The 121,896-nt window shown below is 42.3% G+C and overlaps 3 protein-coding genes across 11 annotated transcripts in view; 2 read left to right on the top strand and 1 right to left on the bottom strand.

The window, feature by feature from the left end:
• Window positions 1-34,248, top strand: part of agrn (agrin) — a 258,540-nt gene extending 224,292 nt beyond the window's left edge. For 3 of the 7 annotated variants that reach the window (XM_014146119.2, XM_014146122.2, XM_014146123.2), the window contains 17 exons: window positions 671-785; window positions 2,314-2,433; window positions 2,605-2,940; window positions 4,085-4,277; window positions 6,161-6,376; window positions 7,294-7,523; window positions 8,819-8,953; window positions 12,796-12,886; window positions 16,778-16,942; window positions 17,191-17,302; window positions 18,906-18,917; window positions 21,101-21,217; window positions 22,097-22,280; window positions 22,626-22,713; window positions 28,504-28,728; window positions 29,761-29,864; window positions 31,511-34,248. In XM_014146119.2, coding sequence (XP_014001594.1) covers window positions 671-785; window positions 2,314-2,433; window positions 2,605-2,940; window positions 4,085-4,277; window positions 6,161-6,376; window positions 7,294-7,523; window positions 8,819-8,953; window positions 12,796-12,886; window positions 16,778-16,942; window positions 17,191-17,302; window positions 18,906-18,917; window positions 21,101-21,217; window positions 22,097-22,280; window positions 22,626-22,713; window positions 28,504-28,728; window positions 29,761-29,864; window positions 31,511-31,692 — 2,625 coding nt within the window. In that variant the 3' untranslated portion in view covers window positions 31,693-34,248. Of the gene's footprint in view, window positions 1-670; window positions 786-2,313; window positions 2,434-2,604; window positions 2,941-4,084; window positions 4,278-6,160; window positions 6,377-7,293; window positions 7,524-8,818; window positions 8,954-12,795; window positions 12,887-16,777; window positions 16,943-17,190; window positions 17,303-18,905; window positions 18,918-21,100; window positions 21,218-22,096; window positions 22,281-22,625; window positions 22,714-23,739; window positions 23,764-25,788; window positions 25,925-28,503; window positions 28,729-29,760; window positions 29,865-31,510 lie in introns of those variants that run through there. The other 4 variants (XM_014146121.2, XM_014146125.2, XM_014146126.2 and 1 more) reach the window with 2 other exon arrangements.
• A 9,774-nt stretch (window positions 34,249-44,022) lies between these two features.
• Window positions 44,023-102,427, top strand: LOC106572187 (tyrosine-protein phosphatase non-receptor type 11). Of its 3 annotated transcripts, none has more exons than XM_014146127.2 (16): window positions 44,023-44,159; window positions 68,584-68,706; window positions 80,484-80,678; window positions 81,161-81,353; window positions 86,373-86,492; window positions 86,751-86,864; window positions 87,584-87,680; window positions 87,770-87,849; window positions 88,918-89,073; window positions 91,177-91,308; window positions 91,749-91,903; window positions 93,880-93,947; window positions 95,291-95,442; window positions 95,797-95,900; window positions 96,121-96,249; window positions 100,763-102,427. In XM_014146127.2, the coding sequence occupies exons 1-15, from the start codon at window positions 44,146-44,148 to the stop codon at window positions 96,209-96,211; spliced, it is 1,794 nt and encodes a 597-aa protein (XP_014001602.1). In that variant the 5' UTR covers window positions 44,023-44,145; the 3' UTR covers window positions 96,212-96,249; window positions 100,763-102,427. The 3 variants fall into 3 exon arrangements, with proteins under 3 accessions (XP_014001602.1, XP_014001603.1, XP_014001604.1); XM_014146128.2 differs by having other exon boundaries at window positions 86,376-86,492; XM_014146129.2 differs by lacking the exon at window positions 44,023-44,159 and adding an exon at window positions 57,860-57,953.
• A 6,296-nt stretch (window positions 102,428-108,723) lies between these two features.
• LOC106572190 (RING finger protein 223) lies at window positions 108,724-116,205 on the bottom strand. Its single transcript, XM_014146131.2, has 2 exons — window positions 115,839-116,205; window positions 108,724-110,265 (listed from the first exon to the last, which is right to left on the bottom strand). Exon 2 carries the CDS (start codon window positions 110,181-110,183, stop codon window positions 109,473-109,475), a length of 711 nt encoding a protein of 236 aa, XP_014001606.1. The 5' UTR covers window positions 110,184-110,265; window positions 115,839-116,205; the 3' UTR covers window positions 108,724-109,472.
• Window positions 116,206-121,896: the final 5,691 nt, after the last annotated feature.

Here is a 121,896-nt window from a genome sequence, read left to right on the forward strand (position 1 = left end):
AGTGAGATAAATTATGAATGTTATTCTCTGTTTAGTAGGGAAGCGTGAATCCATGTGGATTGTGTACCGTTGAGCTAATTCCTTCCTGACAATGATTTAGACCTCGTTTGGGCACCGAAAGCACGGACACACACATACAGTGTGAATCGGAAGCTAAACCAATCAGCAGCCAGCGTGCATCATGCTTACCTGACATTTACAACTGTCTCTGAAAAAGAACATGTTCATGTAATTATTCCCCAGCTCCAGTTAAATGTCAATTTGTGCACCCAGACTAGGCCCAATGGGGTTCTACACAGTTGTAGACCTATCCACTGACATAGGTGCATCCCAAATGGCACCCTACTCTCTATATAGTGCATTACTTTTGACCAGGGCCCATAGGCCTCTGGCCAAAAGTAGTGCTCTGTGTAGGGAATAGAGCCCCATTTGGGATGGAGATATAGTCTTCCCCATCCTTCTGGAGAATGAGTTCACTGCACTCAAATTGAACGAGCCACTGCACAGAGCTCATTGATCATTGCTGGTTATTTATTAGGCACAAAAAGGAACAAACGCCCTGAACAGACTACCTGACTACCAATAAGAAATGCTTGATATAGTTCTCCTTTGTAAAATGTATTGCTTTGGTGTGTACTAATCAATGTGTGTTTCTATCTCCCTGGATCAGCTGAACGAGTTGTTCCGGAAGTCAGAGGTGCAGAAGGACTTCATGAGTGTCCGCGTCCGCAGCCTGGCTCCCAGCAACTCCATCTTGGCCTTCGTCGAGGCCCACTTTGACTCAGGTAACACAGAACAGGACAGTTTTGGGAGAATTTATGGTAAAAAGAAGAGTTGGGTTCAGTGGTCGAAGGTGCATAAAGGAATTCAGATATGACGTCATCGTTTCAGCACTATTCATTCATCTTTTCTACCACTATTGGTTCTTAAACTAAGGCACATGGCATGGTTCAATGTGCCAATAAATCTGCACAATCAACTTTTAATTTGTTCTATTTTTATTGCTGCCGTCTTGGAGCTAAAATTGGGATGATGTATACTGTGCTAATGCGCATACAAAAATAATAACGGAGATCACTGTACAATACAGCAAGCTTTGCAAATGAGGCGTTTGTGGTAAGTACATGGGGCCGCCATCATAATACACCTGGAAACTTCAAATCAAACATTTTCTGTAAGAAAGTATTGAGGAAAATTCCTTTTGGAATTTCAGTTTACTTCCTGAATTGACTGAATTCAAATGGAATTGACCCCAACCGTGATAAAAACACACTTGTTTACTGTATGGCAAATGTACTGTTATGGCTAATGGTACACGTTCTTTAAAAAGGCCTGTTTCGAAATCCCTTTTTCAATAATCACATAGTATGCCATCATATATAATGTTAGTGACACTTTTGTTACTGGGTAGGCTGCGGTCTTTATGGAAAGTGTCAAAATGATCATTTCCCCTCAATAGTTATTTTTCCTTTGATACCAAATGAATCTCTCCCTCACTAACATAATTGCTACGCGTTACAACAACACTGAAAGTCATTACATTTTACAAAGCACCTTGGCATTGTAATTTTAAACCTTGGCTTTGTAATTTTAAACCTTGGCTTTGTAATTTTCCTTTTTCTTTTATTCGGAGGGGGATATATTTGTTATTGTCAGAGCCAAAAGGGACAAAACTAACAAAACGACATCAACAACAACCAAATCCTCAGAGTGAGCTTGTGGCATTGTATATTTGGAGCTGGCTTCATTTCAGCCCCCCCCCCAGAGTACTGTTAGTGAGTACTGTTTTTACCAGATTTTATCAGATACAAATCTCGCCCTCCTCTTCTCTTTTTACGGGCTTCGCTCAGCGTCTTTTACATTCGCACAGGAGACGCTGCCATAAAGGCGCTCTGCTCTGGCCAGTTAAAACAGCCATCTGTGGAAAACATTATGAGAACGATTAATCTGAACCTCAGTGGAACCTTGTTGGACGGTTGGAGGACAACTGATCCCCTGGGTGTGTTGTTGTATCATAGCGACCTCGATCGCTCTCTTATAAATTCACTGTTATGAGCTAAGGAGAGGGGAGTTCATTTTCTATGTTTTAGGATATTGCTCTGCCTGCTTGTTCAGTCTTTCTCAAACCTTTCCTCTGGGACGAGACGTTTCACAGTTCTGTTTTAGCCTCACTTGATTCAATAATTAAGGGCTTGATGATTAGTTGACAAATTGAATCAGGTGTGCGATAGATTAAATACATGGGAGCACATAGAATAGCTGTCCTGGTTGAGTCTTGTTGTGAACGGCTTTGTCGCCCATGTTGTGCCACAGAGACCAGGTACACAGTGGAGGACATCGAGGGAGCCCTTCTCAAGCAGCTGAAGGCAGCCAAGGAGACGGCCATCATGGTGAAGAAGCCAGAGGAGGAGAACATTCGCTTCACCAACTACGGTAGGACAAGCACCTGCAGGATTGGCTTGCATTTTTTTACTGTAATTGCAAATATGAAGTGGTATAAGGAGATGAAATGTATAAAAAATATTCAATAAAATGAAGGCATGATTCGACGTTTTTTGGTCGTTGAATTTGCTGTCTCTCTGAATGTCTCTCTCTCTCCATCAGGCCTCTCCTCCCTCCCCTACTTCACCACAACCACCACTACCACAGCCACCACCCCCACTGCCAGCCCCTCCCCCTTCATCACAAGCCGTCCCCCGGGCACCACCCGCCGCCCTTACACCAGCCGCCGGACCACCACCGCCCCCTCGCCAGTGACCACCCCGGCCCCCACTACTACCATCACCCCCCTCCACAGGACCAGGCCCGTGCCCCACCACACCAAGGCCCAGCGGCCCTGCGACTCCCACCCCTGCCGCCACGGGGGCACCTGCGAGGACGACGGTGCCGACTTCACCTGCATCTGCCCCGCCGGGAGAGGTGGCGCCGTCTGCGAGAAACGTGAGTGTGGAACCCCCCTCCTTCCTTCCTTTGACCCACGCACAGACACACCCGCAGACACAGACACACACACACACACACACATACAGACACACACCCTAGGTAGTTTCTCTTCAGAGTTTGGGTCAGTGCCATTAATGATCTTTGAAAAAGAATTGGAATGAAATGCATAAAGTTCAACACAATCCCATAAGAGAACATTAGGTTCCTATTGATGTCCTGAACTGACAGTGCTGAGCTAGAACTGACCCCCTACCATGCATTAAAGACAAAACCCAAATCCATACAGCTTATATTAGATTCCAATCTATTTGACTCAATAGACATCCAGCATCTACCAAAGTCCCTACACCCGCTATCTAAATAACCAATGAGGTTAGCGACCACTGAGCACTTTACCAATCAACGCTAAAGTAAACTCATATCAAATCAGCGTCTGCTGCGCCGAGCCACAAAATCAAGCTTGGAGTGCCGTCGGAGCACTCTGAGCTTTTTCCCTTCGTTTCTCCCCTTTGGTGGTCTCTGATAAGGAACCACCTCACACAGCTGCATCTTAACATAATTGACCCTAATTTCTTTGATAGGGATTAGTTGGTAGAAATCAGTGTGTGTTTGAGTCGGAGTGTGTGTGATTGGCTAAGTGACGGCTGCGGCACAACACCGTAGCCTCCCTTGGATCAATCAAATCATTAGATGAGAGGATTTCATCAACCACCATTCTCCCGAGACGGAGAGAGGTGGCTCAGGAGTCTGTTGAGTTTGGCAAAAAGGATGATAATGATGATATAATAGCGCGTGTGTGTGTGTGTGTGTGTGTGTTACAAAAGTCTGATTATAAAGTCGTAAATACGTCATCATGCTGTCTTTTCCTACCTGACGATACAAACCAGCACACATTCTGTTAGTCACGGGTTCTCTCCTTCCGTCTGTTTGTTGGGCCAGAATAGCTGAACCAGGCTCTTGTCTCCAACTGTTTAACGTGTACCGACCATAGAGTTGGAAAGTGGGCCCACCCCTTATCTTTGCCATTGTCGCTTCTGCCACAGGCTTTGTGGTTAGCGTGTTTACCTCTATCCAACTCTATGGTACGAACATTACACCTTATTCAGTATGTGACACCCTCCCATCGCCCCTGTTTTTTTAGTGATCAAGTACTTCATTCCGTCGTTCGGGGGTAAGTCCTACCTGGCCTTTGACACCATGAAGGCTTACCACACGGTCCGCATCGCCATGGAATTCAGGGCCGCCGAGATGACGGGCATCCTCCTCTTCAACGGCCAGGACGGCAAGAAGGACTTCCTGTCTCTCACCCTGGTCAACGGCAAGGTGGAGCTCAAGTGAGTGGACGGGAGGAGGGGATGAAACTGAAAGTAATAAACCAGGAAGAGGTTCAGTTAACAGGGATGTGAAAACAGTGAGCTGTAGATGGACCCAGAACGACATAAGCTTGGTTTTGTCACACACATGCACACACTCTCTCTATTCACACGTGTATTAATACATGAATCTCTCTCTCTCTATTCACACGTGTATTAATACATGAATCTCTCTCTCTCTATTCACACGTGTATTAATACATGAATCTCTCTCTCTCTATTCACACGTGTATTAATACATGAATCTCTCTCTCTCTATTCACACGTGTATTAATACATGAATCTCTCTCTCTCTATTCACACGTGTATTAATACATGAATCTCTCTCTCTCTATTCACACATGTATTAATACATGAATCTCTCTCTCTATTCACACGTGTATTAATACATGAATCTCTCTCTCTCTATTCACACATGTATTAATACATGATTCTCTCTCTCTCTATTCACACGTGTATTAATACATGAATCTCTCTCTCTCTATTCACACACGTGTATTAATACATTAATCTCTCTCTCTCTATTCACACACGTGTATTAATACATGAATCTCTCTCTCTCTATTTACACATGTGTATTAATACATGAATCTCTCTCTCTCTATTCACACACGTGTATTAATACATGAATCTCTCTCTCTCTCTATTTACACATGTGTATTAATACATGAATCTCTCTCTCTCTATTTACACATGTGTATTAATACATGAATCTCTCTCTCTATTCACACATGTGTATTAATACATGAATCTCTCTCTCTATTCACACGTGTTTTAATACATGAATCTCTCTCTCTCTATTCACACATGTGTATTAATACATGAATCTCTCTCTCTCTATTCACACATGTGTATTAATACATGAATCTCTCTCTCTATTTACACATGTGTATTAATACATGAATCTCTCTCTATTCACACGTGTGTATTAATACATGAATCTCTCTCTCTCTCTATTTACACATGTGTATTAATACATGAATCTCTCTCTCTCTATGCACACATGTGTATTAATACATGAATCTCTCTCTCTCTCTATGCACACATGTGTATTAATACATGAATCTCTCTCTCTCTCTTCACACGTCTCTTGGCAACTGTAAATCAAATCCTTCTTGAAATAAAAGAGACTAGAACATGATGTTAATGTCAATGAGTATCGAGCTCTAAGGATCACAGTGACTTGCTTATTAAAAAAATTAAGTAAAGAAATATAACACCATACATTCTCAACCAAGTTAGCTTTAGGTACAAATATGACAGTTAATCAGGTGTGTCTGTGCACCCATGAATCTCTAAACTGTTGCCTTTCTCCAGGTCTACCTTTGTATGCATTATGGGTTTCCCATATCCAGTTTCCCATATCAACATTAAGCCTATTCCTGGACTAAAAAGCACTTTTTTCATTGCAGATTATCCATTGAGCATATACACTGAGTGTACAAAACTCTTTCCATGACACAGACTAACCAGGTGAATCCAGGTGAAGGCTATGATCCCTTATTGATGTCATCTGTTAAATCCACTTCAATCAGTGTAGATGAAGGGGTGGAGACGAGTTAAAAAAATATTTTTAAGCCTTGAGACAATTGAGACATAGATTGTGGAATGTGTGCCGTTCAGAGGGTGAATGGGCAAGACAAAATATTTAAGTGCCTTTGAACGGAGTATGGTAGTAGGTGCCAGGCGCACCGGTTTGTGTCAAGAACAGCATGGGCCAGCATCTCTGTCCAACACTTTCGACACCTTGTAGAGGAGGGGGGGCGTGCAACTCAATATTAGGAAGGTGTTCTTAATGTAAAGTACACTGTGTATAAAGCTAATGGTTTGCTTCCCACCCTCAGGTTCAACACAGGTTCGGGCACAGGCACCTTGGTCAGCAAGGTCCAGGTTAAGCAGGGTCGCTGGCACCAGCTGGTAGTGACAAGGAACCGGCGCAACGCCATGCTGAGCGTGGACAATGAGACCCACATCGACGGCGCCAGCCCCCCCGGCACCGACGGCCTCAACCTGGACACACACCTGTTCATCGGAGGGGTGCCCGAAGACATGATGACAGAGTAAGGCCTGACTTGAAGCATATACATGAGTAAATGTTATGTATGTATGGTTATATATTATTATACCATGGCATTGTTGAATACTTGTTTGTTATTGGCTTAAAGGGTATTCTAGGGCATGCATTATTTCCCTATAAAGCACGGTATATCGGCACAGGAGAATTCAATGCCGATAATGAATTCTTACATGTTTTGTTTGAGCTGCTTTTTAAAGCAAAAGTCGAATTGAAACATTATTAGTGTTGCTGAATTTGAACGTCATAATAGCATGCTAAGACTGTCTGGTTAGCTAAACTAGCAAGTCTGATTGATTACCACGGCAACTACTGTAGCTATATAGTAAACTTCCTAGCTACTTCAGTGGATGTTGAACACATTTCCTCCAGCAAATGGAACACATTTCTAGTGGCAAATGTGTTCAATTATAGCCATGGTATGATAATCAACTCAGGGCTCTATGCGTTCTCTGGAAAATAATGCAACTCTGTGGAAGGTTAGTTCCACTCCGCTAGCTCATCGTGGAACACATCTTCCACGTCGTTAATTATTTTCCATAGAATATATAGCCCCTCACTGATTATCCCTTTATGTATTTGGAGAAAAGATGATTAATGGAGAAATAAGATTTTAGTTGTTGAGTTATATGAAAACCGTTACGTCAGGAACTCTCCTGTACTCACATAGTGGTTTATTGAGAAGCCCATACAATGAGCAGTATATGTTTGTTTGTTTTTTCTGTCGAGCACCTGTCTGTATTTTTCCTGTTTTTCACTGAGTTAAATAACTGTCGGATGGTTGCCATTCACACACACTCTCTCCCCCTGCCTCCCCCTCCCTGCCTCCCCCTGCCTCTCCCTGCCTCCCCCTCCCCCTGCCTCCCCCTGCCTCCCCCTCCCTCTCCCTGCCTCCATCCACAGTGTGAAGGAGAGAACCTCCATCGGTACGGGTCTGGTGGGCTGTGTGCGCATGCTGGATGTCAACAACCTGGTGTACAACCTGCAGGAGAAGAGTGGCAACGTGCTGTACGGCACCGGCGTGGGCGAGTGCGGCAACAACCCGTGCCAGCCTAACCCTTGCAAGAATGGCGCTCCATGCCAGGTCAAGGAGGCCGAGATGTTCCACTGCAAGTGCATCAACGGCTACTCCGGTGAGCCAAAAAAAAATTGTTTCTAACAACGGACCTCCAGTTCACCTATATATCTGGGGTCAAATATAATTTGTTTTCTTTTAAATACTTTAGCTGCTCTAGATTGAGCTTGCCGGCTGGCAAAATGGAACCAATAACAACGGAATAGTCCCCAAAGTACAATCCTCGCCCATCTTGCTTGCACTCCGGTCAGGCTCAAACAAGCGCTCAAAAGTATACGAAAGAAAGCCAATACTATTTCAACCCATGTCTAGGGAATTCCCCGCAGCCAGGTTCTAGCTATTATGTCTTGTATAAGACTTTTAGGTGTGATGCAGTACAGAAACATTAAAGACTATAACCAAATCCCCTCGCCTGGTCTTAGCCCCCTCTCGCCTCTTTTAGAGTGGTCACAGTCCGCTAGGTCTAAGCTAAGTGTTGTTAAATGGTACTAGCCACCCTCCAGGCCTAGTGAAGCATGGCCCCTATAGCTTTTAAATTATGCTGCTGCTCTCTGCCTCCAGCAGCACACTCCACACACACACAGACTAGGAACCAGTTTGAGAGGAGAAATAAGGGAGCTTTGTGGCTTAATGATTAGCCTATTTATGAACTTGGTAATGCTAAGACTGGGTATGTATGCAAAGAGGGAAAGACGAGAGGTAGAGAGAGTGTGTGTGAGAGGTAGAGTAACAGAGATGGGGGAGATAGAAATGGATATAGATAGTGTAATAGATGGCTATGGGAGAGAGCCTTTCTTCAGAACTGTGGGAGGGGTTCATTACAGCATTCTCCTCGCCTCAGGCGGCTCTGGCGGCTCTGGCTTCGGAAATAATGATGGCTGAATTGGGATGTGTCCTGGCTTGTGTAGGGCAAAGCCATTTCAGCGATCCGGGAGCCATTCAAGCCACCTCTCCCACATCCAGGAACTAAGGCTACATAAGCATAGCAGAAAGGCAGCAAAGGATGCTTGGGTCTTTCCTTAATCTGCACTTTTAATATTTCTAAATCCTATTAGAAAATGACCTCTTTTACTGAGGAAATCCATCATCATCCTCTTCTCACACGGAATGGAGGCAAAATGGTCTGAAAAGATTGGGTTGTATTTATTAGGGCATACCATAGTAAAGCGTTTCATAATGGGAAATGAAAAAGAGCGTTTCTTATTGGATAAGTTCAGGTAGTTTCAGTCCATTTCTTCACTTTGGTGCCTAATGAATACAACCCTGGTTTTTATAAAAGAAGGTGGTTTGAAGATTCTCTGGTTTGAGTTCTAATTTGAGGTTGGGTTTTTTTCTGGTGATGGCGAACTCCAGGTCCGACGTGCGCCGACACCCACAACCCGTGCGAGCCCAACAGATGCCACCCCTCGTCCCAGTGCCAGGTGCAGCCGGAGGGAGGGTACAAGTGCGAGTGTCCTATGGGTCGCGAGGGACGCCACTGCGAGAAAGGTACTGCCACCATCTTTAAAATAAGTATAACCTAGCGTGTGCATGAGTATATCTGATTTTACATTTTAATGTCATATCAGCCCTACCTGAACAACAAACATTTTATTTCATAAAGGAAACACCAGAAGCGGAAAACAACAACATTTGCTTATGATAACACAACCTTTGGTACAGCACATCAATTCGATTATCTGTTCTCTATTCATCAGTTCTCCAGCGCTGCATGCTAGCATGGCCCCCCTCGCATATCATCCTGCTTCAGTGTTCCGGTCAGGATTCACGGTGGAAAATCGACCCAAATTTCCCTCTTTCCCCCCCAGTCTCTTTTTCTCTCCGTGTCGTGACGCTCCGTCTCTCCATCCTGCTTCCTGAGGGATATCAAATGCAGAGAGACGGGCCACCGCCTCCAGGGTCTCCGGTGCACAGCGGAGCGCCGCAATTGGCCAGTCGGGCTGTTAGCGCAATCGTTTCGGTTTCGGTTGTTTGCGAGCTTTACCATAGCCGTTCTCCGTCCTCTCTCCCGCCCACAGGTGTTGTGTTGAAATGCGTTCGCCTCTACTTCGCTCCACGGGGAAGCAGGTTGAAGCACTGGGCCGCAGCTTGGGAGGAGATCCTAACACACCGGAGCTGCGTTTGAAGTTTAGCAATAGCGCTTTCAGCGATTATGTTTGCAACAGTTTTTTTGGCTCTCTTTTTCCCCCCACCACATCCACCAAATTCTCAGATGTTTTCAGAATATAAAAGATTGAAAAGACTGAATGAAGAATGAAGTTTGGTGTTCAAAAGTGAAGTCTATTTATTCGTACTTAGACACACAGGCATAGACAAATATGCTCGCTCATACATTCACACACACGCACACAAAGACACATACTCCAAGCCCCACTGGGTCACAACTCCCAGTTAGCAGGTGATTAAAATAAATTGGGGGGAACTGAAAATCACTGTGAGGGGAAGAGCGTCTCACGCGCTGAGGGCTTCGATGAAATCAATGAGATGACTAATGGCATCAATTCTCTGCCTGTGGTGATTAATGAAGAAGTCACTCAGCCTGAGTGTCTGGCCAACACAGGTTTTGGATCAGATAAGAAGGCCTCTTTCAGCGGCTTATGTTAAGGGCTGTGCTGAGAACAGTTAAAGGGATACTTCGAGATTTTGGCACTGAAGCCCTTTATCTACTTCCCCTAAGTCCAACGAACTCGTGGATACCATTTTTATGTCTCTGTGTCCAGAATGAAGGAAGTTAGAGGTAGCATGCTAGTAGATACCCATAGACTTCCAGGCATTGCTCTAATGCTATTTAGCATTGGCTCGCGAAACTACCTCTAGCTTTCTTCGTACTGGACACAGACATAAAAATGTATCCTTTAAAGAAAGGATCCCTCAGATCAGATATGAAAAAAAATATTAGGCAGCGAATGCTTTAAAGGCTGTACTGGGAACATTTAAAGACAGGTGGTGTGGCCAACGGCCTACTCAAGGGAAGCCCTGGGTAGACATCGTTGTATTGATAAGTATAAGAGTGCTCCTCCCTAGTATTTGTCTGCAGACCACCATTCAACCACACAGAGCTGTTTTACTGGAACTCCATGTGAGATTCTCTGTTCAAACTGTCTATTGGTCTACTTTCCTTACGTCCCTTTACCTTGTCACTCACCAATCTTCCTTTTTTTTAACGAAAGAATGTGATTGTTTCATATGATTGTGGCTTGCTTTTTGTGTATTGTGTAGTTGATGAGTGTATAGTGTGCTTGTTGTTTGTTGATGTCTTAAAACTTCTTATGGCTTGAATCCCGTTAGCGGGATTGATATGACGACAGCCAGTGAAAGTGCACGAAGGCAAATTCAAAACAACAACAATCTCATAATTACAATTTCTCAAACATACAAGTATTATACACCATTTTAAAGATAAGATTCTCCTTAATCTAACCACAGTGTCCGATTTCGAAAAGGCTTTACGGTGAAAGCAAAACATTAGATTATGTTAGGACAGCACCTAAACAAGAAAAACCACACAGCCATTTTCCAAGCAAGGAGAGGCATCACAAAAACCAGAAAGTCAGCTAAAATGAATTACTAACCTTTGATGATCTTCATTAGATGACACTCCCAGAACTCAATGTTACAAAATACATGTATGTTTTGTTCGATAAAGTTCAGATTTATATCCATAAACCCCATTTTACATTGGTGCGTGATGGTCAGAAAATGTATTCCCACCAAAACTTCCGGTGAATGAGCACATCAATTTACACAAATACTCATCATAAACGTTGATAAAATTTACAACAGTTATTGAAAGAATTATAGATATACTACTCCTTAATGCAACCGCTGTGTCAGATTTTAAAATAGCTTTTCGGCGAAAGCACATTTTTCAATATTCTGAGTACAGAGCTCAACCATCAAAGCAAGCTATACAGATACCAGCAAAGTTCTGGAGTCAACTAAACTCAGAATTAGTATTATAAATCTTCCCTCACCTTTGCTGATCTTGGTCGGAATGCACTACCAGGACTCCTACTTCCACAAGAAATGTTATTTTTGTTTGAAATACTCCATATTTATGTCCAAATACATCTGTTTTATTTGTGCGTACAGATCACTATCCAAAGGCATAACGCGTGAGCGTAAAACAAGAGACAAAAAGTCAAATAGTTCCATTACCGTTCGTAGAAACATGTCAAACGATGTTTACAATCAATCCTTAGGGTCTTTTTAACATAAAACGGCGATAATATTCCAACCGGACAATAGCGTATTCATTACAGAAGCAAAAGAAGGAGCTGCGCGCCAAACGTGCCCGCGCAGTAAACAACTCACTGGTCCCAGGCAGTCCACTGATAGACTGAGCTCCTATTCTCTACCCAGTAACAGGAGACGCATGAAACAAGTTTCTAAAGGCTGTTGACAGCCAATGGAAGCCTTAGGAAGTGCAAAATGACCCCACAGACACTGTAGTTTGAATAGGGATTAGATAGAAGAACTACAACTCACTTCCTGGTTGGATTTTTTTCTCAGGTTTTTGCTTGCCATATGAGTTCTGTTATACTCACAGACATCATTCAAACAGTTTTAGAAACTTCAGAGTGTTTTCTATCCACATCTACTAATAATATGCATATCTTAGTTTCTGGGAGTGAGTAGGAGGCAGTTTCCTCTGGGCATGTCAGTCATCCAAGCGACTCAATACTGCCACCATCCATAAGAAGTTTAATACAGGGCTCATCTGCGAAAGAGACCGTGGTCTCACCATTAATAAAGGTTCAATAAAATACAACAAGGATCGGATGTCACGCACTTATCTGAGTACCTGGAAATTTTCTTGCGACGAAGCCTATGTAGTGTGTGTGTGTGTGTGTGTGTGTAGCTCAAGGAACTGAAATCCTTTCCCCCTCCACTCTGTAAACTGGCTAAGTTCCAAGGTAGCTCTTTCCTTATTATGACAGCCGGTTTGACAGTTTTTCTGCAGCGGTGCTCCTATTCTCCTCTCCTCTGTGAGCGTTGTTAGTCGTCTCCTGCGCAATGGCTAATTAGCTTTCTCATCTCCGTCTGCCTCCCTTCCCCACCCTGACTCAGCGAGCTAATCCTGCCTAATTACCAATGAAAAGAGCCTTGCAGCCCCAAACTGTGTGTCGCACACAGTCTGGGTGGATGAAGACTAGGCAATCCTTGTTATCTAAAACGGACCCCCTGGGTGGGTAACACTGAGTTCACCCAATGTCCCCCTGACTTGCTGCATAAGCCATATTATTGCCGTACACATGCATAGTGCTGTCGTAAGGATGACATAATGCCTGTTGTAATGCATTCCGTTTTCCCCCAAAAAAATGTTTCAGTGTCGGAGAAGAAAGGGGCCTACATGCCATTCTTTAGCGGAGACTCTTACCTGGAGCTGAAGGGATTGCACACCTACGGTCACGATCTCCAGTAAGTCAAACGCTTATTTTCACTACACAGACTCTACGAATTACATACACGACAGCATGTTCCACATGATCTACCGGAGTTGGTACTGAAGAGCTGTGAATTGATGTAGTTGCAGATAGATACTTTAAGCTGTGCCTTGGGCAGAACAGTCCTATGGTGGATAGAGTAGAATAGAATTAAATGGAACAGAACAGATAATCGTCCTCCATAGAAACAGAATTCTATAGAAATATAAAGTACTTCATTACATTTTGTATGTTGTCGTCTATGGTGGGAATCCTTGTCAGTCTTGTGTTGGTCACACAAGGGAACACACGAGTACAGTTACACTCACATAGAGGATGTACAGTGTCTTGAGAAGGTATTCACACCCCTTGACCTTTTACACATTTAATAAAATAACAGTAGCGAGGCTATATACTCTGTTCCGGTACAGAGTCAATGTGCGGGGGCAGTGGTTAGTCGAGGTAATTGAGGTAATATGTACAGTTGAAGTCAGAAATTTACATACACCTTAGCCAAATACATTTAAACTCAGTTTTTCACATTTCCTGACATTTAATCCCAGTAAAAATTCCCTGTCTTATGTCAGTTAGGATCACCACTTTATTTTAAGAATGTGAAATGTTAGAATAATAGTAGAGAGAATGATTTATTTCAGCTTTTTTCTTCTTTCATCACATTCCCAGTGGGTCAGAAGATTTACATACACTCAATTAGTATTTGGTAGCATTGCCTTTAAATTGTTTCACTTGGGTCAAATGTTTCGGGTAGCCTTCCACAAGCTTCCCACAATAAGTTCGGTGAATTTTGGCCCATTCCTCCTGACAGAGTTGGTGTAACTGAGTCAGGTTTGTAGGCCTCCTTGCTCGCACACGCTTTTTCAGTTCTGCCCACACATTTACTATGGGATTGAGGTCAGGGCTTTGTGATGGCCACTCCAATACCTTGACTTTGTTGTCCTTAAGCCATTTTGCCACAACTTTGGAAGTATGCTTGGGGTCATTGTCCATTTGGAAGACCCATTTGCGACCAAGCTTTAACTTCCTGACTGATGTCTTGAGATGTCTTGCTTCAATCTATCCACATAATTTTCCTGCCTCATAATGCTATCTATTTTATGAAGTGCACCAGTCCCTCCTGCAGCAAAGCACCCCAGAACATGATGCTGCCACCCCTGTGCTTCACGGTCGGGATGGTGTTCTTCGGCTAGAAAGCCCCTCCCTTCCCCCATAACGATGGTCATTATGGCCAAACAGTTCTATTTTTGTTTCATCAGACCAGAGGACATTTCTCCAATAAGTACGATCTTTGTCCCCATGTGCAGTTACAAACCGTATTTTGGCTTTCTTTATGGCGGTTTTGGAGCAGTGGCTTCTTCCTTGCTGAGTGGCCTTTCAGGTTATGTCGATATAGGACTCGTTTTACTGTGGATATAGATACTTTTGTACCTGTTTCCTCCAGAATCTTCACAAGGTCCTTTGATGTTGTTCCAGGATTGATTTGCACTTTTCGCACCAAAGTACGTTCATCTCTAGGAGACAGAATACGTCTCCTTCCTGAGTGGTATGACAGCTGCGTGGTCCCATGGTGTTTATACTTGCGTACTATTGTTTGTACAGATGAACGTGGTACTTTCAGGTGTTTGAAAATTGCTCCCAAGGATGAACCAGACTTGTGGAGGTCTACAATTATTTTTCTGAGGTCTTGGCTGATTTCTTTTGATTTTCCAATGATGTCAAGCAAAGAGGCACTGAGTTTGAAGGTAGGCCTTGAAATACATCCACAGGTACACCTCCAATTGACTCAAATGATGTCAATTAGCCTATCAGAACCTTCTAAAGCCATGACATTATTTTCTGGAATTTTCCAAGCTGTTTAAAGGCACAGTCAACTTAGCGTATGTACATTTCTGACCCACTGGAATTTTGATACAGTGAATTATAAGTGAAATAATCTGTCAACAATTGTTGGAAAAATGACTTGTCATGCACAAAGTAGATGTCCTAACTGACTTGCCAAAACTATAGTTTGTTGACAAGAAATTTGTGGAGTGGTTGTAAAACGAGTTTTAATGACTCCAACCTAAGTGTATGTATACTTCTGACTTCAACTGGACATGTAGGTAGAAGTAAAGTGACTATGCATGGATAATAAACAGAGAGTAGCAGCAGCGTCAAAATGGGGGGTGGGGACAATGCAAATAGTCCGGGTAGCTATTTGATTAACTGTTCAAGAGTCTTATGGCTTGGGGGTAGAAGCTGTTAAGAAGCCTTTTTGTCCTAGACTTGGCCCTCCGATACCGCTTGCCGTGCGGTAGCAGAGAGAACAGTCTATGACTAGGGTGGCTGGAGTCCATGGCAATAAGTTCAGGAGTAAAACATTGCTTAACAAGTCACACAATAAGATGAATGGACTCACTCTTTGTGCAATAACAGTGTTTAATATGATTTTTGAATGATTACCTCGTCTCTACACCACACACATACAATTATCTGAGGTCCGTCAGTCGAGCAGTGAATTTCAAACACAGATTCAACCACAAAGACCAGGGAGGTTTCCCAATGCCTCGCAAGAAGGTCACCTGGTAGATGGGTAAAAAAAAGCAGGCACTGAATATCCCTTTGAGCATGGTGAAGTTATTAATTACACTTTAGATGATGTATCAATGCACCCAGTCAATACAAAGATTCAGGCGTCCCTCTTAACTCAGTTGACAGAAAGGAAGGAAATGGTGACTTTAAAACAGTTACAGAGTTTAAAATGGCTGTGATAGGAGAAAACTGAGGATGGATCAACGACATTGTAGTTACTCCATAATACTTACCTGATTGACAGAGACTGTACAGAATACAAATATTCATGCAAAACATGCATCCTCTTTGCAACAAAGTACTAAAGTAATACTGCAAAAAAAAAGTTTTGTCCTGAATACAAAGTGTTATGTTTGGGGCAAATCCAATACAACACATTACTGAGTACCACTCTCCATATTTTCAATAATAGTGGTGGCTGCATCATGTTATGGGTATGCTTGTAATCGTTAAGGACTGGGGAGTTTTTCTGGATATAAAATAAACGGAATGGAGCTAAGCACAGGCAAAATCCTAGAGCAAAACCTGGTTCTGTCTGCTTTCCACCAGACACTGGGAGATTAATTCACCTTTCAGCAGGATAATAACCTGAAGCACAAGACCAAATCTACACTGGAGTTGCTTACCAAGAGGACAGTGAATGTTCCTGAGTGGCCGAGTTACAGTTTCGACTTAAATCTACTTGAAAATCTGTCAAGAATTGAAAATGGTTGTCTAGCAATGATCAACAACCAATTTGACAGAGCACAAATAATTTTAAATAATAATAGACAAATATTGTACAATCTGGGTGTGTAAAGCTCTTAGAGACTTACCCCGAAAGACTCACAGGTGTATAGATGCCAAAGGTGATTCTAACATGTATTGACTCAGGGGTGTGAATACTTATGTAAATTCGATTTTTCTGTATTTCATTTTCAATACATTTGCAGAAATTTCTAAAAACTAGTTTTCACTTTGTCATTATGGGGTATTCTGTGTTGATGGGTAAGATTATTATACTTTTTTTAATCCGTTTTGAATTCAGGCTGTAACACTACAAAATGTGGAAGAAGAAGAAGGGGTGTGAATACTTTCTGAAGGCACTGTAGTGTCACTTTGTGAAAATGTCAGATAGACAGAACATTTCACAGACAGACAAGCACCGTAGACCAGTGGTTAATACCAAGTCTGGCCTCCGTTCAGTGCGGTGTTTGTTTACTGTTGTTTGTCTTTTGTCTGGCGTTTGTTTAGTCGTGATGTTTGTGTTTTGTCTTTGCCTTGTTGTTTACCATTGTTGTTTGTGTTTTGTCTGCAGCCAAAAGGTCAGCATGACGGTGGTTCTCATGGCCAATGACTCCAACGGCATGATCTTCTACAGCGGCCAGAAGACGGACGGCAAAGGTGACTTCATCTCCCTCTCCCTCAACGACGGCATCCTGGAGTTCCGCTATGACCTGGGCAAGGGCCCCGCTGTCATCAGGTGGGCACTGCACTACAACCCCATAGTGACTCTAGTCTAGAACCCCACAGTAATTTTACTCTAGAACCCCATAGTGACTCTAGTCTAGAACCCCACAGTAATTTTACTCTAGAACCCCATAGTGACTCTAGTCTAGAATCCCATAGTACTCAAGTTTAAAATTGCTCAAGTTTAAAATTGTACTTGTGTGTGTTGTTTTGAGACGTCCCTAACCTCTTGACTCGTTTGTGTGTATTCCTCTCATGCAGGAGTAAAGATAAGATCAAGATGGGCGTGTGGAACACAGTGAACCTGGAGCGGGCCAATCGAAAGGGAGAGATTAACATCAACGGAAAGGACCCAGTCAGAGGAGAGTCGCCGGTGAGACAGACAGAGAGAGTTAGCATGCTAGGCTTATCAGACGTCTTTATGATTAGCCTAGCTATTAGCATGCAAGGCAAACTGGCTATGAGTATGCTATCATACAAGGCAATATGCAGCCTGCGCTACTGGGGAGGATGGGCTTGTGGTAATGGCTGGAGCGGAATTAGTAGAATGGTATCAAATACATCAAACGCATGGAAACCATTCCACTGTTTGATGCCATTCCATTTGCTCCATTGCAGCCATTGTTATGAGCCGTCCTCCCCTCAGCAGCCTCCTGTGATATGCCCTTATCAAAGGATGCGTTCATCTTAATGCACTGTATACTCCCAGAGTTCACTGTTGATGATACACCAGAGCTGACTCGGAAAAAACATTTCCCTAGTTGAGGACCTCGATAAGGGCATACACACTACCAGGATTGTGTTTGAAAACACATTCCACTGTCTTCTGACAGCTCGTCAAGGTGAGAAATGAGTTTGTTCGAGACGTAGAGGGCACGTTTGACAGTTCGTCTCTTATCTGGAAATGACTCCTCCCTTTTCTTTTTTTAAATCCTTTTTATCTGCCATATTTGACTCTGCTGAAATGCCAAAAACAGTAGTACAATCTTGTTCCTATTTGTTGCATTCACGAAAGATAACCTCTATGGCCCGAGTGGTATACACCCGTTAGTATGACTTAACTGATACCTTTGAGCTCCGAGTGAAGCGAAGACCTTCAATAGCGTTCTTTGGAGATACTGTATATAGATGGAAAGATGGAGAAAATAAATAATGATACCCAAGCAATAAACCAGATACATGAGCCTAAGTGAGAGAAATCTAATAGCTGGATGTGTCCGCAAGTCATCCAATTATATTAAACAGTGTAATTTGTGATTAGGAACATGTACACCCGCACGCATGTCAACTCCAAAGCCGCCTCATGCAAGATGCTCCGCTGTCTCCTTTTTGCTCTCTTTTTTCTTCCTGTTCTTCGTATGGTAATCATGTTTCACTCCAGCAACATGGGCAGAAAATCATATTAAAAGAGTAGAACAGGGAGAAGGGAAAAGAGAGGAAGGCTAGTGATGGAGGCGCTCAAGGCGAAGAGGCTCCATGCAGGATTTAGCTGGCAGCTAATTCTCTCCTACTCCTGCGTTTACAATGACGAGGGGAGCCAGGGTGTCCCGCTGCACTCCGAGAGCGTCTTTGATATAGATATCTTATATAAAGTCATTATACCTGGGATGGTAGTTTCAGTATTGCAGGATATCTTTAAACAGAACATTTTTGCCACAAATCCATGCATGCTTTCTCACACAAACAGAAAAAAAACACTGTTTGCAGCGGCTATATGGTGGATCTGAATTCTGTCTGAGCCACAGTGGTTCTAGATCAAGCTGCAACCTCCTTAATGTCAATTTCTCTTTCATTTATTTTGCGTGGCAGCCTTCTGACCTTCGGGCTTCACAGTTTGTGTTGTGCGGTTTTATGTTGTTTGGATGTGTGTGTGTGTGTTGCATGACTCTCCGCACACCGACATCCGTTGTTCGCTCTCTCTTCTGATAACCTTTTTTCCCTCCTTTTCTCTTACTGTGTGCTGTCTGGAAACTAAGAAATCACGGAAGGTAATAAGTCCCATCCACCTTAGACATATTTCATTTCTCCACTTTCAGCTTCAATTTCATTCGCCACTTCTCATTCCCATGCGCCACCATACGACAGTTATTAGACTATAGAACTGACAGGGGAAAAGGGTCTGTATTTAGTGCTACCATTTCATACACAGTACCGAAGTAGAGACATTTGTTAAAGAACTCGGTTTGGCTTTCACCTCAGTCCATCTGCTGCGTAGGCGGAGGGAGGGAGGAGGGGAGTCGGTTATCTTTCTGACCGCCATTGTTCCTCGCAACAATGAAACGTGTTCATTAGTCTCTGGTGGGCGGGGATTTCTCTCCTGTGCCGTGTAGCAGTCGAGAGCGAGAATAAAGTAAAGAGAGAGTGGGGTGCCAAGCCAAGCCAGGCTGTTCTTTTGTCATGTACTTTCTTTTACGAAAGAGAAACAAAACTCTCCATATCATGAAGTCACTCGATCATTCACTCACTCGATCACTCACTCGATCACTCACTCACTCGATCACTCACTCACTCACTCACTCACTCACTCACTCACTCACTCACTCACTCACTCACTCACTCACTCACTCACTCACTCACTCACTCACTCACTCACTCACTCACTCACTCACTCGTTCACTCATAACCGCACACAACAGCACTGACAACGTCCATTCTATTAGACTGGCCTGTTAGCAGCATCCAATTCACTCCTATTCAGAATCCAATAAGACCTTTTGAATTTGATAGAAACCATGTTATTTATATTTTTTTATAGAACTCAATATTAATGGATTGGATTTATATATCCATTTTTAAAATGCTTCAAGTTGTTTACGTTATAACGGGGAGAATCGCATGTCAACTTTAATCCTGAATCAAAATAGAGTTGATCCCAACTGTTACTCTTCACTTGCGCGTCCCCTTTAGCTAAAGTGTTAGGGATTATAGGAAACTGGGCCCATTTCGGCACTTTGTTATCCCCAGGCAGCCACAGGTGACCCATTCGACTGGGCTGGAGGCCTTGGCCCGGGTCTTCCTTTCTGTCAGAGCTCACTCCAGGCGCACCACACAGCAAAGCCCCACTGGCCTATACCCTCCACCCTCCAGCTCCCATCTCAAATAAAAGCAGGACCCCATGCCAGCTCTCTTCACACATAACCCATGTTTACTTGGCCCCTTTCATTATTTTTCCACCAATTACCTTGGCTTTTCCCTCTGGCAATTACTGCCCTACATAAACATAAAGATCCGTAATTCCTCCCTAAAAGTGGGCCTGTACTTCCTGCGCAGAAGGAATGCTGTCGTAATTGGAGGCAGCTCTCCTGCACCTTTCTGGATGGAGCAAGGGCCTGATTTCATGATCGTCTGTTGCGCAAATGAACGGCCAATTAAAGGCCGCGGCTCGCTCGGCGCCGGAAAGGTCGCCGGTATAATCAGCCATTCATTAGAGAGACTTTCATAAAGAAAACACCATCCATATCGTCTCTCCAGCTGCACCAGGCGACTCTCTTTGTAGCCCTTTTCTTGTGTTTTGTACTAGATAACGAATAATTGACTGTTCGGAGAGTGGCACATAAATCAATTATGTTTTGTAATATATCAAGTTTATTGATGTGGAAAAGGAAGTAGTCTAGTTATAGCGAATTGTCCTGCACTATATCAAGGCTGTTTAATTCCGGTCCTGGAGGGCCAAAGCACTTCTGGTTTTAGTTTCTACATGGTAGTTAATTGCACTGACCTGGTGTCCCAGGTCTGAGTCAGTCCCTGATTAGGAGAGGATGAAAACAAGAAGTGTACTTTATAGCCCTGCACTATGCAGATTTATCTTTCAAAGGAGAAATCTTTTTCACTGTTATTAGTCTCGTGCTATGGCTAAAAAAAACTGAACAAAAAACAGAAAGCATTTGTGTTGGTCAGGTGTCTTTCTAGTCCCTGTTCACAGGAGGTTGGTGGCACCTTAATTGGGGAGGACGGACACGTGGTAATGGCTGGAGCAGAATAGGTGGAAAGGTATCCATTTGCTCCATTCCAGCCATTATTGTGAGCCGTCCTCCCCTCAGCAGCCTCCATTGTACCTGCTATAGGGATCTAGTGCCTATTATTAGAGTTTTGGTCTCTGGTAGGGTTCTAGTCCTTGTGGTAGGGTTCTAGACCCTGTTATATAGGGTTCTAACCCATTGTCTCTCTCCAGAACCAACACACCGCTCTCAACCTGAAGGAGTCTCTGTTTGTGGGTGGTGCTCCTGATTTCAGCCGGCTTGCGAGGGCCGCCTCGCTCAAAGATGGCTTCAAGGGGACCATTCAGAAGGTGAGTGTCCTGTCCGCACACACAATCCTCAGCAGATATGTTTAGCCACACACCCTGTTCAGAAGGTTTGGCAAAAGTTTCTATCAATTCTGTAAATTATCAACAACTATCGATTACATTTAAAAAAATGTAAAATAGGTGTTTGACATTTAACTGTGACACAATTTAGAATCTACCTTTTTCATGGATAGTTATATTTGAACACGATTTAGTGATGGACAAGAACATAAGCTGCCTACACTTGATGGCAGACCTTTACAGTGACTTTAACCTTTGTAAGGTCAAAGGTTAGCTAGTTTATCAGTGCTGACAGTGGCTCCTTTTCTTTTGGCTTACTGTACTAATAATAGAATAGAACACATTTGATGTCCCTCCATGTTTCTCAGCTCAGATCTTTTCCCTGACAACTTTCCAGCTTGTTTGTTCTCCTCCGCAGCAAAAGGCTCGTCTTTGAGTGCCAAAAATGGCCTTCCAACAAAGGCAGGATGTTACTTAATGCTAGCTAGCATCAACGTGTCATTAGCTCTTTCTCTTAGAAAACTTTCCTTTGAAAGCGCCAAGTTAATCAAAGCTCAGTCTAAAAGTATGTTTTTGCAGTTATTTGCTGAATTAATTAGTAAGTGACTTGTAAATCGTTATTCATGTGTCTCGAGTTTGAGACGAGGGGAGTTGAAATGTGTAATGTTTTGTATGCGGTATGTATGCTGCATCGACTTGTCATGGCTATTTAATTACAGTCCTCGAGGGCCATAGCCCTGCTGCTTTTCACTGTTTCCTTCTAATCAAGGACTGATTCAGACCTGGGACCTGAGGTAAATCAAGGCCACGCAGTGCATTATGACAGGTCTAAGTCCCCTCCCTCTCTATTCTCCCTGTCAGATCACCCTGATGGGCACGCCCATCCTCCGGCAGGAGAACGCGCTGCACTCCAGTGACGTGGCCATGTTCGAGGGCCACCCCTGCAGCCGTGAGCCCTGCCACAACGGGGGTCGCTGCAACCCCCTGCTGGAGAGCTATGAGTGTGTGTGCCTCCTCGGCTTCACAGGCACACACTGTCAGAACAGTAAGCGAACAACGATCCTGAACTCAGTGCAACGTTTTGTCAGTAATATTGATGTCATGCTAGTCTTAGTGTCCCCCTTTTGAAGGTTACAGTTACCCCTCTGTTTCATCATTTTCACACAAGCGCACACAGACAGACATACATGCTACACACACACGTGCATACTACACACACATACACTTTACCAACCCCATTAACCTTGGCCGTATGCCCTACCGGCGCATGAACGCTCATCCCAGATCATCACCATCCACTGCCTGACTCCAATTAAAGGAGCCATGTTTTCCTGTTGATTCATGTGATCACATTCAATGTTCGTCTTCCTCCTTGTCCTCTCCCTCGCAGCCATCTTCGAGAAGTCCGCCGGGGAAACGGAGTCCATCGCCTTTGACGGCCGGACATTCATTGAGTACCACAACGCCGTCACCAAGAGGTAAAGTAGAGGCCATCTTGTCCATCAATTCTAATGCTAATGGCCTCTGATGCTAATGCTAATTGGGTTGAGCGAAATTGCCTCCGATGTTAACTCTAACCGGAAGTTGCGAAATGGCTAATGGCCTCCCCATTCATATTCCACTGCAGTAAGTGGTGGTGACAGGGTTGATTATTCCAGGCCCATTAGGGGCTTCGTAGTGAACCGGGCATTAGCTAATAGTTCAACCACTTCCCCTGCACTGTCTCTGGTTTTGACTGAATTTCGGTAATTAGCGGCACGGCGAACAATTACGGCATCGCCCCGAGCACCCCCCTCGCTCGCTGTGCGCCGAGGCGGACTGAGCCGACACACACTTATACGCGCACACACACACCATGCCATACTATACCAGCATGGCATCATCATAGGCTTTTGTTAAAATGGGGTTTAATTTAATCTTCTTTTAGACTTCAAATTAGCAGTCCCAAAGTGTCTGTGGCCATTTTTAAACACACACCAGCTATAACAGGAATAGCCGGATGCTGTAGGTGTAAATGGTTTCTATACCGGGTGTGGAAGAGAGAAAAACGTTTCCTGCCTTCCAGGCGGCCACTTATACATTTGGTCCTCTACCATCCTTCTACGTCTTCCATGCTGGCACACCCGCCTGCAGGTTGGCACGCATGAAATGTTTGTGACGATGAACCTGAAAGACATGGAACATAAGGCTGCCCATCCAGATCCTTCACAAGTCTTCGCACAACATTCCAAGGCGTGAAAATGGGAGAAACCGACAGTTAATTTGTGGTCTTATGTGCACACACACAGAGCACATGTGCATGCACTCACGCACACAGACGCTCACACACACACACAGGGCGAGTTGTGAGAGAGAATTTAAAGATCTGTTTTTATCCTCTGTCTGTTGTCCTCGTTAAGGCTGTCAGATGTCTGTGCTGCCGTCCATCTGTGCGTCTGTCTTCTTCTGTCTCTTTGTTTGTCCGTCTCATATGAGTGTTCCTTGTCTGTCCTGCTGCACTCAAGCCAACTGACCAATGAGATTCCGGAGTAAGTACGCTCCAAGGAGTCCTCAACATTCACAGGTTTAGTCAAAGCCAGACTAACCTAACTAATCCAAAGTCAGACTAACCTAACTAATACAAAGCCAGACTAATACATTACGATAGTTAACACAAAGTGACAGATGATATCTTTATGTTCCTTCTATGTCATCTTCATCATCTTACTCTATGCAGATAGCTATCATGTGTATTATATTTAAATAGGCCTATAGGATTTTACCTTCAAAACTCCATGCCCATAATTGGATTAGATTTTTTTCTCATTCCAAATTCCTCATCACACTCCAGTCTAAATGAACGCATGACTGCATGAACCCACAGAAAGCAGGTGCTATACTGTATGCATGGTTGTAACTACATTCGCCACAACCAGAAATATATCCACACATCTTATATTGGATGGTATTAACTGTCATGTTGAAATGAATGAGACACCTTCTTAACTGCAAGATTATGGACCAAAATGTTCCACTTCCTCACTTTTGCTGCGAGTCCCGCATCGATTATTTAACTGACTCCTCTTGGGAGACTGACTCCTCTTGGGTAACAATTTGATCTTAGTTTGTTATTAGTTTCCTCTTCGCTGTTCTTAGCTTGGTAAGTAACCTCCTGAAAGAACAACAGAAAGCAGGGAAGTTGGATTTAGGTTGATTTATGCCAAGCAGATTCACCAGATAATTCGATATACAGATTCAAGCCCCTGTCATTTCCGCTTAATCCAATTTCCAACTGCAATTATGAATAATTATCGAGTCGTCGGCGGCGGAGAAAAAGGACGACTGACGTGTTAATCAAAGAGTTATTTCCTCTTTGAAAAATGATTTAAAAGAAAGACCTCAAATTGAGGCTGAGAGGGCATCGATATCCGTTAGGGCGATGATCATGGTCCTTCCAGCTGGACTGGCCAGAGCTTTATTAGTTGTCACTTCCTGTAAGGGTGAGGGGCGCGATTAGCGGCCAATCTAGGCCAAACCAGAGCTTGCCGGCACTCTCTCCGAGCGAGTGGCATCGATTGAACATTATCTGGTGTTGGAACAGGGATTAATGAGTGAATTAACAAATGAATGAATGAATTCCTCAGAGGAACGTTATTACAACGTGATTACAACACACAGACCACCCTGGGCTAATGTTGCTGTTACTATTTACAGCAGCCAAGATCAGTCTTCATTGGCTGATTTCTCCTCTTTTGAAACCTTGGGTCGATTCTCTCACGCATCATTATTGGAGCGACCAATGATATAGGGCTCCATCTCTGGTAATACGATATTTGACCCCGTTTTTGTTGATTACCCAATTTTTCTAATTTCGTGCTTCCTTCACTCAAGAAGGCTACATTCTCACACACACACACACACACACACACACACACACACACACACACACACACACACACACACACACACACACACACACACACACACACACACACACACACACACACACACACACACACACGACACTGTCATCAGACTCAGTAGTAGTAGTAGTAGTGGAAAACTTTATTATCCCTAAGGGAAAATTGGTTTTGCATCAAGTTATTAAAGAAAATCATTACATTGTTGCCCAACTCTCCCCTTAAGACACATCTTGGGCATTGACTTGGAGTCTGAGTGGTGGTGTGGTTGTCGTCCTCCTCTGAGGACCTCATTATGTTGCTGTTGCTTCTGAACCGTGATCGCAATGGATCTGCAGTACTGTATCTCTGATCACAGTAAAGCTCCTAGTACTTCGTAGTATATCCATACTACCATATTACTTGGAATGTAGTAATGCATTGGGCATGCATTTTAAGCAGTATGCTAGTATGGTCATGAGAACCTAGTCACCCTGCTTTCCCAGCTCTCGAGCAAATAACTTGCTCAGTTCGCCACGTCTCCTTGTCTACGAAGCTCCTCTCTATGCTGGGGTGACGATGCGTCACCCTGTAAGGGTCCTCGTGGGTCCTCTTCCCGCCCCCCTTCTTGCGCTTATCGCATGCCCTTACATTCTCTCCCCTGCTCCCTTAAAGTCCAGAGTCACTGGAGAACCCGTCAGAGCAAAGGTGAGTGTCCCCTGCAGCCTGGAGCCTGTAGCCAGCGCTGTCCAACCAACCGCTAGCATGCTGCCTCCCCATCCATCCCCACCCACCTGACATAACCACCCGCAGGTTGCAGCCTAACCTCTCACAGCCCAAGTAAACAGTGTTGGAGAATGACCCATAGAAACAGTATTGGAGAGCCACACTATTCAATACTCTGGGCCCCCATAGAGAGAAGTGTTAAAGGGCCACACTAATCTGTACACTGGGCCCCATAGAGAAAGCATTGGAGGGCCACGCTACTCTATAAACTGGGCCACTTATAGAGACAGTATTCTATGGCCCCACTTATTTATTTGTTATTCTGGATCCCCATTAGCTGTTGCAATGGCACCCAGGGTCTATTAAGACAGAGTAGCTCAGTGGTACCAATAATCTACAGCACTAGCAGCCAAAATAGCATCCAGCCTCGCTATGCAATGTTCTCAGTACAAGCCTAGCAATGCTCTAATTACTACTGCCATCTAGAGGCGATGGGGTGCATAGCATTCTAAGCCTTTTTTTATTTACTTCAATCAATGAGGAATAAAATACGCATGATCTATTATTAATCCAGTAAGGAAGCCACCTTGATAGCATTTAAAATACCTGCCTTGTTTCACACTTAAGTCATTTCAAACTTTGTCCCTGCAGGGTCCAACGCATAATAAGTCTAGTATAGTATATCCTTATTTTGATGACCGGGGCCTTATTATTCCTGACAATCCATCCTGGTGAGGTTTTATTGAACCTTGTCCGTAGGCTATTGCCATAGAAGTTTGATGTGTAACACTATGGCTTTGCCAGAAATTATTTCCTATATTTTATTTAACTAGGCAAGTCACTTAAGAACAAATTCTTATTTACAATGACAGCCTAGGAACAGTGGGTTAACTGCCTTGTTCAGGGGCAGAATTACAGATTTTTTACCTTGTCAGCTCAGGGATTAGCATCCTTTCGGTTACTGGTCCAACGCTCTAACCACTAGGCTACCTGCCGCCCCTTATAGTGCTCTACTTTTGACCACGGTCCATATAGGGCTCTGTTCAAAAGTAGTGCACTATATAGGGAATAGGGTGCCATTTCGGACACAGTTTATGATTTATTTGGGGCCCCTGGGTACTGTGAGGGTTAGACCTAGGGAAAGGAGTCCAAATATTGTATGCGTTTTTCTACTGACCGTTTGTGTCCAGGGGGTTTCTATGGCACTTCATTCATTAGTCACTCTGTTTTGTTTGTGCTCCAGTCTTTTTTAGAAAGGAACGGTTTCCCTTGGAAGTCTGAAACCCACATGTGGTTGCGGTGTATTAAGAGACGCATCCAATTCCACTTTGCACTCCTTCCTCTCTGCTGGGTCGAATACTGTACATGTGTCACACCCCTGTTGGCCATACCTGAGCAGAAACCAAATTAGAAACCTTAATTAAACAATCAGTCCAATCTCCTCACTCCTGTTAGCTCATTGCCAGTAGCCTCGTTTTTGGCCAGCCTGATGACAGAATCAAATCCAACTTTATTTAAAGTGGATCGATTTAGGCGTAGTCTGCTGTCATTTTCTCTTTACCTCCTCCTCTCCTCATGTCCTGTGTATAACCCCCTGTGCTCCCATGAGCCTCTCTGTCTGTTTGCTGTGCTGACTCGTTTCGTGTACGTGTCATGTCTGTCTCGTGTGATCTGTGTCATTCTGTTCTGTGTTGTGTTGTGTGCTTTGCCTGTGTTTGTCTCCGTTTTTTGTTTAAGATCCTTTTGAAAACTGTGAAAGTAGTTGAGCCTAGTCGGCATCACAATACATTACAGCGATACCGATTGGTCACACACACACACACACACACACACACACACACACACACACACACACACACACACACACACGGGGAACAGTGGAGAACAAAGGAGCTATTTTTAAAAATAGCATCCCTTCAGGAGTGTTTGAGGTCTGTACCAAATGGAGGTGTGTGTGTGTGTGTGTGTGTGTGTGTGTGTGTGTGTGTCAAACCACCCCAGCTCCAGTCAGGCTTTGAGCAGGAGCCCCACTCTCCCAGAGCAGACACAGCTGTGACAGTGACACAGAGCACTCCTCCATAGGACAAGCCAGGATGTCCCCGGGTCTCCACCCCTGTCCCCAGATCCCTGACTCCCCCGTAGCACTGGCAGTCAAGAGACTATGATCAAACACCACTTCAGACAGCTAGCTCCAAAGCCCCTGCATCCTGCCCCCCCCCCACCCCCCTACCCCCCACAACAACCACCATCTCACAGGAAGAACAGAGGAGAGCTACTGGAGAGAGAGAGAGAGAGAGATACCCAGGATGAGGTGAAAACATCATAGCTGATCCAATATAGTCTTTACCTAATCTTCCTTTCACTGTCATCTTCTCCTCTGCCCCATAGGCAGCGGCAGGTTAAAGGACCTTAGAGGTTTCCCACCATGACCCTGTCAAGTGCTTTCAAATCAGTAGTCATGAAGGAATCTAGACAAGGAACTAGGAAGCCAGTAGTGTATCAGGACAGAGCCATCTATGGCCGCTACCATTTTGGATGCACCCTGTCACGATCAACCCTGAGTCACCTCAGCCAGTATGCAAACGTGCAAATTTCAAGATCACCTATCTTCCTCTTCACTTCACTAACATAAGCCATTGTAACTCTCCTCCCCCTCCCCCGCAGTGAGAAGGCCCTGCTGGTGAACAAGTTTGAACTGAGCATTAAGACCGAGGCCACCCAGGGCCTGGTGCTGTGGAGTGGTAAGGGCGTGGAGCGATCTGACTACATCGCCCTGGCAGTGGTGGACGGCCGTGTGCAGATGACCTACGACCTGGGCTCCAAGCCTGTGGTGCTGCGCTCGACGGTCCGCGTCAACACCAACCACTGGATCCGCATCAAGGCCAGCAGGTAAGACGGTGTCGAACGTGACCGTGTGGTTTACTCATGGTACACCGGTGGTTCCATGAACGTTGTTGTTGTTGAAGTGTAGGATAGTCTGTATTGGTAAAATGTTGTATTCGGGTCAAATCCACACTTGACTTGAGAAGTTAACATTTGACTTAAGTGTAAATTCTAGGATTCACCCCTAAATTAATATTCATGTTAGTAATAATTTTGTGTTAGAAAATGACCAAAGAGTGGAACAAAGTTTATGAAATGTTACAGAGTGTTACAAACCATACACAGCATATGGTTTCCATATTCGCCTTCAATTTCAGTCTGCTTGTAAGCAAACTGACAAGCTAGCTTTTGGTTAGCTTTTATGCCACAGCATTTAAAAGAAAAATCCTCTCAAAATATTTTGGGGTATTTGTTTTTCATTAGTCCACTGTTAATACTGTCCCAAAAATTCATTTTTCCTTGAAGTCTGAGGTCATGTGTTATGAATGTTATTACTTTGTCTGACATCTCTTCTGCTCAAAACACACTGAGTGCTACCTATCTGCATCGTCCTATGACATAAGTGCTTACTTACCACATAGTGGAGATTTGATTCCTTTGAATCCATGGAAGTTGGTCTCTGTAATTGGCAGACTGCTGTCTGAAATGGCACCCTATTCACTATAAAGTACACTACTTTTCTGGTCAAAACTTTTATAGGGAATAGGGTGCCATTTGGGATGCAAGTTCTCTCTCCCATTCCCTCAATCAACTGCTAAGCACACAATCATCAGAGCAGTGAAGACTTGATTACTCTCATTGAAGGCTTGATGTCTGCTACATGCCAGTTGAAGTGGAATGTAAAATGATGTAGCAGACAGGCTGTAAACAAATGTTCTCCTTCTGTTTCTCTCTCCCCCTGCCTATATCTATCCCCTATCTCGCTCTACCTCCCCCCTTCTCTCTCACTCCCCTCCCTCTACCTCTCTTTCTCCATCTCCCCTATCTCTTTCCTGTCTATCTCCCACCTCTCTCTTCCTCCTCCTCCCCCTCTCTCAGAGCACTTAGGGACGGCTCTCTCCAGGTGGGCAACGAGGCGGCGGTCACGGGGTCGTCGCCCCTGGCAGCCACTCAGCTGGACACAGACGGAGCCCTCTGGTTGGGTAGGTGGACTAATGAGCATGCGTCTTGGGGTTTACACATGCAGACAGGCAGACAGACAGAAACACAGACACACTTCTCTGGTTTGGTTGGTTCTGAATATATCAATATATCAAATAGGTCAGACAATAAAATGCTGTTTTTAGTGAGGAAATGCTTACCAGAGCACGTCTAGCATTCCTCTGACAGTGTATATAGAACATGGGGTAGTGGCCGAGGTGCCGCCGAGCACCACATAACCTGAAATCCAGCTCACACATCTCCAGCTGTAACGATGGTGAAGTGTGGCAGAAATGAGGAATGCACTCTGCGTTGCAATGGATGGTGGAGAGCTCACTGGGCATGAAAAGGATTGGTCTGAAATGTGACATAGATGATTGTCCCTCTCTATTCAGGTGTTGATTTGTGATATTAAACGGTCTGACTAAACTCAAAAGTTCTCCGCTCTCGGGAATTTGAAACGACCAAAGTCGTCCCGTTATCTTTTTGAGTTCCATTTGGCCTGAACTTCGCTCAGAGAAATGGCTTCTGAAAGAGCACCCGCTGTGTCTAGATGGAACGTTCTGAGGAAATAGAAAAAAATTACTTTCAAATGCATGTGGTCGTGCAGTGTGGTGGGAAGGTGTATGTTTGAGCGAGGAGAGCCATGACACATACACACACACACACACACACACACACACTATCTCTCACTCACACACACACACACACACACACACACACACACACACACACACACACACACACACACACACACACTATCTCTCTCTCTCTCTCTCTCTCTCTCTCTCTCTTTCTCTCACTCACACACACACACACACACACAGGCACACACACACAGGCACACACTAATGACACACCACACAAGTGCACTGCTGTGGCTCCAAACAGGTGCTGAGCACACCCCGCGGCTAGAATACATTATCCTTTCAGCAGGCCGTACATCAAGCGGCTGCTCTCTTAAATCCCCCTCTTTCACCACTCATCATTAATTCATCTGTAACTCGCATGAAATTAGCCCTGTCGATCCCCGATTCAGAGGCACGCAATCCGATTAGAGGGGACAGAGAGAAGAGAGGGAAGGTGGGGAAAGAGCTCGACGGAGAGGCAAACTCGCGGCGCGGCGGATTAAACGAGAAGCAGGAGAGCAGGTAGAAAGAGGGAATGAGAGAGAGAGAGAGAGAGAGAGAGAGAGGTCACCTGTATTACTCTATCATAAGGCCGACTCCCCTTGAAAATGAAAGCGAGGTAGGTTCCAGTGATTGTCCTAGAGCACTCCTCCAGAGAGAACCACCTGTTTGATGTCCCTGTTCACCAGAGCTACTTGTGTCTTTCTCTCTTCATCTACTGCCAGTGTCAACATCACAAATCCTCACATCACACAGCACTCAGTTACCCTTTGTGGCATGAAACAAGTTCGCTTGTAGGGAGATGCAAGGGGTGTGACCTGTGTGTGTGACCTGTGTGTGTGTGTGTGTGTGTGTGTGTGTGTGTGTGTGTGTGTGTGTGTGTGTGTGTGTGTGTGTGTGTGTGTGTGTGTGTGTGTGTGTGTGTGTGTGTGTGTTGTCTGTCTCTCCGTGCACCTCAGACACTGTGGGTCTCCTCTTTTCATAACTTCTAAATCTGCCCCCCCCCCTTATTCTCACAGGTGGCTTGGAGGAGTTGGCTGTGGCCCGCAGACTGCCTAAGGCCTACAGCACAGGCTTCGTGGGCTGTGTAAAGGATGTCGCGGTGGACGGCGTGGAGCTCCACCTGGTGGAGGATGCCCTGAACAGCCCCAAAATATTACACTGCTCCGCCTCTGGCACAGCCGCCACGGCCAAAAAATAGCCTGGCTAAAATCACTCCCTCCATAAACGCCATGTCTACTGCTGTAATTATTTTATATTTTTGTATACTTTTCATTGCTTTTTATATTGAAAATAAAAAGAATACGTTGTTTTAATATTTTTTTTTTATATATATTTTTTTTTTGTTTTCTGCGCCTCCTGTTCATTCCTTATCCCCGCCCTGAAACGCAGGTGTACATACCGTACATATACGCGTACTTTTGTGTGACGTCGCGAGACAAGTGTAAGCTGTATTCATTGTGTTGTTTTGTTGTTTTAAAACAAACAGGAACAAATCCTCTCCTTCGCTCATTACTTGAACACTGGTGAATCACATTGGTGCTCTCTATTATTTCCTTGTCTTGATGCCATATCATTCACTACCACACAACACAGCCTATAGAAATACATACATACAAACATTCCCCTGTGAGATACATGCAGTAGAGACATACTGCTGTTTCCTTGGTCATGGTCATTAGAGCACACTGTTACAAAACGTTTTTTCAAAACATTTTGCAACGGAAAATGAAAACGGGCATGTCTTATTGGGCGTGTCTGTTTTCTTCCGTTTGGTGTCTAATGAACAGGACAAGGGTGTCCTACAACCCTCTGCTTGCTACCAGTAGGACTGATCAGAATGAACTCCTCAAACAGTGCAAATGCTCTACATTGCCTCTCAATCAACAACTGCATTTTGAAATACTTCGCTATTCACAAACCCCCAGAGCTGAACAAAGACAAAGTGCCCTGCATTCAACAGCAACACACATATCATCATTCCACAACATGCATCAATCAAGAAATGTAATAATAATTGACTTAAATAAATAAATGTAATAAATATAGACTATATAAATACCTGAGACTGTGAATATGTAAGATTGGTTCTCTTCTCAAGAATTGTGAATCTCATGTATCGTGCATTCTATTTTACAATCAGGATGAGCACTAGTTGCATGCAGTTTCTGCAGTGTTGATTTTGTTTTGTTTTGGTTTCACTGTGTTGCCGGCCAAGTGGGTTACCTGTCGCAAACATGCGTTGTGTTTTACAAAATGGTTCAACTATCTGATTTCACTGAGCTAGGATAACTATTTCATTTTGGTGGTCGTCCTTTTTTTGAGCACTTGTTTTTCTATTGGAGTTTGTTTTGCTGGACTTGGAATGGCTCGAAAGGACAAGTTGTTGTTGTTACCGCAACTGGCCTGGTGGGAGTGCTGTAAGCTCAGGATGAAGAGAGGACCGACCAAGAGGAAGAGGCGAGATAATGTATCATACCATAGGAGGCAATAGGACCCTCAAATGCTCAGTCATGGAATGTTCAGTCGTCAACACAATTCTTCAGTCTTTCAAACTTCAAAGTCCATTTTTTTAATCAAATTGGAATGAAGACTGGGTTATACTTTCTCTTGCATTAAGAGTGATCCATCTCTTGCTGTTGGAAAAGTGATAATGTGATGAGTTGGGACATTTGTCAGCAAAATGAGGAAAAAAATAGCAAACATAATCGCAATTACTAATAAACGTACTTATGCATGGGTTTGTATTGTCAAGATGAATTCTGTAACATCCAAAAACTCATAATGCAATGCAAAAACTAAACTGCAATGACTGACATAAACCCACTCTGTTTTGATATATAAGATTGCCAAGTATATTATAAGAGAAAACAAATGCGTGTTCAAGGTTGAGTATCAGTGGTATTGTACTAGTTTGTTTAAGTTCTTCATTATTTTCCCCTCGCGATACAAAAACGGCCATTTTGTACAGCCCTGAAATTTGTAAGTGAAAATTTTGCAATGTGTAAAACTGTAGAGGTTATGTTTTTAGTGCTATACACTGGAAATAGGTCTGACTTGTCTGTTCACTACACACAATAATGATGTTTCTATGTCAATGAGGAGGGGAAGAGCATCGAAGCATATGGCTTTTGAGTGTAATCAAGGACTAGTGTCCAATCCAAGACCAGGAACCCTGGGTGTGGGTGTGTACACCACTGTATTTACATGTTGTATTACTGTTGAATTTGACCTATTCCGGTAGTAGTTCATGAACAATGGGTTCCTGTGTTAGTGGCACTCAGAAGACAAGTGGCGCAGGCTCAAGAGTGAGACGACACGATCTAATGTCAGGATGGTCAAAACTGTCTATGAATTGCCTTAAAACAGGTCAGCGGCCTACAGGTTGACAAAGACATTGTCCATACAGTTCTGTGCTCTTACTTTGGCCAGCATACTAGCCTCATCATCTTCATGTAAATTAATACATAATAATTATATTAATAATTCTCATACAAATCCTCAGAGGGACGCACAAATGGTCGACCTCTGGCTTTACATAAAATATACTATTTACTGTTTGAATCTATTTTCTGTTCCTTATTTATGTCTTCATTTGGATTCCGTCTGGCCTGTAAACTGTTTGATTGAGACACTCCTGAAGGGCAGTGCACCGAGTAAGAGTGGCATGACCTGATCATTACTAACTTTATTACCTTTGTCTTGTGTTCCTACCACCATGAAATAAAGTGTCAAACAAACAGACCTGACTCTGTCACCTGTCTCCGTGGAATTAATCCCCTTCCAGTTGAATGAAACGATATAATGACTACTTAACACCTTCGTAAGCAATGCATAACGGCATTACCTAAGCACTGATAGATTCCTACTGTTCACAGTAAGTCAATAAGGACAAAATGTGTTTACTCGTGCGTATTAAAGTGTTAAGCGTTCTCCACAAACTTTAGGTCGTTTCTCTTGGATGGTTTAATTATATAAAGTATACAAGTTTCTGTGCAGAATGAATTTATACACATACACAATTCAACTATAGTGAAATAAGTATTTACACAGGACACACATTCCAACATACTACACGTAGACAATTTACTCATTGATTATAGGTTCTTGCAAGTATACCCTCACAGATAATCATGGGTTCAAGACAACTAATATAAAGATGGAATGTTAATGTGATGCCATTCTCATTCAACTCAAAGCCTCCAGCCAGCCAGTGCTAAGAACATTTCAAGATTAGTTATTTTTAAACATGCTGGGGAATACAGTTTTAAAGTAACTGCCCAGGGCAGTTTATTTTAAAAAACATTTTCTGTGATGGAACGGTGTGGGCGTACCCCAACAACAGAATGGTGTGTTGGCGTATACGGTCATTAAAAATATTCACGCAAGTAGACCGCTGATTGGCCAGCTCATTCTCCTTTAGACCGCTGATTGGCCAGCTCACCCTTCTCAGGGAGATGACATCATGTTCTATGAGGAAAGAGCAAGCATTTTTTAAATGGTCTGTTTGAGATACAAGTTTGAGGTGGGTTATTTTAATTGTTTTTTTCTACAGTTTATGCTCTGACCACTTGAGTCGTTCCATGTCATTTCAGCAAGCCATGACACCCACCATCTCAGATTGTTCTAAAAATAAAAATCTGTAGTTAGAAACAGATAGGATTGGCATTCCTGAAACATTATTTTATTGACATTTTATTTTATCTCTGAAAAATGTAACTAATTGATATTAATTTATACAATTCAGTAAATATATTACCCAACATTCAATTTGGACCAAACTTCTTTCTACCAATGAGCAAGACATAAGGAATCACGAACAATTTCAAAAGCCACCTACAGATGCCTCACACTACATGCCAATCCCACCCCAACAGCCAGTATATAGTATCACTTCACTATGTTTGACAAGTAGTTTGAAGCTGTGGCTTGGAGTATTGCTTCACCAGAAGAATCTTGGTCCAAATCAGATGTTGGGTACTATATTTATTGAATATGATGTGAATCCTATAAATTAAAATGGCCGATTTGGGTGCATCAATTAGCATAATTTCTCAGAGATCAAATGATATTTCAACCAAATAATGTTTCAGAAATGCTAATCGTATGTGTTACTAACTACAGAAACAATTTCAGAACAATCTGGGATGGTGGGAGTCGAAATCCTCTTTCTTGTGCTTTTTTAGATAGAACGGCCCACATACGAGTATAGGACGAGTCAACATTATTTGGATACAAGTTAACAAAATATGAACCTTTAACAGTGAGATTTTCACTGGGCAGTTACTTTCAATTATATTTTTTACAAAGGTCAAAGTGGATTTATGAATTATGCAACAATGCCAGGCCTTTTCCAACTGAAAGGTCATCAGCAGATCTTCAGAGCAACAGAGGCGAGGCGGCTAGCCTGGAGAAAAAAAACGGCATCCATGAGCTTTTCTCATGACTTATATCTGCAAAAATCAAACGCACTGGGTTTGATTTCTGCGGCCCAATGTGAAATAATGATGAAGTGATCGGAGCTTGGATGAGAGGGCTCTTTTCTTTTGGGAAGGGGGGTTACTAGCTAGGCCCTCGTTGGCTGCAATAAAGGCTCTATTTTTCTGTCCATAACAAGGCCCTCGCTGTCCTGCTCCATAGGATTCGATGTGAGTCCCCTTTGTTTCTCTTCCTGGGATTTTATTTTGGACCAGAGGACTCTTAAGTCTTCGGGCGAAAATGTCAAAAGGTCAGCCTGGAACCAATCACCTCGGGACAGAGAGGGAACAGAGAGTGAGAGGACACTAAACAGGGTCTTCTTTTTCGGTTTTGGCCTGGTTCTAGGGAACCGTTTTATGCTAAGCTTGAACTTGAGTCGGCAAACACAGTCACCCCATCCCATCCCAGGTTGTGTCCAAACCCCTTTTCATGCAATAGTTTGCTCTCCTTTTAAACTAGTTTGTTGTCCTTTTTATAGGTTGTGTCGCAATCGTTGTTCACACTCTCCTACAGTGCATTTAGAAAGTGTCCAGACCCCTTGACTTCATTCACATTTTGTTACGTTACAGCCTTAATCTAAAATGGATTAAATTGTTTTTTTCCCCCTCATCAATCTCCTCACAATACCCCATAATGACAAAGCAAAAACAAGTTTTTGGAAAGTTTAGCAAATGTATTAAAAATTAATTAAGAACTGAGACCCTTTGCTGCTCCATAGCGCTCAGGACCTCAGACTGGGGCGAAGGTTCACCTTCCAACAAGACAACGACCCTTAGCACACAGCCAAGACAACGCAGGAGTGGCTTCAGGACAAATCTCTGAATGTCCTTGAGTGGCCCAGCCAGAGCCCGGACTTTAACCCGATCGAACATCTCTGGAGAGACCTGAAAACAGCTGTGCAGTGACGCTCCCCATCCAACCTGACAGAGCTTGAGAAGATCTGCAGAGAAGATCGGGATAAGCTCCCGAATTACAGGTGTGCCAAACTTGTAGCGTCATACCCAAGAAGACTTGAGTCTGTAATCACTGCTAAAGGTTCTTCAACAAAGTACTGAGTAAAGAAACAATTTAATTGATTTTAGATTAAGGCTGTAACATAACAAAATGTGAATAAAGTCAAGGGGTCTGAATCCTTTCCCAAATGCACTGTATGTCCTTTTTGTTTCCATGTCCCTCATGAAAGGGAGGAAAATAGGAGCGTATCTGTCCAGCCTTGCCATTTGTCTATTGTTCCCTGCCAAAAATGCTCTGTGATGGAGACATTTTCAGGACTTCCCATTGAGGATCCACTATTTTTTTCACACTATCGTGCCGACCCAAACCAAACAGGGCATGATTTGCATGGTTCCATCAACTAGGGTTGATGCGTATCCAGGCCAGCTCAATGCAGCTTGGTTTGGCTCGGCTCCATTCAGCTCAGTAGTGTGAAAAGCCTTCATGTTTCCCAATTGAATTACAGTATTTCTTCACACTCCAACGAATGGTCTGGAATCTGGCACTTCTCATTCCCCGCCACCACACATTTCAGTCAATGGCATGTCCCATAGGAATTAGTCTACTTATTCCGTTACAGTCCATTTTAGTGGATCTATCAGTTAAACTATGAGGGAGGGAGTGGAAATGGTAAAAGGAAACCATTTCAGAGTATGTGGTCACAGCCATGGTCTGCATGACAGTGTCCTCTATACATACTCAACACTCTGTAAGTAAATTCGACCTCAAACATTTAAACAGCATATTCTGTGCAGTGAAAATGTCACACCCTGATCTGTTTCACCTGTCCTTGTGATTGTCTCCACCCCCTCCAGGTGTCGCTTGTTTTCCCTGGTGTATTTATCCCTGTGTTTCAGGGTCTCTCTGTGCCAGTTCTTCTTGTATGTTTCCAAGTCAACCAGTGGTTTTCCTGTTCTCCTGCTTTTTGCATTCTCCTTTTTCTAGTCCTCCCGGTTTTGACCCTTGCTTGTTTCTGGACTTTGTACCTGCCTGCCTTGACCACAAGCCTGTCTGCCATTCTGTACCTCCTGGACTCTGATCTGGTTTTGACCTTTTTGCCTGTCCATGACCATGCTCTTGGCTACCCCATTTGGATTAATAAATATTGTAAGACTCCAACCATCTGCCTCCTGTGTCTGCATCTGGGTCTCGCCTTGTGCCTAGATAAAAACATTTCTCCATGGCAAGGTTATTATAGTAAACGACAACTGAAATAAAAATAAAAATTAATTGGAAAAACAATTTAGTAAACTGAAGAAAAAATAGTAACATTTTTTCACATTTACTATCTTTGACTGCAAAACAAACAAAAAACAAATTGTTACGTTTTAGTTTTTTCTTTCTAGACTTTTTTTTTCTAAATACTGCCAGTAGATGCCGATGTTTCAAATAGGCCTACATTGTGCATCACTAGCTATCCCTAGCTAGCAGGGAATAAATCAGAGGGCGAGTCCAGAGCGTGACTGGGCCAAGCTAGAACAGCTTGAGAAGTTGCTGGAGCCGTTTGCAATGCACACCAACCAACTTCAAAAGGACAGCAAGTCACTGTCTGATGTGGTGCTGTGCCTTCTCAACCTTGACGCACACATTCAGTCAACTACTGTTGCAAAACAGATTGCACAGGTCCTCCTGAAGTCACTGCATGAGTACTTCACATGCATACTGAATCCTCTGGCAGCCAACTTCGATCCAACCCCTGCAGCTGATTGCCTGATGGACCAAAGTGTGTCTCTGGCACTTCGCTCAACAGAGCTCGAGCCATTGATGAGGGAAGCAGAGTATGTTGTACTTCAGCAAATCAGAGAGTACAGCCATGGAGCAGCAGGACCCCAGGAAGATGCCAGGACGATGAATTCACCAAGCATCTCGACCACAGTGCTTCATAAATATAGCATTCTCGCATCAAAGATTATGTCTGAGGTCACTGTCCAGCCGGAAGGTCAACATGGCAAGGCAATAAGTGCCCTGTGTGAGCTGTGACAATACCTGGAAGAGGTAAAGGGGGGCATGTTTACCAAGTCACCTCTTCAGTTCTGGCAGGCAAGGATGGCTTTTTGTCCAAAGCTGTGCCATGTGGCACTGGATCTGGTTTCTGCCCCTGCATCCCAAGCGTTAGTGGAGAGAATATTCTCTGTCTGTAGACAACTGTCATCAGTCTTGAGAAACCAAACGACCACCTCTCTGGAACGCAGTCTTCTTGAAGATAAACCAAATCATCTTGTTTGGTTGAACAGAAACACACACACATGCAAGTTGGCTGTGAACTGATAGATTTGTGAAGTTGGGTTGTATTGCTTATGTTTTTGCTGGTGTTGCAGCCCTGTTTGTGATACACGTTTAATATTACATAAACATAACATGTCGAATGTGCCATCACTTTGTTGTTTTTTTCCTCTCTCTTTCTGTCAGATAAAGGTTGATAAAGGTAGTTGTGTCACAGGCGTCAAAATGAGTAGACCAAGGTGCAGATTGGAATATGTTCATCTTGATGTTTAATGAAAGAATGAACACTTACAAATTAAACAAAAGTGACAGCAGACAGTTCCGTCAGGTACTCACAACTAAACGGAAAACAACCACCCACAAAACCCAAAGGAAAACAGGCTGCCTAAGTATGGCTTCCAATCAGAGACAACGAAAGACACCTGCCTCTGATTGGAAACCATACTCGGCCAAACCTGGAAAACGAAACATAGAAAATGAAAACTAGAACACATTCCCCTAGAAACCAACAAACCCCAAAACACACAAAACAACCCCCCTGCCACGCCCTGATCATACTACTATGGCAAATGACCCTTTTACCTGGTCAGGACGTGACAAGTTGATTCTTCTTACATCTTTATGTTTTTTATCATTACATAAATGCTTAAAATTTCACAAAAAGTGACATCAGCTGATGAAGATTATCTCATAGAACAAAACGTATAAGAACCTAAGCCTGTATTTACCACAGACCTTATTTTCAACGTTTATCAAAAAACCCTATAAAAACTCAATTTTCCCATAGGCTTTGCTCTACGAGCCATGGCGGAGTTAGTGCCTTCAAAAACATGTCATTAATAGTCACGTTAATATTAATATATACCATTAAACAGACACTTTTATCCAAAGCAATGTATAGTCATGTGTATACATCTTACATATGGGTGGCCCCAGCAGGAATCAAACCCACATCCTTTGGCATTGCAAGCACCATGCTCATTCCAACTTAGCCATACAGGACCACATTACAGTTGCACTACAGTGGCCCGGCAGGTCAAACTTTATCAGTCCAAAGCAAATCCATAGAGAAAAAGCCCTGTGGCCTCAGATATTGCATAACCCCATACCCCGGCAGATTAACTTCTGCTGATAACCACACAGCCCGATGACGTCAATACTGCAGCCATGGAAGCACCTCTGTTCTGACCCATCGCCTTGATAGTGATTTGCGCAAAATTGAATGCAGCATCTGTGGGACATACAGTATAGACAGGTGTGTGCCTTTCCAAATCATGTCCAATCAATTGAATTGACCACAGGTGGACTCCAATCAAGTTATAGAAACATCTCAAGGATGATCAATGGAAACAGCATGCACCTGAGCTCAATTTCCAATCACATAGCAAAGGGTCTAAATAAGTTTTTTTCTTTTTAATACATTTGCAAAAATGTCTAAAAACCGGTTTTCGCTTTGTCATTTTGGGGTATTGTGTGTAGATTGCTGAGGATATATATATAATACATTTTAGAATATGGCTGTAACGTAACAACATGTGAAAAAAAGTCAAGGGGTCTCAATACTTTCTGAAGGCACTGTCCATAAGCACACAAACGACTACATTTAATCTGCCCAGACCCACATGCTCAAACCCATCCCTAGTGGCTGCATTATTGTTTGACACGTGGCCTTAATTTGCAGGCAACCAATTAGTTTTTCTCGGTCGCCCATGCTATTTCAATGTTTCAATAATAAATCATTAGATTCTCACATTGTGTTAATGATGGCAGATTGCTTGATTTGCAGGTTTTTACTATACGTTTTTCAAGGCTACTCTTTCTCCCTCTCTCTCTGCAACCCACAATTTGCGTTCATGGGAAGATGACGTGAACGGAGGCAAGAAGATTTAAATAGATTTTCCATTATCCTCCTTTGCGAGACAATAGCGGAGCAAAACATTTCATAATGACGTCCATTAATTGCATTGCTGCTATAAATAACAGGGAGATCGCGGATGACTATTTTCTAATCAAGACATGTGTAATCATGTAGACCTATTTTAATACGAAAATTGGCAGTAGCCTATGTAGCATACCGAACGTTCGTTCAGTTACCCTCTCATGAACTGCACTTATATGATGTGTGATGGAGTTGTGATCTAGAACTGGATTCAACTTGCATTGCCCTCCCTTTTGGTTTTAGAGGCTGTGTACTAAAATGGAATTCAATTATATAGAATACTAGCAAATGTTTGATAGGCCTATAAGCATGCTCCTTTCCAGTCTATTCTTCATGGTTGTCTGCGACTCCACCTGTAAGCAATCTGACATGAACCAAGTTGCTATGGACACCGTACTAAAGAATAAGCCATGGGTGCAACTTTCACTGGGGGGGAAATCCCCCCCCAGTGGGTGTCTGTGTATCACAGTGCAATCATAAAATGGGGGGAAATCCCCCCCCCCATTTTATGATTGCACTGTGATAGAAAATGCAGCTCCAGTGTGCTTTTGGACAATGCGGAGGACCACACAGACACCACAGAGCATTCAGACAAGCTGTGTGAAGGCAAAGCTTCTGAAAGGCTGGTGTACAGGACCAGCACAGGAGAGATGAACAGAGGCAGCTGCTGTCTGTGTTGCGCTTTTTCTCTGATTTGTAAAAGCAAGCAGAGCAGAAACTGGCTACTCTTTAGTTGACTGATCTAGCTGGCAAGGTAACTGCTGTTTGATAGAAGAAGAAAAAAATTACTCCCAGCACTGAGCTAGTAGTGTAACTAGCTAATGATTCATCCCCTCTCAACTGAAGGATCTACTAGCAACTACAGTAGTTAACTAGCTGCCAGCTCAGATAGCCTCTAGCTGTTTTCATTTTTCTAGGCAAGTCAGTTAGGCTACCTTTTCAGTGCGATGTGAGTTTTTATTAGTCAGTATAGCAATGTATTGATCTGTCAGTTTCCGTAACTAATGCCCTACTTTTCACACTGACACAGTATAAACAGCTCTACAGGCTTCACTGTCATGGTGCACAGTCAGTACACAACACTATGCTCATCATGTCTTAGCAGGATCAGATGGTGACAGGTGTCCCTGCAGGATCAGACAGCCAGGGAAGGCCAGTCTACAGAGCTCAGGTGAAATTTCCAGTGTAGTATAACAATCAGTGAATGGATACAAAGTTCCGTATTGAGTTGATGGGTAGGCCACAGTCTGGGATCTGGGAATAATGGTCATTTCAATTGATCCATTGATTCAAAAGTCAAGGGGTCTGAATACTTTCCAAAGGCACTGTACATACGCACACGAACAACAACATTTAATCTGCCCAGACCCACATGCTCAAACCCATCCCTAGTGGCTGCATTATTGTTTGACGCATGGCCTTCTTGTAGCCTACCAATTCGTTTTTCTCGGTCGCCCATGCTATTTCAACATTTCAATAATAAATCATTTGATTTTCACGTTGTGTTAATGATGGCGGATTGCTTGATTTCCAGGTTGACATCTCTCTCTCTCTTCCCCTCTCTCTCTCCCTCTCTCTCTCTCTGCAACCCACAACAGTCTGGGATCTGGGAATAATGGTAATTTCAATGGTTAATCTATTGATTCTATTCTTGGATAATATAATGTATAAATGTACACCAATGTAATTCTTTGTCATGCCTCATCTGAGCAGGATCAGATGGTGACAGGGGTCTCATCAGGGTCTGGGACCCAGGGAAGACCAGTCTGTGACGGAGCTGAGGTGAATTTTTGCAGACACAACACTATATTTTCTCTGTGCTGCAAACACTGGACAAGCAACAAGCTTCAAAGATTGAACCTATTTTAAGGCAGTCTGACAAACCTCTAAAGTTGATTTCCAGACTTTTATTGAAAATGTTGATACTGGAGACTGTTATCAGAAGAAAGCATTTCTACTGGCTAAGAAATGCATTGCCATTCATTGGAAGGTTGGTTTTCCTCCCACAATGGATGGAAGAAATGCCAAATTATATATCAATAGATTAAGGGTATACTGTGGAACTTTCATAAGGTCTGTCTGCCTTATATGGAATACAGTACGACAAAAGGAGTCTGTATTGAAAACATGCACACGTCAGGGGAGATACATATTTAGGCAGTCCCTAGCTGCTGGGTGGCTCAGTCGTTGCCCTGGGGCTCTGTCATACTGTTGGTTGACACTCTGGGCTTGGCCTAACACACCTGAAACCAATAATAAATGTTTCACTAAGATCCTAAAGCTGAGTGGGGTGTGTTGGGTTGGGATGCTGCAGGGCCGTGGACCCCTAGGGGCAGGACCTGGTGACCCAGCTAGATTGTGTGCAAGTAAAAAGAGGTGCAACACAATATAATATTGATTATTGAATTATCAATGATCTAGTTCAGTCGTATCAATCACTTAAACATATTTAATAATGATCTCTTAACTAGCATGATGACTGGGCATTTTTGCTGACTTTATGTTGTTCTAAATAGAGAAGGCTAGAAGGGCCATGGATGCCCCCAAAAATGGGAGGAACCCCAGACCCCCCATCAAGTTATGCCCCCCCACTTCTAAAACTAAAGTTGCGCCCCTGGAATAAGCTACACACTTTCAGTCTATGTTTTAGCTGCAGGGACCGCGTGGTACAATGAATATGACTGTGGGCTTTGGTGGCAACGATGATGATTATGAACATGGTCTTTTGCCTGCTAATGCCTGCAATGCAGTGAAGAAAACGATATGACAACAATAACGTCTAATGTAACTGGCCCCTCTAACAGTACAACTGCCCCCCCCCCCCCCCGTTGAAATGGTCTAGAACCGCCACTGCTTTGGAGGCGGGGTGTGCTGCGATAATTTGTCTTTGGAGTTGAACATTGTTCAATAAACGCCCTCCTGAGTGCACGCTGTCCAACAGCGACACGGCGAAGACGTAAAGGGAACGCTCACTTTATTTGACTTTCCCTTCTCATTCGAAGACAGCTTTCTAAGACTGCTATGACGTCTCGCAGGTAAGACGGGCTTTATCGAAAACCATGGAACGAACCGGGAATAGGCCTTTTACCCATTATAAACAGCGTTTCATGACTTATTACAGGACATGTGTGGGACCTTCCGCTTACGAGCAAAAGTACTATGCATTTTCTCCGACCCTTTAAAACGCACAAAGCCCACAATGGTTGCTTCAATTAGGGGTATTTTTCGCTTTTGTCGGCATCTTGTAGCCTATTTGTGTGACAAAAGTTATTTAATGTGAGTTCAGAGTTGCAATAGAACTGTCATTGGCAATTAGGTGGAATACGCTATTACTTTCCTCTGATCATTTTACGTTTGTAAGCTATGGGACATCGCAAAACTAATGTGCCGTTGAATAATAGGTTGATATAAAAGCGAATGTTCATTGGTGGATGGGTCTTCTTTAAACGAGGGTCTTATTTGCTATAGCCCCAGTGCGCTCTCTCTCTCTCTGCTGTGTAGGAAATGGGCAGAAGTTGGCCTTTGATATCAAGGTGCATGGTTTGGCTTTTGCAGAGTGCTCTGTATTTGTAGTTGGAATGCAACAAAGTTGTTCAATTATTAACTGAAATGTGTCCCCTCATATCTTATTAATGTCAGTAAATAAGACATGTTTAAATGTACCCAGTGGACACGCACTGGTTGATCAACGTTGGAATAGATGTTGACTTGATTTCTGTGTCCAGTGGGTAGTGTCAGTCGTCTCATTAGAAAATGCTAGCCACCACAGATCTGATTCTCAGACTTGCTTTCAATATGAGTGACAGATCTATAACTCACATTTCTACGTGAATTTGGTCGGGTCGCCAGAGATCTGTATAATGATGAGATGCTCATGCCTTAACAATGGGTGTCATTGTCCCCAAGGCAGGAAGGCAGGCGACAAGCTTAGGTCCAAAATAAACTCATAGAAACGCATTGGGCAATTCTTTTTGGACAGATTCTGGCAAGAGTGAAACCTCTCGCTTCTCCTCTTCCTCTCAGGGGTCGCCCTAAAAAGCTGCCTGCTGGGCCTTTAACTGTAGCACAACCACTTAAGTGCCACAACTGCAGGATGTGTTTGAGTTCAGCAAAGGCTGTTCGTTGCAATATCAATCAAGACATTTTTGTTACATTTTCTGTACAAGGTCAAACCATCATACCATATGTATATTATGCTTTTTGAGGGAAGTGTGTAACTTTACTCATAAATCTACTTCTGTGTGGTTATGTTATGCCAGAGAGAACCGAGAGCCCTATCTCTGCCCAAAATCTGTCCACACAGAAGTAGATTCATGAGCATTAAGCATATCCTTAATTATTAAGCAGGTGAGGATTTTTTTTGTATGTGGAGCAATGAGTGTCCAATTTAGTCAAGATAAACATGAATTGCTATTTTGATATTTGAGGCATATTCTAATAGAAGTGAAATTCGAGGCTGTATATGCATATTCATGAGGCTAGCATATCATCTCACTCTGCATTGAGTACAGGCGATTGCCGTCAAAACCCCTCATCAAATATTCCCAAACTTATTCAATTAACGAGGTGTATCCACCAATCCAAAGAGAGGAATAGGCAGGAGCTTGAAAGCCCGCCGTTCTGCTCTGTGGACAATGAATCCCATTGTTAGGGTGGAGACATTATATCGTCATTATATGCACATCTCTGGTAATGCCTTTGTTGACATCTAGTCTAAAGGTGGGTAGTTGCAAGCCGAATTGGCCCACAGTACACAAAATAACATTCATAAACATCAAATATTTGACAAAATACGAAACAAACCATGAGGTTTGTGTTTGTAACCAGTTGTACAGTAATATAATAACAGTAAATTAATAGAGGAGGGTATAGGGCTATTCTGGATTGATACAGATGAAGGCGTCCAGAAGTTGGTTTGAGATTTGCCCACAAATGTTGTCTTGGGGAGCATTTTCCAATGTCCTGCAGAGTCTGTGGACAAAGAGATGTTTATTATGAAGAGTATGGACTCAAAATGCACCATGTCAGCAATCCTACGGGTTGACAGTGTACATAGACACCCCTATAAGAGTACGCTCTGAGTGAGAGAGATGCATCACATCAAGGTTTCCAAAAGCGGTGATTGCCACGGTATGGTAGAAGTAAAGCCGTGAAAACAAATGAATGGATGTTAGATAACAACAATGTCATTTAGCAATGCAGTCCTTGTGAGAACATACAAAGGCTTATGTTTCTGTTCTTTGAGAACAAAGTGGTGTAATTTATGGCACAGTGGCACAGTTAGGCAAAAATAACAGCTTTGCATCATTAATACTGCCTGGATGTGGCGTTCGCTTCTGTGCATTTATTCTGGCAGTTGATATAGGCAGAGAGACTTCCTCATCTAAGTAATGGTAGGGGAAACAGTAGTAGTATTGAATTGGAGTTAGTTGGTTATAGGTTGTCACGATACAGTATCATTATTATTTTGATACTGGTATTTCCGATGGCAAAAAAAAAAGGAAAACATTAGTCAGACCAACCTTTATAGTCCTTTATAGCTTGGAAAATAAGCAATGGGACTGAGTAACATTAGGACAGTTTTTCTCAAGAAATGAAGTCTGTTTCGTTTTCCTTTCCATTATGTTTCTGGAAATCATAATGCTGGTATTGTGATAACCTAGTTGGTTAGTGGGTGTTTTTCCATCCTTTGTCATCAGTTCTGTTTAGTGTGAGGCTCAGTACTTCCTGCTCCTGTGAGCCACAGGATAGCAGTTTCTGACACATTCATCTGAACAATACCCTGGGTGCCATCTTGGAAAGACCGAACTTACCATTTAGCAGTCAAAACTTTTGAGTCTCAGTTTTCACTTCAGATCAACCAATACTTATCGTGTTCCTCCTCTATTACCTTTTGTTATGAAATGCAAAGTAATTCATAACTATTAGTGACATTGAGTTGAATGAATGGTATCATTTTCAGTAAAGCACATCCCAAATGTTCTAAAGCCGGTGGTGTATATTTTATTTAACCTTTATTTTATCAGGGAGTCATACTGAGACCAATGTCTCTTTTTTTACAGATGAGCCCTGATCTATAGAAAATACACATGAAAATATACACTGAGCGTACAGAACATTAGGAACACCTTCCTAATATTGCGTTGCACCAGCTTTTGCCCTAAAAACAGCCTCAATTCGTCGGGTCATGGACTCTATAAAGGTGTCAAAAGTGTTCCACAGGGATGCTGGCCCATATTGACTCCAATGCTTCCCACAGTTGTGTCAAGTTGGCTGGATGTCCTTTGGGTGGTGGACCATTCTTGATACACCCAGGAAACTGTTGAACGTGAAAAACCCAGCAGCGTTGCAGTGCCTGGTACCTACCATACCCTGTTCAAATGCACTTAAATATTTTGTCTTGCCCATTCACCCTCTGAATGGCAGACATGAAAAATCCTTGTCTTAATTGTCTCAAGGCTTAAAAATCCTTCTTTAACTCGTCTCCTTCCCTTCATCTACACTAATTGAAGTGGATTTAACAGATGACATCAATAAGGGATCATAGCTTTCACCTGGATTCACCTGGTCAGTCTATGTCATGGAAAGAGCAGGTGTTCATAATGTTTTTCTCACAGTATAAATACAAAATGCAAGCAGAAAGAAAAACAAACACATTCATCAGTAATGAGGTGCTCAATCAGCTTTCTGAATTGCCCTTGAAGCACTAGAACATCAAATTTAAGAACATTTTGAAGATTGTTTCACAAACAAGGTGCAAGAAAGGTAAATCAGCTTTTAGTTAACACAGTAGAGACCGAAGGAATTTCCAGAGTTAGCCACCCCTGAGACTGAGTGTGGTAACTCATAGTTAAGTAATGATAGGTACTGTGGGAGTTTTTGTAAAAAAAACTTTTGTTATAAATGAAAACATAGCAATGTATCAACCTACGTGACTTCAAAGAGGGCCAACCATCTTTCTGGTAGATAATGCAGTGATGAGTACTAAAATTGTCGCCTGTAATAAAGCACAGTCCGCTATGATGAACCACATCTAATGGCTTTATTGAAGTGGTAGCTGTTTTGAACTGCATGGATCCCCATTGCGGTTGAATGCAGACTTGCTTTATGGTGCACTCCAATTGTATTGTACTTGAGAAGTCAGCTTAGGCTGCTGCTCAAATGTTGCTGCACTAGGCCTACATGTTTCTCCTCTGCATGGTGTTTTGTTGCAGGTTTAGTTTTTTGCTTATTCATTGTCAATCTTTAAAAACTGAAGCCAGACTGCAACATTTTAGTAGCCCAGCTAGGACTGTGGCATGTGTGTGTACACTTTCCCTCTGCTGCATGCTGTAAACAGGAGACAGGAAAGCAGCGCAATTGAAGTTGAATTCACCGATACGGGCGCATCAGGCTGTAATTTCAGAAAGTAGATGACTCAACTATTGACTCATTTATACTTGCTTGTGTGTCCTGTTAAGCCTGCGGGCGTTGTGTTTGATATGTGTGCTAGCCTATTAGCCACGTTATGACTGGCTTTTGATTTGGTTTATTAGGATCTCCATTAGCTGACGCCAGTGGCGACAGCTAGTATTACTGGGGTCTGACATATAACGAGAAATTAATTACAGACAAAAGACTTTACCATTTACATACATTTAAAAACATTAACATGTAGCGTGTGTGTGCATCTATCAATTATACATACATGTCAGTACACACATTTACATGTACTAATAGTTGATTGTATTGACATTTACAGCCTTAGTTAAAATTGTCAGGTTTTTTGTTCAAAATTATTGAAACTCAAACAGTGCGTCCTGAATGGGTGGAGGCAGCAAACAATGTACCAGGCCAGCTGTAATTTACAACCTGATAGCAATATTTTTTTTAACTACCAAGAAATGTATTGGTGAATTATATTAATCATGCATTGAACTGCATCCATCCACCTGCATACATCTATTATCCCAACAGTGCCTTACTGTACATCATGGAATTTTGAGTCAAATAGAACCTATTTTTAAAACCTATAAAGTTGGGAATTTTATATATATTTTTTTACTGATATTACGATTGTCTGTTTGTTTCATATCTGCAAAGTAGTTAAAACGCTGTCAGTTCCACTTTTAAGGAAGGCATCTTGCACATCACAGGAAGTAAATAGTTGAAATATAAAGAGTCACTAGAACGTGACGGGTTAACCGTCGAGTCAGCTAGAGGCTGGCGGAGGGAAGAGCAGCCGATTGACTGACCAGGGTCAATTAAATCACGTTTTCTCTCCCAAAAAAAGCCTGCCGAGAATAAATGCAGATTGGCATAAGTGATGCGTTTATTCGTCTCAGTTAGGATGCCAGAGTCAGTCAGAACTTTCTTAGCCAGGGTAGAAGAGGAGTTTGTACGCTTCAGTGCATTTACTTTTTTTTATGGATCACCAGCAGAGTCAGAGATGGAGCTTAAAAAGAGTTTTTGAGTTTTGCTTTCTTTATCGAGATCGTATGGCTGCACGATTTGGACAAAATATCTAATTGCGATTATTTTGCCAGATATTGCAATCGTGATTATGAATTGAGATTTTCAAGCACTTGGGGGAAAACTGGGTAATTCCATCAGACAAGTGTCAGGTTAGATAATGTCGCTTCTAAAATGAGATCATATGAATGAATACAAAACCAATTGAAACACCATTGTTATGCATATGCTAATAGATAGGATTATTACACCTGCATATTAACAAAACAAACATACATTTTTAACATGATCATCAAAATATCGTGTGCTATAAGAGCAGCACAAAATGTATTAATAACATGAATAAGTTAATTATTTAGTCGGGCACCATAGGCTGCAGATGGAATAGGAAGCGTATGATTGTGTAATTATGTATAAGTAATTTTAATCATTATTATAATTCAAATTTAAGTCAAAGTGCCTTAACATGTAACACGTAGCCTACCAATTGCAAAGGTGCAGCCTGTGTCCAAAACATTGGAGTCTGGTCCAGTCTGGTCCACGTTTGCGGCGTTATCGTTATTCACACTTGCTGCTCCGCATTCAGGCCCCAGGCAGCTAAAGCGTCTCTCAACCCCAGACCGTTGTTTTCTCCCATGTGATCTCCAGTGAAGTAGCCTATGGTGTTTGCAAGCACCAACAATTCAGTGTAAACTTCTCATCAATAAAGTGTACTTTCAAACTAATGTAGGGCTTGGTTGTTTTACTAGACCAAAGGTAATAATCAACGTGTGAGTTTCAACTTCTCGCTTAATTTTGTTATACAGTGTTGGGATGACAATTTGGGAAAAATACAGTGCCTTTAGAAAATATTCTCACTCCTTGACTTTTTCCACATTTTGTTGTGTTACAGACTGCATTTTAGATTGATTAAAATTGAGGTTGTGTGTCACTGACCTACACACAATACTCGATGTCAAAGTGGAATTATGCTTTACGTTTGTTTTTTGTTTTTTTGACTAATTAATAAAAAATGAAAAGCGGAAATGTCTTGAGTCAATAAGTATTCAACCCCTCTGTTATGGCAAGTCTAAATAAGTTCAGGTGCATGGATTAAGTGCATGGACTCACTCTGTGTGCAATAAAAGTGTTTAACATGATTTTGTAACCCACAAATAAAATGATCTGTAAGCCCCTCAGTTGAGCAGTGAATTTCAAACACAGAGTTAACCTCAAAGACCAAGGAGGTTTTCCAATGCCTCGCATAGAAGGGCACTTACTGGTAGATGGGTATAAAAAAGCAGACATTGAATATCCCTTTGAGCATGGTGAAGTTATTAATTACACTTTGGATGTTACACCCAGTCACAACACAGATACAGGCATCCTTCCTAACTCAGTTGCCGGAGAGGAAGGAAACCGCTCAGGGATTTCACCATGAGGCTAATGGTGACTTTAAAACAATTACATAGTTTAATGGCTGTGATAGGAGAAAACTGAGGATGGATCAACAACATTGTAGTTACTCCACAATACTAACCTAATTGATGACAATACTAACCTAACTGACGGAGTGAAAGAAGGAAGCCTGTACAGAATAAAAATATTCCAAAACATGCACCCTGCAGTCAAACTGCAAAAAATATGGCAAAGAAATTAACTTTATGTCCTGAATACAAAGCGTTATGTTTTGGTCAAATCCAAAACAACACATCACTGAGTACCACTCTTCATATTTTTAAGCATGGAGGTTGCTGCATCGTGTATGCTTGTCATCGGCAAGGACTATGGAGTTTTTGGGGTAAAAATAAACAGAATAGAGCTAAGCACAGGTAAAATCCTAGAGGAAAACCTTGTTCAGTCTGCTTTCCAACAGATACTAGGAGACAAATTCACAAATCCTTTCAGCAGGACAATAACCTAAAACTCAAGGCCAAATATACACTGGAGTTGCTTACCAAGATGACATTGTATGTTCCTGAGTGGCCGAGTTACAGGTTTGACTTAAATCAGCTCGAAAATCAATGGCAAGACTTGAAAATGGCTGCATAGCAATGATCTACAACCAACTTGACAGAGCTTGAAGAATTTAAAGAATAATGTGCAAATATTGTACAATACAGGTGCAAAGCTCTTAGACACTTACCCAGAAAGACTTAAAGCTGTAATCGCTACCAAAGGTGCTTTTAACATTGACTCAAGAGGTTGAATGCTCTTTCCATGACATAGCAGTGTTTCCCAAACTCAGTCCTGGGGACCCACAGGGGTTCACGTTTTGGTTTTTGCACTAGTGCTACACAGCTGATTATCAGCTGTGTAGTGCTAGTGCAAATAACTAAACGTGCACCCATTGGGGTCCCCAGGACCGAGTTTGGGAAACACTGAATAGATTGTCCAGGTGAATCCAGTTGAAAGCTATGATCCCTTATTGATGTCACCTGTTAAATCCTCTTCAATCAGTGTAGATGAAGGGGGGAGACAGGTTAAAGAAGGATTTTTAAGCCTTGAGACAATTGAGACATGGATTTTGTGTGTGTGCCATTCAGAGGGTGAATGGGCAAGACAGGGTATGGTAGTAGGTGTCAGGAGCGCCAGTTTGTCAAGAATCAAATGAAATCAAGTTTTTTATTAGTCACATGCGCCGAATACAACAGGTGTAGACCTTACAGTGAAATGCTTACTTACGAGCCCCTACAGTGCAGTTAAAGAAAATACTGTGCTGCTGGGTTTCAAATCAAATTTCACAGTTTCCCGTGTGTATCAAGAATGGTCCACCATCCAAAAGACATCCAGCCAACTTGATACAACTGTGGGAAGCATTGGAGTCAACACGGGCTAGCATCCTTGTGGAACGCTTTCGACACCTTGTAGAGTCCATGCCGACGACGAATTGAGGGTGTTCTGAGGGCATTTTAATCCCACCTTTTAACGCAACAAAATGTGGAAAAAGTCAAGGGGTGCGAATACTTTCTGAAAGCACTGTATGTGTGAGATGGAATCTTTAATCTCCTGTCCAGCTTGTTTGTCATCTTGTTGAAGCCGTCTTTGCTGACAGCCAAAGACATGATTCTTATTGACACTATGTGATTGATCGGCGATAGCCTCTGTGATTTCAATGTTTTTTTGTAGAGTGTTACACTTGAAAACGCATTGGCAATCAATGTCTGTTTAACGCAAGTGGCTGGCTATGGCTGAGGGTGTTTGCTGCTGTCTTTTTTTGACCATGCAATTGGTGTAAAGTAAGGGCTGGTTCTTCTTCAAATAGTTCAATAAATGTGTTGGGTTGCCTCTTGTTGATGCTACAACTCTGAGGCACTTTTTGCATAACACTTGCATTTGGTTGACATCAGTTTACCTGTAGCCGAAATACTGCCATACCGTCGAATATGCGCCCTTCTTTTGCACCAAATTGACGTTCTCGTTAGCACTAGCAGTACTCATGTTTCCGACACTCTGTGAAGCCCTTTCTCTCGTCGCCAGTAATTCACGATAAGAGCTGCTATAATTACCAATGCAATCAAATCCTTTAATCTTCCCTCCTGCTGTGTTTGATTTAGGTTATCACATTTTGATATCATTTCCAGCACCTGTTTGATGCATGAACACAGCACTCTCAAATGTATGTGCCAGTTTGTCATTTCGTTGGTTGGTTTGGTTGGAAATGTGTTTCTTCTGTTATTTGTAGCTGTATGATTCAAAGTCTATGCAGTTTTTCTATGCAGCTTTGGACTTTCTACATGAGTGGGTGTGGTGAAAAAAGGCAACAGGTTTAGGTCGGAGAAAAAAGGAAGTCACTGTTACTGGCTAATGACCACCTAATACCATTTAAAGGGGCAGCTCACAACTGCCCGAAAAAAAGTTTGAAATATGAAAAACTATCCCTTTAAATGTGTACATTTCTGACTTCATAATATTGCTCCAATTGGAACTACAATAACATACATTTTAACAACCAGGGGCTAAAGTTGCATTTAGGCCGCAGTCTAGGCCTTCTATGGTTATTTTTAACTGTCAGTTTTTTATATCTGCTTTCTTCTAAATTATGACTGATCAACCTGTTTGCTTCAACAAATATGCACTGGTGGTTATCAAGGCATGGGCCATGACAATGTACACTCTCAGACAATGCATAACGGTCAGGTTATATTAAACACCAATGCTATACTCCTTGTCTGGCCATAGTTGAACCTGTAGCTCCATGTAACCAGAGTAGCATGATTTGCGCTCTCTTAAAACTGTGTGTGCATAGCCTGTGCTAGCTTGCTCATGCAAGTTAAATGGATTGTCCTTTAATTAAGTGTACAAGCCCTCTTTTCCCCTGATTTCCAATATCAGCGCACACAATCAGGCAGATTAGTTAGCCATCCCCTGAAAACAGATGGGGTTAGTCCATAATATCCCTCAAATACTTATATGGCTATCATGCGCAACATGAAAGCGCTACGTTAACTACTAGCTTCTAGACGCTAGCTGGCTACATAGTGATGTGAGGCATCTATCCGCTGAGGGTGGGTTTGCACTGCATGTACTGTAAATACCCCAAGATCATCAGCTGTTCTAAAAATACCAGCAGCATGACCAAAATCCACACCCCAGGTCTTGTCTGTGACCGATATAGCCCTAACGGGGCTTTCATGCAGCATTCGGGGCACTAAGTATATCACCTTTTTGTCACCAGGCCTAGCCAGGACTTTAAATAGCCACGGCTGTATTGAACTTGAGACATTATGTAAGAGGATAGAGAGCCTGGCGTGCTGGATGCACGTGGGGCCTCTGTTTCCCCTGTCTGTCTGAGCAAGCTAGCGCTCTGCTCTGTGCTATGTTTGCCCGCTGAGCCATGGCTCTGACTGTGTTGCTCTCCCTTCCTCTCTTTCCCTTCTTCTACCCTTCTCTCTCACTCTACCTCATGCTCTCTCGTTCTGTATGTCGTATTTTATTCAAGTCTCTCAATGACAGTTTTATTTCTCTCTCCTCTCTCTCTCTCTCTCTCTCTCTCTCTCTCGCTCTCTTTCTCTCTCCCTCCCTCCCAGTGCTCAATGCATAATACAAGGAAGTGAAGCGCCTGGTAGTTGTCAAGGAAAACCTATTCTTGGAAAGCCCTGAGTCACTCCTGCAGTCATGTTCTGTGGAGATAACTATGATACTTGTAGCATGAGGACACCACAGAAAGGGCATACTTCATGTCTTTTTATATTTCTAATTGTATTTTTAACTTGTGTAATTTATAGTACAGTAAGTCAAGTTGTCTAAATGGGTAAACAAAATGAGAAACAAGATTTTCCACTTTGGTGGTGCACATCTTTACAATTTTATCTATTTCTGAAAGCGATTTCTCAGTGAGAGATGGGGCAAGCATGGATACTACCAGTTAATCATTCAACTCTGCATACAGAAAAAGTGAAAGGGCAAACACATTTGCCCCAGACTTACACAACAACCAACCAAATCATAGTTTGACAAAAAAATCCCATTCTGGTTTTCAGCGAAAAGGTACACGGAAGGACTGTCCACTAACACCACATCACATTGGTTTATTGTATGAATACCATTGTAACATTTTAGCTAAAGCGTTCAGGTATAATGCTTTATAACTTGTTATAAATATGTATTAGCCTTTATAATTTCTTAGAACAATGCTTATAATGTCTCTTTATGCACCAATGCCAATGAGGGTGAACTTGTTAACCATTAGCGTATTCATGGCAGACTGAATAGGACCCCTGGGGCTGGATCAAGCTTAAGCACAGGGTTTAAAATGGGAAACTCTTAATAAACTGGCCTGGCCTCAAGGTGTCATGTCTGGGCACAGGCTGCTAGTGACGTGAGCTTTCTGGGGAAAGTCTACTGGTTTCTTGACTTCAGCGTGACCTATAATGTATATTCTTTATTTATTTATTCTTTATTTATTGGCGAAGTAGATGGCATGGCTTAGCATTGAACGCTGCTTAAATTTAAAATGTTTGGTTTTGTCCTTGTCAGCATCATGTCTATCTTTATTCATCCACCATGTCTTGCTTGACATGCAGTAGCAATTCTCCATAGTGATTATTCCTCTCAAATGTAAGTAATCATATACAGTGTCTTCGGAAAGTATTCAGACCCCTAGACTTTTCCCACATTTTATTACGTTACAGCCTTAACCTAAAAATGGATTAAAAATAAATAAAAATCACCAGTTTACGCACAATGCCCCATAATGACATAGCAAAAGCAGGTTATTCGAATTTTTGCAAATGTATTAAAATAAAAAGCAGAAATACCTTATTTACATAAGTATTCAGACAATTTGCTATGAGACTCAAAATTGAGCTGATCATCCTTGAGACTTTTCTATAACATGATCGGAGTCCACCTGTGGTAAATTCAATTGATTGGACATGATTTGGAAAGGCACACACCTGTCTATATAAGGTCCCACAGTTGACAGTGCATGTCAGAGCAAAAACCAAGCCATGAGGTCAAAGGAATTGTCCGTAGAGCTCCGAGACAGGATTGTGTCGAGGCACAGATCTGGGGAAGGATACCAAAAAATGTCTGCAGCATTGAAGGTCCCCAAGAACACAGTGGCCTCCATCATTGTTAATTGGAAGAAATTTGGAACCACCAAGACTCTTCCTAGAGCTGGCCGCCCGGGCCAAATTTAGCAATCGGGAGAAGGGCCTTCATCAGGGAGGTGACCAAGAACCGATGGTCACTCTGACAGAGCTCCGGAGTTCCTCTGTGGAGATGGGAGAACCTTCCAGAAGGACAACCATCTCTGCAGCACTCCGTCAATCAGGCCCTTATGGTAGAGTGGCCAGACGGAAGCCACTCCTCAGTAAAAGGCACATGACAGCCCGCTTGGAGTTTGCCAAAAGGCACCTAAAGACTCTCAGGCCACGAGAAACAAGATTCTCTGGTCTGATGAAACCAAGATTGAACTCCTTGAACTGAATGCCAAGTGTCACGTCTGGAGGAAACCTGGCACCATCCATAGGGTGAAGCATGGTGGTGGTGGCAGCATCATGCTGTGGGGATGTTTTTCAGCGGCAGGGACTGGGAGACTAGTCAGGATTGAGGCAAAGATGAACGGAACATAGTACAGAGAGATCCTTGATGAAAACCTGCTCCAGTGTGCTCAGGACCTTAGAATGGGGCAAAGGTTCACCTTCCAACAGGACAATGACCCTAAGCACACAGCCAAAACAACACAGGAGTGGCTTTGGGACAAGCCAGCCAGAGCCCGGACTTGAAGCCGATCGAATATCTCTGAAGAGACCTGAAAATAGCTGTGCAGCAATGCTCCCATCCAACATGGTTGAGCTTGAGAGGATCTGCAGAAAAGAATGGGATAAACTCCCCAAATACAGGTGTGCCAAGCTTGTAGCGCCATACCCAAGAAGACTCGAGGCTGTAATCCCTACCAAAGGTGCTTCAACAAAGTACTGAGTAAAGGTTATGAATACTGAATATTTTTTATTTACATTTTTTATTCTTAACCTGTTTTTGCTTTGACATTATCGGGTATTGTGTGTAGATTTGAGGATTTATTTTTTTTAAATAAATTTTAGACTAAGGCTGTAACCTAACAAAATGTGGAAAAAGTCAAGGGGTCTGAATACTTTCCGAAAGCACTGTATCTTGCCATTCTCAAAAGAGTGCAATCATTGGCATGTCTAATTTCAGTGCTTTCATCTTCTATCCGATTGGATCAATTTCTGGATCATTTCAAGATATTCTGCATTTGTTTCACTGTTCCATTTTTTTCCTGAATGTTTAATTGGTGGTGAAAATGCATTTAATATGGTGTTGCAATGTAATTTAAGCATTTCATCAGGCATCAGCATCATTCGGAAATGCCAGAACTAACTCATGTAGGCCAGCTACTGTATCCACCAGTACTACTGTATCCACCAGTACTGTATGTCCACCATTATCTCCCACATAACAGCAACATAGACTCCAATATGCCAGTAGAGAGCATAGAGACTTTACATAGTTTTATATGTTATACATCCTTACTAGGCAAGGAGGTCAGTAATGTCCTACTGCGCATGTAGACTAGACCTTACAATATGCCTTGCTTTCGGAACTGGCAACCACAAGGAAGGAAGGCTGAATTAGGAGCAGGGGTCTTCAGTTGGCGTGGAGACGGTGCCGTGTCATGTAGGTCCCCAGAGGGACGGCCTGATAGCCGCTCCGATGATCCTATCAGGGCCCTTTGCACTCATCCAAATCCCAGATTAAACGCCCCCGCCTCTCTTGCTTCAACCCGCAGAGGCAGCACTCCTACAAGTCCCTGCCCTCCCCCCTCGTTCCTCCCTCCCTTCCCCTCCTTGTGTAACTGTGCCGGGCTGGATTACTAAGCTCTGAGGCAACTGAACCGGGGGGCTCTGACAAGCTCCGACCAGAATGGTTAGGTAGGGGGAGAAAACTCTCATTCACTTCCTGACATTCATTAACAGCCTCTTTTTTTTCTACCCACGTGCATTTGGTCTTACCAGTAGATTGCTGCTGTTATGTTGCTAGTGCAACGCACTTGGTCAAGTTGGTCTGATGCTTCAATGGTTGACAGTTCATAACCTTATGTGCATTTTGGAGGGTCTGGCTGGAGTGGACTGAGTGGGTGTGCTTATTTGTGGACGTGTGGTCCGTGTTAGAGCTTTCTGAGGGAAGTGAGCCTGCTAACTGTTAAGTGTTTGGGGATAGACCTGGGCAGTGTGGTCCCTCTCAGAGTAGGTCAGGCCAGGGAGAGAGCGAGAAAGGGGAGGATTAGTGCAGTAATTGGTGAGAAGTGCTCTTTGTTCTATTGAGGGGTCAGGGGTCAAACAAGGGGTGAACTCCTGCCTGATCCTCATTAGCAGGCATGCGAGTGTATGTGTGCGTGTGTGTTTAAGTGCATTGGGGTGGGGGTTGCAGACTAGATGGACTAAAGCCCAAAACAGAAAAGGATACTGACCGCTCTCTCTTGCCCGTTGACCTGCAATGGACACAAAGCGTCGGCCACTTTGTCGGGCATTTGTTTCAATATCAAAACAAACAAAACAAAGCTCTCTGAACATTGTTGCATGTGTTTTGGAATGGGTGGCCAGTGATAAACTGGTCCTGAACAACTCTAAAACTAAGAGCATTGAATTTGGTACAAATTATTCCCTCAGTTCTAGGGAAATCTATGGTGTGGCTGTTGAACTAGTTGAGGAGACTAAATTACTTGACGTTACCTTAGATTGCAAACTGTCATGGTCAAAACATATAGATTCAATGGTTGTAAATATGAGGAGAGGTCTATCTGTAATAAAGAGATGCTCTGCGTTTTTGACAGCACACTCCAAAAAGCAAGTTCTGCAGGCTCTAGTTTTGTCTTAACTTGATTATTGTCCAGTCGTGTGGTCGAGTGCTGCAAGGAAAGACCTAGTTGAGCTGCAGGCGGCCCAGAACAGAGCAGCACATCTTGTGCTTTATTTTATTCAAAGGGCTGATATAAATTCTATGCGTGTCTCTCTTGGCTAAGAGTTGAGGAGAGACTGACTGCATCACTTCTTTTTATAAGAAACAATGTGTTGAAAATCCCAAATTGTTTGCATGGTCAACTTTCACACAACTCTGACAGACACGCTTATCCCACCTGACATGCCACCAGGGGTCTTTTCACAGTCTCCAAATCCAGAACAAATTCAAGAAAGCATACGGTATTATATAGAGCCATTTTTGCATGGAATTCCGTTCCATCTCATATTGCTCAAGTAAACAGCAAACCTGGTTTAAAAAAAACTGATAAAGCAACACCTCAAGGCACAGCACCTCTCCCCTATTTGACCTAGATAGTTTGTGTGTATGAATTTATATGTAGGCTACGTGTGTCTTTAAAACTTTTTTTTAATGTAGTTCTGTACTTCAGCTGTTCTTGTCTGTTAATGTTCTGTATTATGTCATGTTTCATGTTTTGTGTGGACCCCAGGAAGAGTAGCTGCTGCTTTTGCCACAGCTAATGGGGGATCCTAATAAAATACAAATAAAATACAAAAAATGTGATTCACTCCAAAAAGATACCGGTAATGTTGCAATGTTAGTTGTTAGTTGTTATTACAGAGCAATGGTGATTTTCACAGGGTGAACTAGTGTGAATGTTTTATGCTTGAACGGGTTCAGAGACTACATGGTCTGAGTGGGCTGCCATTGTTTCATCAGTTGAAATGACTGACAGCAATGCTGGGCTGACTTAAAAAGCTGCTTGTCTGGGATTACTATAGTAACACATGGCATTCTTTCCTGATTGGTAGAATTTTTTTTTCTCCATGACCCAGTAAAAAAATTCAGATGAATAACAAAATGAAGTCTAGTCTGGACCCCAGTCAACACAATACAACCCAAGTGGTGTACTCTACTCTACGGGACTGTGTATTCAAGATGGTAGCACCCCAGAATACCATATACTGTATGTCCCAGTGGTGGTCGGTGCCGTTTAAGATGTGGGAGGACACATTTTTTTAATGAGCATGGCCTTATTTCTATTACAGCATATTGGATGGCTCTCATTCATATTCCATTCACCCAGTTCAATGTAACATTGATAGGTTTGGGCTACTACATGAAACTCAGATGTTCCCTATACCCATCATGAGGTTGCTACAACCTAGCCTATGAATGAAAGTTTACAACGTAGGTGCACACAGGTCGAGAGAGAAATTTGAGGTGACGGCCTTGCACACTCTTGCCTGCATCTAGCAGATCTAGGGTGAAATCATTAGGCCAACAGTTGCAAACGAGAGTTTCCATTGGACAAATTCAGGTATGTGTATTGTCACGGTTTTCGTCGGTAATGGAGGACCATTTACGCAGCAGGTATGTGTGCGCTCATCTTGACGTTTATTAACTTCCCAAAATGAACACCAAAATAACAAAACAAGTGAACGAACAATATACAGACAGTCTGGCAAGGCACAAGGCTAAACACAGAACAATCTCCCACAAACACACAGACAAACACACCCAACTAATATAGGACTTCCAATCAAAGGCAACACCACACAGCTGCCTTCAATTGGAAGTCCACCCCAATTAACTCTACATAGAAACACACTTACTAGACTACACATAGAAATACATAAACATAGACCATAAACCAGAAAACTAAATCAAACACCCTTTTACCAAAACACCACCCCGAACCACATAAAACAAATACCCTCTGCCACGTCCTGACCAAACTACAATAACAATTAACCCTTATACTGGCCAGGACGTGACATTTATCCCCGTTTCGTTCCGTTTGCTTCCATTTAAGAAGTGTTTTTCAACAGAATCGGTGGAATGAATACACCCCTGATCACGAGTAAACACAGTTCACTTTCATAGCAACCACATTGCATTCCTTCTCGCATCAACTTATTTATAAAACCCTTTTAGGCCTCACTCCTCCCTATCTGAGATATCTACTGCAGCCATCATCCTCCACATACAACACCTGTTCTGCCAGTCACATTCTGTTAAAGGTCCCGAAAGCACATACATCCCTGGGTTGCTCATCTTTTCAGTTCGCTGCAGCTAACGACTGGAAAGAGCTGCAACAAACGCTCAAACTGGACAGTTTTATCTCAATCTCTTCATTCAAAGACTCAGTCATGGACACTCTTACTGACAGTTGTGGCTGCTTTGCGTGATGTATTGTTGTCTCTACCTTCTTGCCCTTTGTGCTGTTATCTGTGCCCAATAATGTTTGTTTCATGTTTTGTGCTGCTACCATGTTGTTACTACCATGTTGTTGTCATGTTGTGTTGCTACCATGCTGTGTTGTCATGTTGCTGCCTTGCTATCTTGTTGTCTTAGGTCTCTCTTTTATGTAGTGTTGTCTCTCTTTTCATGTGTGTTTTTGTCCTATATTTATTTTTATTTGCTTATTTTTAATCCCAGGCCCCATCCCCGCAGGAGGCCTTTTGCCTTTTGGTAGGCCGTCATTGTAAATAAGAATTTGTTCTTAACTGACTTGCCTAGTTAAATAAATAAAATGTATGCACTCTCCTCCTCTCACCTTTTCCCTTCGCTTGTGGACTTCAATGCACAACACATCAGCTGTATGTAACGAAAAAATATATATACAATTCCAAGCCAAACCATATTATAACCACTACACACGGCCTACATCGTTGTCACAATATTAGCTAAAGTAACGTCATAGTCAACATAGCTAATAGAACTAATGCGTTAGTAAACCCGCTACAATCATGCAGTGATGTTAGTGTACCGTCAGTAAGCAGTTTAGCAGTTACACCGGTGTGCGCCGGTGGAAATACATTTGTAAAACCAAAAGCTTACCTTGACTTTGAAGAGTTCCAGTGTTGTGTTGGATAGTCATAGCCAGCTAGCTAACATAGTATCCCTCTGTTTGAGCAGGGCGTTTGAGTAGGCTAAAGTAGGTAGCTCCATTTGCTAGCTAAGTAAGTGAAACTGAAAGTGAAAAAGAAATATTGAAATCTCTGTCTTTGTCTTTCTCTTGCTTCTCCTTCATTTTGGAAGAAATTAATTTGTTCTAAACTGTTCAGCTATTGTCTTTCCCTCTCTTTGAGTCAACTACTCACCACATGTTATGCACTGCAGTGCTAGCTAGGTGTAGCTTATGCTTTCAGTACTAGATTAATTCTCTGATCCTTTGATTAGGTGGACAACATATCAGTTCATCCTTCAAGAGCTCTGATAGGTTGGAGGATGTCCTCCGGAAGTTGTCATAATTACTGTGTAAGTCTATGGAAGGGGGTGAGAACTATGAGCCTCCTAGGTTTTGTATTGAAGTCAATGTACCCAGAAGAGGACAGAAGCTAGCTGTCCTCCAGATACACCATGTTGCTACCCTACAGAGTGCTGTTGAGGCTAATGTAGACCTTCATTGCAAAACCGTGTGTTTTAATCCATTATTTGGTGAACATATTAATAATTTATTCTGTAGTTTTATCTAAAAAGGATAACTTTTTCAATGTTTTGCCAAGAGTGGGCAATGCTGTCAGCAAGGCAAAGGGTGTCCACTTTAAAAAATCTCAAATATAAAATATGTTTTGTTTAACAATTTTTTGGGTTACTACATGATTCCATATGTGTTATTTTGTCGTTTTGAGGTCTTCACTATTATTCTACAATGTAGAAAATAGTAAAAATGAAGAAAAACCCATGAATGAGTAGGTGTGTTCTAACTTTTGACTGGTACTGTACATAGAATGTTGCACATACTCATAGTGCAAGTAACAACTGGTGGGCAGCAGTGTGATCAGGAGGATGTGGTGCTTGTTGTTTATTTACATTTACCTCTTTTTTTTATTACCACATTATGTAATAGTATAACTATAATACTATATATAATTATGAAATGACTGGTTGTACAGCAGAAATCTAATCGACATAAAAATGTGCGCTACAGTATTTCTCCTTTACATTTTGTTTTTATTTTCCTCTTCCTCCCCCTGTACTTGACAATAGTTCCCTCTTCTGCACAGCTAAGCCATATAGCCTTCTGTAGAATAGTACAAAACGGATTTCTTCAATGTTAAAGGTACTGTCATACAAAGTAGAGTATTATAGAAGACACAACAGTTTTATGTAGCTATGTCCAACCTCTGCCGTATGGTATTCTCTGAATGCATAGTTAGGTTTTGAAAAGCCTGACGCCATACTCTCATTGTATCGTAGGATAATCTAGAAGACTGGCACATAAGGCTCTACTGCTTAGTAGAGATGAGCTTGATTCTTGCCCGCTATGATTGAAACAAGGACCTGTAACGCCTTTTTATGTTACGTTTTCACACATATTGGGTCGTATTCATTTGTGCACACTGTAGCAAAACATTTTAACAAAGGAAAACAAAAACAAGTGTATCTTATTCAACAAATCCATGTAGTCCCTCCCTGTTTCAGTATGTTTTCTTCCATTTGGTGCCTAGTAAATACGACCCGGCTATTTGGTTTGGTTTGTCTTGAGGTCATGGCAGTCATGGAACATTGAGGCCTGTGGTAATGCACAGGATGGAAAGTGTTTGGTGTGCCTCTCCAACCTTGACAGAAACATTGATTTTTGGCTCTGAGAATGGGATTTATAGTTATTATAGCTTGGTAGACAGAGCATGGTGCTGCAGAAATTTCAAACAGAGAAAAAGTTGACTCTTAGAAATGTCAAACGTGCTCAACAACTCACATAAAAAGACTGAATAGAAAAAACAAATAAAATACTACATTGCTATCATCTTGCTACTACAGCAATACAATGTATTGTACTGGTAACAGTCATGTACTTGTAATTCCTCTTATCTCCTACTGACTGCCTGTTTTTGAACGAGGTGGATCATAGTGATCCCTATTCTACAGTATATCAGGTGTGTTTCTGAGTCTCCACACATAAAAAAAATCTACTTTGGCAAATGATCCCTTCATTGCTATATATCCCAGTCCATTGTTAATGCCACAGCATGGGCCTTTGATGATATCAGAGAGAGCCTTGTTCATTCCCCCCTGCCATGTATTTGTGTCTAATCCCTTGGTGAATGCCAGTGGTAATCGGTTATGATTTGCTGCTGCTGTTTGAAAAGTTCCTCAGTAATCTCCTGGGCTTGGAATGAGAAAAAGCATGGTGCCTGGGTGGATGAGGGGGTCAGGTGCAATCTGGGCCAGTGTCAGTCCCCAGATGTCTGCAGCTTCCTGTGGCTTTGGCCCCGTCTGTTCCCTCTTCCCTCAGCTCCACTACTGTCTACTATTGGCATCTCTCTCTCTCTCTCTGTCCCTCTCTCTTTCCCTCTTCCTCTCTCTCTCTGTTTCTCCCTCTGTGTCTCTTTTTCTCTCATGTGAATCTGCTTTGTGAATGACAAGCTGTCAATAAAGCGTGATTCATCCTGATCTGAGTGTAATTCCACCGGAGGTTCGGAGCGAAGGCACAGGACAACGACCCGCCATTCCAAGGACTGGGTTTACTCGTTTGACGTTGTAGGGACTTTATTGATTTAGATGTTTGCCCAGCGGTTGAGCTCAAGCTCCCCACGAGTCCGGTTAAATTGGATCCATAGTTTTGCCATCAAACAGAAATATGAAAGGATGTGTGTTTCACGGCTACTTGAAGGCTGTACGAAAGTCTCACAAGGCTTGTAAGTAGATCTAGTGTTAACATGTCTGTTGATGTCCTTATCTTATGAATACAGTCCCTTAAGAGAAAAAAAAAACATTTATTTTTTCTGACACTGGTCATGGGTTTTTTTTGTCCTAAATATGAACATGAAAATACCCAAATACTCACTACTGTGCCAGGGCATAGAAACTTGATCTGGTAAAGATTGTATGTGGAGTTTAATAAAAGGATATCTTGTTGTTGTGCTCGCTGCATGTATCACTGACCATACTTCTTTGGGAAGCGTGGGGGAAGGAAAGCAATATTTTGCTGTGGAAATGAATGGGCTATGTGACTCACTGTTTCTCTAAATGTTAGTGTCAAAATGTATTCTTTTCCCACTCGTGTTGAATCACTGGCATTTACCAAAATCGCCCTCTTATTGCTGATATTTTGCATTAAGTCATCTTCAAAAGTCCCCTGCAGTGTTTTTCTTAACACATTGTAAACGGTGTTCTGAAAGTATTGCTGTATTTACACCACCACTACATTCACTGTAGCTACGACCTGATTCTTCACACTTCTCCTAAAGTGTGCACTTGCACACTCACAGTCATGGATTTAACAATGTCGGAAACTACCCCCACCCGAAGCTTACACAGTACCTATACAATGCTTGTAAATCCATGACGGGGAATGTGCAAATGCACACTTTAAGGAAAATGTGGAGAATCAGGACGCATCTTTAGATATTGTGCTGTTGCTCACTAAATGGTTTTGATTCTGAAGCAACTGATTGAGATGTGCAGCAGCAAGCAGTTGAAGGAAAGGGTGATATTGGTAAAGCAGTGAACTTGAGGTTTGGCTTTGGCTGTTTTAAGGCGTAACAGACTATTGACAGTGTCACAACACCAGTAGGTGTGTTTTTAATATTCATAGGCTATTGTTGTTTTGACAGCTCATCTTAGTTTGTTTTCTGTCATTTATTGACCTGTCAGGACTAAGGACGAGGGCCTTTGTGAGGATTCTGTGTGCACTGATTGGATTAAATTGAACAAAGATTTTTTTGGGAGAGTGTATGAGTTTGTTTAAGCATCAACAATGGGTGCAACCTGTCTCGTGGCCACAGCAGACAAAGAAGCTACAGATTGCACCTTTAAGTCTGATACCAGAACATTGCACTATATTCATCTAAGAGTGTATCCAACCATATTCAACACAGTGTTTTGTGGAAATTCTCAACCCACACTCGTCCATCTACAAAACGGACCGTGCACTCTCTTTTCCATTCACAACATCATTGCAATGGGCTCAATCAACGTTAGCTGTCGTTTTAATGTCATGTAGGCCTTATTCATTATGCTTAATGCAAATGGCTTCACAGTTCTGCACTTTCACAAGACTTGAAAAGCCACAATAGTGAATTCATTGGCCATAGCAACCACTTGTGGAAAGGGGCCTTGCGACGCTAATAAGTAATAGATTAGCCTCACAGTAGTTAAAGCAGGGGTCTCCAACAGTTTGATTGTGAACTACCAGTAGCTCTCAGCCCACCTACTGTATGAGTAGCTTGCCAAATAATTCAGAAAGTGCATGTATTTTTCACACGCTCCACCGCAATCTGTCATAAACAAATCTCACAAGTATCAGACACCGCAAGCTCCCAGATACTATATCATTAAATTGACATTGTCCCACCCCTGGTTAGACACAACTGGCTTAAAAATCCAAACGTAACACGATATCTGCCAATTAATTTCTAGGAATATTGCCTCTGTGTGGTGTGCGATTCTGTTTATTGTTCACTTCGTGTAGCCAGTTAGCGATAACTATAACTGTCTTTTGAGTAGACAGACTTTCCCAAAACCTTCACGATTAAATGTTAACTGCAAAGTAGGCATACCACGCAGAATTACACTGAGTGTACAAAACATCAAGAACACCTGCTATTTCCATGACGTAGACTGACTAGGTGAGTCCAGGTGAAAGCTATGATCCCTTATTGATGTCACTTGTTAAATCCACTTCAATCAGTGTAGATAAAGGGGAGGAGACAGGTTAAATAAGGATTTTTAAGCCTTGTGACAATTGCAACATGGATTGTGAATGTGTGCCATTCAGAGGGTGAATGGGCAAGACAAAATATTTAAGTGCCTTTGAACGGGGTATGGTAGTAGGTGCCAGGCGTTTGTCAAGAACTTGACACAACTGTGGGAACCATTGGAGACAATATGGGTCAGCATCCCAGTGGAACGCTTTCGACACCTTATAGAGTCTTGCCCTGACGAATTGAGTCTGTTCTGAGGGAAAAGGTGTTCTTAATGTTTTGTACACTCAGTGTATATCAGGATTCTTTGTACAGTATCAATCGGGTGGGCTTTTGTTTAGCAAACTCTGTCATGACATATGCAGAAGCAAAAACATTGCTAGACCAGCAGATTCTTCGCTCCTAAAATTCTCAATTAAAGGGGTATTACACTCAAATCTTTTACCCTCAAGAATGGTCTTCTCATGTGATTTAAGCATTGGCATGGACTTAGAACATGAATTGTAATTGTTTCTCTACCAATAATTGTAATTTGTAAAAAAAAATGAAAAAAGAAGAAAGCTACATTCGGGAAAATACAAGTGCTTATTTGAAAGCCAGGAAAAAATTAATGAGTTGCTCGTGACATGTTTCATAAATAAAAGTAGCTCTCATTAGTGATGTGCGAGTTGAATTATAACCCGCAGTCCGCATGGTTATATCCGCGGGGCGGGTGGGTGGCGGTCAGGTTGAATATATATATATTTTTCATTATGTTAATCTGCCGTTAGTGCGTAGCCTACGCCTAAACTTTCGGGCTAACTGTAGCGCACCAATACACATCAATTGCAAAATGCTTTTGGAAACTTGGGCAGAAAAAGTTAACGTTGATCCATTGAGGCAAAATGAACAATGGAGATGAATTCAAGAAGAGAAAAGCTGCAAAATAGAGAGTTGAAAATATATAGAAGGGAGGAACAGAACAGTAGTCTAATGTTTGGGAAAGATGTGGTGAAAGAGGACGATGGCAGTGTCGGCTATGTTATGTTTTTGAGGTGCTATACAAATTAGACAGTTACACGATGGGGACTTCTAGGTGGGATGTTTTAGTCTTTTAAAATGAATTATGAAAGAATTATGTGTAAATATTCATATAATAACCATAATATCGAAGTAAACTTAGTCACGCGATGACATGTTGTGTGGTCCTCCCACTACAACTCGTCAGTGAAAGCATGCAGTTTATTAGGCTACAGATTAAATAAATGATGAACTTTAGGGATATATGTAGGGGGAGATAGTGATAGAAGGGCACAGACCAGAGCCATACTTTTCAATTACGCTAGAGTGTATTTCTCTATATTATTTTAGGTTGGTGGACAATGTAACATCCAAATTTGTAATGGTTGATAGTGGACGATAGGGTTTATCAAAATGTGAGCTGGATGGAGTAAATGTTATCTTTTACTCTCTACTTGGTTATATAACACAGGAAGTAAACATTTGCCAGTTATATTAAGTTCTGTAAATATTGATGTTCTGCTTTTCAAAAGTTTATATCTCACTTTTTATGTGTATCTAACTACTGTCACCAAACTGACCCAGCAAGCACATTTGGTTCTATGGAAGTTGTGGGTTTCCCCAATGGTTCTGGGACCAAAGCCATAAGTTTCCTGACCGGTAAAATGTTACGTTTTAAAAAAAGTTTTGCCTGTTCTGGGAATGTAAATGTTTAGGTTGCAGGGAGGTTCTAACAGTTTTCCTGGGAGGTTTTATTAACGTTCTGAGAATGGAAATGGTAGGTTATTTGAAGGTAATTAACTAACGTTCTGTATACGCCTGAAAGTCCCTTAGGGATGTATAGAGAAACACTGGTGACTCTGGATTTGGCTTTTGTGTTCAAAACTATTCTCTCTCTTTCTCTCTCTCACTCTCTCTGTTCTTCAAGGTGGTTCCACCCCAACATCACCGGCATTGAGGCAGAGCAGCTCCTGTTGACACGGGGGGTCCACGGCAGTTTCCTAGCCCGGCCGAGCAAGAGCAATCCGGGGGATTTTACTCTCTCTGTCAGGTAGCAGCATCCATGTTACCAGCATGTCACATTTTGTTTCCCAGAATGTTGTGGGAAAGTTATTTGTCCAATAACCAAAGGAGAACAGCATTGTTCTCTCCTAGCGCTTTAGCCTAGCGCTTTAGCCTAACGCTATGCACCACAACATTGTCGCTGATGTCAACTTCAGCATTCAGAGAAAACCAAACTCGGGTGTATTGTCTCCTGGGGCCGGCTGAGCGATTTTAATGAAGGCAGGAGTCAAGCCGCATGTCATCTGTGCACAGTTGGCCAAGCTGAAATGGGAAATAATCGGTCCTCAATTAGCAAGCTAGCGAGCGAATGAGAGCCTTGCCTTTGGGTGAACAGTCGCAGCTTGTGGGAATCCGAGCTTGAAATATGCCTTCTTTGTTGCTCTCCCGAGTTTCTAGGAAACGGAGAACGTTTGTTTCCCCCCTCGGTTGAAAAAAAAGTTGAAAACTGGTGTAAGATAACCTTTCACAAGAATTCACATATGATTTAAATCCCTTTTCGACTGTACCCCTTTCTAATTGGAACGAAACCTTACCATACATAAGGTAACCATACGTGTTTGCCCAAGGTAGAAGTGGTCAGAAAGTGACTTTTGGACCTGAAATCATAACCCTGGCAGACCTGTTGTAAGCTTTCAAATGATATCAAACTCAACCGTTTATCGTTTTCAGTGATTAAGACATGGATGTATTTTGGTAGGGTGGGGTATGCAAAATGGGTCAACTTTGAGCACCTCTATCTCCTGATTCCAGTCCAAAAAGTAACTTTCTGACCACTTCATCCATGGGCAAAACATGTATGGAAAGTTTTGTTTAAATTAAAAGGGATGCCGGCAAAAACTGATTGAATTCAAATGGATTTACCCTTACATCACCGTCAGACTTAGGCCTGTATCATAGTGGAACCTTCCAGATCTCTGACAGCTCACCCTGTCCCACTGATCCCTTTCACTGCGGACACTCATCCAGACCTCCAGATGGCCTCTCCAATCTGTCCCGAGATGTTATCTCCAGTGCCACATGTCACCTCTCAACGTGACACCACACCACCACGTCCCCACTACTATGTACTTCTTCCACTCAGACAAACGCACATTATACAGTTGGTTTTGGAAGTCTGTAATTGTTGTTTAGAAGGGTGCGTAGGGGTATAGGGAGTGTGTGCGTGATCGAGAGAGTGTGTGAGAGTGTGTTTCTAAGCGTGTGCAGGATGGGAGTGTCCATAATTATGTGGCAGCAACGGCAAATTGACTTCAGAGCCAAGCGCTCATAAAAGGATATTTATCCCATTCATACACAGACCAAAATCCCACTAATTTAACATGCTTGCATTTTATACCAGCTATTTTGTATATCTGAAAGGGGTAGGGGGTAAAAGGCATAGAAAATAAAAGCCACCTAAAGACTTAGTCTTGATTCCTGCATTTCCACAGACCCTGTAACCAAAATACAGGTATGGGGTCTGTGTGAATGGTTCTCTTCTTTTCTGCAGGTAAATTCATTAATACTTCCATTGTTTAACACCTCTCTAATTTGAACTGCAAACAGCTGCCATGGTTTAACAACACTCCCCACCCCTCCCAATTTGCCAGTTACCCACTGGTATGTATAAAAGGGGTGTACCTGTAAATAAGGGGCTGTTTGAAAGGAGGTCATATAAACTTACCATAGCTTCTGTCTGAAATTGGTATTTCTGAACACTTCTACCATGAGCAAGCATGTATGGAAGGTTTCATTCAACTCAAAAGGAGTGCAGTCAGAAAGTGATTGAATTCATATAGAACGACCTTTACGCCACAACAGCCCTTTGAGGAATATGACCTCTTTTGACCTCCATGTATGAAATCATCAAGTCTAACCCTGTCCCATGACATCACATTTCACTGAATTATGAACAGTTATAGTAGAACAGTTGTAGAACAGTTCTGTATTTGGAGAGCTGAATACAAAAGAGAAGTGTGGAGTTCTGGTAAACAGCAGGCCTCTGTGACTTCCTGCAGCGCGAGGAGAGAGAGAGTGGCTCTGCTTTGGCAACGGAAGCTTTTAAGAGGCTCATGCGTTGGAAAAAGCTCCTGGAAAAGGTCCAGCGTCGTCCTTTAGCGCACCGCTCTTTAGGAGAGGCAGAGAGAGAGGCAGAGAGAGAGGCAGAGAGAGAGGCAGAGAGAGAGGCAGAGAGAGAGGCAGAGAGAGAGGCAGAGAGAGAGGCAGAGAGAGAAGCAGGCAGTAGCTCTTAATAACATTAAGGCTGGGGGTCCATGTCGAGGTCTGACCTGGCTGATGCCTGTGGTGTAATTGAGAATTGTCAGCCTTATTTTGTGTCTGCACTGTTTTGCTATTGTAAGTAGGCTCTGCACCAACATCAATGGATAAGATTACATTTTCGAACACATTTATTTACTTGAGAGATTATAGCAAATTATCCTGTTTGATAGTGAAAAAAGCCATACTTATTAAGTTATCATGAACGGATAAAAGTCCTTTTAAATGAACTGATGAGAGCCATGTCCTTTTAAGCACAGTTCTTTGCACTTTGTTTTCTTTGTGACTATTCAGGGATGCCTTACCCTGTGACCAAGCTAACTGTCTCTTACTTGTGTAATCATATCTCACACACTCTCATATCACACACACACTCTCACAAACTCTCACATCACACACACTCTCATACTCTCATATTTCACACACTCTCATATCTCACACACACCCTCATATCTCAGTCTCATATCACACTCTCATATCTCACACACTCTCATATCTCACACACTCTCATATCACACACATACTCTCACACTCTCATCTCTCACACTCTCATCTCTCACACTCTCATATCTCTCACACTCTCATATCTCACACACTCTCATATCTCACACACACTCTCACACACTTGCATATAACACACTCTCTCAATTGTATATACTCACACACAATCACATATCACAGACACGCTCACTCTCTCACACACTCTCACAGACACACTCAATGAGAGAGTAATTAACAAGTTATTAGTAGTAGTTATTAGTATAGTGAATATGCATATCCTTGCTTCAGGTCCTGAGCTACAGGCAGTTAGATTTGGGTATGTCATTTTAGGCGAAAATGTAAAAAAAGGTTACGATCCTTACAAGGTTTTAAGCAATAAGACCCGAGGGGGTGTGGTATATGGCCAATATACCACGGCTAAGGGCTGTTCTTATGCATGACGCAACGCACAGCCCTTAGCCGTTGTATATTGGCCATAACATAAACTGGTTACCAACATAATTGGAGCAGTAAAAATAAATGTTTTGTCATACTCGTGGTATACGATCTGATATACCACGGCTGTCAGCCAATCAGCATTCAGGGCTCAACCCACCCAGTTTATAATAGATGTTAGATGAGGGAAATCCAGCTCGTCTCTCTCTCGTTGTAATGGACGTCCTGGGACTCCACTGGGCTGTGTTGTCTCATTCTCCCTGCTTTTTCTTTTGCTTATCTCTCCCTTCTTTCCTGGCCCGGTCAGGGGGCTGGATGGAAGGGGAAGGCCAGGGGTGGTAGTGGGGGATGGGGAAGGTTAAACATTGTGATGTTAACTGTTCCAGTAGGGTCCGGAGTCAGAGACCCTTCTAAAGTAATGTGTATTTAAGTAGGCTGGTTTCCATTGACCCAGGTTTATTTGACAAAAGTAATGTCACCAAAAAAATCTTTGCGATGTGTAATGTAAAAACGGCTGATATAGGAGACATTTTCTAAAGATCGACAAAAACGTTATCTGTTCGACGGGTGTATTTTTATTTTGTCTAACTTTCTTTTATTGTGACAAATTAGGATGGAAACTGTGTTTTTCAAATAAATTATGAGTGCACCAGTCAAAAGTTTGGCCACACCTCATTTCAGGGTTTTTCTTTATTTTTACTATTTTCTACATTGTAGAATAATAGTGAAGACATCAAAACTATGAAATAACACATGGAAACATGTAGTAATCAAAAAAGTGTTCAACAAATCAAAATATATTTTATATTTAAGATGCTTCAAAGTAGCCACCCTTTCCCTTGATGACAGCTTTGCACACTCTTGGCAATCTCTCAACCAGCTTCATGAGGTAGTCACCTGGAATGCATTTCAATTAACAGGTGTGCCTTGTAAAAAGTTGATTTGTGGAATTTCTTTCCTCCTTAATGCGTTTGAGCCAATCAGTTGTGTTGTGACAAGGTAGGGGTGGTATACAGAAGATAGCCCTATTTGGTAAAAGACCAAGTCCATATTATGGCAAGAACTGCTCAAATAAGCAAAGAGAATCAACAGTCCATCATTACTTTAAGTCAATCCGGAAAATTTAAATAACTTTGAAAGTTTCTTCAAGTGTAGTTGGGGACAAACATCAAGCGCTATGATGAAACTGTCTCTCATGAGGACCACCACAGGAAAGGAAGACCCAGAGTTACCTCTGCTGCAGAGGATAAGTTCATTAGAGTTAACTGCACCTCAGATTGCAGCCCAAATAAATGCTTCACAGAGTTCAAGTAGCAGACACATCTCAACATGAACTTTTCAGAGGAGACTGCGTGAATCAGGCCTTCATGGTTGAATTGCTGCAAAGAAACCACTACTAAGGGACACCAATAATACAAAGAGACTTGCTTGGTCCAAGAAACACGAGCAATGGACATTAAACCGGTGGAAATCTGTCCTTTGGTCTGATGAGTCCAAATTTGAGATTTTTGGTTCCAACCGCAGTGTCTTTTTGAGATGCAGAGTAGGTGAACGGATGATGTCCGCATGCGTGATTCCCCACCGTGAAGCATGGAGGAGGAGGTGTGATGGTGTGGGGGTGCTTTGCTGGTGACACTGTCAGTGATTTATTTAGAATTCAAGGCACACTTAACCAGCATGGCTACCACAGCATTCTGCAGCGATAAGCCATCTCATCTGGTTTGTGCTTAGTCCCACTATCATTTGTTTTTCAACAGGACAATGACCAAACACACCTCCAGGCTGTGTAAGGGCTATTTGACCAAGAAGGGTGATGGAGTGCTCCATCAGATGACCTGGCCTCCACAATCCCCCGACCTCAACCCAATTGAGATGGTTTGGGATGAGTTGGACCGCAAAGTGAAGGAAAAGCAGCCAACAAGTGCTCAGTATATGTGGGAACTCCTTCAAGACTGTTGGAAAAGCATTGCAAGGTGAAGCTGGTTGAGAGAATGCCAAGAGTGTGCAAAGCTGTCATCAAGGTAAAAGGTGGCAACTTTTTTGGTTAGTACATGATTTCATATGTGTTATTTCATAGTTTGGATGTCTTCACTGTTATTGTACAATGTAGAAAATAGTAAAAATAAAGAAAAGCCTTTGAATGAGTAAACTCCAAACTTTTGACTGGTACTGCATGTCATAAGGTAACTAAAGCACCACTTCACATTTAATTCTAAATGCCTACTGCTTGCGAAGTGTATTTTTGAACAAAAAAATAATGTTTCTTTGCAGGACAAGGATTGTCTTGAATTTCAAGAATACCTGAATTGATAGCCTTGCTTTTCTGGTTGTCTGGATGCAATTTTCACCATCCAATTATTTCAGATCTACAGGAGTGCAAGCACAGGAAGAGGTGAAGCGAGAGGATTTACTCCGCCCAAAATCTATCCGCATGATATAAGCTCTTTTTTTATGGAAGTCTGAGAGAATGTCGAATTATGTGAGGCTTATTTGATCGAATAGAAGTTTAGTAATGTTTTGGCTGTTACAAATGTACTGATATAAGTTGATGCAATCAGCATTCTGCCAACTTTGCGTATCTGCCCTATCGTTAGCTAGAATGGTCACACCTGAGCTTGCCATCTTTGAGGACATGTACAGTGCCTTCAGAAAGTATTCATACTCCTTGATTTATTCATTTTGTTGTGTTACAGCCTGAATTCAAAATGGATTAAATAGATTTTTTTCTCTCACCCGTCTACACACAATACCCCATAATGACAAAGTGAAGTTTTTGCAAATGTATTGAAAATGAAATACGGAGAGGAAGTATTCACACCCCTGAGTCAATACTTTGTAGAAGAACCTTTGGCAGCGATTACAGCTGTGAGTCTTTCTGGATAAGTCTAAGAGCTTTCCACACCTGGGTTGTACAACATTTGCCCATTATACTTCAAGGTCTTTCAAATTGGTTGATGATCATTGCTAGACAACCATTTTCAGGTCTCTAATTTAAATGAGTATTCACACCCCTGAGTCAATACATGTTAGAATCACCTTTGGCATCTATACACCAGTGAGTCTTTCGGTGTAAGTCTCTAAGAGCTTTGCACACCCAGATTGAACAATATTTGCCTATTATTATTTAAAATTATTTGTGCTCTGTCAAATTGGTTGTTGATCATTGCTAGACAACCATTTTCAATTCTTGACAGATTTTCAAGTAGATTTAAGTCGAAACTGTAACTCGGCCACTCAGGAACATTCACTGTCCTCTTGGTAAGCAACTCCAGTGTAGATTTGGTCTTGTGCTTCAGGTTATTGTCCTGCTGAAATGTGAAATCATCTCCCAGTGTCTGGTGGAAAGCAGACAGAACCAGGTTTTGCTCTAAGATTTTGCCTGGGCTTAGCTCCATTCCATTTCTTTTTTATCCTGAAAAAACTCCCCAGTCCTTAACGATTACAAGCATACCCATGACATGATACAGCCACCACTATGCTTGAAAATATGGAGAGTGGTACTCAGTTGTGTGTTGTATTGGATTTGCCCCAAACATAGCACTTTGTATTCAGGATATAAAGTTAATTGCTTTGCCACATTTTTTTGCAGTATTACTTTAGTGCCTTGTTGCAAACAGGATGCATGTCAATTAGTTTATTATGGTGGAGTAACTACAATGTTGTTGAGCCATTCTCAGTTTTCTCCTGTCACAGCCATTCAACTCTGTAACTGTTTTAAAGTCACCATTGGCCTCGTGGTGAAATTCCTGAGCGGTTTCCTGCTTCTCCGGCAACGGAATTAGGAAGGACGGCTGTATCTTTGTAGTGACTGGGTGTATTGATACACTATCCGAAGTGTAATTAATAACTTCTCCATGCTCAAAGGAATATTCATTGTCTGCTTTTTTTTATTCTTACCCATCTACCAATAGGTGCCCTTTGCGAGGCATTGCAAAACTTCCCTGGTCTTTGTTGTTGAATCTTTGTTTGAAATTCACTGCTCGACTGAGGGCCTTTACAGATAATTGTATGTGTGGGGTACAGAGATGAGGTAGTCATTCAAAAATCATGTTAAACACTGTTATTGCACACAGAGTGAGTCCATGCAACTTATTATGTGACTTGTTAAGCAAATGTTTACTCCTGAACTTATTTAGGCTTGTCACAACAAAGGGGTTGAATACTTATTGACTAGACATTCCAGATTGTCATTTTTTTTATTAATTTGTACACATTTAGAAAACATAATTCCAATTTGACATTATGGGGTATTGTGTGTAGGTCAGTGACAAAACATCTAAATTGAATCCACCATGACAAAAAAAATATTGGCATTAGAATTATTAGACGACTTACTTCCATTCTCTCCATACTGGCTTCTGCGGGCTACCTGAGACATGAAACAGATAGGTGAGGGCATATGGATTGTTGCCAATTTATTAATGCACAGTTTACCTAAATGGATAATGGAAACGCTTCAGCTCCCATTATTATTCGACACCAGCTATTTATTTTCTATTATAATTTTTGGGTGATTTCATTACTTCCAGGCAGCGGTTTCTATCGACACCAAGACAATTTAAATACACTGTAGCAGTCAATTGTCACATCTATTTTCTATGCAAACTTTCTAATTGTCGACAAAAATATCACTGGACAACTTAATGGAACATAGCTAGTGAGACCAGTTGTTATGGGTTAGACCTTTACAGCTCAGATATTACAACAGTTTGAGTTTTGTTGGGTTACAGCCTGAATTATTCTATATTTGTTTTACCTTTATTTAACTAGGCAAGTCAGTTAAGAACACATTCTTATTTTCAATGACGGCCTAGGAACGGTGGGTTAACTGCTTTGTTCAGGGTCAGAACGACATATTTTTTTACCTTGTCAGCTCGGGGATTCGATCTTGCAACCTTTCGGTTACAAGTTCAACGCTCTAACCACTAGGCTACCTGTCGCCCCGAATTCAAGATGGATAAAAAAAAATACAAAATCTCTCACCCAGCTACAAGAATTACCCCATAATTACAAAGTGAATTATGGGGTTGAAATCAATATACAGAAATATCTTATTTGCATAAGTTTTCACAGCTCTTAGTAACAGCCCTTATTTTGTACAAGTACCTTTACTTGATATGTAGGTTTCTCACTTATGGGTGGCACAAATTAGGATATGGGGGAAGGGAATGGGTATGGTATAAGCAAATTAAATACTGTAGTATTACTATAGTTAAACTGTATTATTTTTGCGGACTGTAGAGTGCACAATGAATGGAGCCAAATACAGTGTTTCTATAGCAAAATATCTTATTCGTCCATTTTTGTTTTCATTTTTAAGCATTAAATGACCTGGTATAATGGTCCATTGATCACTTATACATTTAAAAGCCGTTATTTTTGCGCTTTTGCCCAAATTCAGCCTTTAATCATTTACACAGTAACAATTTTATAAATAATACTTTGTATCTGGAAAGTTCTTCCTGTAAATGTTGTTGTTAAAAGTAGTCCTTGTGCATAGAATTGTATGGTTTGTTAAACTTTGAAATCAATGGTTTTTGTTTGGTATACAGTCGTGGCCAAAAGTTTTGAGAATGACACAAATATACAGTTTCAAAGTCTGCTGCCTTAGTTTGTATGATGGCAATTTGCATATACTCCAGAGTGTTATGAAGAGTGATCAGATGAATTGCAATTAATTGCAAAGTCCCTCTTTGCCATGCAAATGAACTGAATCACAAAAAAAACATTTCCACTGCATTTCAGCCCTGCCACAAAAGGACCAGCTGACATCATGTCAGTGATTCTCTCGTTAACACAGGTGTGAGTGTTGACGAGGACAAGGCTGGAGATCACTCTGTCATGCTGATTGAGTTCAAATAACAGACTGGAAGCTTCAAAAGGAGGGTGGTGCTTGAAATCATTGTTCTTCCTCTGTCAACCATGGTTACCTGCAAAGAAACACGTGCCGTCATCATTGCTTTGCACAAAAGGGCTTCACAGGCAAGGATATTGCTGGTAGTAAGATTGCACCTAAATCAACCATTTATCGGAGCTTGACCGGAGAAGACAAGGTGAGCGCTACCATCAGTCCTGAGACCATTCATGTGTGGGGTTGCTTCTCAGCCAAGGGAGTGGGCTCACTCACAATTTTGCCTAAGAACACAGCCATGAATAAAGAATGGTACCAACACATCCTCCGAGAGCAACTTCTCCCAACCATCCGGGAACAGTTTGGTGACAAACAATGCCTTTTCCAGCATGATGGAGCACCGTGCCATAAGGAAAAAGTGATAACTAAGTGGCTCGGTGAACAAAACATCAATATTTTGGTTCCATGGCCAGGAAACTCCCCAGATCTTAATCCCATTGAGAACTTGTGGTCAATCCTCAAGAGGCGGGTGGACAAACAAAAACACACAAATTCTGACAAACGTCAAGCATTGATTATGCAAGAATGGGCTGCCATCAGTCAGGATGTGGCCCAGAAATTAATTGACAGCATGCCAGGGCGGATTGCAGAGGTCTTGAAAAAGAAGGGTCAACACTGCAAATATTGACTCTTTGCATCAACTTCATGTAATTGACAATAAAAGCCTTTGACACTTACGAAATGCTTGTAATTATACTTCAGTATTCCATAGTAACATCTGACAAAAATATCTAAAGACACTGAAGCAGCAAACTATGTGGAAATTTATATTTGTGTCATTCTCAAAACCTTTGGCCACGACTGTACATTTCAACGTAAAATATCGGAGTTGGTCTCTGACTTATGCCCCCCCCAAAAAACCACAACCCTGTCCAACAGTACTACTTGATATTGCAGTTGTCATAATCAGGTACAGGAGCTAGTATCTAGCAGATTCAAGGATGAAGTATGGCACATTGATAATGTGTGCTATGTCTCCAAGTCTGCAACAGACCAAGCCCATCTGCAGAGTAAAATCTAGTTGGATGTTTTTGGCTCATTGCGATGTCATTAATCGTGTTAAATTCCCACAAACAGCCTACCACACACGCACGCGCGTGCATTGCAGCCGTCACTGGCCATTAGTAGCCACAGACAGGGAGGCATACTACTCCACTCAAACATTCATAACACAATTACAGGGAAGGAGGGAGTGCAGATTTATAGGCAAGATAGAGATGGATGGAGAGAGAAGTGGAGAGAGAGAGTGATGGGAAGCAGTGAGAAAGGGAGTGACAGAGAGGGAGGGAGGGAGATATGATTAGCTACACTTTTTATGACTGTTACTTGATCATCAATTTGCAGAGCGAAGGCTTGCTAATTACATTCAAACTAGATATCAGATAGCATAATGTGCAGTGTTGTCACTTTTCTAATTGCCTGTGTTAGATCGCTAGCTCTGATCTTTTTTGTAAAAGTGTGTGGAGTGGGAGTTGTGGTTGGCTGCATGCTCAAAAACGGTCTTCTGAATGTGTAGGTGTACTTAGACAACAAAGCGTATGTTTGAAGGTTGGTTTGGCTTGTTGCTGCAGAAAAATGGTGCTCTGATATTTTTACTGCAATGGAAAAATGGAAAAAGAAGTAGTCTGACTTGTTTCCATACTGATAAGAATGTTTCGGGTTTAGAATGCCGTGTGTTTGAATGCATGCATGCATTTGCATGCTTGCGTGTGTGTGTGTGTGTGACACTGTCTCTTTGTGGCTGTGTATCTTGTAAAGTGGCAGTGACTGTTTTATGACCTTGTCTGAGCTGTGCTCTCTAGTCACCGGCATTTAATGAAAACCAGTTTTCTTCAAATACTCACTTCAAATAAAATCTCTTAAGGCTTTTCATATAAAATAAAAATGGTATTACAGAGGGATAATATTGTCTGAGGTTTCTTCTAGAAGGAAAACAGTCTTATTTCTGTATAGATTTGTTGAATAAACGGTTTCCTATTGTTCAGAAATTATTTGGGTATTCACTGTACCACTGATCAAATCAACCTGTTATTTTCATGCAGTTTTTTGTGGTATTTTGTCTTGCTCTGTTCACACACACACACACACACACACACACACACACACACACACACACACACAGAGAACAGTGGTATCTCTAACCTCTATTAACCAACCCTACAGGATTCTGCGATGGCCACATTTTTACCAAAATCAACAATTCCCCAAATATTATGCGAAGGCTTGCAAATTTGACCACTCACTGCATAATTACCTCATAGTCAACGCGTCGCAATATTATCGCATAAAACTGACCCATCACCGTAGTGCAGAAAGAGGGTTCGCAATTTCAACCAAACATTTACCACATAATATGGTTCAATCAAGCCAGAAGTCAACAGACTTTTGTCCTCATCAGCACATTTTCGCGTCAAATGTTAGAAATTCATAGCATATTGCCCCGCAAAAACACCAAATAATCCCTGCGAGATCCTGGAGGGACTAATTAACCCAACCTCTGCTACATACTGCAGGGTAAACCAGTTACCTAATATATAGTTACCTATTTGAACCATGTGCACTCTGACTAACCCTGACTCTCTTCCGTGTGTGTGTGTGTGTGTGTGTGTGTGTGTGTGTGTGTGTGTGTGTGTGTGTGTGTGTGTGTGTGTGTGTGTCAGGCGGAGTGATGAGGTCACCCATATTAAGATCCAGAATTCAGGGGACTACTATGACCTCTATGGAGGGGAGAAGTTTGCCACGCTGGCAGAGCTGGTGCAGTACTACACAGAGCAGCACGACCTCCTCAGAGAGAGGAATGGAGACGTCATCGAGCTCAAGTACCCACTCAACTGCAAAGACCCCACCTCCGAGAGGTACGCACACACACAGAAATGAACAACCACAGACAGCATTTACAATCCAATACATGCACACATGTTCACACACACACACACACACACACACACACACTGGCATATCTGTCTCTCTGCACATTGTGACGTACAATGTATCAGTTTGTATCTATTTCTAAGAACAATGTGTGATCTCTGTCAAGCATGGTTTCTGTGGCTTCTCCATGAAACACCTGCAGAGACCTCTTGTTGGAACCTCCTACACATTCACATATGCAAGCTCTCATACAGACACAGACATGCAGAGGCACACACTATTCAGGTTTCTTTGTAAAACCATCACGTGTTCACAACTCGATTTCTTAAGTTAACAATTCAATATATACGGCGGGGTTGGGGTGACTTTCATTTCAGTCCTCATTCCTTTTCAATGGTATAAGTATATTCAAACATAATTGTCATGCCATAAATTGTCTGACTCTACATCTACCAATCTACCCTAGGTGGTACCACGGGCACCTCTCTGGGCGCGACGCTGAGAAGCTGCTTACGGACAAGGGCAAGCCAGGCAGTTTCCTGGTACGCGAGAGCCAGAGTAAACCAGGTGACTTCGTGCTCTCTGTCCTCACCAACGAGGAGAAACATGAAAACGTGGACCGCAAGACCAAGGTTACCCACGTCATGATCCGATACCAGGTAACACGTCATGATCCGATACCAAGTAACACGGCATGATCCGATACCAGGTAGCACGGCATGATCCGATACCAGGTAGCACGTCATGATCCGATATCAGGTAAGACCAGCTAGGGCCTACACTGAGCCAGAGCTATGCATATAGTTTGGCAAGCAATGTTTGAGATGTAGACTTTTAATGGGTGCCATGTTGGCACCAAACGTTTTAGGCGGGTCATAACACGGTTATTAACATTGTTTGATGCCAACATTGCAGACTGTTCGCTGAACTAGTTGTGGTACATCAAAATACGATGAGTGTCATCACTGCCGGCTTACCTGACAGGTACTCGCTACCCTGCACCTACTGTGAGCCGGATGGCACTGCAATCGCTACTCATTCTTCCTCCTTCAAGGCGCTCCACACGTAACTGGAGTGGGACTTCTCAAGTGTGGTACCCCCCTTAACTGGTGTTTCGTCAATAAGCACATGACACTTCGGGGGGCCTCGGCGGCAGAACCAGCATTCTGGAATTACCCCCTCGATCCCACCACTCAACTCAGCCTCCTTAATGCCTGCTTGACTCTGCCACCGTTCATTCCTCTTCAGCCAGATCCAACGAGATGCCTCTTCTGCCTGCTTGCTGATATCAGCCATCAGCTTCTTCATTGCCACTCCTTCAATGCTGAGCAGCCCCAGGGTTCTCCAGAGTGATTTGCCAGCGAAGGCCCTTCAGCCGACCTCAAGTGGTAGATTCCAGGCTCCATCCATTTTGCTGACTCAAGGATGAGGGACCGGTATTTATTGAGCTTCCATTCTCTCCTCCCAGGGCACTGTAAGCTCGATGAGGACCACCTGGTTGGTGCTTCTAGATCAGAGGACTATATCTGGTCTTAGACTTGTGCTGGCTATCTTCTCTGGGAGAGCAGCTGCTTCTTGAGGTCTGCCTGCATCTCCCAGTTGCCTGCTGTGGCAAGTATCCCTTTGTTCCTTGTTCTCTTTGCTGCACTCTCTCCTGACCTGTGGAAGTACCTGGCAAACCATTTCATCCTTGCTGTCCCGAAGCATCATGGCTTGACATGCTTTTGTTGCCTTGAACTCCTCTACCACAGATGTTATTGGCAGCTGCAGCTTGCCGCCTGTGCTGTACAGACCGATGGAGCAGAAGCTTCTTGGGACCGCTAGCCATCTCCCGAGGAAGTTGTTAAGTTTCCTCTCTAGTGCCTCCACATAGACAAGCAGTGGCCAAAGGAGTCTGGGAAGTACCCCGTGTTGGTAGCCCCATGCCTGGTAGGCCGCTCTTATCCACAGATTTCATCTACGTGTTGGCCTGCACACGTAGATGTCATTGAGCGCACTCTCTCTGTCATTGAGCTATGCCCTGTACCACTTCCCCAGGCTCTTCACAGGCTTATCTCTGATGGTGGAGATGGTTTCCTCTCCGGTTATGAATCGGTACCGTTCCTGGACACATCTTTTTCAGGACAAGACTACTTGATATTGAACTCCATTCTGGCCCATTTGGTGAGCTCTTCCAGATCCTCCAAAATCGATATGCCTTCCGGGACTGACTTAGCTGTAATCGTCAGACGCCCATGAACGCCGCTTACCAGTATCGCACCCCGTCTTAGCTTCTCTGCTGATTTCACAAGGAAGTTCATCGCTGCAGAAAAAACAATGACTGAGATAGTGCACCCGGTCACGATGCCCATCTCCAGCCTCTGCCATGTGGTGGTAAAGTCTCCGCTTGAGGAGTGAGATGGTTCGGAATTGCTTGATGTTTGCGGAGTCTTCTTCATTTGGAATGAAACACCCCTCAGCAACTAGCCAGCTTCTGCAAGATAGTTTTTCCTCCATGCCACTTTCAGCAGCCTCCAGACTCTCTTCCTGAGCCTCTTGCATTATTTGTACACCTTGTATGGAATACCATTAGGCCCTGGCTTTGATCTTCCCCTGGCCTTTTTGAGAAAGTCATTCACCTCCGCCAGCTGGCTTCTGACATCCCTACGTCTGAGGTCACTGTGCACTCCACGAAGGTGCTCCTCCACCTCTTCCTTCATTGCTTTCAGCTCTCCTGATATTTTGTCCCCCAGGAGTTTTGATAGATACTGGAAGGGGTTCTTTGTAAAGTCTCTCCTCTCCTTCATCAGCCTCCTTCTGGCCCTGCGATGGTACTCAGCTCGCCACAAAGTCTGAATGCACTCTCTCAGGTTGTCATGGATGTTCTTCAATGCTAGTTTCTCTTCCTCCCTTGGTTTTTGAAAAGCCTTCATAAGCCTCCGCAAGTCGCCTCTTAGGGTTATGTCCTTCAGACGTCGGTTTTCTTTTGGCTTGATGTTTGCCTTGGATTTCCTCTCCTCCTTTCCAAAGCAGTCAGCACCTATGAGCCAGATGATAGTTGACATTGCTCAGATTTTCTTCCCTACATCTCCTGCGAGGGTTACCTCCAGCACTTGGTCCACATCTCAATCAAACATCTCCTATTCCTTCTTTGCTGATGCAGCAGTCCATTCCACAGGTTGCTTCCTGGTCTCTCCTGTGTAGGTGTTCAATACAGATTGCCTTGTCTCCTGTTGGTCGTCTGTCTCCCCTGATGCATCAGTGATGTTGCGTATGGAGATTTTGGGGACTGTGGTTTGGCTCCTGCCCCGGAATCTCCCCCGTCTCACCAGCTTTCCCTTTGTGTTGCACATCACTTTTGGGTAGTGTACATTTCATCTTTGCATGATGTATCTTCAGACCCTTCTCGTTTTTGCAGATCTTCCCACATCTGCAGACCCAAGATAAATCGCTTAGCTGTTCCGTCATCTGTTGTCCGTCATGGGCTGATCATAACAGTGGTCTGTCCTGTAGGTCGATCATCCTACCTCACTCTCGTCCGACCTTGGGGGTATGTTATTATATATCTTTTCATGGTGATTGATAGTGGGTACCTCCTTGTAAAGGTCGTGCTTCAGCCTGCCAAGCCTCCACTCCCCGTCTCTGGTCTTTTCCCAGGTATCAGCAGTCTTTCCTAGCTGTCACCATACTTCCATGGTTGTCAACTAGTCTTTCCTAGTCGTCACTGTGTTTCCAGAAGTGAATATAAAAAATACAATGAGGGTCATCGCTTCTGGCTCACCTGACAGGTACTCGCTACCCTGCGCCTTCTGTGAGCCGGATGGCACTGCAATCGTTACTCTTATAATATACCATCTTTGCATAACACACCTTGGTAAGCAATTTGTAGAGCACCACATATTTTGATAGACTTCATTGTTTAGACTACTAGACTAAGAGCTAGAGCAGCTTTTCTCAATCTGTCGTGGGCCCAACCATTATTCCATATATCCTAACACAAGCACACCTGATTCAAATTAGCAGGGGCTTGATTAGTTGAAAACAGGCCTAGCTAGCAGTAGGCTACACTCTTACAGGCTAGCTTTTATTATAGAAAGGCCTTTGGCTTAGGGTCTAGCAGGTTACCTGGCAGGGCTAGAAGACCAGTAGGGCAGCTAGGAATATAGGGACTAGCAGGCTTGTAGGGCTAACAAGCTAGCTGGCAGTCTAGTATGAACTAGCATGCTTGTAGCCCCTATCCTGCCAGCTAGATAGGCCTATCAGGCTATCTGGCAGGGCTAGCAGGCTAGTAGGGAAAGCAGGCTTGTAAGGCTAGCAGGATAGTGGGGGCTAGCAGGCTAGTAGGGGTAGCAAACAGCGCTAACAGAAGGCAAGAAACACATTTTCATGATTTCACCAATGACATCAAAATCAATAAATCATAGCAGGTTTTTTGGGATCATTCAGTTAAGGTTTTTTCCTGATTAAGCAGAATCCCATTGAAAAATATTGTTAAAAGTAACATTTCTACTTTTAAATTGGAAATGATACTGTTTTCTGCTTCCTGTTGTCATGGATTTTTTAATTAAAAGCCTAGTGTGAAAACACAGGTTTTAAATGTCCAAACTCATAATCAATATGCTGAAATATGTCATGATATTTTGAACACCAAAACATAAACATTTGTCTTAAACATACGTCTCACAGATTACTTGTATTTTGCTTAATTAGTACCTTATAAGTGCACACGCACCAATATTTACCAAGCGGCCTTGTTCTACTGTAATCAGTAGCGAGCAAAATGAATCACTCAAATCAATATTGTATTGAAATCAATGGAACTGGGAAAATAACTATGGCGACATGTCCCTTTTAAACTCTTCTAAGAGACAAACCTCAAAGATCTTGGGTATACTACATACACCAGTCGGTAGATGAAAACCTGTAGTAGCCATTTATCAACTTATATCTCTGTAAGATTTTTTTTCTGGTAGATGGCTAATACGAAAAAGTTAACACTTTTCTTGACTGGATCATTTCAACGAATCACCACCTCACATCGGTTTCTAAATAGCGACAGAGGTTGGCTTTCATTTGAGTGATAGCTAACCATAAAATCTGTGAATTCATGTCAGGTCAGAGACATTTATAAGCAGCTGTGTTTTCAGTTCCACTACGAACTGGCGCACTATGACAAAAACATATTTACTAAACCAAAGATATTGATATATTTTAAGCAATTGATGTTGTGAGATCGTAATGACTATAAACTTTTACACTAACATCACCAATCTGAAGTAAACAGGATGTGTATTTCTTGTAATTATTTTGTGGTAATAACTTTAGTCTGTGTAATGTAGTAAGATGTTCAGTCAACCATAGACGACATTTGTGTAATATAAAATAATTACATTTGTCAAAATGATTAAATATTTCGATTTAGGACGATAGTTAATAAAGCACACTCATAGATTTTTCAAAAATTGCAACTATTTCAACTATGGAGAGAGTTTAAAAAAGCTTCTTCTTTAGCATTGCATTGTCTTAGGTCAGATAGCACAGCGATTCCGCCTGCACTGATTGAGGGACGAGTGTCACGAAGGAGTGATGCCATCTGACATAAGGCAATGCCAGGCACTGTAGACTAGAGCTTCCATATTGACTGTGCAGCAGGCTGAATGTTCTCCATCCCTACTAACAGAGTTTCTGTGTGGCTCCAGCAGGATGGGAAGTATGATGTGGGCGGAGGAGAGAGGTTTGACACGCTAGCTGACCTGGTGGATCACTACAAGAAGAACCCCATGGTGGAGAAGAGTGGAATTGTTGTTCACCTCAAACAGGTGAGAGACTGGACCAGTGCGTTCAGACAGACGCACATAAAACAATAAAACAATGTCCTTGTAAAAGAAATGGAAGCCACGTTGTTTCCAGAACATCTACTCTGAAAATCAGATGTGTTAAATATGTAATTATGTGTAAGTCCAAGTATGGTAGAGCTGCACATTCTATAACATATACTTGAATGTGAATGGTGGATCATATGATAATCCATGGAATTAATTTATGAATGTATTTCTCTTCCCTTTTTCCAACGAAAGCCCTTCAATGCCACCAGAATAAATGCCGCCAACATTGAGAACAGGGTAAAGGAGCTCAACAAAGTGGCGGACAACTCCGAGAAGCCCAAACAAGGGTTCTGGGAAGAGTTTGAGGTACAAGGGGGGGTGATGTCAACACCACCACCAGTGTGTTTCAATTATTCTAGATCACATATATCATCTCATATTCCAAAACATGAAAGTCAAGACGAGGGGAATGGAAATCCAGTATGTTCATGAGGCATTTTCTGAGGGACAACCCAAAGAACATTATTGTTAACTCTAAGACGGACGCCACTGGTTTCTGTCATGGTCTGGTTAATGGCCCTGGTCAAAGGTAGGACACTAGGGAGTATGGTGCCATTTAGGACATAACCTGGATCTAAGGGATTTGTCTCATTGTGACCTCTTGTGGTGAGAGATTTAACTTTCAGCCTCCTGTTTTCTAGCAGAGTTTTGATCTCCATGATTTGATTTTCATCTTCTCCATAGTGACCCCTACTGTATGTGTGGCCAAACACACAAAAAGCGGTCCTAAAACAAACTGAACTAGCTTATGATTTCATCATATTTACCTTTCATGTCAGACCGATGTTCTTAGTGGAATAGTTAAAGCATAAGCTGGGTTGTCTGTGGCTCACGTCGGGCTCTTCACACGGGGGAGTCAAAAATAGCTCCCTAAGGCCCTGGTCAAAAGTTGTGCACTAGATGGAAGGAATGCCATTTCAGATGCTGCCTCTGTATGATTTTATTGTATCTCTTCTTTCTCTATAACCTTTCATTTTTTTCTAATCTCTTTTTGTTCTTCTCTTCTTTCTCCTGTCTTCTCCCAGGTGCTACAGCAGCAGGAGTGTAAGCTCCTCTACCCCAGGAAAGAAGGACAGACAGCAGAGAACAAGAGTAAAAACAGATACAAGAACATCCTCCCTTGTGAGTGAAATACCGACCTGTACATCCTGTCTACAAAACTGTGTGCATGCGAGACTAAAGACCCTAGTCCCTGTGTATCTATGTTCCAGTCGACACTACGCGGGTGGAGATCAGGGAAGCAGACGCAGATGTGCCTGGCTCAGACTACATCAATGCCAACTACATCAGAGTGAGTTCTGGAGATGAATGATAGAATCAAGAATTTAGTGATGCACTTTATAGATGAGTTATCTGACGAGGCCACAAAAACGATGAGCGCTCTTCAATGGGGCAGAAGTCCATCTGTTGTGATTCTGGATGGTCAGACAGTGAGCAACCGTGACAAGAAGCTGCCATGTAGGGAATCATAGGTTGCTCGTTTTATCTTGTTCTTGATACCATGTCTTGTTCTGAGGTGTTTTGATTGATGTCACGTCAATGCTAACATAGCTAAAATTCGCTAGCTAGCTAACCGGGGGACCAGTATGAAAAAAAAAGAAAAGAAAAAAAATGAAATGTATGAAAATGTATGCACTCTACTGTAAGTCGCTCTGGATAAGAGCGTCTGCTAAATTACTCAAATGTAAAAATGTAAAATGTAACCAACAACTGTAATGATGTATTTGAGAGACAACAAGGGCTATTTATGTTTTCAATAAACATTCGCGACGAAATATAGTTTACATGTTGTCGACAAAACCCTGTCTGTTTTGCCCCATAGTTGCGCATGCATCGGTTTTGTTGCTAAACAACCAACCTGTCTATTGCTGAGTGGAATAATTTACATGGCACTTAGGGACGAATCCTAACATCCACTTCATCAATGCATGACTAAATGAAAATGTGGCTTGAATTTGATTCGGCCCTTACAATTAAATATTAAAGCACCATAATAAACAACGGTTAGAAATGCAGAATGAGATGCATGTTCATCGATGGCCATATTCTGATGTGAAACATAGTCACGTAACTTGAAATCAATCTGAGCACTGGAAACTAGAAGTTTCTCACAATGTCTCTAGTAAAGTATCCGTACATATTGTCACAGACAGGCCCTAAAGTTTTGTCCGGGTCCTATACTGTAGCCTATGCGCTGTCGCAGCCAACTCTTACATGTTTGGCATGAAAATGAACTAACACAGTGAGGAGTTGGCTAAAGCACCAACAGACTGAACCACCACTAGGCTATCAATGTTTTATATGTTCCTCACCAATGAAGACATGGAATGAATGAATGAAATATGTTTCTCTCCCCCAGAGTATGCATGAAGAGGGCTGTCACGTGGAGGAGGGCAAGGTTTTCATCGCCACCCAGGGCTGCCTACAGAACACTGTGGTGGACTTCTGGAAGATGGTCTACCAGGAGAACACACATGTCATTGTCATGACCACCAAGGAGATGGAGAGAGGACGGGTGAGGTCATAGAAATAGAATGTAGAACGGGCGATATCGGTCTCGTCTATGGAACCACTTACATTCCTCTGTGGTGTGGATCCGTTTGCTCTTTTCAACAAAAACAATGTTCAGAGAACGAAATATAATTACTAGATCAGGCGTTCCTATTCAAGTCAGTATAATGTAATACTACACTGAACAAAAACGCAACATGCAACAATTTTACTGAGTTACAGTTCATATAAGGAAATCAGTCAATTGAAATAAATTCATTCACATGACTGGGAATACAGATATGCATCTGTTGGTCACAGATACCTTAAAAAAAAGTTAGGGGTGTGGATCAGAAAACCAGACCAGTATCTGGTGTGACCACCATTTGCCTCTTGCAGCGTGACACATCTCCTTCGCATAGAGCTGATCAGGCTGTTGATTGTGGCCTGTGGAATGTTGTCCCACTTCTCCTCAATGGCTTGGCGAAGTTGCTGGATATGGGAGGGAACTGGAACATGCTGTTGTCCACGTCGATCCAGAGCATCCCAAACATGCTCAATGGGTGACATGTCTGGTGAGTATGCAGGCCATGGAAGAACTTTGCCATTTTCAGCTTCCAGGAATTGTGTACAGATCCATGCGACATGGGGATGTGCATTATTATGCTGAAACATGAGGTGATGGTGGCGGATGAATGGCACGACAACGGGCCTCAGGGTCTCATCATGGTATCCCTGTGCACTGAAATTGCCATCGATAAAATGCAGTTGTGTTCCTTGTCTGTAGTTTATGCCTGTCCATACCATAACCCCACCACCACCATGGGGCACTCAAAATGTTGACATCAGCAAACCGCTCGCCCACACAACGCCATACACGCTTTCTACCATCTGCCCGGTACAGTTGAAACCGGGATTCATCTGTGAAGAGCACTTCCAGCATGCCAGTGGCCATTGAAAGTGAGCATTTGCCCACTGAAGTCGGTTACGACACCGAACTGCTGTCAGGTCAAGATCCTGATGAGGATGACAAATTCTTCAGTTGTGCAAATCCACAGTTTTATCAACTTTCCGGGTGGCTGGTCTCAGATGATCCTGCAGGTGAATAAGCCCAGATGTGGGGGTCCTGGGCTGGCGTGGTTACACGTGGTCTGTGGTTGTGAGGCCGGTTGGACGTACTGCAAAATTCTCTAAAATGATGTGGGAGGCAGCTTAAATGTTTATATTTTACATGCAATAATTACAATTATTTTACTGAGTTACAGTTCATATAAGGATATCAGTCATTTGAAATAAATTAATTAAGCCCTAATCTATGGATTTCACATGACTGGGCAGGCCCACCCACTTGGGAGCCAGGCCCAGCCAATCCAAGTGGAATTTATTACAGACAGAAATACTTCTAAGTTTCATCAGTTTTTTGGTGACTGATCTCAGACAATCCCACAGGGGAAGAAGCCGGATGTGGAGGTCCTGGGCTGGCGTGGTTACACGTGGTCTGCGATTGTGAGGCCGGTTGGACGTACTGCCAAATTCTCTAAAACGACTTTGGAGGCGGCTTATGGAAAAGAAATGAACATTCAATTCTCTGGCAACAGCTCTGGGGGACATTCCTGCAGTCAGCATGCCAATTACATGCTCCCTCAAAACTTGAGACATCTGTGGAATTGTGTTGTGTGACAAAACTGCCCCTTTTAGAGTGGCCTTTTATTGTCCCCAGCACAAGGTGCACCTGTGTAATGATCATGCTGTTCAATTAGCTTCTTGATATGCCGTAACTGTCAGGTGGATGGATTATCTTGGCAAAGGAAAAATGCTCACTACTAGGGATGTAAACACATTTGTGCACAAAATGTGAGATAAATAAGCTTTTTGTGTGTTTGAAAAATGTCTGGGATCTTTTATTTCAGTTCATGAAACATGGGACCAACACTTTACATATTGCATTTATATTTTTGTTCAGTATGTATATTTTTGGTATTTTTTATTCTAGGAGTGGAGGTGAGCGATTGGGGGGGGGGGGGTCAGGATTACCAGGATAGTATGACAGCTAAGGTGATTGTAAAGCTGCTTGAGAAGAAAAGTTGGGCCTTCTAGATTGTCTAATGCTCCACTTTGTCCTCATCAGAACAAGTGTGTGCGCTACTGGCCTGACCTCAATGCCACTAAGGAGTTTGGGAAAGTGTGTGTGAAGAACGTGGAGGAGCGTCCAGCTCAGGACTACATCCTGAGGGAACTGGAGGTGACGCGTTTGGACAGGGTAAGACAGCCCCTTGTAGTGACCACATAAATCAAAGGAGGATCTTTATAAAAGTAGTCTGTTTTAGTATGGCACATTCTTTCACAATAAGCCCACTTCTGCTGGGGGCTTGATTTAAGTATAACTTTCTGGTTGTATGAAATTGAATTTATAATGGACAGGTATCACATGGGCCATTTCTGATTGACCGCTGTTAAAATTGGAGTTATGCATTATTTTGCAGCCCACTTTACCTGATATTTCCGTAGAAATTGTAAGCTAGTATGGTGAATTTTTTACATAACAATAACATAGTTAAATCATTTTTTTATTAATTGAAGTTAGAACAATAAAGCGCCTGTTTTTATCACAGAGTGTCTTACCAAGACCTAGCAAATACCAGGTAAAACACATGCTGGAATAGGCCTGTAAACTGTAGCGCTGACTCTCCCAATCTGCAGAGGGAGCCGATGAGGTATATCTGGCACTACCAGTACCTGAGCTGGCCTGACCACGGTGTTCCCAACGAGCCTGGGGGCGTGCTCAGCTTCCTGGAGCAGGTCAACCGCACACAGAGCACCATTCAAGACACCGGGCCCATTGTGGTCCACTGCAGGTAAAACACACAGGGTGCACACATTGTGACAGACAGCATGTATCAGACACAACACCTCTCCAAGCCCTATTGACATAACATCAGTCATAACAAACGCCTAAATGCCTGCACCACGGTGACCGGGGCTGTTTGACATGACCATTCTTATTTGTTATGTTTGGCAGAACATGAAGCTAGAATTATAGGTGTAGTAGTCTAGGACAGTCTACAAGGGTCCAGGGGCATCAGTTGGGTATGGCAGGGCAGTCACCATACCCTAGCTCAAGACCATACATGTAAAAGTATGCTACAAAAAAGTACACTAAAATCATTCCAATCCCGATTTAAACGCAACGGCTGTTTTAGCATATTGTTTGAGTGGCTGTCTTTAGGACCATGCGGAGCATCGCTCAGAGAGAGGATGCCAACCTGTGCACCTTTCTTGCAAAGAGCAGAGACAGTGCCTGAGAATTTACTTTACTCGTCAGCCACTTAGGGAGTGGGCCGATTTGCTTTGAATTTGATGTCGGCATTTGAACTCGGCCTTGTAAGCCTGCGTGCAATAGGCTAGGGGAAGATAAGCTTCCCTTAAAATAAATAGAATTACATTTGCAAAAAAAATTGCTATATAATGACTCAATCCTATACAGAAATAAATGAAATAGTTCAAAATATTACACCAGAGAGCGTGATTTGGCCACAGAGGATCATTAGCTTCTTTTAGAAATGAGCTGTGGATTGTTTTAAGTACACTCATGGCGAATAGCCTACCAAATAGCCTCGTGTTTTAGTTGCAGCAGTCACTGAAAAGCAGTTAAATAGGCTTAGGCCTAGAGAACGGGAAGCATAGAAATAGTGCACATAGAACATAACTACCTCTTCTTAGACTTGCTTTCAATGACATTGACAATCTATAACTAACAGCTTTAAGCATTGCACTGGTACTGCTATTACTGTACCTCAATTCCACTTCACAAAGCTTGCCTTTCCTTCTCATTTAGCTGCTGTCACTTGCCTTTCTCTGCCATTTTTGCAACTGTTAACAACGATGACGTAGTGGTGGAGAGTCTACTCCAAAATAATGTATTCTTCGAATTCCGTGTCGACTCCCATTTCTGAGTGTCAAGATTCAGTTCCACTAGGAATCGACTCCTAAGATTCTGTATTTTTTGAAAGGAGGAGAGGGATTAGTTGCCGTTCTTCTGAGAACATGACCGCTAACATCTTTCATAGCGAGCTAGTGAGGGACAGAGAGAGAGGGTAGGGACACAGTATAGGCAGGTTGGCCACCAGACAGACAGAGTCAGAACTGTGCACTGGGCATATCTATCATCAATACAAAAAAGCTGTACCAAATGGAATGTTGTATCTCGCAATTTCTTGGCTTGCAATGTCTCGCAACTTCAGTAAAGCAGGGCCTATCATCAATTAATAGGCTAGGATATTGAGATGAGTGAGATGCAACACTTTACTCTCACGCAGTCACACCCAGTATCTGCCCATGTGTAGGGCACCAAAACAGTGGAGAAGTTCAGCCTCTCGCTTCAACACTTAGTTGTTGCGGAAATTGACCCACTCACTATGCTGTTTACTTTCTGCTTCTTATCGTTTTAGCTTTAAATGACACAACTTTCCCCAGGCCTTCATAGCTTATTGTCTAGTTAGGCTATAACACGGAAAATAATATGTTTTGTGTTAACTGCATTGTGATTTATATTTTGTGGGCAAAAAAACATCGTTTTTTTGGATAGGGATTTGTCTTAATGTTAAGGATCCCAATTTTGTTTAAACATTTTAACGTTTAAGTTATATATTTTATTTTCACAAGCATAAACTGAACTGTCTTTCATATAGATTTGTTAATATTTAGAAGTGTAACTTATTATTAGTGTAGGAGTCCTCAGGAACACATGCCCAAAATTCTACTTGGAACTTTAGCGGAATAGCAGTATGTCTGTTATGAAAATGACACCATATTGTCTCCTTTGTCTTTCTAGTGCAGGAATCGGGAGAACAGGCACCATCATTGTCATTGATATTCTCATTGACATCATCAACAGACAAGGTAAGAGAATGTTGAACTTTCAAACATGACGGTTCTGTCATCAGTCTTATCCAAACATGACGGTTCTGACATCAGTCCTATCCAAACATGATGGTTCTGACATCAGTCCTATCCAAACATGACGGTTCTGACATCAGTCCTATCCAAACATGACGGTTCTGACATCAGTCCTATCCAAACATGATGGTTCTGACATCAGTCCTATCCAAACATGATGGTTCTGACATCAGTCCTATCCAAACATGACGGTTCTGACATCAGTCCTATCCAAACATGATGGTTCTGACATCAGTCTTATCCAAACATGACGGTTCTGACATCAGTCCTATCCAAACATGACGGTTCTGACATCAGTCCTATCCAAACATGACGGTTCTGACATCAGTCCTATCCAAACATGACGGTTCTGACATCAGTCCTATCCAAACATGATGGTTCTGACATCAGTCCTATCCAAACATGATGGTTCTGACATCAGTCCTATCCAAACATGACGGTTCTGACATCAGTCCTATCCAAACATGATGGTTCTGACATCAGTCCTATCCAAACATGATGGTTCTGACATCAGTCCTATCCAAACATGACGGTTCTGTCATCAGTCCTATCCAAACATGATGGTTCTGACATCAGTCCTATCCAAACATGACGGTTCTGACATCAGTCCTATCCAAACATGACGGTTCTGACATCAGTCCTATCCAAACATGACGGTTCTGACATCAGTCCTATCCAAACATGACGGTTCTGACATCAGTCCTATCCAAACATGACGGTTCTGACATCAGTCCTATCCAAACATGACGGTTCTGACATCAGTCCTATCCAAACATGACGGTTCTGACATCAGTCCTATCCAAACATGACGGTTCTGACATCAGTCCTATCCAAACATGACGGTTCTGACATCAGTCCTATCCAAACGTGACGGTTCTGACATCAGTCCTATCCAAACGTGACGGTTCTGACATCAGTCCTATCCAAACATGACGGTTCTGACATCAGTCCTATCCAAACATGATGGTTCTGACATCAGTCCTATCCAAACATGATGGTTCTGACATCAGTCCTATCCAAACATGATGGTTCTGACATCAGTCCTATCCAAACATGATGGTTCTGACATCAGTCCTATCCAAACGTTACCGCTAATAAAATCAGTCATATCCAAACATTACCGCACTGACATCAATCCTATCCAAATGTTATAACTTTGATATCAGTCCTATCTAAACGTTACTGCTCTGAGATCCAGTCTTGGGATCGATCTGCATGTAGTAGGTATTAGTGTATCCATGCTAAATATGCTGCCTTTTGACCTTTTGTGCTTGCGTGTGTTTCAGGATTAGACTGTGACATCGACATCCCTAAGACCATCCAGAGGGTTCGTCAGCAGCGGTCAGGCATGGTGCAGACAGAGGCCCAGTATAAGTTCATCTACATGGCTGTCCAGCAGTACATTGACACGGCACAGAAGAGACTGGAGGAGGAGCAGGTACCTACCAAACACAGTAGTAGGAGTAGTGGAATTAGTTATACTATAATATTGCCACTACAGTAGTAGTTTCATTTGAAAGGTTCCAGTAACTACCACACACACTAACAGTATTATCGCAGTACATGATTTCAAGAGTGACTGCCTTACAGTTGGAGCCCCAAGCATTATATGATAGCTTCATTCAAAGGAACAATCAAGATAAACCCGAGATACAGGTAGTACATTTCATGGTGTCAACCAGCTAAGCAAGTTGGCCAGGTGCCTGTTATGTTATCTTGCCTCAATGTTTCAATGATAATCTTATTTTTCAAGCTAAAATAATATAGTTTATTGTGGCTGCTTTCATTGCAGAGGAATAAGACAAAGGAGAGGGAGTACTCCAATATCAAATACCCCCAGATGACCAACGCTCGGTCAAAACCCAACATGACCTGTGTGTCACGCTCCTCCTCTGTGTGAGTAGCCCTGCAAATACACACTGCTCATATAGTACACAGGCAAACACTGTTTTATTCTCTCTAAATACACACTACCGCTGTCATCTATATCATTCCATCCAAATTCAATAAACATTGTCCGAATGAACATGAATCGGAATTTCATCTCACCATGTTTTGTCTGTGTGTGTGCGTGCCTGCGTGCGTGCGTGCGTGTGTCCATTTTTGTGTGATGCAGGGTGACAAACGACGACCCGTCCGCTGTGTATGAGAACCTGAACATCAAGAACCCAAGTACCTCTGGGAACAGCAGTAACACCAGGAAGTAAAAGTTCAGCCACAGACCTCTGCCTCTCTCAACCTCTCTGTGAGTGTTAAATTACTGTGGCTTGTTTAGTAATAAATTATAGAAGACATTATAAAGGATCATACCTGCTTATAACAAGTTACAAAGCATCATACCGGCATACCTAAGTAAAGTGTTATTGTTATTTTCTTAGCTAAATCATTCCTAACTTTTTGTTGAGGAACTGCTCCATATAATTGCTCTATTTGATATACAGGGTTAGGGAATAACGGATTACATGTACAAAAAAAAGGGTAATCCATTACGTTACCAGCAAAGATATTGTAATCAGATTACAGATACTTTTGAAAAACCAGATGATTACTTCTAGGATTACTTTTAAATTCACTTTTACTTTTAAAGGTGGTTGTCAAAAAGAAAAACACCTTTCTGTTTTCTCAATTACATTCAAATCAGTTTAAGTTTGTTCCGCCTGAGCGAATGCGTCAAATGCGTTTGATGGATCGCGGGGAAAAGAGCAGGAATAGACGTTTATAGGCTACAGTCCAAGCTATGTCTTTCAATGGTGAGACTGCTGTCTGCATCCAAAGATTATCCAATTTGAATAAACGCTTAGAGGTAAGGACGACAGCAGTGGTGTAGCCTACGGGCGATACGGATATCACTTATTATTGATAGCTACATAGCGCATTGATGTGAATCACACTGCTGCTCTCTCATTTAGCTATTTGCACCTTGCGGATTGTGGTTGTTGTGGATGGCTCATCACAAATGTATTTCTGTATTTAATCCCAATAATGGTTGATTTTAAAAAGTTTAAGCTGCCTATAAATCCTTGTTTTTGAGACCAGTGGACAGCCAGTGAAAAATGTTCCTCCCAACACCTCCGTGGTATTGTGCTCCATACTAGTTTAATTTACGAAGACCACGAGTGGGGCTTTTATTGCGCAATGTAATTCATGCTGATAAATAAAATAATCCATAGGCCTAATGGACACATGCTCAAACTTGCACACTTTTGATAGACTGCAAATTATCGAGATATCAAAGTGTCACCAATAGAGATCGTATTAAATCCTTAGATCCTGGGCGGCAGGTAGCCTAGCGGTTAGAGTGTTGGGCCAGTAACCGAAAGGTCGCTGGTTCGAATACCCGAGCCGACAAGGTGAAAAATCTGTTCACGTGCCTTTGAGCAAGGCACTTAACCCAAATGTGCTCCAGGAGTGACCTACTTCTATGACTGACCCTGTAAAACAACACATTTCACTGCAGCAATCTGGTGTATGTGACAATAAAAAAAATGTGTTTAAAATAATTAGGTATTCTAATTCCTAATCCTATGGTGTCACCAACTAAAACATAAACAATAAGCCTATAGCAAATTGCGCTTTTGCCGTACCTTTTTCACATGCAAATAGCACTTTTCGGTAGTGCTCAAAGCATGCCATTCCATGACAGCAGCCTTTATTTTTCAACTCAAAGCAATGAGCCCAATCAGTTCTCCATGACAACAAAATCATAAACAACAGAGTAGGCTAATAAGCTATGCTCAGGTAAAACAATTTGGCTAATCTATATTTCCATATTTCTAAGTCGTATTCTTGAAGATTAAGGGGTATTAAATGAATTGGAATGACTGGAAATCTGACAGACTTTTTAATGTAAAAATCGAGCCTAATCGTATTATCTGTGGTAGAAAGAAATTGGTTAGAAGAAGCCTAGATTTGAAGTCGGAAGTTTACATACACCTTAGCCAAATACATTTAAACTCAGTTTTTCACAATTCCTGACATTTAATCCTAGTAAAAAAGTCCCTGTCTTAGGTCAGTTAGGATCACCACTTTATTTTAAGAATGTGAAATGTCAGAATAATAGTAGAGTGATATATTTCAGCTTTTATTTCTTTCATCACATTCCCAGTGGGTCAGAAGTTTATATACACTCAATTAGTATTTGGTAGCATTGCCTTTAAACTGTTTAACTTGGGTCAAATGTTTCGGGTAGCCTTTCACAAGCTTCCCACAGTAAGTTGGTTGAATTTTGGCCCATTCCTCCTGACAGAGCTGGTGTAACTGAGTCAGGTTTGTAGGCCTCCTTGCTTGCACAAGCTTTTTCAGTTCTGCCCACAAATCTTCTATAGGCTTGAGGTCAGGGCTTTGTGATGGCCACTCCGATATCTTGACTTTGTTGTCCTTAAGCCATTTTGCCACAACTTTGGAAGTATGCTTTGGGTCATTGTCCATTTGGAAGACCCATTTGCGACCAAGCTTTAACTTCCCGACTGATGTCTTGAGATGTTGCTTCAATATATCCACATAAATGTCCTTCCTCATGATGCCATCTATTTTGTGAAGTGCACCAGTCCCTCCTGCAGCAAAGCACCCCCACAACATGATGCTGCCACCCCTGTGCTTCACGGTTGGGATGGTGTTCTTCGGCTTGCAAGCCTCTCCCTTTTTCCTCCAAACATAATGATGGTCATTATGGCAAAACAGTTATATTTTTGTTTCATCAGACCAGAGGACATTTCTCCAAAAAGTACAATCTTTGTCCCCATGTGCAGTTCCAAACCGTAGTCTGGCTTTTTTATGGCGGTTTTGGAGCAGTGGCTTTTTCCTTGCTGAGCAGCCTTTCAGGTTATGTTGAAATAGGACTACTTTTACTGTGGATATAGATACCTTTGTACCTGTTTCCTCCAGCATCTTCACAAGGTCCGTTGCTGTTGTTCTGGGATTGATTTGCACTTTTCGCACCAAAGAATGTTCATCTCTAGGAGACAGAACGCGTCTCCTTCCTGAGCGGTATGACGGCTGCGTGGTCCCATGGTGTTTATACTTGCGTACTATTGTTTGTACAGATGAACGTGGTACCTTCAGGCGTTTGGATTTTGCTCCCAAAGATGAACCAGACTTGTGGAGGTCTACAATTATTTTTCTGAGGTGTTGGCTGATTTCTTTTAATTTTCCAATGATGTCAAGCAAAAAGGCACTGAGTTTGAAGGAAGGCCTTGAAATACATCCACAGGTACACCTCCAATTGACTCAAATTATGTCAATTAGCTAGAAGCTTCTAAAGCCACGACATCATTTTCAGGAATTGTCCAAGCTGTTTAAATGCACAGTCAACTTAGTGTATGTAAACTTCTGACCCCCTGGAATTGTGATACAGTGAATTATAAGCGAAATAATCTGTCTGTAAACAATTGTTGGAAAAATTACTTGTGTCATGCACAAAGTAGATGTCTTAAACCGACTTGCCAAAACTATAGTTTGTTAACAATACATTTGTGGAGTGGTTGAAAAACAAGTTAAATGACTCCAACCTAAGTGTATTTAAACGTCCGACTTCAACTGTACATAACCAACCCATAAGTAAAACGCAACTATCATTTATGGCCAGCTATGTAAATGCTAACATTGATTTATCCTACAATAATGTCATTCAATTGGTAATATTCCTACATACATCTTCTAATACCTCTTTAGGGGAACACCATTTAAAAGTAACTAAAAGTAATCAGATTATATTCGAGTTTGGGTAATCCAAACGTTATATTACTGATTCCAAATTTGGCCAGGTAACTAACGGATTACATTTAGAAAGTAACCAACATTAAACAGCTTAATTAGTAATAGGAAAAATAATCATTATTGGCAAAGAAGATTTAAGAAGGCATTTTGTCTATTTTGGCAGAAATGTTCTTTGCATCATAAAAACGGTTTGCATAACAAACTACAACAACATACAGAAGATGTGGAGGTCAGGAGGTTATACAAGTTTAACAATGTGATTAAACTTAACATTTCAATCAGATTTAGCCCTCTTCAACTGAGTACAATGGTTACAGTAGAGCCGATATCTGAAAAAAACAATGCAAGTGGGGTGGGAAATGTTGTGTATGAGAATATACAGCAGTGTTATGCACATGGTGCATTGGTTAAATGTGCATGAACTTGTTCAGTGCATTATCAAAGAATGCATGTGTGTGATTGGTTATAACTGTCTTAATTGTTAGGTCCTCATTGGTTGTGGGCCTGGGATATATCCTCTGCTACCCTGAGAGCGGGCGCAGATGGAGAGATGTTAGCAAGCAGTTATGTCGTCTCAATCTGTCAAGTGTTAATAAACCATCATATTTGAGATGCACTTCTGCATACTGTTGGGTTCCTTTCAAGAGTTTCTAAAGATCCCGCTCCCTAAAAAGGGAACACCAAGGCAGGGTCAAACTGTGTCATTGTGTATATACGGGCTCCTTGGGTACTCGGGGAAATAAATAATCAAATCTCAACAGAATTTGACCCAGTAAACCTTCGAAAATACAGAACTCAGTGTCTACAGACAAGCAGTTGTTCTAGCAACACAGGACAGAAATGTCAGTGTTTTCCAATGAATTGGTTCCAGACATATTCCAGATGAGGGAAGACGTCACAAAAACACATACATTTTGCTATTGACTATCATAGTGATTCTAGTATTAATTAGGATGTCATGCGAACAACTGTTTGTTGTGTGCGTTTCTATGCAGAGTGGTTCTGTGTATGTCTAAAGTGGTGTGCCGTTGTGTGTGCTTCAGTTTCAACAGAGGTGCCGCTTCGCCAGCGCACCATGGGGGACCTGTGGAGCTCTGGCCCCTGACCCCCCTGGCAGTGGAACACCCCCCCCCCCCCTCCCCGCTGCCCTGCTGGCTGTCTGGAGCCTCCCTCTCCAAGGAGAGAGGGGTACAGCACAGTGCTCTTGTCCTTCTATCTCCACCCCCCATCTCCCCCTCTCTCTCTCTCTCTCTCTCTCTGAATGACTTCAAGTCTCTACAGCCTCTCCTGTCTCCAGACAAAGTGCCTCGTCTACAGACATGTCTGTAACCCCCGTATTTGGTCCCACAGTTGTTCCATCTCATCCCCTAACCCACCAACCAACCCAACAAATGTCCTTTGCTTATTTCTGTAGACTTTCGAACTAAATCGACACAAGAAACAAACAATGGTGTACTCAATGTTCAGGTGATGTTTTGCTCCATCGTGTTCAACCATGAATGGGGTGGACGGGACAAGAAAGGGTGAAGCTATGCCGTTTCTCTTTGCGCTGTTGGAATCCTCTCTCTCTCTCTCGCTCTCTCTCTCTCTCTCAATTCAATTCAAAGTGCTCTCTCACTCTCTCTGCTGGCTGTCATCTACTTGAACCAAAGACTCTAGCAATGTTCTGTTTTTGCTAGCAGCTGTCATTACTGCAGTGTTGAGTAATGGCGGGGAAACAGTGAAGCGATCTCCTACCACTGAGGCACTGGCACGGACAAGCAAAGTCCTTACACAACCCTTTCCCATGAAAGGCAAGAGGAAAGTCAGGATATTTTCAATGGGCCTTTGTCAGTGGGGAGCTGATTTGTTTATCTTATTGGTTCCACCGATGGTCTTTTGTGCCATGCTCATCTACTGTAGTGGTTCCATCATCACAGCTACTGAGAGCCTATTCAATCAAGGATAATGAGCTCCTCTCCGGACTCCATTTTGTTTCTTGTCCTGTGGTTGCTGGAAGGGGGGAGCTTGAAGCATCAATTAACTTGTGCAATTTTTCTATTTATTTAGTTTTAATCTGTGTCCTTTCAATTCATTCTTGTTTCTTTTCTTGTTATTATTGGTGTGATTTTGTAATGTACAGGACATGGTTTTTAATGTTAGTGCGGTATTACCTCTGAATAAAGAAAGATCCAATTCCATTATTATCAGTTGACAGAAAGCACAATTCTCTGAATTTGCAGTTGCTTTACAGATCCTGTTTTATATAAATTTTGAGGTCAACGTCAAACGATAAAATCGGTCGGATCTGCAGTCTTTCTCTCTCTGTGTAGGTTGTAACTCCCGTTGGTTTCAGCGAAGGTTTTCCTCCTAATCGAATGGCATAATAAACAGGGTTAAACATTTGCCAAGTGAGAGATAGACAAGGGTAGCAGAAAATGGGATAGAGGAGAAGAAATGTCAGGATGCTAGCCAGGCTGCCATCACTGAAGTCTTTATGAATATTACTGGGCCAGATGGCCTACAGCCCAAGATTAAAGAGTAGATTTGTCTCCAAAAAGTAATTTGCAAGATGGTTATAATCCTGGCTTGACTTTGTTTGGGGGAGTAAAAACCGACATCAGTGATGATGTCATATGAAGGGTGACACCACACAGCAAAGAGCCTTCAGTAATATATATATACACTGCTCAAAAAAATAAAGCGAACACTTAAACAACACAATGTAACTCCAAGTCAATCACACTTCTGTGAAATCAAACTGTCCACTTAGGAAGCAACACTGATTGACAATAAATTTCACATGCTGTTGTGCAAATGGAATAGACAGCAGGTGGAAATTATAGGCAATTAGCAAGACACCCCCAATAAAGGACTGGTTCTGCAGGTGGTGACCACAGACCACTTCTCAGTTCCTATGCTTCCTGGCTGATGTTTTGGTCACTTTTGAATGCTGGCGGTGCTTTCACTCTAGTGGTAGCATGAGACAGAGTCTACAACCCACACAAGTGGCTCAGGTAGTGCAGCTCATCCAGGATGGCACATCAATGCGAGCTGTGGCAAGAAGGTTTGCTGTGTCTGTCAGCGTAGTGTCCAGAGCATGGAGGCGCTACCAGGAGACAGGCCAGTACATCAGGAGACGTGGAGGAGGCCGTAGGGAGGGCAACAACCCAGCAGCAGGACCGCTACCTCCGCCTTTGTGCAAGAAGGAGCAGGAGGAGCACTGCCAGAGCCCTGCAAAATGACCTCCAGCAGGCCACAAATGTGCATGTGTCTGCTCAAACGGTCAGAAACAGACTCCATGAGGGTGGTATGAGGGCCCGACATCCACAGGTGGGGGTTGTGCTTACAGCCCAACACCGTGCAGGACGTTTGGCATTTGCCAGAGAACACCAAGATTGGCAAATTCGCCACTGGCGCCCTGTGCTCTTCACAGATGAAAGCAGGTTCACACTGAGCACATGTGACAGACATGACAGAGTCTGGAGACGCCGTGGAGAACGTTCTGCTGCCTGCAACATCCTCCAGCATGACCGGTTTGGCGGTGGGTCAGTCATGGTGTGGGGTGGCATTTCTTTGGGGGGCCGCACAGCCCTCCATGTGCTCACCAGAGGTATCCTGACTGCCATTATGTACCGAGATGAGATCCTCAGACCCCTTGTGAGACCATATGCTGGTGCGGTTGGCCCTGGGTTCCTCCTAATGCAAGACAATGCTAGACCTCATGTGGCTGGAGTGTGTCAGCAGTTCCTGCAAGAGGAAGACATTGATGCTATGGACTGGCCCGCCCGTTCCCCAGACCTGAATCCAATTGAGCACATCTGGGACATCATGTCTCGCTCCATCCACCAACGCCACGTTGCACCACAGACTGTCCAGGAGTTGGCGGATGCTTTAGTCCAGGTCTGGGAGGAGATCCCTCAGGAGACCATCCGCCACCTCATCAGGAGCATGCCCAGGCGTTGTAGGGAGGTCATACAGGCACGTGGAGGCCACACACACTACTGAGCCTCATTTTGACTTGTTTTAAGGACATTACATCAAAGTTGGATCAGCCTGTAGTGTGGTTTTCCACTTTCATTTTGAGTGTGACTCCAAATCCAGACCTTCATGGGTTGATAAATTGGATTTCCATTGATTATTTTTGTGTGATTTTGTTGTCAGCACATTCAACTATGTAAAGAAAAAAGTATTTAATAAGATTATTTCATTCATTCAGATCTAGGATGTGTTATTTTAGTGTTCCCTTTATTTTTTTGAGCAGTATATATATATATATATATATATATATATATATATATATATATATATATGGGCAGTGGCTTCTTAACTATTCTTAGCATTTTGCATAAAAATCTAATGTCTAAAGTGTTCACACTGGATTTAGCCAGCGGCTCAATGATGTCATCCTTTTGAGCGACCCTGCTGGTTGGCTACATAGAGGCTGTGCAGTGTCGTCTGCTGGTTGTGCAGAGCTGTTCTTGTGCATAGTGTTCAGGCCTTTCAACTAGGGCTTGACTACATCATCCCTTGCTCATCCTAACACCAGTGCAGTAACTTTCAGCAGTACTGAAAGTCTGATGTTTCAGTATTTCCCTTCAAATTATGTTTCAGTAACTCCGTTCTAAGTGTTATAGGACACATATTTCGCTGCAGTTTGGTTGTTGATATAATACTCATGCTATAAGTGGTATGCTATAAATGGTATGCTATCCTGAAGTGAACATTGAAAATCTTTGTCAAATGAACCTTCTCCATTGTTCAACTGTCTGCCGAACTTTCAATCTTGTCCAATGAATGAAAATTGAAATTTTTGGTTTCTATTTTCTTAGGCCTAGATTTGATCAGATCAAGCGTTAACCAGTGATAGCCGACACTCGCATAGCTGATGTTTTGGCGGTGTCGGCAAGTGGAACTGCATTGGAGCTGTCAAATCAGTGAACAGCTGCTCTTGTGATCATTGTCACAAAGCCACGCCTGTCCCACTCGCGTTAGTTCAGAAGGAGAACGTTTAGCCTACATAGAAATAATGACGCTCAAATTGAAAATCATTAAACAAAATAATGAGGGTTTCTATCAGCCTAATCGAGGTGTAGATTACATCTCACATTCCAGTCTTGGAACTCTTAATGTGACTCCCTGCAGCCAATGGCAATGTCCGCTTTATGTATAATGCTAGGAGCCACTTATGCATTTGACAGCTCTAACGCTGTTCCACCTCCAGCACCGCCAAAATGACTGCTGTGTGGATGTCGGCTAAATGGGATCTGATTTAATAGAGTCCTTTAATTATGTTGCACTGTTGTTGATGATGGTTTCTGTTGTATTTCACTTTGCCTCTAAGGGTCAAAACTTTGTATGATGTGGTGAAACATTGAGGGGTGAATCATACTTAGCTTAAAGATGAATTTTCATTTAGTTATGCATTGATGTCAGTGGGAGACTATGTGAAAATTTGACTAAAGTGAAAATTAGTGTTCGCTCTTAACACTTCAATACTTGAAATTCTATTCAAAATTGCTAAATCCTGTAGCTGCAGACTTGTGATCTGTGACTGTCAGGATGTCCATTGGCTGTTTTAAAAGAGTACAGCATGTTGACAGTCTGCTAGAAGTATTACATCAGTGTTGTATATTTTATTTTCATTTACTGAGGTGTTTCGAATTTTACATTTCCTGTTGGTGCATTTTATATTGTATAAGATTATTTGTTTGATTATTGTTATTATTTTTGTTTCTATTTGGTGTTATTACACCATTGATAATAACATAATGATAATGAATTGTCAGTTAAGCAGGTGTTCTTGAAAGTATACAGAAATTCTAAGAGTTATTTTATTTCTGCTCCTTAATTTACTTGAATATGATGTTGACATAGTTGGTTGCGATATGCCTGATTTGAGTAGGGGTATTCTGACTGTTCCTGTATTCAGATGAAGACTGTTTTTCCCTCTTGCACTGGCTCAGCCCAAACGCCTTCTGTCCAGGCTTATAGCGCTGATGCAATGAGAATGTCAGAAATGACAACAAAATGATTCAAAATGTTATAGTTTAATAAAAATCTATGAATGAAATATGTCAAGTGCCTTCTTGTATGCTGATATAAGGGGACTTCCTGTCGCTGATGCCCGTGGACAGATGGCACAACCTTTCCTTATAAGCAGGGAAATGTGGACTGATTTTGTTCTGCAAGACATTGGTTATTTATTAGGTAAAAGCAAAATGCAAAAAACGTTCTATCATTTTCCACGTTTTATTAGTCGTAAGTTCAGGATACACATGGTATACACAGTCCAATGAAATGCTTACTTGCAGGTTCCTTCTCGACAATGCAAAGACAATAAGAAATAATACCACCCACTGGAGAGCCTTGCTGTCGTGGATGGAGCAATTCCCGTACCAGGCCGTGATACAACTGGTCAGGACACTCTCGATGGTGCAGCGGTAGTATTTGGAGAGGACCCGGGGTGGCATGTCAAATTTCTTCGGCCGCCTTATGAAGTATAGGCGCTGTTGTGCCGTTTTGACAAGAGTGGTGGTGTTGTTGGTCCATGTCATCGGTGATAACATAAAATTCTTTAAAAAAGGAGTCAGTACAGGTACATCAGAGCCGGGACCCAGAGAGTGAAAAACAGCTTCTATTACCAGACCATCAGACTGTTGAACAGCTTCTATTACCATCAGACTGTTGAACAGCTTCTATTACAATCAGACTGTTGAACAGCTTCTATTACCAGACCATCAGACTGTTGAACAGCTTCTATCACCATCAGACTGTTGAACAGCTTCTATTACCATCAGACTGTTAAACAGCTTATATTACCAGACCATCAGACTGTTAAACAGCTTCTATTACCATCAGACTGTTGAACAGCTTCTATTACCAGACCATCAGACTGTTGAACAGCTTCTATCACCATCAGACTGTTGAACAGCTTCTATTACCATCAGACTGTTAAACAGCTTATATTACCAGACCATCAGACTGTTAAACAGCTTCTATTACCATCAGACTGTTGAACAGCTTCTATTACCAGACCATCAGACTGTTGAACAGCTTCTATTACCATCAGACTGTTGAACAGCTTCTATTACCATCAGACTGTTGAACAGCTTCTATTACCAGACCATCAGACTGTTGAACAGCTTCTATTACCATCAGACTGTTGAAAATCTTCTATTACCATCAGACTGTTGAATAGCTTCTATTACCAGACCATCAGACTGTTGAACAGCTTCTATTACTATCAGACTGTTGAACAGCTTCTATTACCAGGCCATCAGACTGTTGAACAGCCATCACTAGTAATCTACACCAGGTGATGCGCACACACACACACAAGCTATCACACACACACACACTCAAACACATACACAGCCAACGCTGCTGTCCCATGTTATAGAGACATTAAACCACCAGACACTTCCTGTTTCACACTGTGTATTTAAATATTATATTCTCAACATATTTCTACTACTGCGTTTTAGTTACGCTGTTTATACTGTACACACCACATATTTATGTATATACTGGATTCTTGACATAGGTCACTCTAATATATCTACTGCTGTACATATCATTCTTAGTATATCTGCTGTAAGTTCATCTGGTGTATGTAATGTACGTATAGATTGCATTTGAACTACTGTTACAGGGCTATTTGGGTTGTCAACTGGATTCTGACATTTCTTGAATATAATTATTATTTTGTACTTGTTTGGCATTTTACTGCATTGTTAGGAGCTAGTAAAATAAGCATTTCGCTGCACCCACTATGACATGAACTAAACTGTGTGTGTGACCAATAAACTTTGATCTAAAGAGCACTTGTTCAACTTAATAAAAAACACATGTTACCATCTCGAGGTTAAATTAAAAAAAATGACGATAGTAAGTGCCTATTAAGTGCCAAATAATGTAACAGTGTTGACCATAACACGGTTGACGATTTCATCTTAAATCAGCCATAAATCCCCTTCTTTAACAATTTATTTTCATTGTTAAAACATTTCTAACCTGTCTATCTACGGGTAACATGGTTGGTGCGTGATGCTCAACCTGCTCAGTTTTTCACCCCAAAACACCAGAAAATGGCCCAAAAAAGTAGAACCAACTCACCTGCTTTTACACTAGGATTTGACTAGATTTTCAATGTTTCTTTTGAAAAAATATTTTATAAGGAATAGTTTCACCATATTAAAATGAGAGTTCAGTTCACTTAACAGGGTTGACCTTACGGACAGGTTTTGTTTAACCTTCAAATGTTTCACTGATCACATGAAATACCCTAGGTATTTTGTTGCTCTGACAGTCATTTCTGGAGATTATTATTAACAGATTTACAATGATGCAGGAAACGTTAAGGAATTTTGGGGTTAAGTGGATTCAAATCTTCCTAGAAGTCACAGAGGGTGCACAAAGGGACATGCCAAAATGCTGAATTTTAGCACTTTAGCAAGTCTTTATTAATATTAAAATAATTAATACTGGTGCACAATTTCTACTTAAAATATCAAAGGCACTTGTTTTGTGGAACGACCTAACACTTGTGACCTTGCATCACAAAGACTACAAAATAGAGTCTATACAATCACCTTTTCAACCAATGGGTTTTGAGAAGGAAACAAAGAGGACGCAGGGAATCAAGGAAATGCATTTGAGATTCTCCCCCAGACCTCACCTTTGGTCTCCTGTACACACCTATCCAGTAATTTCACACCAATACAGGAAATACCACTCCTTACTGTTATGACCACTCCTTAATCTACGAGGAAGGGTTCACAATTTCATTGAAGCAGTTTGCAACACCTTGTTGTTAGTAATAATCGTTGTGTAGTTGGAAAATCCTGACAGGTCACTGGTGTGTGCCCAGATAAGATCCTAACAGCAAGTGGGGAATGGTAGTCCAGTAATCATTAGTTCCTACCACGGCCAACAACCCATGTCTACTGTACTTCATTTTGTTCAACGACTTTCAGAAACAAAGCTACAGAACATTTTTCATTATGAAAAACCTGGACCATGCCTGTGTTGTTTTTCATTTATTGTCATTTTGTAAACAAAATATATATCAAAACAGTACAATCAACTATACATGTATATACACTTACAATTTCAGCTTTATGTTTTGGCATACCATTTTTTCAAAACAGTAATAAGACAGCTAAACTTGCACATCTTTCTTAAAAACGGAACATTTTGAGTTGAGGTTGTGCTGTGGCCATCAGATCTGATACTGTAGATATGAATAGATTTCACCCAGATTGTCTGGGTCTGAATATTACAACGCATTTCATCCAAATATTATATTTCTACAGCAAAATAACTTTAGAAAGAAAAAAAGAAAAGGAAAATCAGTTAATCAAAGTGCAAGAATTGGAATTCATGTATGAATTTGTAACTTCCTTGTCAGAATAATGACGCTGAGCATGCCAATATCAATAGCTAAAAGAACTGGATAGAGTGTGCAGAGTTTCTCACAGTTGTGTTCTATATCCAGTCTTCCTTGATTCAGTTGTGGGCCTTAACTACATGGCCATCTTTCCCACTTCTTATCTGTGGTATTTTAGTCCTCTCATGACTGAGGGAATGCATTTCTGTGTGGAGGGGGGGGGCTGTGGCTGGATACCCTTTAGTGGAGCTGAAGGAGAATGTGGCAGAGAAGGAATACATAGATCAACCTCTTACCAGAGCTTATTCTGGGGGTCTGTGTGAATGTGAACCAGGGTACCGTTGGTGGCAGCGGTGGAATCTGGCATACTATATACATGTATTTTAATGAAAGGCTCCCTTTGTGGAATGGTATATGCTGGTGAATGGGGTAGCTGTGGTGGTGATGGAGCCTTGTATTGAGCCCATAGAGCGAGGCATGCAGTGCATGTTGCCCGTGGTGACGATGCACTGCAGGGGCCACAGCACGATGACCACTAGCAGCACCATCAGCATGATGAAGAGCAGCACCCGCTTCCAGCTGGTCAGACGCCTCATAAAGGCCGTGCTGTTGGGACGTGTCTGAGCCGGGACCTCGCCTGCTTTGCTGGCCCCTATGTCGATGCAGATGCAGAAGGTCGAGGTGGAGCTAGAGGCCTCTGGGCTGGCCTCCAGTGCCCGTTTGTAGCACAGCTTCTCTCCGTCCAGCCACACAGGCTCCTCGTGCTGCTGGTGGCTGGGCAGCTTACCCAGTACCTCGCTGCTGGTGGTCAGGGCCGGGGGACCCTCCTTGGTCAGGAGGGTGGGGTGGCGGCAGAAGGGACACAGGATCTTGCTGCTGCCTCCTCCTTCCTGCTCTCCCAGTGAAATGGCCATGAGGCGTGACAGACACTCGAGGCAGAAGGTGTGGGCACAGTCCAGCAGCTTGGGCGTCTTGAAGACGTTGTCGTAGGTGTTGTAGCAGATAGAGCACTCGGGTTGGCTGCCAACAGCCACCATTATATCCAGGTCCACTTTCTCTTCCTGGGTGTGCCACACCTGAGGGATCTGCGCCATTTTGAAGGGATGTTCTGTATCCTTTTCCCACTTCCTTTTGTCTTTGTCCCCCTTTCTCTTCTTTGTACTTGGTGTGGATTATCTGAGAATGAATGGAAATGCAGATTATCTCTTAATCACGTGCTCAGATGGTGAGTAAAATCTATTTTTAAAATCATGCAGTGTGGAAATAATCCCAGACTGTTCACAGGATTTTTGTGATTTTTGTGTCAAGTGCATATTATAAAATACAGTAGGTTAAAGGTTTATGACCCCATGCAGGCAGAGTTGCAATACCATTATGTTATTCCCTTCAGAATACGATTACATTCTGAACTCTTCTAAAGAGGTTACACAGTAGTCACAAATAATTCAGCATTTGGTGGAATTTAAATATGTCTATAAATTAAATGTATTTTTTTGTATATATTTTTTACTTTTCATATCAGACCATGCCATCTACAATTCATTTATTGCTTACTCTACTTTATACAATATGGGGCTGATTGACATCCATTCACTAAACCCACTAAAGTCCCTGAGCAACCTCTTGCATTCCCTGGGCCACGTTCATCAGGGAAACGTTGTCATTAATGTCATTAATAGAACTGACACGATTCCTCATTCTACATGTCAGAGGCATCTTTGTTCCACATAATATATTTCTATATTTTCTTTCACTTTTGTTTAACCAGGAACGACCCTTGAATTAAGATACCTCTTTTACAAGGGGTGACCTGGAAACCTATATCAGATTTTTTTTCTTCTTCAGGGTAGCCCAATTGAGACCAGGGTCTGATTCCCAATGGTGCCCTGAGTACAACAATTTTCTCACAACAGGAAGAACAATTTACATTACAATACATTACAAAATAACCACAACTTCAACACCACAATTACAACAAATACAGCCATACAATCAATCGAAACAACTGCAATCCTCAATGAATTAATTCAATACCAGAGTCCTAAACTGCCCTAGCGGCACCAGGGAATCCATTTTGTAGGTTATTCCAACAATGGGGGGCACTAAAGCTAAAGGAGGATTTTAAATTGGTTGAGACCAGAGGGACCTCAAGAGTTAACCAATCCTGCGAGCGGGTTTGGTAGCTCATTCTTTAATACGTTAGCAGCAAATTTAGGTAAGTTGGAACTTGTGTAGTAGGGCTTTGTAAAGGACAAATGGAGTAATTGATTGATCTACGGAACTTTAATGAAGACCAGCCAAACTTTTGATACAGGATGCGGTGGTGAGTATTAAAACTGTCCCCAGGGATAAAACGAATGGAGCTATGGTAGACTGCATCCAAAAGTTTAAGAGTAGTGGAAGCTGCAATCTGGTAAATGGTGTCACCATAATCAAGAACTGGCAAGAAATTTGACTGTACTATCTGCTTCCTATTATTTAGGTTAGAGGTAAGATCTATTTCCAAAAAAGAAGGCCACTTTAAATCGTAGCTTTTTAACTAGCTCAGACATGTTATTTTTTTTAAAACATGAAGTCTTTGTCAATCCAAATTCCCAGATACTTGTAGGTGGGAACCTATCAATGGGAGAACCATCCAATGAATAAATATGTAGTCCATCTGAAACATTCTTGCGAGAACTAGAGAACAACATGCATTTAGTCTTCCCGCATTAAGTACAAGTTTTAAACTAACCAGGGCTCTCTGTAAGGTAAAATAGTCAGATTGCAGCTCTAACAGCCTGATCAACACTTGGGGCAATGGCCAACAACCGTGTCATCTGCATACAGATTCATATTACAAGTTTTAACAGATAGACCAATATTATTTTTATTAATAGTAAAGAGAACAGGCCCCACGTCTGACCCCTGCGGTACAGTTTTTGTAATATCCAGGAAACTAGACTTAAAACCATCAGAGATCACACATTGAGTCCTGTCTGACAGATCATTTTCAAACCACTCGCAAGAAGCCTGATCCAGGCCTATTTCAGTCAACCTTTAAATAAGAATGTGATGGGCAACGGTATCGAAGGCCTTGGGAAGGTCTATAAATAAGGCAGCACAATGATTTTTATGATCCAAACAATTTAACACATCATCTAAAACAAGCGCATGTGAGCGTTCCACAAACATTGTGCGCCGGCTGAACGAGGCCCAGCTGTTGAAAGCATCTTTCTAGTGACGGGGGAATGGTTATGTGGGACTCTCATCAGGCAGTACTAGGGACGGACACAGAGTGCTTTGTTACTCCCTGTTCTCACAGACGTCAGCATGAGCACCCTTGACAGAGACCTCCCTCTGGCCAGAACCTCTAAGTCACCCAGCCAGCTGTCAGTCTGTGGGGGGGTTGTTATCATAGATACATGGGTATGGGATAAGTGTTAAAAAAACATGATTGGATTACTGATGAATAGAAGCAGTCAGAATAGCTGTAACTATGTATGCCTGACAAATGGCAAACTGTCTGGTATTGGTTCGACTGTGATTGATACTTGTGTTCCTAGGATAGGTAGGTAGCTAGTAGGTACAGGACAGGTGAGCGCTGTGATGAGGGGGCGGCGTGGGACGTGGGGGGTGGTTGAGTTGCAGGTGTTCCCCTCGCCGTGCCCTGCGGGGGCAGCCCTGCCCCTATCTCTCTCTGTCCGGCCCTAGCTCTGCCAGCCGGCTGACACAATGTGCCCGCTTGTTCTCCTTCTCCTCTCATCGCTCCATCTACCCTTGGCATTCCTGCAGGGCCAGCCTCTGCCCAGGCCTTCTCTCGCTCCCTCTCTCTCGATCTTTCTCTCACCACCATGTTACAGACCGTAACAATTTAAGGCCCTCAAAAAGAGGTCTCGGTGGACCCCCCCAACCTCCTCTGCAAACTACAATGTAGCAACTGCTCTGACATTGGGTAATATGGACAACAATCACTAAGTGGACCTAGTGAGAATATCTCCAGCTTGTTTGTGGCCTATGGATTTCATTCCAACCTTTAATGGAGCTGATATCAACTTATTTCTTGTCAATTAAACTTGTTTAACCACTTTTCACTGAGTCCTACCACGATCCCCAATCCACTGTTTGCAATTCAGGTATAAGTTACCAACGAAGCACAGATCTAGGATCAGCTTACCCACCCTAACTCTTAACTGGAACAATCAGGTTTATTTAACAGTCAACAAACCACAACACTGACTATAGATCAGTTGCTTAGGGGCACATTTTAGTGTGCGGGACAAATGACAGTTAGTCATTAACCTAATTTCTGTCAGGCAAGTCGGAACCATAGGAGCATGAGGCGGGAGAGCCTTTGTTTTGCCTTGAACACTAGTGCTCCCTACTCTCCCTGTCACTATCTATACGACCCGCTTTGGCTATCAGCTACACATTTTTGCCCTATCGCCAGCTTAGCCGACTGACCTGGTTTTGTGACTGCCTCCAAATCTATACATGCTGCTTGAGTTGAGATATTTTGAAATTAGTGTGTTTCAGAGCGGAATCTTAGCTTTTTTTTTTAAAGTTTTTGGTAACATTGTATAATAACTTTCATGAATAACCCATTATACAGTGCCATCAAAATGTATTCGCACCCCTTGACTTTTTACACATTTTGTTGTGTTACAAATTGGGATTCAAATGGATGTGGCTTTTTTTACATAAAATACTTTGTTATTTTTTAAAGATTAAGGAAAAATAAAACAGATATATCTTGATTAGATAAGTATTCAACCCCTTGAGTCAATACATGTTAGAATCCCCTGTGGCAGCGATTTAGCTGTGAGTCTTTCTGGGTAATGTTAAGTCTCTAAGAGCTTTGCACACCTGGATTGTACAATATTTGCCCATTTATTATTTTCTAAATTCTTCAATGCACAAATTGGTTGTTGATCATTGCCAGACAGCCATTTTCAAGTTTTGCCATAGATTTTCAAGACGATTTAAGTCAAACTTGTAACTCTTCCACTCAGGAACATTCAATGTCGTCTTGGTAAGCAACTCCAGTATAGATTTGGCCTTGTGTTTTAGGTTATTGTCCTGCTGAAAGGGGAATTCATCTAGTAGTGTCTGTTGGAAAGCAGACTGAACCAGGTTTTCCTCTAGGATTATGCCTGTGTTTATCTCTATTACAATTATTTTTATCCTAAGAAAACCTCCCTAGTTCTTGCTGGTGATGAGCATATCCATAACATGAGATATGGTACTCAGTGATGTGTTGTGTTGGATTTGCCACAAGCATAATGCTTTGTATTCAGGGCAAAAAGTTACATTTCTTAGCCAGTTTGTTTCTTAGCCAGTTTGTTTTTGCTGTATTACTTTAGTGCCTTACTGCAAACAGGATGCATCTCGTGGAATATTTTTATTCTGTACAGACTTCCTTATTTTCACTCTGTCATTTAGGTTAGTATTGTGGAGCAACTACAATGTTGTTGATCCATCCTCAGTTTTCTCCTATCACAGCCCTTAAACTATGTAACTGTTTTAAAATTTGGCCTCATGGTGAAATCCTTGAGCGGTTTCCTTCCTCTCCGGCAACTGAGTTAAGAAGGACTCTGTATCTTTGTTACTGAGTGTACTGATACACCATTCAAAGTGTAATTAGTAACTTCACCATGCTCAAAGGAGTATTCAATGTCTGTTTTAATGTTTACCCATCTACCAATAGGTGCCCTTTGCGAGGCATTGGAAAACCTCCCTGGTCTTTTTGGTTGAATCTGTGCTTGAAAATCACTATTCGACTGAGGGACCTTACAATTATCTGTATGTGTGGGGTACAGAGATGAGGTAATCATTCAAAAATAACATTAAACACTATTATTGCACACAGAGTGAGTCCATGTAACTTGTTATGTGTCTTGTTAAACAAATTTGTACTACTGAACTTATTTAGTCTTGCCATAACAAAGGGGTTGAATACTTATTGACTCAAGACATTTCGGCTTTTAATGTTTTATTCGTTTCTAAAAACAAAATTCCACGTTGACATTTTGGGATATTGTGTGTAGATCAGTGGCACCAAATCTCAAGTTAGTACATTTTAAATTCAGGCTGTAACACAACAAAATGTGGAAAAAGTCAAGGGGTGTGAATACTTTCTGAAGGCATTGTGTATTAATGTTTACAAATAATGAAATACTTATTTATTAACAGTATATAAATAGTTTATCAATGCTTATATATGATAGCTATTTTGTTACCAGGTCTCCCTTTTTAAATGGTGAGGTAAGAACATTACCTATGATACTATGAAACAAATCCAGTAGAGTTGTGTTGACTTTTTTAAGGCAGCAGACGGTGTTGTCAACTGACTAGCGTGGCCGTTGTGTTCTTCAGCCGGGTTTATTGTGAGGTCATCTGTTAAAGCCTATAGTGTAGACAGTTAAACTGCCTCTCTTCCATTGCTGCTCTACCTGTTCTCCAAATGTAAAGTACATGTAACTTGATCCTCAGAAACGTGAGGTGTGCAACAGCATACTGCTCTGCTTAATACTTGCACCGTCTAATATGAAGTTAATTGACCCACGTGAAAAAAAAACACATCATACAACTCTTACCGTATGTTTATCCTGTTTTATCATGTTGTATCCTGTATTTACCAGTTGTGACAATCTCACATGTATTTATTTCATGGTACCACTTCCCAGTATTGGTGTTAGAATATAACCCATAACATTGTTTGCACTGTACTCAACAACAGTTATACAATTCCTGATAAAGTTTGTTCTTACCGGTTTAATGATGATTTTGCCAGATTATCCTCTCTCTTTCTCTTTGTAGTGTATTACAGTGTATTTGGTCCAGCCTTCTGTAGACTAAAACACATCTTCATGCCAAGCTGGATGACTGGGGGAGGGGGGGGTACCACGGAGGAGGTGTGAGCTATGGGGATCACTATACAGTGCTCCCTGGTCCTTGGGTGCTACGCTAGATAGGCTAAACGAGTGGAAGTCAAGCTGCTGCAGGTGTGCTCACAAAGCCTTCAAAGTAACATAAGGGTTAGCGTTAGTATTAGCCTGGAGGTCCTTCTCTCACTGTGTCCGTTGGTCGACTCACTTTCCCTGCTCTGCCGACTTCCTTTTCAACTCAATGTAATGACATTGATATGCAGGGAACAATAAGGTGGCCTTGAGGGAGTGTCAGAGGAGGAGGGGGAGGCAGGTAGGGGGAGGGGATAGGGATAGGCTGAGGAGCCTCCATCAGGAGTGAAACTAACATTATTGGCACTCTACCTTGCCTTCCCTTTCGTTACTCCCTCTTTTTTTCTTTCTTTCTTTCTCTCTCTCTCTCTCTCTCTCTCTCTCTCTCTCTCTCTCTCTCTCTCTCTCTCTCTCTCTCTTTCTCTATAGCTCTCTCTCTCTATAGCTCTCTCTCTATATATATAGCTCTCTCTCTCTATAGCTCTCTCTCTCTCTCTCTAGCTCTCTCTCAATTCAATTCAAGGGGCTTTATTGGCATGGGAAACATACACTACCGTTCAAAAGTTTGGGGTCATTTAGAAATCTCCTTGTTTTTGAAAGAAAAACATTTTTTTTTGTCCATTAAAATAACATCAAATTAATCAGAAATACAGTGTAGGCATTATTAATGTTGTAAATGACGATTGTAGCTGGAAACAGCAGATTGTTTTATGTAATGTACACGTACAGTTGAAGTTGGAAGTTTACATACACCTTAGCCAGAAACATTTAAACTCAGTTTTCACAATTCCTGACATTTAATCAGAGTAAAAATTCCCTGTCTTAGGTCAGTTAGGATCACCACTTTATTTCAAGAATGTGAAATGTCAGCATAATAGTAGAGAGAATTATTTCTTTCAGCTTTTATTTCTTTCATCACATTCCCAGTGGGTCAGAAGTTTATATACACTCAATTAGTATTTCATAGCATTGCCTTTAAATTGTTTCACTTGGGTCAAATGTTTCGAGTAGCCTTCCACAAGCTTTCCACAATAAGTTGGATGAATTGTGCCCCATTCCTCCTGACAGAACTGGTGTAACTGAGTCAGGTTTGTAGGCCTCCTTGCTCGCACATGCTTTTTCAGTTCTGCTCACAAATTTTCTATAGGATTGAGGTAAGGGCTTTGTGACGGCCACTCCAATACCTTGACTTTGTTGTCCTTAGGCCATTTTGCCACAACTTTGGAAGTATGCTTTGGGTCATTCTCCATTTGGAAGACCCATTTGCGACCAAGCTTTAACTTCCCGGCTGATGTCTTGAGATGTTGCTTCAATATATCCACATAATTTTCCTATCTCATGATGCCATCTATTTTGTGAAGTGCACCAGTCCCTCCTGCAGAAAAGCACCCCCATAACATGATGTTGCCACCCCTGTGCGTCACGGTTGGGATGGTGTTCTTCGGCTTGCAAGCGTCCCCCTTTTTCCTCCAAACATAACGATGGTCATTAAGGCCAAATAGTTCTATTTTTGTTTCAACAGACTAGAGGACATTTCTCCAAAAAGTACGATCTTTGTCCCCATGTGCAGTTGCAGATACTTTTGTACCTGTTTCCTCCAGCATCTTCACAAGGTCCTTTGCTGTTGTTCTGGGATTGATTTGCACTTTTCGCACCAAAGTACATTCATCTCTGGGAGACAGAACGCGTCCCCTTCCTGAGCAGTATGACGGCTGCGTGGTCCCATGGTGTTTATACTTGTGTACTATTGTTTGTACAGATGAACGTGGATGAAACAGACTTGTGGAGGTCTACAATATTTTTCTGAAATCTAGGCTGATTTCTTTTCATTTTCCCAAGGTAGGCCTTGAAATGCATCCACAGGTACACTCCAATTGACTCAAATGATGTCTATTAGCCTATCAGAAGCTTCTAAAGCCATGACATCATTTTCTGGAATTTTCCAAGCTGTTTAAAGGCACAGTCAACTTAGTGTATGTAAACTTCTGACCCATTGGAATTGTGATACAGTGAATTATAAGTGAAATAATCTGTCTATAAACAATTGTTGGAAAAATGACTTGTGTCATGCACAAAGTAGATGTCCTACCCGACTTGACAGAACTATAGTTTGTTAACAAGAAATTTGTGGAGTGGTTGAAAAATGAGTTTTAATGACTCCAACCTAAGTGTATGTAAACTTCCAACTTCAACTGTATGTAGATAGAGACCCATTATCAGCAACCATCACTCCTGTGTTCCAATGGCACGTTGCATTAGCTAATCCAAGTTTATAATTTTAAAAGGCTAATTGATCATTAGAAAACCCTTTTACAATTGTGTTAGCACAGCTGAAAACTGTTGTCCTGATTAAAGAAGCAATAAAACTGGCCTTCTTTAGACTAGTTGAGTATCTGGAGCATCGGCATTTGTGGGTTCAATTACAGGCTCAAAATGGCCAGAAACAAAGACCTTTCTTCTGAAACTCGTCAGTCTATTCTTGTTCTGAGAAATGAAGGCTATTCCATGCGAGAAATTGCAGAGAAACTGAAGATCTCGTACAACGCTGTGTACTACTCCCTTCACAGAACAGCGTAAACTGCCTCTAACCAGAATAGAAAGAGGAGTGGGAGGCCCCAGTGCACAACTGAGCAAGAGGACAAGTACATTAGAGTGTCTAGTTTGAGAAAAAGACGCCTCACAAGTCCTCAACTGGCAGCTTCATTAAATAGTACACGCAAAACACCAGTCTCAACGTCAACAGTGAAGAAACAACTCTGGGATGCTGTACTGCTAGGCAGAGTTGCAAAGAAAAAGCCATATCTCAGACTGGCCAATAAAAATGAACACAGAAGAACACAGACACTGGACAGAGGAACTCTGCCTAGAAGGCCAGCATCCTGGAGTCTCCTCTTCACTGTTGACGTTGAGACTGGTGTTTTGCAGGTACTATTTAATAAAGCTGCCAGTTGAGGACTTGTGAGGCATCTGTCAAATATACAGGTCAAATATACTGTTTAGATTTTCTACTACCAAGTTTGTACCTTCACTATTACAGTGGAACGTTTTGTCCAGGAAGTTGTCGAAAAGGGATTGAATTTGTTGTTGCCTAATTGTTTTTTGGTAGGTTTCCACACTACATTCCTTCTATAGCATTTCTTAATATTACTCAGTTCCTTTGGCTTTGATGCCTCATGAGTGAGTATTGCTCTGTTCAAGTAGTCTGTGATTTTGCTGTGATCTGATAGGGGTGTCAGTGGGCTGACTGAACGCTCTGAGAGAATCTGGGTTGAGGTCAGTGATGAAGTAGTCTACAGTACTACTCCTAAGAGATGAGCTATGAGTGTACCTACCATAGGAGTCCCCTCAAAACCTACCACTGACTATGTACATACCCAGCGTGCGACAGAGCTGCAGGAGTTGTGACCCGTTTTTGTTGGTTATGTTGTCATAGTTGTGCCTAGGGGGGCATATGGGGGAGGGAATGCTGTCACCTCCAGGCAGGTGTTTGTCCCCCTGTGTGCTGAGGGTGTCAGGTTCTTGTCCGATTCTGGCATTTAGGTCGCCACAGACTAGTACATGTCCCTGGGCCTGGAAATGATTGATTTCCCCCTCCAGGATAGAGAAGCTGTTTTCATTAAAGTATGGGGATTCTAGTGGGGGGATATAGGTAGCACACAAGAGGACATTTTTCTCTGTTAAGATAATTTCCTTTTGAATTTCTAGCCAAATGTAAAATGTTCCTGTTTTGATTAATTTAAGAGTGAGTTAGGTCTGCTTTATATCAAACTAGCATACCCCTTGAGTCCCTTCCCTGTTTCACACCTGGTCGTTTGGTGGGAGGGTGTTGATTGATTGGGGTGGGGGTGTGGATGTGGCTGGTGGTGTTTTGGTCTGGATGTAGGTCCTCTCGGCGTGGGTCCTCTATGTGTAGGTCCGGGGGGGTCCCACAGGTCTGGGAGAGTGTCTCGCTGGTCTGGGCGTCTATTGATCTGTTGCTCCTGTGTGAAGTGTTGGGGCTTCGGTTGAGGGCGATGCCCTTTATGGTCCAGGCGAAGGTGGGCACTGCTGCCTTGTATAGCTGGACCTGGTCGTAAAGTCCAGGGTGAAGTGGTGGGACAGATAAATATTTGGTTTTGAGGCACAGTCACGGGAAATACTTGCGTTTTACCTGCTGTATGGTAGCAGGGTGGAAGACTTTTCGTGGTAGCAAGGTGGAGATAACCACTTGTTCATTGGGTAAAGTAGAAGAAGCTTTTCAATCACTCCCTTGAGTGCTGTGGCCACCCTTTCCTGCTGTGTTCTCAGGTCGTTTGTTCCTGTGTGTATTATTACTTAGCTGGGTGACCCTAGTTGGTCCTCAGACAGAAGGTCTAGGGCGCGCTGGGTGTTTGGACACTAGAGTTTAGACACTCTGTGTTTGGGAAAAAGTTTTTCCGTTTGAGTCCAATCCAATCTGTGTCTTGTGTATGTCCTCAGTGGGTGTGGGGGGGTTGTCAGGAGGGCTATCTGGGTGGCTAACGGGGGGGGTGCTCAGAGGGGGTGGGATCCCCTGGGCTTGGGGTTCTTCATTTGTCTGTCCCGCTGTGATGTCAACATGGTCAGGGTCTGGAGTGGACTGTTCTGCTGTGGTGTCGAGACTTTTGTCAGGAGCTCAGGTGGGCTGTTCTGCTGGCTTCTCTGCGGGGGTGGCCACCTCTCTAGTGGGTTGTTCTCTGTCACATCACACCCTCTCCTCCAGCACTCTGATCCTCTCCTCTAGTGTTCTGTTCTTCTCCTGCTCCTGCTCTTTCTCCTGTTGATGTTGTCTCACTACAGTCCAGAGTTCAAATATGTCTCTCTCCACCTCCAACTCTCCGAGTCTGGTTGAGGGGGTGTTGTTGTGCTGGACTGTTGTCTGGGTCTGTGCTGACTGGAGTGTAATCTCCTGCTGTTCCAGCTCCACCTGCCTTACCTCCAGCTGGGTAAATTGATCCCTCATTTCAATGAGGGAGTAGTACTCTGTGCTGGGAGGTTGACTTTCCGCTTGGGGTTGCTCGTCAGTGGGGTTATATAATGAAGAGGTCTGGTCTGACCCACTCGGGGTGGGTATCTTTCTCAAGGGAGAGCTTCTCCTGCTGGGCTCATTCTTTGATTAGGTGAAAGTCCAGCTGAAACTGTTTGCGGTTGCCCTGTACCAATACTGTTCCAGACTTATTGAGATTTATATTAGCTGACTCAGAGTCCTCGTTGTCTAGTATCCTGAGTTTCCACCCTGAGTTTCCACCCATCGGTTAGTATAGCACTGTGCCATGCCAGGGGATGGTCTGTGTGGAAGATAAGGTTGCTTATGTTCCCATTTTTACTATAGGCAGCAGAAAATGTCTCTTGATTTCCCATAAGGAGCTTCATTTTGTACTATTTTCTTGTGTTATTATTCTTTACATACAGAGGGTATTATATTTTAATTACCTCTGAATAGTGGGAGAGTGCTTCTAAGGCCTCTCCATTCGGCTGACTAACCATTACTCACTTAGTTCCAGGTTGGATGGTGGTTTCAGGTTTCTGTTTGTTTGACAGAGCATTTGCTGTATAACTTCAGAATAATCATCCTTGGGTGTAGGAAGCATTCCAGGTAATGCCGTCCAAAATCAGGTTGTAGGTTTGGAGTTTTGATTTGGAGTGAAGGTTATGTTGTTATGTCCCTGCCAAAAAATCCAAGTTTGTCTAACTCTATAAAAAAAAGTAAAACATGCTGAAAAATGTGGGAGCTCATCTGCTCATGACCTCTCTCTCTCTCTCTGTCTCTCTCTCTCTCTCTGTCTCTCTCTCTCCCTTTCTCCCACCAACACACACGTGCACGAACACACTGAAACTCTCAAATCAAATAAGATGTTGCTACTGCTCTTAG

The sequence above is a fragment of the Salmo salar genome, chromosome ssa15, assembly GCF_905237065.1.
Source record: "Salmo salar chromosome ssa15, Ssal_v3.1, whole genome shotgun sequence".
Taxonomy (NCBI): domain Eukaryota; kingdom Metazoa; phylum Chordata; class Actinopteri; order Salmoniformes; family Salmonidae; genus Salmo; species Salmo salar.

Bases quoted from the DNA above. Each gene is read 5' to 3' on its own strand.
- LOC106572187 (XM_014146127.2), top strand. The intron at 89,074-91,176 runs GTGAGGTCATAG...TGTCCTCATCAG, and splicing joins AGGAGATGGAGAGAGGACGG to AACAAGTGTGTGCGCTACTG. The intron at 95,443-95,796 runs GTACCTACCAAA...CTTTCATTGCAG, and splicing joins AGAGACTGGAGGAGGAGCAG to AGGAATAAGACAAAGGAGAG.
- LOC106572190 (XM_014146131.2), bottom strand. From the start codon at position 110,183: ATGGCGCAGATCCCTCAGGTGTGGCACACCCAGGAAGAGAAAGTGGAC.